Source organism: Dendrobates tinctorius, unplaced genomic scaffold (assembly GCF_039654945.1).
Source record: "Dendrobates tinctorius isolate UK_male_01 unplaced genomic scaffold, ASM3965494v1 ptg000231l, whole genome shotgun sequence".
Taxonomy (NCBI): domain Eukaryota; kingdom Metazoa; phylum Chordata; class Amphibia; order Anura; family Dendrobatidae; genus Dendrobates; species Dendrobates tinctorius.
Genome location: NW_027361898.1, coordinates 19,245,654 through 19,389,832, shown reverse-complemented (window position 1 = coordinate 19,389,832; position 144,179 = coordinate 19,245,654). Strand labels below are relative to the sequence as shown.

Genomic DNA, 144,179 nt, shown 5'->3' with positions numbered 1-144,179 from the left:
CTGGAATGCCTCATCCCCAACCATTACAAAGGGCTGTGGTGGACCTTCGGTGTTGGGAAGAGGACGTGGCATGGGGAAATTGAACTGGTTGCCATACAACCTCCGGCCCATGTCCGAGTTCTTAAAAGTCTGGGAGTCATTCCCACGCCCAAATGCACCAATGTCCACTGCAACAAACTTACAGTCTGCATCAGAAATGGCCATGAATACAGTAGAGAAGTAATTTTTGTAATTATAGTACTCTGATCCAGTTCTTTTTGGTTTTATAATCCGGATGTGTTTCCCATCCACCGCACCCAAACAGTTGGGGAAATTGCAGACTGTCCAGAATCTTTCTGCATTTTCAATCCACTTTTCCACGGTGGGGAGGCGCAGAAATTCGGACAGAGAACATCCCACAAAGCCCGGCAGGTGTCCGCAACTATTCCCGACAAGGTGGAGATACCAAGCCGTTACTGGAAGTGCAGTGAAGAGAGGGTCTCTCCAGTAGCCAGGAATCTGGGAAACAGAGAAACAACAAAAATTAATATTTGTGTATCTGGAATTTTTACAACACCAAAAAATAAAATTACAAACCAAAAAAAAGGCATAAACATAAATATGCAGCCTTTTCTTTACTACATGGCATAAAAATAATGCTGCAGCCTTTGGTTAAGTACATGGAAGAACAATAATTCATAGTACATCTGAGAGAACAAATAAAATTAGGCAGGCTTTGTTTTTTAAATACTACGTACCGTAAGGTGACCAGGAGCCGTTCCTCAGGAGGAATCGCACAACAGAGATGTTTCCTGTCTCCGGATGGCATCTTAGACCAGACCTAGCAAATACATGAAGCTTTGTTGGATCATCCATGTGTAATCAGTAAATTTATCCGGGTTTGCCTGGAGCTCGCTGTAGAGGGTGTGGTACGCTCCATGGCTCTCCCGGAGTTCAACAATCGGATGTATCCACAAACGCCGCCACTGCCGTCTTCGCTGTCTCTCTCTCTCCCTTTGTTGATGGCAAGCAACTGCAAAAGCCTGAGCCATCCTGATGTCCAGATCCAAGTTGAAGTAAAAACTCTTCCAGCGCAGATCCATGTTGTCAACAGAAAATCCAAGGAAATGTGAAGAATTCAGCTGTAAGCTAGGTCTATATAAAGAATTTCCATAACACAAGCCCACTGCTGTCCCATTGGTGGTGCCTGATGCAAGAATTTTTCTAGAATTTTCCTCCTGTGATTATGACACCATGCGCATAAAAAACGCATAAGAATGGAAAACGCTTGAAAACGCATACAAACACCGCGCACGATAATGCGACAAAAAAACGCAGCGTTTACAAGCATTTGTATGCGTTTGTCACATGTTTGATGTGCGCACAAAACGCAGCGCAGAAAAACACTAGTTTGAAACTAGCCTTTGATCTCCACTGGATTTCAGTTACATCCAAAGGGGGCGAGAGTGAAGCAGACATGGATTGCCCACAGTGGATGTGCATGTGTTTTGCATTAATGAGTAGGAGCTCATAATCATTTCCACTGGTGGCCCAAACCAACCTGAGTTTCTTAGTAGCTTTGATAATGTAGATTTGTGGCAGGTGCTGTTTGTATATGACCTTTAAATGCTGACCCATTTCTTTGCAGTGGTTGACTATCATTTGAAAGCTCTAGACATGATCAGAGTAAAGGCATCAGTAGGGTCAACACAAAAAGTCTACTTATCTTAAAAGTAAAGAGAATGTCCTTCAGCAGGTCTATTACTACTACTATAGGAACATGGCTTCCTACTTCTAAATAGAGGTCCACGCCTGGTTACAAGTGGTCAGTGGTTTTGCAAATCTGCACCATTTAGTTCAATGGCGCTTAGCTGCAAGAGCAGGCACAACGTGTAGACAGTAGTGGCACTGTTTTTGGATGAAGGAAGCCATGGCTTGCTAATCTTGGAAACCCCTTTATGACATTGAAAGTGATGGAAATCAGCCCTATACCGACCCAAAAGAAAAAAAAAAACACGTTAATGAGCGGCACCATTGCATTATAATTATTATAATTTAACTAATTTAATACTTTTTTAAATTAATTCTAAGAGCGGTTGTCCAGTGAAAAACACACAACCTATCCATATCTGATCCATGTACAGTGGGTATGGAAAGTATTCAGACCCCTTTAAATTTTACACTCTGTTTCTTGCAGCCATTTGGTACATTCAAAAAAGGTTTTTTCTCATTAATGTACACTCTGCACCTCATCTTGACTGAAAAAACCTAGAAATGTAGAAATTTTTGCAAGTTTATTAAAAAAGAAAAACTGAAATATCACATGGTCACAAGTATTCAGACCCTTTGGTCAGTATTGAGTAGAAGAACTCTTTTGAGCTAGTACAGCCATGAGTCTTCTTGAGAATGATGCAACAAGTTTTTCACACCTGGATATGGGGATCCTTTGCCATTCTTCCTTGCAGATCCTCTCCAGTTCTGTCAGGTTGGATGGTGAATGTTGGTGGACAGGCATTTTCGGGTCTCTCCAGAGTTGTTCAATTAGGTTTAGGTGAGGGCTCTGGCTGGCCCAGTCAAGAATGGTCACAGAGTTATTCTGAAGCCACTCCTTTGTTATTTTAGCTGTGTGCTTAGGGTCATTGCCTTGTTGGAAGGTGAACTTTCGGCCAAGTCTGAGGTCCAGAGCACTCAGGAAGAGGTTTTCATCCAGGATATCTCTGTACTTGGCCGCATCCATGTTTCCTTCAATTGCAACCAGTCGTCCTGTCCCTGCAGCCACACATACCACTTAGAATTATCACCAAAAAGTTCTATATTCATCTCATCAGACCAGAGAATCTTATTTCTCATAGTCTGGGAGTCCTTCATGTGTGTTTTTTTTTTTTTTTTAGCAAACTCTATGTGGGCTGTCATATGTCTGGCACTGAGGAGAGGCTTCCGCCGAGCCACTCTGCTATAAAGGCCTGACTGGTGGAGGGCTGCAATGATCGTTGACTGATGAACTTTCTCCCATCTCCCTACTGCACCAGTGGAGCTCAGCCACAGTGATCTTGGGGTTCTTCTTTACCTCTCTTACCAAGGCTCTACTGCCACGATTGCTCAGTATGGCTGGACGGCCAGGTCTAGGAAGACTTCTGGTGGTCCCAAACTTCTTTCATTTAAGGATTATGGAGGCCACTGTGCTCTTAAGAACCTTGAGTACTGCAGAAATTCTTTTGTAACATTGGCCAGATGTGTGCCTTGCCACAATTCTGTCTCTGAGCTCCTTGGCCAGTTCCTTTGACCTCATGATTGTAGGCATTCACTACCATTGTAGGCATTTTCTACAGACCGCCTGTGCAAGCTGAAGATGTGGATGAACTCTTTATGCATCAAATGGCCAAGTTCTCCAAAAAAAATGACATAGTTGTCATGGGAGATTTCAGCTGTCCAGACATTTGTTGGGAATCTCTCTCAGGCAAAATGAACAAGTCAAGGAAATTCTTATCCTCTCTTGCTGACAACTTTATCTTCCAAAAGGTAGTGGAGAAAACAAGGGGAACTGCTACCTTGGATCTAATCCTTATAAAACAGGGAGGAAATGGTTGAGGAGGTAAAAGTGGCTGGGACCCTAGGAGGTAGCGACCATGCTATTTTAGAATTTTGGATAACTAGAGGAGGAAGACCTGTGAAGACTCAGACGTCAAGGTTAGATTTCAGAAAGGCAGATTTTAAGGGATTCAGAAAGAGAATTGGAGGGAACCAATGGCTGGATATCCTTAAGGACAAAAATGTCCAGGAAGGATGGGAAATCTTGAAAAATCTGGTAAAAGGGTAGGAAAGAAAGAAAGCGCACCGATCTAAATGTAAATGTATAATTAGATCGTAGGTGAATATAGGTGTCACTCACCTTTTATAAATCTTGATATTTTACATATAGGTCACTTAGGACCATTAGGTGTTCAAAGGTGGATTTCTTCTGTGGTCGGTAAGCTGCATATCCCTGGTAGCTAGTGAGTCACTCAGGCAAGTAACCATAGGAATGTTATCCAATAAATTTTATACCAGGCTATTTGCACTCCCGTAGGTGTAGGATCCAAGGCTTCTTATTATCTAAAAAAGGTTTTTAATATTTCTCAAGAAAAAGCACATACAACGTGTTTTGCCTGTATAAAATGTCTTCCTCAGGTATATTGTGATAAGTATAAATAACAAATATACACCGGCGCTACCAAGTGAAAATAATAATGGATATGTGCAATACAGCCGCTGCTGGCGAATACCCAGGGTCTGTGCACACCCAGGAAAAGTAAATAACGAAAAGTGAAAATTGAATTGCACCTGCGCTGGCTGTCTATATCCTGCAATGACCACCTAAGTGGGTCATGAATAGGTATTGTACTTACTTCCTGTGAACTGTGGGGCTGCAGATGAATCCAGCATGTGCCATGTATGAAAAAGGCTGTACCCCGATGGAAACCAGAGACGCAACACCAAGGAGGCGTCCCTCCTGCAGACAGTGGTGTAGGAGCGTCCCTTCAGTTGACAGCCGCTGGACACGCTGAAAAAGATGGCGGCGCACTCCGGCCGAGAGGCGCCGCCGGCGTGCAGCGGCAAGGAGGGAGGAGAACCAGGTGACGTCACCGAGCCCTGATGAAGAAGGTCCGCAGACCTTAGAAACGCGTTGGCTTGTAGTTTGGCCTGTATGCGCCCCCTTCCCTTTTTTCCCCGGTGACGTCACCTGGTTCTCCCTCCTACACCACTGTCTGCAGGAGGGACGCCTCCTTGGTGTTGCGTCTCTGGTTTCCATCGGGGTACAGCCTTTTTCATACATGGCACATGCTGGATTCATCTGCAGCCCCACAGTTCACAGGAAGTAAGTACAATACCTATTCATGACCCACTTAGGTGGTCATTGCAGGATATAGACAGCCAGCGCAGGTGCAATTCAATATTGTGATAAGTGTTCCAAAATTGTGGATAGCTTTTTAAGAAGTAGTATTCTGCTAAAGAGGGTGTGGACCACTAAAATGAGTTCCTAACACACCCACTATAGAGCTGCTATACAAGTTAGAAGTTTACAAGAGGACATAATGGTAGTAAAAGCAAATGCATTATATAAATATATTAAAAAAAACATGATAAAATTAGATTATAACAGATAATATATAAAATATGTTAATGAATATCATAAAATACAATTATATAGCGAATTTAAATGGTTATATGTGACTAAAATACATTTAAAACACAGATTATAAAAGCAGTGCTAATTAGAGTTATAGAAAACCCTTTTTTTTTATACTCCCTCAATGACTTCATTTAATCCGTCCGGATGTAAAGTCCCAATTCTAAAAATCCAATAGGATTCCTTGCGATTTAATTTATCAGTGCGGCTAGAGCAGTTCTCCGGAATTTGCTCAACTGATGTAACTTTTATGTTGAATTGCTTGTTGTGCTTCAAACATAAGTGTCGAGACAAACTGTGTTTCATGAAGCCATTTTTTGCATTGTGCTTGTGGCCATTCATACGTCTTCTTAGGGACTGTGTAGTACGTCCCACGTATTGAACGCCACAGGCACATGTAATAACATATACCACAAAATGGCTGTCGCAGGATAATTTCTGTGTAATTGGGAAAAATTCTCCCGTGCTGTTACAGTGAATCCCAGTCTCATTGTGATCTATAATTTTACAGCAACAGCACTTTTTTGAATTACATCGCAAAACACCAGTTTTTTTGTGGTTATTTTTATTCATTTTATCCATTTTTTTTGTTAGATTAATTTTCTGTCCCCCCTGTGATAATTGTTTTAAGTGGCTGAGGGCAATAATGCCTCTTATAGTTTTGTGCCCTACGGAACGTGATATTAGGTTTTTCTGGTAGAATTTTTTTCAGATATACATCTTTTTTCAATAGATACCAATATTTATTGAGTATCCTACTAACATCATTATTGTTCTGATTGTATGCTGTTATGAAATTGTATTGCCATCTATTTTTCTTAATTCCATTATTGTTTTGATGTATTTCATCCTTTCGTTTAAATAAGCATTCATCCTGCATTTTTTTCAAAGTTGTTTCATAGGCATAGGCAATTTTTTCGGATATTTTTTATCATAAAATTTTTTGTTAAAATTTTGGACTGTTCAATGTAGTCATCTGTATTTGTATTATTTTTTCTAATTCTATGAAATTGACTGAAGGGAATATTTGTTTTCCACTTTTTATAATGCTCACTGTTGTAATGTAGAAAGCCATTATTGTGTTTAAAAAAAGTTTTACTAATAATTTCCTTATTATGAGACAATTCCATAATAAATCTTGAAAAATGAAATTCTCAAAGCACAATTGTTAACAATTCTGAAAAGAGGGAAGAATAGGAAGCGTTTAAGGAAACAAGGATTGATGAACACAGAACTTAAGCACATGCTAAAAAGGAAGAAAGAAATGTTTAGAAAATGGAAAGAGGGAGGCATATCTAAAGAAGAATATAATGCTGTCTGCAGAACCTGCAGGGCACAAATCAGATTAGCTAAGGCTGACAATGAATTGAGGCTTGCAAGACATGTCAAAAGCAATAATAAAGGATTTTGGGGCTATGTCAAGAGTAAAAGAAAAGTCAAAGATGCTATAGGATTTTTACAGGATGAAAATAATGAAATGGTAAGACAGGATGTTGAGAAGGCCGAACTTTTAAATTCCTATTTTGCATCTGTTTTCTCTCAGAAAGGAAATGTAACATAATAATAATAATAATAATAATAATCTTTATTTATATAGCGCCAACATATTCCGCAGCGCTTTACAGTTGAACAGTTTCAAACACAACAGTCATAAGTAACAACGTTAACAATACAATAATTAAAGCGAAATAAGACGACCCTGCTCGTGGGAGCTTACAATCTACAATGAGGTGGGGGAGATACAAAGCACAGGTTTGTATTTACAATGATGTATTTACAATGATGGTCCAGCCATCTTCAGGGGGTGGGGGTTAGATGGAGATAGTGAATGGGCTACACACACACACACACACACACACACACAAACATAACATGCCTTTGATTACTGAATGTGATATACCGCTCTGAACAAATGTGTTTTGAGCGAGCGCCTAAAACTATGCAAATTGTGGATGGTCCTAATATCTTGGGGTAGAGCATTTCAGAGAATTGGCGCAGCACGGGAGAAGTCTTGGAGTCGGGAGTGGGAGGTGCGGATTAGGGCAGAGGTTAGTCGAAAGTCATTTGCAGAGCGCAGCGGTCGGTTAGGCCGATAGACAGAAATGAGGGAGGAGATGTAAGGGGGTGCCGCACTGTGGAGAGCTTTGTGGGTGAGAACAAGTACTTTGAATTGTACCCTGTAATGAATTGGCAGCCAGTGTAACGACTGGCGAAGAGCGGATGCGTCTGAGTAACGATTAGCCAGATGGACAACCCTGGCTGCTGCATTAAGGATAGACTGGAGAGGGGAGAGTCGAGTGACAGGGACGCCAATTAATAGAGCATTACAGAAGTCCAGGCGGGAGTGGATCAGGGCGACAGTGAGAGTTTTTGTTGTTTCCATGGTGAGAAAAGGGCGGATTCTAGAGATGTTCTTTAGGTGTAAGCGGCATGAGCGGGCAAGAGATTGTATATGGGAGGTGAAGGAGAGATCGGAGTCAAACATAACACCCAGACAGCGCGCCTGCTGTCGGGGTGTTATTATGGTGCCACCCACAGAGAGGGAAATGTCAGATTTAGGGAGGTTGGTAGATGGTGGGAGCAGAAGAAGTTCAGTTTTGGAGAGGTTGAGTTTCAGATAGAGAGCAGACATGATGTTGGAGACTGCAGACAGTCAGTGGCGTTCTGTAGTACAGCGGAGGTAAGGTCAGGGGATGATGTGTACAGTTGTGTGTCAGCAGCATAAAGATGGTACTGAAAGCCAAATCTGCTGATGGTCTGTCCAATTGGGGCCGTGTAGAGAGAGAAGAGAAGGGGGCCAAGGACTGAGCCCTGAGGTACCCCAACAGCGAGAAGAAGAGGAGATGAAGTGGAGCCAGAAAACAGAACACTGAAGGAGCGGTCGGAAAGATAGGAGGAGAACCAGGAAAGAGCAGTGTCCTTAATGCCTAGTGACTGGAGCCTAGAGAGTAGGAGAGGATGGTCAACAGTGTCGAAAGCTGCAGAAAGGTCGAGAAGAATGAGCAGAGAGTGGTCACCATTACGTTTTGCTGTCAGAAGGTCATTGGTCACTTTGATGAGTGCAGTTTCTGTCGAATGTAGGGGGCGGAAACCGGACTGTGAAGGGTCTAGGAGGGAGTGAGTGGAGAGGTAACGGGTAAGGCGGGAGTATATCAGGCGCTCCAAGAGTTTAGAGATGAAGGGGAGATTGGAGACTGGTCTGTAGTTGTTTGTGCAGGATGGGTCGAGGGTGGGTTTCTTTAGTAATGGAGTAATGATAGAGTGTTTGAAGGAGGAGGGGAAGATGCCAGAGGAGAGGGAGAGATTAAAGATTGTAGTTAGGTGAGTTGTGACGACTGGAGAGAGAGACTGGAGGAGATGTGAGGGAATGGGGTCGGTAGTGCATGTAGTCGGACGAGAAGAGGAGAGGAGCCTGGAGACGACTTCTTCTGTGATGGGATCGAATGTGGAGAGTGAGCCAGGGGAAATGCAGGGAGGGATGGGAGTCACTGAATTTGGTGATTGGGAGCGGATTTCCTGATGGATATTGTCTATTTTCCTATAAAGTGGGAGGCAAGGTCATCAGCGCAAATGTCTGTGATAGGGGCTTGTGCTTTTGGCCTGTGGAGGGAGTGAAAGGTGTCAAAAAGTTTCTTGGGGTTGTTGGATAGTGAGGAGATCAGGGTGGTGAAGTAGGTCTGTTTGGCGAGGTGAAGGGCAGAGTTATATGTCCTTAACATAAATTTGAAGTGTATGAAGTCTTCTGGTGTGCGTGTTTTCCTCCATAAGCGTTCAGCACACCTACATCAACCTACATCAACATCAACTATTCTTCACTGTCCTATTAAGGTAATAGAAGAATCCAGGATATCTATAAACAGAAAGATAGTGAAGAAACACTTAGCTAACCTAAATGAATTCAAGTCTCCAGGTCCAGATGAATTACACCACAGAGTACTGAAGGAGATAACAGAAGAAATTTTTGAACCCTTCTCCACAATCTTTGAAAATTCGTGGAGAACAGAAGTCCCAGAAGACTGGAGAAGAGCAAATGTTGTTCCTATCTTCAAAAAGGGGAAGAAGGTGGACTCAGGCAACTATAGGCCGGTGAGTCTGACTTCTATACCAGGAAAGATCTTTGAACAAATTGTTAAACAACATGTATGTTAGTACCTGGATAAGAATGAAGTGATTAAACAGAGTCAGCATGGGTTTGTAACTAATAAGTCATGTCAGATTAACTTAATTTCCTTCTATGACAGAATCTCTGATTGGGTGGATCAGGGAAATGCTGTAGATATAGTGTATCTTTATTTCAGCAGGGAAATGCTGTAGATATAATATATCTTGACTTCAGCAAAGCATTTGACAAATTATCTCACACAATCCTTATTGAAAAAATGACTAAGTATGGAATGATCAAGGCAACTGTTAGGTGGATTCATAACTGGCTTACTGATCGACCAAAAGAGTGGTCGTAAATGGCTGCACATCCAGTTGGAAGAATGTCACAAGTGGGGTACCATAGGGCTCTGTCCTGGGCCCCGTATTGTTCAACATCTTAATCACCGATTTAGATGAAGGAATTGAGGGTAAACTGATTAAAGTTGCTGATGACACAAAGCTAGGAGGGATAGCTAATACTAGAGAAGAGAGAGAGAGGATTCAAAAAGATATAAATAAACTGGAGCAGTGGGCAGCAACTAACAGAATGGTTTTTTACAGGGAAAAATGCAAAGTACTACATCTGGGCAATAAAAATGAAAAAGCATATACAGAATGGGAGGAATAGGGCTAAGCAACAGCACATGTGAAAAAGACTTGGGTATACTAATAGATCACAGACTGAATATGAGTCAACAGTGTGATGCAGCAGCAAAAAAGGCAAATGCAATTCTAGGATGTATTAATAGAAGCATACAGTCTAGATCACGTGAAGTCATTATTGCCCTCTACTCCTCTTTGGTCAGACCTCATCTGGAATACTGTGTCCAGTTTTGGGCACCACATTTTAAAAAAGACATCAACAAACTGGAGCAAGTTCAGAAAAGAGCGACCAGAATGGTGACCGGTCTGCAAACCCTGTCTTATGAGGAAAGGTTGCAGGATTTGGGAATGTTTAGCTTGCAAAAGAGAAGACTGAGAGAACACTTAATAACTGTCTACAAATGTCTCAAGGGCTGTCATATTGGAGAAGGATCATCTTTATTCTCATTTGCACAAGGAAAGACTAGAAGCAATGGGATGAAACTGAATGGGAGGAGACACAGACTAGATATTAGAAAAAACTTTTTCACAGAGTGATCAATGAGTGGAACAGGCTGCCACGAGAGGTGGTGAGTTCTCCTTCAATGGAAGTCTTCAAGCAGAGGCTGGACAGACATCTATCTGGGATGATTTAGCGAATCCTGCTTTGAGCAGGGGGTTGGACTAGATGGCCCAGGAGGTCCCTTCCAACTCTACGATTCTCATTTGGTCTGACATGCACTGTGAGCTGTGAGGTCTTCTATAGACAGGTGTGTGTCTTTACAAATCAAGTCCTATCAGTTTATTTAGACACAGCTGGACGCCAATGAAGGAGTAGAACCATCTCAAGGAGGATCACAAGGAAATGGACAGCATGTGAGTTAAATATGAGTGTCTGAGCAAAAGGTCTGACTACTTATGACCATGTGATATTTCAGTTTCTTTTTTTAATAAATTTGCAAAAATTTCTACATTTCTGTTTTTCTCGGTCAAGATGGGGTGCAGAGTGTACATTAAGGCTATGTGCACACGTTGCGGAATTCCCGTGGTAACTTCCTCGGGAATTCCGGAATTCCATTCCACAGAAATTCCGAAATTCCATTCCGCGGGAAAATCGCATTTTAAATTCCCGCGATTTTCCTGCGGAAAAACTAGCGATTTGCAAGCGTAATTAGCTTGCAGAATTGCTAGCGGTTTCCAAGCGATCTGGAGCATCGCTTGGAGAACTGACTGACCATTTGGTCACACTCGTCAAACATAGTGTTTGACGAGTGTGACCAACTTTTTACTATTGAGACTGCCTATGCAGCATCAGTAGTAAAAAGATCTAATGTTAAAAAAAATAAAAAATCAGGTTATATTCACCTTCCGGCTTCCCGCGCAGCCTTCCCGGACCTCAGCGATGCTCCGGTTCCCAGTAATGCCTTGCAAGACCTTTGATGACGTCATGGTCTCGCGAGGAGTAGGGACCGCTACAGTATCGCAAGACCGCGACATCATCAAAGGTCTCGCAAGGCATTACTGGGAACGGGAGCATTGTTGAGGCTCGGGAAGGCTGCGCGGGACGCCGGAAGGTGAATATAACCCGATTTTTTATTCTATTTTTTACAGGGATATGGTACCCACAGCCTGAAGGAGAGTCTCCTCTCCTCCACCCCCTGGGTACCATCCGCAAATGTTCTGCTTACTTTTCGCATGGTGGGCACAGCCACATGCGGAAAGTAAGCAGAACAATGCATTCCTATGTATGCGGAATACCCACGATTCCGCAAAATTAATGAGCATGCTGAGGATTTTTCCGCTATGCGATTCCGCCTCAGGAAAATCTGCAGCATTAGTACAGCATTGCAGAATCCCATAGGAATGCATGGGATGCTTTTTTTTTCGTTTTTGCGGCAAAACCATGCGTTAAAAACTGCCGCAAAACGCAAAAAAAGCGACGTGTGAAAAATGAACTTTTTGAATTTACCAAATGGCTGCAATGAAACAAAGAGTGAAAAATTTAAAGGGGTCTGAATACTTTCCACACCCACTGTGATTTTTTTTTTCTTTTGCAGACTCTCGGTCCTGAAAATAAACAAAAAAAACCTGGATTTGTGAAGAGCACCATAGACTACAATGGCACATGTTCTACACTTGAAAGACAAGGATAGAACACAGATGTATTTCATAGTATTTCACCGACAAGCAAGGCTCCGGTTGGTCCAGACTTTGTGCGAAATACAACCATCTAAACCCGTCCTGAGCAATCGTGACTGGACTATGAGAATAAATTGTCTATATAAAGTTGGCTTGAGCAGCAACTCTAAGGTTACACTGTTAGGCATGGTGGAAGGGGTCCTGACCATTGAACTGTATGGGAAGATCAGGGTGCAACAGTCGAGTATTCTTGTATTCTTTCAGCTGACTGGAACAGGGCTCAGCTGTTTCACAGGACAATCCCTTTAAATACATAAGGATTAGCTTTATTCAGTTTCATCCTTGCCGTATTAAAACCTTTTTGGGATCTTGCTCCCCGCCAAGTTCTAGGCACTATGTCAGACCATACTCCGTTTTTGGAGACACCCGCCAGAACTTCAGATCAAAACGAATGTCCTTAATGAACTCTCTAACGGCTCTTTACACCCAAATCATTGCCTCCAACATGCAGAACTAGAATGTCTGACATCCTACCTAAGTGTGCCGCCTTATGCAGTTTGGGTAAAACCTTGCTCCACACCATACCTTTAAATCCAAGCCATCTACCAATCAGTGCATCTCTATGAAAACCTAGCTGCCTTCCCTCAGTTCTGATATCCGCATGGTGGGCCCCCCAATGCAAGTAAGAATGTCAAAATAGCCAGGCTAAACACAGACCACCATCTGCAGTGGACAAAACCAAAGAAACATATCTAATTATTAACAAAGATCATCCATGCCTGCCTTACAACTACAGCCGCTACATGTTAGACGAATGTAAGATGTTATGAATGAGTCACCGTGGAAGGCAAAAACAGAAATGCTAGCTAAGTCCAGAAAACCAGAGAAGTTGGCAGCTATCGGATTGCAGACCCCTGAACCTATCAACAACAACTAGCAGTAGCCGTGGGGGGTTCCTACGATGCCCTAGCCTCCTCGATCACAGCCGGAGAACTGCCTAGCCTAAAGACAGAAAGGGAAATCTAAACTGCCCCAGAGCAGACCCCAAAGCAATAGGCAGCCCCCAACATATAATGACGGAGAAGCAAGAAGAAAAAACGCTAACACAGATAGAAAGAGCAAATGATGGGGACCAAGCTAACTAGATAGGACAGGATAGGAAGGCTGCTGTCTGCAATCCGCGAAAAACCCTATCAAAATAAGAGCCAACAGGCTGACAGGGAAAAAGGCCCTGAAGACGCTAGGCTTCAAAAAGACTGTCAGTACTCAGGTATTTTCTGAAGACAGAGCAAACCGACAAAAAGGAATTTAGCTCACCCCAGCAGGGAATGGCAGAATCCAGAAAAGCAAGGCAAACTAAAACCAAAACACAAATGCAAAAAGGCAAAGTAGAAAACTTAGCTTTTGAGGAGCAGGAATCAGACTGGTCTCCTAGAATTCCACAGAGAAATCACCAGCGAGGCAGAAGGGCGTCGGCTGCCTTATATCCAGTCAGAGATCCCCGTTGCCCAGCTCAGGTGCTTGGTAATCAGCCTCACTACCTTCCTTCACCAGAAGAGGGAGTTCATCAGACCTCAATGGTGAAGGGGAAAATGAACTCATAACAGTAAGACTTATAACGAACATAGCTCCACCCCCTTTCAGTTATATTTATTCTGGTCTAAGGCCTCTGTTTGCTGCCTCAGTCGCCACACCTATTCGAAAAGAATGAGAAGCAAAACAGGAAGAATCCATGCCCAACTTCCCCAAGCACTTTAGCATAACAGCAGTAAAATTGTATTGTGAAAGAAGAAAAAAAAAAAACATCTTCATGGTGCAGCAAGGGTCAATTCTTATCCAACACTAGCTGCTGGTGTTCCTGAAAACAGTATAAAGGGCACATCACTGAACCAGTAACTGGCCCCAACAAAACCCTTCTGCCCCTGCCAGTCTGATTTGTTATTGTCACGGGGGCTTAGTTCAACTAAGGCTGAAATACCCGGGGCCCCTGTGGTGTCCCTTTTACTAGGGGAAACCCTGTCTGACCCTCAACCCAGGGTTTTTGCTGAAGGTGCAAATGCCTGAGCCTCCGACCTTTCCTTATCTCCTGCTCAGCCCTGCACTTAACCCTCCACCCTCCACCCAGTGAGGAGTCACACCACCAAAGCTCCCACACAAATAATGACAGACAGGGAGAACTTAAACTGCACTGCGCCGCACACACACAGGAATAAACAGTAATGTGAACAGGGCACAACTAAACACAAATATGGGAAGGAGAAAGGATAACGACGGATCATACGACACCAGATATGAATCTCTCTCTCTTGAACACCTCCACTCCAGACCGGAACCACTTGGTATGAAACACAAGCTATAATCGGCGACGCCCATATGCCAGTATGACTATTTAAAGACCGTGGGCGTGACTAACCTTCCAACCTGGTCTCCAGCAGGATTAACCCCCGAGAGCCTGAAGATCAAACTGGCGCCACTGAGGCTATAGTGGCTGGAGGTGGAACTACCTCTGCCTGCCGGATGCTGTGGTGTGAACAGCGTCCGACATGACAGTACCCCGTCTTCTACGAGGGACCCCAGGGCCCTCAAGACTCATAGGACCCGGCTTGTCCGGATGACGACGGTGAAAAGAACTGACCAGCCGATCCGCATGTATGTCTGAGGCTGGAACCCAAGACCTCTCCTCTGGACCATACCCCCGCCAGTGCACCAAATACTGAAGAGTACGGCGTACTACTCGAGAGTCCACCACCTTGGCGACCTCGAACTCTAACTCGCCATCCACCATGACTGGAGGTGGCATCGGCGTCGTGTCCACCAAGCCTACCACCTTTTTCAATAAAGCCCTGTGAAAAACGTTATGTATTCTGTACACCGCAGGAAGTTCCAACCGATAAGCCACTGGGTTAATGATGGCAGAAATCCTAAAAGGCCCAATAAACCTTGGACCCAGTTTTAAAGATGGGATTTTGAGTTTTATGTTCTTCGTAGCTAACCACACCCATTCACCCACACACAGGTCCGGACCTGGCACGCGTCTACTGTCAGCCACCCGTTTGTACCTGGCACTCATGCTCAACAAACGCTGTTTCACCCGCCTCCAGACTGATGACAATTGGGCTCCTAGCTGATCCTCCTCTGGGACACCCCCGGAGTCACCCTGACGTAAGGTACAAAACTGAGGATGTTGACCGTACACACAAAAGAATGGAGACTCTCCTGATGACTCTTGGCGGTGATTATTTAATGCGAATTCGGCCAGAGGAAGGAAAGTAGACCACTCCTCCTGGTTGTCGGACACAAAGCATCGTAAATACTGTTCTAGATTTTGGTTCATGCTCTCAGTTTGTCCATTAGACTGTGGATGAAACGCCGATGAATGTGACAACTTGATCCCCAACCTAGAGCAAAAAGCTTTCCAAAACCTCGGCACAAATTGTGTACCCCTATCAGATACTATGTCAGACGGTACTCCGTGGAGTCTGACCACCTCCTTCACAAATACCTGAGCCAACGTCTTAGCATTGGGCAAAGAGGACAACGCCACAAAATGCGCCATCTTTGAAAAACGGTCAACCACCACCAGGATGACCGTGTTCCCTGCTGAGGCTGGCAAGTCAGTGATAAAATCCATGGAGATTTCTGTCCATGGCCTATTGGGTACCCCCAGAGGCTGTAGCGTGCCAGCAGGACGGGTTCGGGGTGACTTAGCCCTAGCGCACGTGATGCAAGCTGCCACGTACGAGACCACGTCCTGCCGGATTTTGGGCCACCATAAACGACGCGATACCAGCTCTAAGGTGCCCTTCACCCCTGGGTGACCAGCCAGTACCGAATCGTGGTGTTCCTTCAACACCTTAGGCCGAAGATGCAGGGGTACAAATGATTTGTTGGCGGGAAGTCCTGGTGGTACATCCTCTTGGGCCTCGGCAATCTCCGCCTCTACCTCAGTCGTGAGAGCCGAGACCACTACCCCTTTCTGGAGGATGGGTACCGGCTCTTCCCGAGGTTCTCCCCCCGGAAAACACCTAGACAAAGCATCCGCCTTGGTGTTTTTAGCCCCGGGACGGTACGTCACAAGAAAATTGAAACGAGTAAAAAACAATGCCCAGCGAGCCTGCCTAGGAGACAGACGCTTGGCCGACTCCAGGTAGAGCAGATTCTTATGGTCGGTGATAACTGTGACCTGGTGAGCCGCCCCCTCCAAGAAGTGTCGCCATTCCTCAAAAGCCAGTTTGATGGCCAACAACTCCCTGTTGCTGATATCATAATTCCGTTCGGCCGGCGACAGCTTCTTGGAGAAGTAGGCGCATGGATGCATCTCGCTCAAGGACGAGCCTTGAGACAGTACTGCCCCCACTCCCACCTCCGACGCATCAACCTCTACCACAAAAGGTTTAGACACGTCTGGTTGCACCAGAATGGGGGCTGAAGCAAAACTATTCTTCAGACGCTCAAATGCACGTATAGCCACCTCAGGCCAGTTCGCCAGATCGGCACCCTTCTTTGTCATGTCCGTGAGCGGTTTGGCGACAGTCGAAAAGTGTTTTATAAATTTCCTATAATAATTCGCAAACCCAAGGAACCGCTGGAGTGCTTTCAGACTCTCCGGCCTCTCCCATTGCAACACCGCTTGCACCTTAGCGGTGTCCATTTTAAAACCGGCTGCGGACACAATATATCCCAAAAAGGGCAACTCCTGGACAAAAAATAAACATTTTTCCAGCTTAGCATAGAGCTGGTTCTCCCGGAGCAACTGTAACACCTGCCTAACATGCTCCAAATGAGTGTCCCGATCGCTAGAATAAATGAGGATATCATCCAGGTATACAATCACAAATCTCCCCAGGACATGAGCAAATACATCATTAATAAAATGTTGGAAAACGGCAGGCGCGGTGGTCAACCCAAACGGCATAACCAGACTCTCAAAATGACCCTCAGGAGTGTTAAACGCCGTCTTCCACTCATCCCCCTGACGGACCCTTATGAGGTTATATGCCCCCCTGAGGTCCAGCTTGGAAAACCATTTCGCCCCCGCTACCTGGTTGAACAAATCCGGGATCAACGGCATTGGGTAGGGATCACGGATAGTAATCTGGTTTAACTCTCGGAAATCCAGACACGGGCGTAACCCCCCATCTTTCTTCTTAATGAAGAAAAACCCCGCGGCTACAGGCGAGGACGAAGGCCGGATGTGACCTTTGCTCAGACTCTCCGCGATGTAGTCTTTCAGAGCTTGTCTCTCAGGACCAGAAATATTAAACATCCTGGCCTTAGGTAATTTGGCCCCGGGTTTTAACCTAATAGCACAGTCATAGGCTCTATGTGGAGGCAGTTCTGAGCAACCCTTCTCAGAGAAAACATCCGCGAAATCCTGCAAAGCCTCCGGCAGGCTGGGCGTCACGGCGGACACACATGTGGCCAAGCAATTGTCTTGGCAGAAACCACTCCATTGTACTATGTCCTGAGTTTTCCAATCAATTACCGGGTTGTGCCTGGACAGCCATGGAAAACCCAGGACCATTTGAGCTGGGAGATTACGGAGGACCCTACATGTAACCGACTCAGAATGTAGGACCCCAATGTGGAGTTTCACCTCTGCCACAAACTCATTAATCTCCCCTTGAGGGAGGGGAACAGCATTAATGGTCACCACCTGTATGGGGTGAGGAAGTTTTTCGATCTTAAACCCGGCGGTGTGTGCAAACTCCTCATCTATGAGATTGGTGGCGGAACCGCTATCCACAAACACTGATATAGGTAGCTCTCTGCCGGCGATAATAACCTTGGCAGGGAGCATACATTGAGATACCATCATGGAGGATATGCATACGCTCAGTTGGGGCTCCTCCATACCCTCTGAGCTTAACAGTTTTCCGCCGGTGTGACCCTCTTAGGTAGTACCGGGCAAACGTTAACATAATGACCTCCTTTACCACAGTAGAAACATGCTCCGGGCTTCCGGAATCCCGGAGCGCGTGGCTGAACCTGTGCCACGCCAGCAATCTGCATAGGTTCAGGGGACTCATCTACTTCAACCACACCTGCACCTCTGTTTTCCCCCAGAGGTAGCATCTCCTGTGCCCCCTGACGAAAACGCCGATCAATACGTATCACCAAACTCATGGCAGACTCCAATGATGCCGGAGTCTCATACATCAGGAGGGCTTGTTTCACCCTCCCTGATACCCCATGAATAAACTGGCTCCGCAGTGCTGGGTCATTCCACTGTGTGTCTACAGCCCAGCGGCGAAATTCCGAACAATAGTCTTCTGCCAAGCGCTCCCCCTGGCGGAGGGCGCGGATTTTAGATTCCGCTAGAGCCAGTCGGTCAGGGTCATCGTAAATGAGCCCGAGGGCAGAAAAAACATTATCGACCGAATGAAATGTAGCAGAGTCAGCTGGTAAGGAAAATGCCCATGCTTGGGGGTCACCACTCAGTAATGACAACACCAGCCCTACTCGCTGGGCCTCATTACCTGAGGATATTGGCCGCATGCGGAAGTATAATTTGCAGGCCTCCCGAAATACGACAAATTTGCTGCGATCGCCTGAAAATCGTTCTGGCAGCGGAAACTTCGGCTCTGCACCGATACCTGCAGATGCCGTTTGCACCTTTGCTACTACCAGGCCCTGCTGCTGAACTGCCCCTTTCAACTCGGAGACCTGTATGGACAGCGCCGCCAACTGGCGGGTTATGGAATCTAATGGATCCATGGACTCCTGAAAAAATGTGGGCCGATTATAATGTCACGGGGGCTTAGTTCAACTAAGGCTGAAATACCCGGGGCCCCTGTGGTGTCCCTTTTACTAGGGGAAACCCTGTCTGACCCTCAACCCAGGGTTTTTGCTGAAGGTGCAAATGCCTGAGCCTCCGACCTTTCCTTATCTCCTGCTCAGCCCTGCACTTAACCCTCCACCCTCCACCCAGTGAGGAGTCACACCACCAAAGCTCCCACACAAATAATGACAGACAGGGAGAACTTAAACTGCACTGCGCCGCACACACACAGGAATAAACAGTAATGTGAACAGGGCACAACTAAACACAAATATGGGAAGGAGAAAGGATAACGACGGATCATACGACACCAGATATGAATCTCTCTCTCTTGAACACCTCCACTCCAGACCGGAACCACTTGGTATGAAACACAAGCTATAATCGGCGACGCCCATATGCCAGTATGACTATTTAAAGACCGTGGGCGTGACTAACCTTCCAACCTGGTCTCCAGCAGGATTAACCCCCGAGAGCCTGAAGATCAAACCGGCGCCACTGAGGCTATAGTGGCTGGAGGTGGAACTACCTCTGCCTGCCGGATGCTGTGGTGTGAACAGCGTCCGACATGACAGTTTTTGACCTTCTAATCCAAAACTTCATTACGCTATCCGATCAACAAATATTTTCCCATAACAAACCTTCTTTAATTCCCCTACTCTCAGTACCCCGAAAAAGGCCAATGAGAATGCTAACCTAAATAAAACAGTCTCAAACCCTGAATTACAGACAAAACTTAACTGTCCTCCGAGTCTTTCCAAACCGTCAAATGAAACTGGATGTAGATTATCCTTTAATACTGGACCCTTTTTAGAATTCTTTAGAGCTTAACTGACCATGAATTCCTTAGTCACATCCTTCTGGCCTCAAAGTTTAAAACCAAACGCCAGTGACGCTACGAAACTATTAAATTTTTCCTACTGACCAATGCAATTCCGCCACTTGTCCAATAAAAAACAAAACAGCAAACATTCTATCCCTATCCAAAGTGACCTCCCCAATACATTAACCAGCTTATCCATACTCACCAAGTCAATTCATTAACCTGATCCCATCCAACTTCATCCCAAACCTCATCACAGTCTTCATCCCAACCCTAACTCATCTCTTCAACTTATCACTAACAACTGGTGCTTTCCCCTCAAGCTTTAAACATGCCTCAATCACACCTATCCTCAAAAAGCCCTCTCTTGACCCTGATCTATTAGTATACCCAAGTCTTTTTCACATGTGCTGTTGCTTTCACATGAGCCCTGCATCTAGCTATCGCCCCATATCACTTCTCTCCTATGCCTCAAAACTACTGGAACAACACATCCATCTTGAACTCTCCTCCCACCTCTCTTCTTCCCTTTTTGCTCCCTCTTCGACAGCTTACAATCTTGCTCCGGCCGCATCACTCCACTGAAACTGCCCTAACTAAAGTCACCAATGACCTATTTATTAACCGCCAAAACCAAGCGACACTACTGTCCTCCTACTAGACCTGTCCTCTGCCTTTGACACAGTGGACCATTTCCTATTATTACAGACCCTCTCATCTTTTGGCTTCACTCACTTGGCCCTATCTTGGATCTCGTCATACTTAACAGACCGGACATTCAGCACCCCCCACTCATACACCGCCTCGCCCCCTATCTGTTGGAGTCCTGCAAGGTTCAGTCCTAGGGCCTCTGCTCTTCTTCATTTACACCTTCGGCCTCAGACAGCTCATAGAATCTCTCAGCTTTCAGTATCACCTCTATGCTGATGACACACAGATCTACATTTCTGGACCAGATATCACCTCCCTACTAACCAGAATCCCACAATGTCCGCTAGATTTCTAAAACTTAATATGGACAAAACAGAATTCATCATCTTTCCCCAGCTCACTCGACTCCCCCAATAGACCTATCCATTAAAGTAAATGGGTTCTCACTCTGCCCAGTCCCACAATCTCGCTGCCTTGGGGTAACCCTTGAGGCTGATCTCTCTTTCAAACCACATATCCAAGCCATTTCTATTTCCTGCCGACGAACTCAAAAATATTTCCCGTATCCGTACATTCCTAAACCAAGAATCTGCAAAAGCCCTAGTCCATGCCCTCATCATCTCCCACCTTGACTATTGTAACTTCCTGCTCTATGGCAGGTTCACATTGCGTTAGAGGCCATGCGTTGAGCGCATCTGTTACATAGCGGCACTAACGCTATGTAACGGATGCGCTAACGCACCCATTGGCAACAATTATAGTAACGCATCCTAACGTATGCCAATATCGGCATGCATTAGCGATGATGCGATACTTTATGACGCACCCTCGAACGCGGTCTGCAGTGTTTTCGGGTGCATCAGGTCTAGTGCACAGCGAAAGGACGCGTTCACTGTGCATAAACCTGTATGGCTAACACATGATAGCGAAATGCTACCATGCGTTAGTGTATACCGTTAGTGCTAGGGCACAAAAGATGTCAAAATTGACATCAGCGTTAGGGGCATCCGTTTAACGGATCCGTTAAATGGATGCGCTAACGCAATGTGAACCTAGCATAACACTCTCGCACCCCTCCAATCTATTCTAAACTCTGCAGCACAACTAGTCCACCTGTCCCCCTGCTATACCCCGGCCTCTCCCCTCTGTCATTTCCTGCACTGGCTCCCCATTACTCAAAGACTCCAGTTCAAAACCCTAACCATGGCATACAAAGTCATCCACAATCTGTGTCATTCATACATCTGTGATGTAGTCTCCCGGTACTTACCTGCACGCAACCTCCGATCCTCACAAGACCTCCTTCTATACTCCCCTCTTATTTCCTCTTCCCACAAACGCATAAAAAGATTTCTCCCACGCATCACCCCTACTCTGGAACTCTCTGCCCCATCATATCAGACTCTCGTCTACCATGGAAACTTTCAAAAAGAACCTTAAGACCTACCTCTTCCGACAAGCCTACAACTTGCAGTAACCAGCAATCGACCAAGCTGCTGCACGACCAGCTCTACCCTTGGCCTACTGTATCCTCACCCATCCCTTGTAGATCGTGAGCCCTCGCGAGCAGGGTCCTCTCTCCTCCTGTACCAGTCGTGACTTGTTTAAGATTACTGTACTTGTTTTTATTATGTATACCCTTCCTCACATGTAAAGCGCCATGGAATAAATGGCACTATAGTAATAATAATAATAAGCCTCCCATGTACGGTCAGTAACCAAACCATGAATAAGTGGTGCTGCTCCTCGATAACCAACCTTCACAGGTGCATCGGGCAATCGAATCCTGAGACTCTAGGGCCAATTTACAAAAGTGATCCCACTAAATTGGAGATAAAGAATCTGCAATGGAATACTCATTTCTGAAAGATGGACTGCCACAATACAAGCATTCGGTATTGGGCAACGCAAAAATAATTCCGAGTAATTTTATCACCGGTGGGGATGAAGCCGCAAAATTATAAGTAATAATTAATAGTCATGTTATCACAATGAAACCTAATCTTGAGGTTCATAACATTTTCTCCCCAAAAGGACACAGATACCACAATTGGAAATAGCTCCAATAAAGACAAATTCTTCACAAAACCTCATTGGGCCATTCGCCTTTGCACCACTGCCCTCTACAATAGGCCTCAAAATCTGCACCACCTGCAGCATCTGCATAAAACTCACTATCAACATTATCCTGAACCTCGTTCTGAATCATGGACCGCCTGTTATAATGTCTCAAAAAACGTATCCCAAACCACTAAGTCATCTCTGAGCTTCTTTTTTAAGCGCACATAATGGTGTGGAGCTCCCCCCTATCCGCTGTTGCTGCAACTAACCTCCTACAAAAAATTCTGCTGTGGGTATAATTCTAAAGGCAAAATTCTATTTCTCAACAATGACTGCAACTCTCTCAATGTCAACTTATGCAAACGTTACATCCTGTCCACTTCCCGCTTTAATGACACCAGCTTGTATTCAGGTAACTGACACTCCATAGCTACTGAATCTATCAAAATTCCAAAAAAAACTCAACTGTGTAATAGCGCTCTCCATTTTTCCCCAGCTAAAGGCACTCCAAAATGCTTTGCAATCCAAAACATGGTTCCTAATAAATTCTTAGAAGCTACTGACTGAGGCGTACCTATGAACAAAAAGTCATCTAAATAATGAACAACATACTGAGTGCTGGAAACATCCCTCACCACCCATTCCAGAAAGGAACTAAAATGTTTCAAAAAGTGAACAAGAAATTGCACATCCAATCGGAAAACACCTATCCAGATAAAAATTCCCCTCTCAGTAATAACCCAATAAACCTATACTCTCTGGAAGAACTGGTAACAGCCTAAAAGTCAATTCAAGGTCCGTTTTAGCCAAAAGCGTCCCTGGCCCATAACGTCATACCCATCCAACTGCCTCAAATCATGAGTAAGCTACTGAACACAAGTCGGGGGTCAATACTATCGATACCCAACAATCCCTTTGGGTACGAAAGGTGATGAATAAGATTAAATTTATTTGGCTCTCTTTTTAGGCACCACTCCAAACGTTGATACAATTAAAGCCTCCATTAAAAAGGGCCCACCATACGCCCGAACTGTACCTATTTTTTTCCCAAAACGACCAGTGGGTACAACAGCACCAACCTTAAATTTTTAAACAAAAACAGAACTTGATGTTGCAGCAGCGGAATTTTAAAACCCTCCTTAAAATCTTGAAAAATTCAATCCTCCCTTACCCTATCGTAGCAATGGTGACCTGGGGTCATCATGATGTCCCCCGGATCACCAAGCTACAAAAAGATTCTCAGACATGGCTCAGGGGATGGTCTAAGAAGCTTCTATACAGGTATAGTGCATTGCAATGAATTATACCTGTGATCAAAGTAAAAAAGTGAAAGTCCCATAGAAGGACTACGATAAGTAAAAAAAAAAAGGCTAAAAAAATATGTATTTTTTTAAAAAAATTACAAAATAATAAAGAAATAAACTATTACACCAATATATACACATTTTTATGAAACAAAATTCTGAGACAATGTAAAAAACAGTTATTCAATATTGTAAAAATATTACAAAAAAACACAAAATAAAGAACAAAAAAAAAATTAATCCAAGAAATATATTTATGTAAAAACAAAAATAAATAAAAACAAGTACACATTTTATATTCGTCGGAACGACCCGATCTATGAAACTGTCACACTAGTTAACCCTTTCAGCGAACATCATAAAACAAAAAAAAACACCTTGGCAAACTGTTTTTTCATCATACTGCTGGAAAATAGTGGAATAGAACGTGATCTGATCAAAAAGACAAATTAAAATAAAAATGGTGTAGCTGAAACCATCATCCCGTCCTGCAAATAACAAGCCACCATAAAGCTCAGTCAATGGAAAAATAAAAAAGTTATAGCTTTCAGAATAAAGCGATGCAAAAATATATTTTTCTATAAGTCTTTAGTCCCAAAAAAACAATTCCTGAATTATTGTTTTTTTTCAATGTTTCCCAAAAATTGTAATACAAAGCAATCAAAAAATGTCATGTGATAGAAAATGGTACCAATAAAAATGTCAACTCAAACCGCAAAAATAACAAGCCCTCACATGACTGTTGGCAGAAATATAGAAAAATTATAGCTCTCAAAATATGGTGATGCAAAAACTATACATTATTTTTTTTTTAAATTGTGTCTTAGTGTGTGACAGCAGCCAAACATAAAAACCTGATATATCTCTGGTATCGCTGTAATCGCACCGTCCCCCCCCCCCCCCAAAAAAAAAAGTTATCTAATCTCTTACACCACACGAGTAACGGTGTAGAAAACAAAACCAATTCTTGACCTACTATTGTTTTGTTCATTCTGCCTCCAAAAGATCGCAGTAAGGCTCGGCTCACACTTACCCTGCACTCTGCGCTGAAACCAGGGTTTCCATGTAAATCTCTGAAATATGCAGAAGATTCCCTATAATGACGCAGGTGGAGGCACTGTGGATGCTGAACAGAGGTCAGACGGAGTATAGTCTAACTCTGCTGCCTCATAGTGAATGGATCCCTTGGGGGTTTCATCTGAATCACGTCATTCGGAGATTTAGATGGAAACCCCAATATAAGTGCTCAGGGTAGAGCAGAGAATGCAATCCAAAATGTTATGTAAAGTGTAAAAAGCTTCATCTCAGTCCCAAAAAAAAATGCAAGGCCCCACTCAGGTCCATCATCTGTATATGAAAATATAGGGGGTTTCCACATTACTGGTAGCACACAAAGGCTCTGGAAAAGCACCATGGCTCATCACCTCCCAAAAGAAATCCAGTCAATTATGCGCTCTCAAATCCAAATGCCCCCTACTTTCTGAGCCCCAGTCCGCCTAAACCACATTTAGCATCCACACGTATGGCAGGAGTATAATTTCCAAAATGAGGTCACTTGAGGGGTGTAATCTGCTCTTCTAGCACTTAGGGGCTCTGTATATTGCATCCACAAACTATTCTGGGAAAATCTGCAAATATAGCTCCATTTTTACCCCTTTCTCCATGTGAAAATGTAAAATCTAGGACTACATTGGGTAGTGAAGAAAAAATAACATTTTTAACACAAAAAATTCTTAATTTTTTCTTCACTACCCAATGGTGTAAAATTTTGTGACCCACCCGTAGTGTCAATATGATCACTGCATCCCTAGATAAACTAATTGAGAGGTGTAGTTTGTAAAATTGGGTTACTTATGGGAGATTCTGTTGTTCTGGCACCATAGGGGCTCTCCCAGAGGGTCATGGCACCCGCAAACCATAACAGTAAAATCTGTACTATAATATGTCATGCCTTTTCTTCTCAGCTTTGCACTCTGCCTCAAAAGTAGTTTTCAACCACATATCGGGGATTGTCATACTCAGGAGAAATTGCACGACAAACTTTGGAGTCTATTTTCTCCTGGTACCCTTGTGAAAATAAAAAAAATTGGGCTAAAAACATTTTTGTGGGAAAAATGTGATTTTTTTATTTTCACAGCTTTATGCTATAAACTTCTGTGAAGCACCTGCATGTTTACGGTGCTCACCACACATCTAGATATTTTCCTTGAGGGATGTGGTTTCCAAAATGGGGTCACTTGTGTAAGATTTACACTGCTTAGGCATCCACTCTTAATTCAAGCCATTTTTGTATTCAAAAAGTCAAATGGTGGGGGTAAGTATATGCAATATTCACCTGTCCCCGGTCAACCGCTGCGCACCGCTCAGTCCTCCGCGTCATCTGGCTGTGATGTTCAAGTCAGAGGGTGCAGTGACGTAGTGCATGCCACGCCCTCTGCCTGAACAGTCACTGACAGAGGACCCGGGAGACAGAGTGGCAGCGGTGGACCGGGGACAGGTAAATATCTGAGGTGCCCAGGCCCTGAGCCAGCGGCGACACCAGCACCTGGCCCCCATAGCGAACTGGTGTCCCCGCCTGCTCAGGAGACCAGCACCTGGCTCCCAGTGATGAGAGGCGAGTATGTCATTTTTTTTAATTGCAGCAGCAGCGGCAGCATATGGGGCCTAATCTTTGGAGCATATTATGGGGCAGGATATGGGGTATAATCTATGGAGCATCTTATTGGGCATAATCTATGGAGCAGCATATGGGGCATATTCTATGGAGTATCTTATGGGGGCATAATCTATGGAGCATCTTATGGGGTAGCATATGGGACATAATCTATGGAGCATCTTATGGGGCATAATCTATGGAGCATTTTATGGAACCATAACCTTTATGGAGCAGCATATGGGGCATATTATTCTATGGAGCATCTTATGGGGCCATTATTAACCTTTGTGCAGCATTATATGGGGTGTATTTTGTATGGAGCATCTTATGAGGCCATCATGAACTGTATGAAGCATTACATGGGGCTCCTGATTCAATACGGTCAAGACTTACAGATAAACATCTTCGAGCAACATTGCGATTGACCAACGCTCATAGTTTCAATCCTAATCTTGACATTCTCGTATCTGGCAAACGCTGCCAACTGAGCAGCCAGACTGAATTTTGCGACATTTGAACTGGAAAACTGGATTGTTAAAATAAGCATGTGGAGTAAACCTGCAAATTTCCGTTAAGTTTAAACCTAGCAGTATTATAGTACAGTAATATAGAATTGCTATAGTAGTTCAAATAAACAATTGTTTAACAATAATTTTGTACTGTATTAAGTTTGAAAGGAATGCGGCCCGCCAGCTTAATTTTATTTTTATGTGCGGCCCATTTACTCTGCCGAGTTTGAGACCCCTGCCCTAAACCATATAATTTTTAAATTCCACCATAAAAATCTGTGTCATGGTGAGAAACTAAAACCCATCTTTTTGCAGCTAGTCATCTTTAAGGAGGATCTGTGAGGTCTCCATGTCTCTGGGCAATACTAGCATTCCTCATAGAAAAATACTAAAGGTGATCTTATACCTTATGCAGTTCATCCACTATTTTTTCTAGAAACGTGTGAATATGAGGAGCATTGGATATTTCACTTGTCAATATGGTACACTCGTACACAATTTCTCAATGCTGGCACTGGTCAGATATGTCAGGGTGTAGAGATTTGTATAATTGAGATGGTTTCCATTTAATAATGCATTTCTAGGAGAGATAACAGAAATATGGCAATGCTAGGGCTTTTTTATGACTGCATTATTATGAGGAATGTAAGTACGAGTTATGTGCTAAAGCTGAAAAATTCTCTATTACGCGTACCTATCATTTCACAGAGGTAGATGTAGGTTTTCCGGCTCATGGGGCAAGAATTTCGTTCAAGCGGTCTGAGTAGTCGTCATGTGACCACTCATGCGATTTGCACATTAAGGCCTATTTCACACATCAGTTTTTTGCCATCAGTCACAATCCGTCAAAGTTTGCCCATCACGGATCCTGTGAAGATTGTGAAAAACGAATGCGACGGAGCCTTTTTTTGACGGATCAGTCACAGCAGCTGTAGGGGTTAAATTAAGGTTAAACGCCCGGAACAGAAAAGATTCTGGGCATGCTCAGTGTAAAAAAAACAGAATCCTTTGCCGGAAAAGGACAGCGACGGATCCAGCGGCCATAGGTGTCCATTATCGCCTACGACGGATGGCGCTGGATCTGTCGCTGTCCGATTTTTCAACATAGACAAAAAAACGTTCCTATATCAATTTTCTCTAGACGACGGACAACGATTTTCAAACGGATCCTTCGAACGACGGATGAAACGGACAGCCATCCGTCACTAATACAACTCTATGAGAAAAAAAACGACGGATTGTGACTGCTGGCCAAAAACTGATGTGTGAAACAGGCCTTAGGCACTTGTCAATGAGCTGCTTTTCCTGTTGATTCTCACAATGTTCAGTGAAATACTACAGTCCTTGTTTCACTGAGAGAAAGAAAAGCTAGTTGTCACATGGGTTATAGAAAAAATATCCAAATCTCAGATAATCCCCCGGAGCACCATCAAATCTATTATAATCAATTGAATAGAACATGATACCACAACAAACCTGCCAAGAGAGGGCAGCCCACCAAAACTCTCAGCCCATGCGAAAGGCAGGCATTAATCATAGAGGCAGGACAGAGACCAAAAGGTTACCCAAAAGGAGCTGCAGAATTCCCAAGCAGAGATTGGCGTTTATGTTCCTATGACCACAATAAGCCATACACTCCATAGAGATGACCATTACAAAAATTGTAAGGGTCATCTTGAGTTTGCCAAAAGACCCGTGGGAGTCTCCCAAAATGTATGGAGGAAGATGCTGTGGTCAGATGAGACCAAAATTGAACTTTTTTGGCAACCAAGGTAAATGCTATGTCTGGCACCAAACCAACACAGCTTATCACCCCAAAACACGATCCCCACAGTGAAACATGGTGGTGGCCGCATCATGCTGTGGAGATGTTTTTCGGCAGCAGGGACAGGGAAAGTTGTCCGAGTAGAGTGGATGGTGCAAAATACAGGGATATTCATGGACTGTTCATGAGTCTCCTATGCCTATTAGGTTGTCAAGTTTAGATCAGAAGTGCAGTGGTGTCCCTAAAAGAGAGAGAAGAACAGGACAAAGGGGATTGCGTGATCCGGAGTAGAAACAAGAAAAAATGACCGAGAGACAGTGATTCTCCGGAGACGGGTCCTGGGAGAGGATGCGCAGCAGTAAGGTCTAGAATTTATAACTCCTTAATGTAATGGGAGTAGACAGGACTGAGTACATGAGACAAATAGAGTGCGCCAGGTCGGAGTTCCAGATAGTCAATATTAGAGAAGATAACTACAGGCCACACTGGAACCATAGCTTTCTTAAATGGAAAGAAAACGCGGAACCGTGGGATGAGTAAAGGACTCTGGCTAGCTGAACTGTAGTGTCGAGCTGTGTTGTGGTGAAGTATTGAGAAAAAGTGAAGACATTTTGGCCTCCCTCATTGAACTGTCAAACATCTGATTCTGGCCAACCAGCAACATCTTTTACATGTGCCCTGCATAGGCGTACTGCCCTCACAGCACAAGCCCACACACAGCCAGGACCTCCATTTTCATGTAACATGCCAGGGCGTAAGAGATGAGTACCTCACCCACAGCAACCACCCTGCGCCACGTTACACTGTAGACAGTATGTGCATCACGGGATGTTTTAATTTGGGCCTAACATTGGTTAAAAGCTGTCCTTTTACAGTCACAGTTGAGTCAAAACTATATTAGCCAAAGCCGCCCAAGTGGAAGTTCTGTCATTATCAGTAGAGAAGGTCTTACGTTTTTTTCCATGTTCACAAGATACATATCATTTAGGGATGCATTTATTAGAGGTCAAAAGAGCTTTTGTAGACTTATCTATCAAGTACTCCACATTTTTATACGTAACCTTTGCTTAAAAGGTTGATTCATGTTGCCCAAGACCAGAGAGGAAAAATCAGAACGTGGCTGCATGATTGCAGTCAGGTATGTTTATAGATGTACTTTAAAGATCTGGCAGAGGTGTAGGGTCCTAGGAGGTTCTCAGGATGCAGTGATAAGACACGAGACAGGGTATGACTTGTATAATGAACTTTTATAAATTGAAGCCACTAGGGCTATACTGAACAGACAAAACGGGAAACAAGCAATCTGTCCTCGCAGGGACTCAATGAACTAAACGGTACTTTTTGTGTAACTGCGAGTAACCCGGCTAGTCCGGGTGATGGAAGCCAGACTATGGCCAAACTATAACATTTATTTTCTAGAGTCCACTTAAACTTCCATGCATCGCTCAGGATGGCAGATGCAGCCGCTTAGAGGTCGTTGATGCGGCTACCTTGACGCCTCGATCTTCCGGGAAGGTTTGGACTCGTCGGGTCCTGAAGAAACTATACCGGTGGGGCGTAACAGGCCCTGAAGAAACAATGCCGGTGGGGCACAACAGGCCCTGAGGAAACGGTGCCGACGGGGCGCAACAGGCCCTGAAGAAACAATGCCGGTGGGGCGCAACAGGCCCTGAAGAAACGGTGCCGGTGGGGCATAACAGGCCCTGAAGAAACGATGCCGGTGGGGTGCAACAGGCCCTGAAGAAACAGTGTCGGTGGGGCGCAACAGGCCCTGAAGAAGCGATGCCGGTGGGGTGCAACAGGCCCTGAAGAAACGGTGCTGATGGGGCGCGGTAATGACGCAGTCTCTAAATATAACCGTTCACCAACCTCTGCTCAGGGTCCCTTAGGAAACCGGACTGGGGCCTCTACTACCGCCTGTAGCGAGGTGGCGCCCCCTGGGGCTGGTGATGACAGGGCCGCAACTGTGGGAGAAGGCAGGGGGGCAGTGTCCTGACTGCTGTAAAGGAATGGTCTGTCGTCTCAGCGGTCGCCTGAGGTAGCCGCCTTGTCACAACAGGGTGGGAAGCAGCGGGAGCGGCTTTATGGGACCGTATGCAGGGAGCGGCCGCCGATGCAAGTCTCTCACATGTCACTAGTCGGTGAGTCCACAGCTTTCCTTTCACAGGCCCCTGTCGGTCTCTCCACAACACACCGTCTTCTCCCTCGGTCCTCTGTCTCACACAGCTTCCTGTCTGTTGTCCTGCTCTCTGTCAACTGCCACTTCAGCGCGCCCCCTGCTCCTTTTACGCTTGCCCTGCCCCGTTTCCCTGACAACTTCAGTCAAGTCTTTCCTTTTTCTGTCCTCCCATTATCGTTCCCTCAGGAACCCTGATGGCGGTCCCCTGGGTACCTGTCCTTTCACTGTCTGGGAGTCCTCCCCACAGAGGGACCATGGTCAGAGACTTTACTAGTCCAGTGCCACTAAGGGCCTGCTTCTATCAGCAGCTTTCTAGCCGATTGGCAGGTCTCTCCCAATGTACACACATGGGAAGCTCTATCAACAAACTATAGTGATGATGGGAGAAGCCAGGTGCTGGGTGGCACTGGACTAGTCTTGTCTATCCTTATCTTCCCCAACCAGATGTTTAAAGCATACTTTCTCTGTAACCCTGGATTAATGCTGTCAGCAGCATGAATTAACCGACAGGTTTCCTTTTCAAGGAAATTTTTCATCAGGTGTTAGTTACTTATCTGAGCAGCATGATGTAGAGACAGAGACCCTCATTCCAATGATGTATTATTTACTGGGCTACTTGCTGCCGTTTTATCAGTTCTCAGAATGCCGAACTCTGTATAGCCTTAGGGGTACTTCACACATAGCGAGTTCGTTAGCGAGATCGCTGAAACGTCACAGATTTTGGGACGCAACATCGATCTTGCTACGTGTGACACATAGCGGCGACCGGCCCCCCGCTGCGATATCGCTGATCGTGCTCGAATGTCCTGGGCCATTTTTTGATCGTTGGTGTCCCGCTGGCCAGCATGCATCGCTGTGTTTGACACCATAACGACAAGCGACCTCGTTGGCGACTCAGAACACTATCGAGGTCTGAGTCGTCAGAATAGCTGCTGTGTGACAAGGTCCCAACGACCGCTGAGGTCGTTATACGGATCGCTGGATCATTGCTGCTTCGTTGAGTAGATCTGCCTGTTACTAGAGACCATGTAGCGACGTACCAGCGATCCTTACCAGGTCGTATCGTTGTCGGGATCGCTGGTGCTTCGCTATGTGTAACGGGACCCTTACCCACACCACTGATTATCAGCTTTCTGCTTAAGCATAATATACACAGAAAGCTGCCAGTCAGTGGTGGGGACAAGGTTGGGCTACCTGGCAGCAGATCTAGTAGTCCTCTAGTGATAATTTCCTGCCGACAAAGCAACGAGGTTATAAAAATGACAACAAGCAGCAGAAGTCAAGGTCTCTGTCACTAATTTATTATACTCTCAGATTAGGTGGCAAAAACCTGGAGACAGATCTTTTTATTTCAAGGCAATTAGAGAAAGCTTAAGGGGGACCAAAGTCTCTTTATACAGGTAACAATATTTCTTGACAAGAGCAATGCTTATCTAGACCCATGGGTTTTCCACTTCCTGAAGACAAAACATGGTTTCCATCCACCCCAAAAATTCCTTGTAGCATATTAAGCAATTTTAGACTGTGTTTGCATTACCCATGGAGCACTTTTATGGAGCAGGAGAAAACTTTGCAGAGGTTTTTAGTTTTCATAGTAGTCCTAGTTCTGAGCAGCATGGGATTCAAGCTGTGTCGTATTTGGATTTGGAGTGAACATATTTTAAGGCAACTATAAAATTCATACTCCACAAAAAACATTAATTAAACATATGATAAATTGATAATATCGCTTTATTGATACATACAGCAAAATGACACAAAATACCACTAAAAACAAGGAATTTTATTAAAATAAAATTAAAATCAGAATATAAAAGAAACAAAATAATAAGGGTATGTGCACACGCTGTGGATTTTTCCGCGCAGATTTGTCAAAATCCGCAGGTCCAATGACCTGCGGTTTATCTGCAGATTTACTGCGGATAAGCCTGCGGTTTTCCCCTGCGATTTGACACCTGTCATGGAGCAGGTGCCAAACCGCTGCGGAATCTACACGAAGAATTGACATGCTGCAGATTTAAATCCGCAGCAAAGCCGCGTGGAAAAATCCACAACGTCTGCACTGTGTTTTCCATTTTACATAGAATAAAATGGTACTGTACAACGCAGCAGAAACTGCTGCAGATCCAAATCCGCTGCGGATCTGCAGCAGAATCCGCAACGTGTGCACACACCCTAAAATTGTACGCAGGGGGCAGGGTATGTCAGGCCAATTGGTACAATGACAATATTCTACTATATAATTGTCTAATTCTGTCTGTAATGGAAATCCCGCCTTGCTGATCTGATTGGTCGCGGCAATTAGGCCGCGACCAATCAGCGACAGTTGCTTGTAGCCGTTAAAGGCATCACTGCTGCGTCGCTCATTACACAGGCACAGTCCTGTACATATTCTGGAGTACAATACATTAGGTAACAGCAGAACAGTGACTGCAGATCTGGGTGCAACTTGCATACAATACATTAGGTAAGAGCAGAACAGTGACTGCAGCTCTGGGTGTAACTTGAGAACAATACATTTGGTAAGATCTGAGCAGTAACTGCAGCTCTGGCTGTAACAGGAGTATAATACATTAGGTAAGAGCAGAACGGTGACTGCAACTCTGGGTGTAACTGGACTACAATACATTAGGTAAAAGCAGAACAGTAACTGCAGCTCTGGGAGTAACTGGAGTACAATACATTAGATAACAGCAGAACAGTGACTGCAGTTCTGGCTGCAACTGGAGTACAATACATTAGGTAACAGCAGAAGTGACAACAGCTCCGGGTGTAACAGGAGTATAATACACTAGATGGTGGCCCGATTCCATCGCATCGGGTATTCTAGAGTCTGTTAAAATAAAAAATAAATTATATACTCACCTTCCGACGGCCCCCGGACTCACCTCTCACCACGCTCCCGGCATCTTCCCGTCCCAGTAATGCTTAGCGAGAAGGGCCGGAGATGACGACACTCTCACGTGAGCGTGACGTCATCAGCAGTGTTTCGTGCAAAGCATTACTGGGGCCGGAAGATGCCGGGAGCATGGAGAGGACAGAGAGTCCGGCGGCCGTCGGAAGGTGAGTATATAACTATTTTTTTTATTTTAACAGAGACCCTAGAATACCCGATGCGATAGAATCGGGCCACCATCTAGTAAATGTAATATTTTCCTATTAATTAGTGACTGGCTGTATAGATAAATAAATTAAAACGCCAAGTGCTCATATTATTAGAACTTCATGATTAAGACAAGAATTAAAAGGTAAAAAGTGGACAAAATTAATAAATAAATAGATGCCCAAATAACAGCCACAAATACCAACCAGTGTGATGCACCATTCCCCCTGCACACACCACTCCAACGCACGTTTCCAGAGCGAAAGTGGTCATTTGGGCATCTATTTATTTATTATTTTTGTCCACTTTTTTACCTTTTAATTTATATCTTAATCATAAAGTTCTATTAATATGAGCACTTGGCACTTTATAATGAACTAGCTGAAGAGATCTATTCCTATCCTGTGTGATACTGCCTGCTGAGCCATGTATCTAATCCTCTCCTGTGCGATACTGACTGCTGAGCTGTGTATCTATTCCTATTCTGTGTGATACTGACTGCTGAGCCGTGTATCTAATCCTATCATGTGTGATACTGGGCTCCCCCTGAAGACTGTGTCAGAGGGTGGTCTGTGTTGGCACGGTAATAAATTGTGTTATTTCCAGCTTTACAGAAGGACAATAACACCATAGAAATGATAAGAATAATAGGCCTCAGTTACCACCACTGTCTACAAAGAAAACTGTTGCTGATAGCAACCAATCACAGCTCATTTTTCATCTTTTAAACAGCTCTGGTCAGCGTGGCGAATTTTGAGTGGTGACTTTTGTGTTTCGACTTTTATGTGGCGAGGTTTGTGTATGTGTGGCGAAATGTGTGCTGGGGGTGGTATATGTGTTGAAGCACGTGGTAGTGTGTGGCGCATTTTGTGTGTGTGTTCATATCCCCGTGTGTGGTGAGTATCCCATATCAGGGCCCCACCTTAGCAACTGTACGGTATATACTCTTTGGCGCCATCGCTCTCATTCTTTAAGTCCCCCTTGTTCACATCTGGCAGCTGTCAATTTGCCTCCAACACTTTTCCTTTCACTTTTTCCCCATTATGTAGATAGGGGCAAGATTGTTTGGTGAATTGGAATGCGCAGGGTTAAAATTTTGCCTCACAACATAGCCTATGACGCTGTCGGGGTCCAGACGTGTGACTGTGCCAAATTTTGTGGCTGCAGCTGCGACGGTGCGGGTGCCAATCCCGGACATACATACCCACATTGAGCTTTATATATTAGATTTCATTTGATTTGTTTGCACATTATTGATTTTTGTGCATTTATACCCCTTTTTTATTGTTGAAATTCATTATTCTGGGATACTTTTCACTTTTGTTTATTTAAAATTGAATACTGTATGAATTTTATTGCCTCATTGGTTATTCATTTATTTTTCATCTGGGATTTATATTTACACATTTAATTTATCTATACAGCCAACCCCTAATTAACAGAAAAGGAAAATATTACATTTATTATTGTTTCACATTTTTTTATTGTTTTTTTTCGTCATTGTACCAACTGGCCTGACATACCCTGCCCCCTGCATACAATTTTATTATTTAGTTTCTTTTACATTCTGATTTTCATTTATTTTAATAAAATTCCTTGTTTTGAGTGGTATTTTGTGTCATTTTGCTGTATGTATCAATAAAGCGATATTATCGATATATTATGTTTATGGTTTATATTCATTAATTTATTGATCATTTTTTGGTATTTCTTTCCTACATAGGATTTTGTGGGCAGTTTTTTAACTATAAAATTCAGCCTCAGTCCAAAACCCACAAGTATTTATTAAGTAAAGTACAGCCTGAAAAAAATATTTTTTTGTGCCATTCATGGTTATAAAATATTCTGTAAAAGTGGGAACACACAACCAGAACAATATCTTCTATTTACAAATGTAGTACATTTTATACACCAGCCTACCACACACATACACATGGAAAAAAGACTGTAGAGATTTATAAATATGAGGGCACTGCGCCAGCGGTGTGCCAGTATCTCAGCTCATACAGAATGTGCCAGATTCATTAACTCAGTGCATGCCCATTGGCCAAAAAGAATCACGTCAAACCTGCAGTTATTTTCTGACACTTGACAGCTTAGAAAAGTCTTGGAAAATGCTGCTGAATAAGTTATGTCCAGTGCAACTCAGACATTAACAGAACTCTATGTGTTGAAACAAGTGGCACAGTAGCGCCACAATATGGTATTTGGCCCAGTTTTTCTTCTCCAGCATTTTTTTCTCAGTATGCCACCGACACAAAGGGGTTATGTGCCAAGTATGGAAACGGAAAGTGTTATGCAGCATTAAAAAGGTAATCCCACCAACAACATTCACTAACTTTCCACATGTCCGCCATGCAAATAGTGCAGTATTAAGTATGCAGTCACTTCCGTGAAAGCGGTAATGTGGGTGGGCGCAGGGGCATAACTATAAAATGTGAAGATTGCAATCACACCCGGGCCATGGAACCTAGGAGACCCCAAAAGTCCCTATGATCCACATGAAAAGCCCATTACTAATCAAGATCTGTTATAATAGGGGGCCCCATTGAATGCTATGCATTGGGGCTCACAAACTTCAAGTTTCACTACTGGGTAGTGATGAGAGAGTATACTCGTTGTTCGGGTTTTCCCGACCATGCTCAGGTGTCCTCCGAGTATTTTGGCGTGCTCGGAGATTTAGTTTTCATCGTCTCAGCTGCATGATTTGCGGCTGCTGGATAGGCTGAATACATGTGTGGAATGCCTGTTTGTTAGGGAATTCCCACATGTTTTCAGCCTGTCTACAAGTCGCAAATCATGCAGCTGAGACGATAAAAACTAAATCTCCGAGCACGCCAAAATACTCGGAGGTCACCAGAGCAACAATGCTACTCGCTCATCACTACTACTGGGGTGTGCAACCACAACTCCGAGAGACAGCAAATGGAGCCATCATTCTAATCAGTTAAGGGATAGGGGATTAGTTTAAGGGGATTTTCCCAACAACTTTTAAGAAACTATACAATCAGTATTCTGGAATGTTGAAAATGGAAACATTTCTTAAAAATAATGTTACCCTGTTCAATATCGCATAAGTTGAAAAAAAAAATCCTTATAATTTTATCACCAAACTAATGGAAATATACAGAATATAAACATCCGAAAGTGACCCAAGTGGGTCAAAAGTTCACGTAGCACTTTTGTATGCAGCAATCTTAAGGGCTTCCGATGACTCAGTAGCTAAGACTTGTCAGACATTAGGCAGTGCAGACAGCATGAATTAGTCCAGTTCAGCCTCCTCATGCTCCAGTCTCCAGCCTGAGATGATATGGAGGACACAGTGAATTGTATTTTCTATGAATTAGACGTCCAGTGTGGCTACGCGACCAAACTCTCAATCTTCATCAGTAATACGGTTTCAGACTCTGACAAGTAGAAAGGTATATGGTGTTAAGTTCGGCACTAGTTCTGTCCAAACAAAATAATGGCTACACACTGCATGTCATATACAGAATAAGTCCTCCTGCCCTTGATCATGTATCAACCCATTTTAAAAGGGAACCGGAAACAGAAACATGCTGCCCGATCCAAAAAGCTGCAGCATTTCAGAGAAAAATATACTTTCAAAGCCACTGAAAGCAAAGTTCTTGGTGGCTTCTCCCCACCCGCTGCTCTGGATTGGCAGGTCTCTCTTTATGCGTTTGGTTCCCGGGGGCTTCTAAGGCATGTTTTTCTCAAAAACATAGCCAGGTATATTTGACTCTGAAATGCTGCAGAGTTCATACAGTCAGTGTCGGACACATGCTGCCTGTGGTTCGGGCACCATATATCAGCGGGTAGGTTCCTTTTAAATCATTAGAATATTTAAGCTTATAAATTCTAAAATCTATGAGCAATAGAGTGGGTGTTACGAGACCCCAGTACCTCCGTTCTGCTCAAATTTCATGAGGAGTGTGGATAGCATGGTGATCAAGCTAGCACCTTGCCACTCCATGTATTGTCTATGGAGCTAATGGAAACATCAGTCAGTCTTGTAGAGTTAGAATAGAGTAGTCATGTGCATGCTTGACCACTACTCCATTTAAAGCCTCTGACTTTGGGTAGTCAGTGAGGTGAAAATAGCATGATAATTTCCAGCAGATACTATATACGGTAAACTAGTGGGGAGGCACAATAAAGGCTCTAGTATGGGCCTGGTTATTATCATTCTATTAAGCACCATACACTCAACAATTCCAATCTATTGTTTCAAGATCTTGTATGTTTATATTTTTACTGATCACATTTCACACCAAAGAACCCATTTAATGATTTCTCCAGGTTATTACAGTCTATTGTTAATATGGAAAATAAGAGAGATTAAGGGTAGGGGCTAGATACTGGGGGTGTGGGCGAGAGAGATAGTGGGGGTGTGGGCGAGAGAGATAGTGGGGTAGGGGCGAGAAAGATAGGTGTGAGAAAGTTAGGGGTGGGGGAGGACAGACAAAGGACGGAGACACAGAGGGCAGGTAGAGGGTGAGATTGGAGAGAGAGGGGAGAGAGAGTGGATGGAGAGGTTTATTTTACTTGTCCCTTAATGCATAAAAGATCTATGAGGAACATTTATTACTACATTTTTTCACTGTAACTTAGGCCTGTTTCACACTTCCGTTTTTGACCATCAGTCAAAATCCGCCGTTTTTGCAAAAAAACGGATCCGCCATTTTTTTTGGCGGATCCGTTTTTTCCCCCATTGATTTGCATTACCGGCGGATCTTGACGGATGGCCATCCGTTGGATCCGTTTTTTTGCGGATACGTCAATTTTTTTGCGTTCGCCGAGATGCCTGGACGGACCATGTAACGTTTTTTGTGCTGAAGGATCCGCATTTTCATAGTGCGCATGCCCGGAGGGACAGAAGAAATTCATTCTCTCTCGGGTAGCGGTTCCTTTAAAATTCTTCATTCGGCGGATCCATCAAAAAAACGGATCCGGTGCCATCCGTTCACATCAGTTAGGAACGGATTCAATTTCCGCCTTTTTGGCGGATTTTAACTGACACAAAAAACTGAAGTGTGAAACAGGCCTAAGGGAACTTTTTACCTCTGTAACTGTGGCAAAAGTCACTGGCAGAGTTGATTGGGTCTGTAAGGATCCAGCAGCTCTGCTTTACTATGCAGAGACCTGGCAATCAAATAATTGTCAGGTCCTACAGGATCGGCAATGTTCATGCTTCAGAGTGCTCACAGATAAAAGACAGAATCAGTGTTAAACCGTTTATCATTTCTCATGAGGTCTGCAGCCGGGTCTAACAGCTGGAAACTCAGCCTGCTCCTGCGAGACTGCAGGAGCTTTAACTCTGAGCCGTACATTTACATTGACAAGAGGTTAAGGCCTGTTTCACACTTCAGTTGTTTGACGTCAGTTGCAAACCGCCAAAGTGTGAAAAACGGATCCGTTTCCGCTTTGCAACAAAGGGATGCACTGGATTCGTTTCTTGGACGGATCCGCTTCAGCCGCTAAGTGCATGAAATTGAAAGGAACAGAGGTCTGGAAAGAGAGAGAGAGACAGAGAGAGAGAGAGAGAGAGAGAGAGAAAGAAAGAAAGAAAGAAAGAGATGCATGAGACGAAAGATCTACTGGGCATGCGCATTTAAAAATAGCGGTTCCACCACTGAAAAAAAACGTTCCTTTGTCCGTCTACTCAAGACGACGGACGCTAAAATTCAAACAGATCCGTCAAAAAACGGATGCAACAGACGACCATCAGTCATAATCCGCCGCTAATGCAAGTCTATGGGGAAAAAAGGCGGATCCGCCAAAAAAATGTCGGATCCGCTTTTTTATAAAAACGACGGATTTTGACTGATGTCAAACAACTGAAGTGTGAAAGCGGCCTAAGGCCCAGAGCTATTGTGTATACATTAAGTGAGACTGTGGTATGGGTTAGGAGGCTAGCATTGCTAAATCAGTGATTGTTGCCATTTATAGAATGTATCATACCTTCGTCTTCTTTTTTTCGGAAACATGCTCTAGATGAACAAAAGAAAAAAAAAAAAAAAAAAAGTGTTTAGATCAAAATCCACCAGATCTACAACCTGAGCACAGAGGAGTGGTCAGCCTGCCTGACCTGTCCGTGTCAGTAAATGTGTATGTAATTTCATATGCAGGCAGCTTCCTCTAGGGGATAGCATTTAATATAATTTGAGCCATTACAGAGGAATAAAATAAATTCTTAGTACATATCCCTGACCAATACCATAACTTCCATTATCACCTTTACAATACGGACAATTTAATAACCAGAAACCGTAATCATATTATACAGCATTAAAGTGAACCTGACTGACAGACAGACTCATAGTGCCGGGAAAATAGGCAGTATAAACCATCTGAGCTGCGGCTCTTCAGAAAAAAAAACCTGCTCTTTACAGCCAGCTGGGGATCATGTGTTGGAATGGCTAGCCTCGCTCCTCCATTGGAATGGCAGGTCTCTGCCCATGTGTATATATAGAAAGGTCAGTCAGTTTAATGGGGTGGGGAGAAACCGCTGCGGACTGTTCTCTGGGAGTAGCCATCCGAAACGCATGGTACTCCTTTTAGTTTTAATGAACTCTCTAGATATAAGGATATATGAGATAGTAACCCATAACCAACTTAGGCCATCATCAATAACTTCTTCCTAGCGTTAGACCTTTAAAAGTATGACAGGAATACCAATATGTTGTACTTTTCACCCTACTTACCTAAGCACAAGAAATGCCCAAATTATGTGAATAAATGCTACAACATCTGCTACAATCCAGATGATTAAATAGTTGTCAGGATCCTAGAGAGAGAAGACAATGCACCTCTTAGTTGGTTTACGGTTGGTCAGAAATGTGGTCAAAATATTGTCTCATCCCCTTGTGAGACAAATCTCAATGTAGTGCAAGGTACGCAAGACATTGTGGTGAACTAAGCACGCCAAATCTTTCTTTTTTTTTTCTGAACTTCTAAAACCTAACACAGTATTACTGCAAAATTCCACAGTCTAACAATGCAGTTTTGAGCAGCGTGCATGGACAGGGCATGCAGATAGCCCCAAATAGTGTAACTTTCCTTGCTGGCCCCTTTTCATTTAGCTGTTCCATATTTTATTATACTACGGAGGCAGCTTGGATTGCAATTACAGTACAGAGAGTTGTAATATAATGAAACTAACTTGGCAGTACCTGGACTGCCATGACAAGCCATTGGCACAGGATCCCCAGGATTGAATCTCTATATTGACGATGGAACTAAAATTAATAAGCACAGAACTAATTACTGCTGTTAAAAGCAGGTGCCTGCTATGTAAGGAACAGGCTCAGCTCCTGAGCCGACTCTATACAAGCAGCATGTATGTTCTCCCCGTGTTTGCGTGGGTTTCCTCCGGGTTCTCCGGTTTCCTCCCACACTCCAAAGACATACTGATAGGGAATGCAGATTGTGAGCCCGGATGAGGACAGTAATGATAATGTCTGTAAAGCGCTGAGGAATATGATGGTGCAATATAAAACAGTAAAATAAATAGACGAGTCATTGATGGAACAAGTCACCACGATGGTCAAGGTTGAAAAGCCATGAAATGGAAACAGAATGACTGCAATCAGAGAAAAATGTATTTGTGAATTACTGGATACAGTATCTGTAGTGTATAAAACACAGTCTACAAAGCGCCTGTGTACAATTGATATCTACCTTTATATGATCACTGTATGGTGGTAGTATTGCTTGTTGTTAGTGATCAGTAGAAGTAAGGGGTATTTGTTGCTTATATAGCAGTAATGCTAGTAATATTGGTCTTGGTATAGCAGATTTTACCAATGATCAGTATGGTTGTAATATTTGGTCACTATGTGCTGGTAAAATATGGTCATTATCTGGAGGTTTTTTTAGGCCTTCAAAGTCAAGCAGGGCCATACTTTTAATAAAGAACCCCATCTAGGGAAGCAAGTATAGAGGGGCAGCATGAGCTTATTTGTTTTTTGGAGACTATGTAACCGATCATGGAGCTTTGTATTATAAATATGTTGAACCATCCCACCAATTTCTGCATTGACTGTGTAATGTGTATGGGGTCCCACCAACTCTCTCACAAAAGATGAGAGAGAAAGATCAGGCCGTAGAAACTTCAACTGCTGGTCGGGTAGAGGAGATGTTGTCAGATGAGTCCGGCGGTGGCTATCTCACAGAGAACACATGAGCACTTGATCGCGCTGAGCATAGCCTGTGTATGGGGGAGCCGGAGGGGGATAGCCATCAGTCGTGTAATCGTTTGGCTGACCACTATTAAACATGAATGGCCAGCTTAAGTTTTGTGTGAATCAACATCTGGTGCTAATAAAAAGATAGATGAGAAGATGGATATGTTAAAACCTCATAAGGTTGTGCTAACATTAAATTCACTAACCATGAGCCATATCGGTTGTTTCAGATCCTTGAGAAGATGGCATGCGTTAGTGGTGACAGAGGTGGCTCCAGCACACCATGCATAGGAAAATAACCAGGGTTTATTAACCACAAACAGATTCACAGAAATATTATCTTGACGATATGACCTGGATAAGATGAGAAGAAAAGAGAGCTTACATTTATATGTTAGTATCAGCAAATTATTTAAACAGACTGAACAATATACGGGAAAATGTATCTAATTCACTGAACACCGCATTGTGCGAGCATCGCGGCAACAACAATACTACACATTTTACTTCAGCATTAGTGCTTCTTACCTGATGTCACTCACACTTATATTTGTATATGATAGATTCACAGCATCAAAAGCATCAGTGTCGTTTTTTTCCCTCTTTCTACCATAAATCTGTTTGAAACCTGGAGCAGTCCTCAAAACTTCCTCCCGCTCATCATCTGGAAGCCAGAATATCTGAAGAGCGCAAGAGACAATCATTTTATAAGGACTTTAATCATCGCTGGTAAAATGGTGATCACGGACTCAAAAAGATGTAATTAATAGCAATCCATTACAGCTCTACTTTCCAGCACAGTACAGAAGCCTTACCAGATCCTGGGGTATAGAAACGTTCAAAATTGTATCAAGGGTGACATTCACAAAGCTCTCGCAATACGGGTGTCCGGCAGGTGGCCGACGCAGGTCAAATATTATAGAGATGTTATGATCCTTGCATGCCATCAATGCTTCCTCCAGAGAAGGAATTTTCTGCTGCTGAACCTCTTGACAGTCAATATCTGTCAGTGAACCATCTGCTCCAAAAGGGTTTCTCTAAAAAAGCAACAGTAAGACAAAAACAATATAGGACAAACAAAGAAAAACCATCAACAGGACCTTGGCAAAGGTTAATTTTAGAAGTAAAAATGTATTACCTGCAAAAACCATCCACCAGCATTTAATGTCTGGAGTTCAGACCAGGTGAAATTTGAGCAATTCTGATGTGAACGTAATGGAAAAACTTGATTCACATTAGTTGTCCTCAGTAGAGTTTCATCATGCATTAAAAAGGGGACCCCATCCGAGCTGAACGGTTGGAGAGAGCAAAGAGTATTGGAATTTGTAGTATCGGTGGCTGGTAGTGGCAAAAAAAAAAAAATTTGCCTACCTGACCATGACATCAGTCTCAAAGACCTTTACTCCAGAATTCATCATCTTGTCAAATGACATCAATGTGTTTTCTGGAGCCAACTGAAAAAGAAAACCCAGAGATTGCTCTAGGACAGCAGTGACAACTGATGCCAATCTTGTACTAATCACCCCATATAACGTACCATTGGTGCCCCACGATGACCTATGAGGTGTGGTTTTAATGGAAGTTCTGATGCCTTCATGATGCAGGGTGAAGAAATGAAGAGAGGACTCACAAACACAGCACAAATGAGGCAGAAGTATACGAATAGAAGTAGACACTTCAACACTGCAAGGATAAATAGATTATCAATGAACAAATATAAATACCGTATATACTCGAATATAAGCCGAGATTTTCAGCCCAAAAAATTGGGCTGAAAGTCCCCCTCTCGTCTTATATTCGAGTCATATACAAAGGGGGTCGGAGGGGGAGGGGGTGTCAGGTCATACTTACCCGTCCTGACGCTGTGTCTTGAGCCCCCAGCTTCTCCCCGTGCTCTCTCTTCCTGCCTTCAGCGGTCACGTGGTGCCGCTCATTAAAACTCATGAATATGCACATATTCATGAGTTTTAATGAGCGGTACCACATGACCGCTGAAGGCAGGAAGAGAGAGCACGGGGAGAAGCTGGGGGCTCAAGACACAGCGTCAGGACGGGTAAGTATAGCGATACTCACCTGTCCTGCGTCCATGGCTGCTTGCTGCTGTCTGTCATCGGTCAGTGACTTCAGACAGCAGAGGGCGCGGTGACGTGGTTAGTGCGCGTCGCGCCCCCTGCAGTCTGAACGTCACTGATGACGTGGCAGATAGCGGTGAGCAGCCATGGACGCAGGACACGTGAACATCTCAGGTGCCAGCAGTGACACTGGCACCTGACACCCAGCGACGGAGAGGTATGTCATTTTTATTTTTACATGCAGCAGCAGCAGCATGGGGGCAGCATATGGGGGAATAATCTATGGAGCTTCTTCTGGGGTCAGCATATGGGGGGAATAATCTGGAGCTTCTTCTGGGGTCAGCATATGGGGGCAGCATATGGGGGAACAATCTATGGAGCTTCTTCTGGGGACACCATATAGGGGAATAATCTATGGAGCATTTCCCACCCTAGGCTTATACTCGAGTCAATAAGTTTTCCCAGTTTTTTGTGGCAAAATTAGGGGGGGTCGGCTTATACTCGGGTCGACTTAATACTCGAGTATATACGGTACCTATAAAAAAAAATAGTAGATTATGAATTTTTTATCTCTAATTTTCCTGCAGTCCCCAAAACTTCAACATTCAGATACAATATGGAATTGTGAATGAAAGCAAAAATAATTACCTTTATTTTTTGTTTCCCAAAAATATCTAGCAAGCACCCAGGCCAGAGCAGACACGCCAATCACAGCACCAATGTGCAGGAAAGGACTAGTTGCCTAAAATAAAAGGAGAGTAAACGGTAAATGTTTTTACACAAACAAATAGAGTTTCTCATACACAGGTGATATGCAAAAGAAGACAAGCATGATTCTATATTTTATATATATATATATATATATATATATATATATATATATATATATATATATACACACACACACACACACACACATAGTATTTTTCGCTTTATAAGACGCACCTGATTATAAGACGCACCCCCAAATTTGGTGAAGAAAAAGAGAAAAAAAAATGTTTTTTATGTTAAATGGAGGTGTGTCTTATAATGCCAGTGTCCATCTTTCAAATCACATACCGTATATGTCCCTCATCCTGGTATTTATATAACCCCCATCCTGGCACATTGCCCCCTTATGCTGGCACATAGCCCCCCCATCCTATCCTGGATATGGCCCCCCCGGTCACTATATGCCCCCCTGCTGGCACTCACATGGCCCCCCTCGCTATATGCCTCCCTGCTGGTGCACACGCCCCCCATCCCTATATTTCCCCTGCTGGCATTCACATGGCCCTCCGTCCCTATGTTCCCCCCTGCAGGCACACATTGTCCCTCCAGTCCTATAATCCCCCTGCTGGCACACATTGTCCCCCCCTCCAGATATTCCCCCCCTGTTGGCACACATTGTCCCCCCGGTCCTATAATCCCCCCTGCTGGCACACATTGTGCCAGCAGGAAGGAATATATGGAGGGGGGGACAATGTGTGCCAGCAGGGTTGAATATATGGAGGGGGGCTCCATAAATTCCCCCCTGCTGGCACACATTGCCCCCCCTCCATATATTCCCCCCTGCTGGCACACATTGCCCCCCATCCCTATATTCCCCACTGCTGGCACACATGGCCACTCGTTCAAATATTTCCCCCCTGCTGGTACACATTGTCCCCCTCATCCCTATATTTCCCCCTGCTGTCGCACATGGCCCCCGTCCCAATATTTCCCCCCTGCTGTCACACATGGCCCCCGTCCCTATATCTCCCCCCCCTGCTGGCAAGCACATGCTAAAATAATAAACAGTTAACTCACCTACTGATGATCGCTCCTGCTCCCAGCTCTCCCATGGCTTACCTGTGTCTGTGCTGAGTCTGCTGTCATCCTCCTCCTGCAGGGCGCACGCAGCTGCTGCTAATTCAGGCAGCTCATTGTTGCTACAGGACCTTCCATGATGTGACCAATAGGAGCTGCTCAGCTGCGGTCATGTGACTCACAGTGCACACTGGGAGTCAAGTGACCGCAGGTCCTAATGGTCACATCATGCAAAGTCCTGAAGTGATGAGCTGCCTGAATGAGCTGCTGCTGCCGCTCGCCCTGCAGGAGGAGGATGACAGCAGACTCAGCACAGACACAGGTAAGCCACGGGAGAGCTGGGAGCCGGAGTGATCATCAGTAGGTGTCCATAGTGACTGGGGGGGGGGGGGGGGGGGAGTGCAGGCACATGTAATATGCACCGCTCCCCTGTCTACCAACTCCGCGCTGTTTCAGCACTGAGGTGATGGACAGTGGGTGCAGTGAATATTACATGAGGCTAAGGAGCGGGAGCACAGGAACTCCCGCTGTCTCTGCAGCCCCCATCCAGCCCACCCCAGCCCCCTGACTCCACGCCAGAGCCGCCCCCCCCCACTCTATAGAACAGCAGCACACAGATTCGCTTTATAAGACGCACTCCCCACTTTCCCCCAAAATTTGGGGGAACAAAAGTGCGTCTTATAAAGCGAAAAATACAGTATACATATACACACCACAGTACAGACCAAAAGTTTGGACACAGCTTCTCATTCAAAGAGTTTTCTTTATTTTCATGATTATGAAAATTGTAGATTCACTCTGAAGGCATCAAAACTATGAATTAACACATGTGGAAATATAGAATTAACAAAAAGTGTGAAATAACTGAAAATATGTCTTATATTCTAGATTCTTCAAAGTAGCCACCTTTTGCTTGGATTACTGCTTTGCACACTCTTGGCATTCTCTTGATGAGCTTCAAGAAGTAGTCACCGGAAATGGTCTTTCAACAGTTTTGAAGGAGTTCCCAGAGATGCTTAGCACTTGTTGGCCCTTTTGCCTTTACTCTGCGGTCCAGCTCACCCCAAACCATCTCAATTGGGTTCAGGTCTGGTGACTGTGGAGGCTAGGTCATCTGGCGTAGCACCCCATCACTCTCCTTCTTGGTCAAATAGCCCTTACACAGCCTGGAGGTGTGTTTGGGGTCTCTGTCCTGTTGAAAAATAAATGATGGTCCAACTAAACCAAACCGGATGGAATAGCATGCCACTGCAAGATGCTGTGGTAGCCATGCTGGTCAGTATGCATTCAATTTTGAATAAATCCCCAACAGTGTCACCAGCAAAGCACTCCCACACCCCCTCCTCCATGCTTCACGGTGGGAACCAGGCATGTAGAGTCCATCCGTTCACCTTTTCTGCGTCGCACAGACATGGTGGTTGGAACCAAAGATCTCAAATTTGGACTCATCAGACCAAAGCACAGATTTCCACTGGTCTAATGTCCATTACATGTGTTCTTTAGCTCAAACAAGTCTCTTCTGCTTGTTGCCTGTCCTTAGCAGTGGTTTCCTAGCAGCTATTTTACAATGAAGGCCTGCTGCACAAAGTCTCCTCTTAACGGTTGTTGTAGAGATGTGTCTGCTGCTAGAACTCTGTGAGGCATTGACCTGGTCTCTAATCTGAGCTGCTGTTAACCTGCGATTTCTGAGGCTGGTGACTCGGATGAACTTATCCTCCACAGCAGAGGTGACTCTTGGTCTTCCTTTCCTGGGGCGGTCCTCATGTGAGCCAGTTTCTTTGTAGCGGTTGATGGTTTTTGCCACTGCACTTGGGGACACTTTCAAAGTATTCCCAATTTTTCAAAATGACTGACCTTCATTTCTTAAAGTAATGATGGCCACTCGTTTTTCTCTACTTAGCTGCATTTTTCTTGCCATAATACAAATTCTAACAGTCTATTCAGTAGGGCGATCAGCTGTGTATCCATCAGACTTCTGCACAACACAACTGATGATCCCAACCCCATTTATAAGGCAAGAAATCCCACTTATTAATCCTGACAGGGCACACCTGTGAAGTGAAAACCATTTTCGGTGACTACCTCTTGAAGCTCATCAAGAGAATGCCAAGAGTGTGCACAGCAGAAATCAAAGCAAAAGGTGGCTACTTTGAAGAACCTAGAATATAAGACATATTTTCCATTGTTTCACACTTTTTTGTTAATTCTATAATTCCACATGTGTTAATTCATGAAAATAAAGAAAACTCATTGAATGAGAAGGTGTGTCCAAACTTTTGGTCTGTACTAATTATATATATATATATACACACATATATATACACATATATATATATATATACACATACATACACACACACAGTGGGTGAAATAAGTATTAAACACGTCACCAATTGTCTAAGTAGATATATTTATAAAGGTGTTATTGACATGAAATTGAAAAAAATGCTTCAGCTCATCCCTTAGCGTCCTCCGGATAGCAGGAACCACACCGTCGCACGGAGCCGCCCTGACCTGGCGGATACAAGTCCAAACACACAGTAATCTCCAGCAATCTCAGGCAGGAAGGTAGTTATAAAAAAATATTCCTTTATTTCTTTTCGTTAAAAGAACATGTTACAGGTAGTGGATACCACAGTGGATGGGAAAAAAATCCAACGTGTTTCAACTCAAGAGAGTCTTAATCATGGATTACAAATTCTGACAAAATGTGACATTTTAGAAGTCTCCAGACAGGAGTGAGGAGGTGGTAGCATTAGCATGTTTAATTGATGTATCCACATCCAACCTCCAGGTTGAAGACAAGTTAAAAAGAGAGAGAGAGAGTAACACAAAAAAAAAAACCACGCCAAAAATAAAACCCTCTCAAAATTATTTACTTTACTTGCAATACCAGAAAGGGAACACATTAAAAGATATATATATATATATATATATATATATATATATATATATATATATATATATATATATATATATATATATATATATATCTATACACATCTGTTTCTAAACAGTCAAATACATGCTTGAGACAGCAAAAGCAATTATTTTGGCGGTATTATTTTACTTGCACTGCATGATCAAATCTTGTCTGGTGTTCAGGCCTGTTGGGACTCTTGTACATAATTTAAATATCCAGTAAGATTCCCGATTGAGGGTTTTTTGCTGAAAATTTTCATCTCTTACCGATTTTTTTATTTTTTCTATGCCTAGAAATCTGAAATGGGTGAGGTCTCTGTTATGGCAATTAATGAAATGCTTGGACACCGCAGAGACATTCAATGCATCAGGATTAGTAGTGTCGGATAGATGTCTTCTAATGCATTTCTTTAAGGGAGTAATAGTGCAACCTACATACTGCACCTCACATTCCATGCACTGAATTAAATATATGACACCGGGAGTATTACAGTTTATAAAACTATGAATGGGATAAGAGTTTCCAGTTTGTACTGATGTGAAAGACTTACTTTTAAGTGCAGAAGAACAAGAGATGCAGCAACTGTGGCCGCATTTAAAAAATCCCCTATATGAGGGCCATGTAGAATTTTGTGAAAAAGTATTACTGGTTACCATACTAGGGGATAATTTATCCGCCAAAGTAGGAGCCCGCTTGGCTATATATTGAACTCTGTTATTCTGTAGGACATTGCAGAGCTTTTTATCCTTGTATAAGAGTGGCACATATTTCTTAATAATATCTGTGATGGTGTGATACTGTGGCGAGAATTCTGTAGAGAAAACTATATTACCACATTGTCTTCCTGAAAATTGTGCAACTTTATTTTTGTTATGTTTTAAAAGTACTTTCCTGTCCATTTTTTCATCAATTTTTTGCCCTTTGTAAGCTCCAATTAGGATATCCCCTGGATTGCAACCTAGATAGAGTTTTTTTTCACTTCTGTTTCAAACTATTCAGGTCTAGAACAATTTCTCTTAACCCTAATCAGTTCTCCTATGGGTATAGTCTTAAGGCCCTTTTACATTTAGTGATGCACCAGCGATCCCGACCACGATATGATGCGGTCAGGATCGCTGGTGCATCGCTAAATGGTCGCTAGTGAGCTGCCACACAGGCAGATCTCACAGTGATACAGCGGACGATACTTACCTTTCAGACGCGGAGATCCTGACGTCCTCCCGCCCGCCTCCACACGTCGCTCGTCGGCGCCAGCAGGAAGCGCCCAACGAGAAATGGAGCTGCGCGATCAATGACATACAGTGGGGGAGCCGGTCGGAGGTAATTATCACACATAGCGATATCGCTAGCGATATTGCTGCTGCGTCACCAAATCGGTGATGCTTTAGCGATATTGCTAGCAATATCGCTAGGTGTAAAACCCCCTTTAGTTACATGTACTGGTTGACATGGTGAGGCCTCTAAGATGGAATTTGAGCCAATTTCTTTGCTATATGGATACATTTCAATGGTCTCATCGTTGCCCACTAAAGTCACATCAAGAAAGTACATTTTAATTTTTTCTTGGCAGAAAGTGAAAGACAAATTGAAAGGATTATCATTCAAATAATTAACAAAGTTTGTGACTTCCGTGTCCTGTAACCTTTCCAGATAAAAATCTGGTCATCTATATATTTTATCTTTGAAAATATTGTTTTCATTAAAGATACATTTTTCCTCAAAAACTGCCACTACCAAATTGGCTAGCGAGGAGGAAAATTTCCCCCCCATACTAACTTCCCGTTTCTGTAAGTAATATTTGCCATCAAATTTGAAATAGTTGTGCGTCAATAGATAATATACGGCTGACAGTAAAAAATTTCTCAAATTTACAGGGAATGAGCTGTGTTTTGACATGTAGCTTTGTAATGTTTCCATAGCAATGTGGTGGGGAATAGATGAATATAGTGCCACTATGTCACATGTCAGCCATGAATAGTTGGAATTCCTGGAATGTTCAGTTATATCTGTGATAAGGGCTTTAGTGTCTAATATACCCTGGTAGCTGCCTAACAAGTGGTTGCAATGAAAATCCACCCATTCTCCCAGTCTCTCGTTTGATGACCCAATCCCCGAAATTATAGGTCTGAACGGGGGAGGAAAGATATTTTTGTGGATTTTGGGAAGTGCATGATATATTGGAATAATGGGAAAATCTACCAACAAATATTCCATATTTTTATTATTGTATATTCCCTCTTTTAATCCTTCTTCTAGAAGTTTTTTAAGCTTCTCTTTAAAGAATGGTGTTGGATCATCAGGCAAGGAAATGTAGGTGTTTGAATCCTCCAGAAGTATTGTATTTTCTCTAAAATATAATGCTGCATCCAAGACCACTATACCCCCCCCCCCTTTATCAGCCTTTTGAATAATTAAATCCCTGTTATTTTTTAGATGGTTTAATGCTGTAATTTGATTTTTATTAAGATTGTTTTTCCCAGTATTACAATTTTGATCCAATGCAGTCAGGTCCTTCTCAATCAGCTCCTGAAAAGTATCTAGTATTTTCGGGCGTAATTGCAGAGGATAAAAAAAAAATGGGTTTTGGGTTTTAAAAACTCCATCAGGGGGTTTATCGTATGTTCTGGATTCTGATTCTAATTGTGTCAATTCTGCTACTCACAATAGTTCAACAAAAGGAGTGATTTTATTCATGTCAGAATCATAAGGGGACAAAGTAGTCTGATTAATATTAGAATCATCCGATCCTGCATAGTGGCATTTGAGGGTGAAATTACGTGCCATTTTATTGACATCTAACAATGTCTTGAAAATATCAAATTTATTGGTGGGACAAAATACTAGTCCCTTAGAAGGGATTTCTATTTGTTCTGAAGAAAGAATGTGACTCAACAGATTCCAAACTGGACAATTTAACAAGTCTTCTTCCTTTTGTTTAGGCGGAGCGGGTATCTTGGCTCTCTTATGGGGAAGGAAACATAAGAGAGCCAAGATACCAGCTCCACCTAAACAAAAGGAAGAAGACTTGTTAAATTGTCCAGTTTGGAATCTGTTGAGTCACATTCTTTCTTTCAGAGTCCCAACAGGTCTGAACACCAGACAAGATTTGATCATGCAGTACAAGTAAAATAATACCGCCAAAATAATTGTTTTTGCTGTGTCAAGCATGTATTTAACTGTTTAGAAACAGATGTGTATAGTCCTCTTATATATTCTTTTAATGTATTCTCTTTCTGGTATTGCAGGTAAAGTAAAAAATTTTGAGAGGGTTTTTTTTTTTTTGTGTGTTTTTTTTTTTTTCCCTCTATCTCTCTCTCTTTTTAACTTGTCTTCAACCTGGAGGTTGGGTGTGGATAATTGGATACATCAATTAAACATGCTAATGAGGGCATTGCCAACCACCTGCTCACTTCTGTCCGGAGACTTTTAAAATGTCACATTTTGTCAGAATTTGTAATCCATGATTAAGGCTAGTTTCACACTAGCGTATTTTCCATGCAGCGCACAGCGCTGCTAAGCCCTGCCCCCTGCCGGCTCCCTGCCCGCCCTATCCGGTCATCGCCGCCTACTATCGCACACGGCCGCATGCAATCTGCGCACCCTATCTTTAGCATAGGGTGCGTAGACTGTGCGCTAGTAGGATTTTCACTGCGCACTTTTGAAGGTGTGCCCGTGTGCGACGAACGCACCATGTTGCATTTTGGCGCGCTCGGCGCACCTTCAAAAGTGCGCAGCGAACGCTAAAATCCTACTAGCGCACGGCCAGCGCACGGTCTGCGCACCCTATGCTAAAGATAGGGTGCGCAGATCGCATGCGGCTGTGTGCGATAATAGGCGGCGATGACCGGATGGGGCAGGCAGGGAGCCGGGAGGGGGCGGGGCTTAGCGGCGCCGTGCGCTGCATGGAAAATACGCTAGTGTGAAACTAGCCTAAGACTCTTTTGAGTTGAAACGTGTTGGATTTTTCCCCATCCACTGGGGTATCAACTACCTGTAACATGTTCTTTTAACGAAAAGAAATAAAGGAATTCTATTTTTATAACTACCTTCCTGCCGGAGATCGCTGGAAATTACTGTGTGTTTGGAATTGACATGAAATTCTCACCAGATTTCGGTAACAACCCATCCAGTCCACACAGGAAAAGAAATCAAACCATAGATGTCCATATGTTACAGGAAAGATGTATATCTTTGTACCGTGTTAGCCAGTAGATAGAGGAATATTCAGAATTGAGAGTCCTCAGTGGTTGATACCTTTTAATGGCTAACTGAAAAGATGGTAACACATTGCAAGCTTTCGAGACTATGCAGGTCTCTTCATCAGGCGTAGACTAATACAAGTAATTTAATGTCCATCATGCTATGACCAGGGATACAAAAATGTTTAAATGTGTCGCATGGATTTATGTCTTTTTACATCAATTAAGGAATTTGCTCTTCAGACCTTCTGGGGTCATCACAACAGAACCAGACCGCAATCAGAGGGCAATAAAACCTTCACACTGCTTATCTATGAACTGTTTCAATATTTATGCTTATCTCTCTCCCATAATGATTATTCCGCTTCACATCATTTGTCTTTTCTATTACATTATTTCTGTGCTGTCTTGTGTATAAATATGTGATTCTTCAGATTTTGTATTAGTCAATGCCTGATGAAGAAACCTGCGTAGTCTCAAAAGCTTGCAATTTGTTACCATCTTTTCAGTTACTCATAAATTATGTGTAATAATGAGAAAATGTATTGTATACATGAGAAAGAGGTTCAAAAAGCCATGAAAAGTCCTGACACCAAGTGAAATCTATCAGTAATTAGAAAGCATTCCTGGCCCTTAGTGAAAAATAATATCAGCTGCTTCAACTAATGGACTATATATAAAGAGGCATCTCATTACCGAGGTGCCACACAAGAAACATCTCATGATGGGTAACACCAGTGAGCTGCCTCAAAAACGGAGCTCCTTCCCAGATATGTTACGAAATAAATCAACACATTTTCTCTTCATCCCCTCCAATACATTAAGGTTAAATATTATTTTACATTAAAACAGGATGGATATTGAAATGTAAAATTGTTATCCATGATATGCTGTGCTGGACTTCTAGGAAACCTGTACGTTTTTATGGTTACAAGTCTGGATTCAGTTGCACCGAGATTTAAGATGTTGATCATTAAAGGTCATAAATAGTAAAGTTTATTAGCAGAAAAATGCATTCCTGAGACTGTGAAAATAGAGCAGCTTGTACTGTTCTCCTAGGTGTCTAACACTAGAGCAGTCATACAGGCTCCTGGGAGGAGAACGGTCTAAGGGCGAGAAGCAGGTGAAGAGCTCACCTGCACATATAGGACTAGGAGATTTATACGTGAAAACAAAATGCCAGAAAAGCAAATGTAAAAATAAAATCTGCTAAATTATGCAGCCTAGTAATGTATTACTCATCAATGGTGTATAGCTAATAACGTGAATTCCCATTACTGCAATGACTTTTCACATACCACTTTACATTAGGACATTAAAAGTTATGTTCAGGTCCCCATGGGTGAGTGATCCTGGGGCAGTTGCTCCATCACAGTGTTCACTCCCCTCTGCAAGGTGGGACATAAAAGCAAGGAGCGAGTATTGTGGCTCAAGGGACCAATTCAGCCAACTCCTTACACGTTGGAGTCCTATGAGGAGTCTGACGGAGGGAGCCCCCTCTGTCACCTTGGACACTGTGCAGTGAATCACGGGGTACCGAGGAGTAGGTACGTCAGTAGAATTTTTGTCAGGCACATATAATACACCGCACTGCACTTGTACCACAGTGTATTACATACGTGATCAAAACAAAGAAGGTTTAAGCCCCTTTGTTTGACTAAGAAATTATGTTAAAAAAATGAACGATTAAAAAGTATAAAAAAAAGTTAACTCATAAGAAACACACAAAAATCACCTTTAATTTTACATCAAAACATACTATAAAAACAAGCAAAAATATAAACAAAAATGGCAACATCCATAACAACTCAAACTATACAACTATAAAAATATATATCCCACAAAACAAACTGTGTTTTTTTTGTAATAGAAAAATGAATAAAAGATGGTTAAAAAAAAGTTGCAAAAACCAGATTCCGATACTTCCGCTAGAACGGTATGCGGATATTTCCTCTACCAGACCCTGGTGACAGAGCCAGTTACTGCGGTTTCATATTCCCAAGGCCTAGAAGGCTATAGGCTGCAAACTTACCTGCAAAGAGATGGCAACTGCTTTCCACTCTATTTTCCACCTCAAATCAAGGCCAATAATCCCAAGGGAAACCAAGGCGACACAGAAACACAAAAAGATCTAACAAATTTAAAAAACAATGACTGTGTTAGTAAACTTAAAGTAGCGCAATGCAAGAAAAGAACAGGAGAGGGCGCCGAGATCTCACCTTATGTAGCCAGTGTAGATTGAGAGGCTGCGCGCACACTACCATGCACATGGAGAGCAACTGCAGGAGAGGAAATGTGGAGGAAACTAATTAGTCATTACAAGTGTCCAATCTCCTGCATGACCAGCAGAGGGCAGCGGCACAACGCGATTGCTGGAGATGTGCGCAGACTTGTAGCTGCCAAGATCTGGGGCTGTCTCACAATGTTCATATTATACAGCGAGACTTTCCTCTTCTATATTGGAGCTTCGTTTTTCATTAAATCTGTCAGTTTATTTTTTTTTTTCATTTTTATACAATGGACATATACTTTTCCGTTTTAGGCTTGACAAACCAACTTTTCTAGGAAAAGCATTATAAAAAAAAAAAACCTTGTAAAATATAAACTTATAATAACCCTATAAATGTAGGTCATATGCCTTTAGAAGTCTGGGGTCACACGGCCGTCTGCTCTCTCATGGGAGAGAATTGGGGCAGATTATACAAATTACACTCGGATCAAACTCTGTCAGATCCGAGTGTCAGTGCTCGGATTATAGAATGCTGCAGATAAGCCCTGAAAGGCGGTGGCCGTATCTTATATTAGCCAAAACTGCTGACAGGTTCACTTTGAATCAATCACTGGCCATTAGGGTCATTACTGGATCAGTGTGAATACTTATTGGAAAGGACAGAATCATTTGGAGATTAGTTCTATGCCAACAGCCAGAGTTACATGCACATAACACTTCATGTATACAATGACAAACGATACTGCCATAGAAGACGATGAAATACATAGTCTGTAATGGACCAGTTGCATGCTAAAATGGCTTATTTTTGACGCATGACAAAACTTTTTTTTTTTTTTTTTTTTTACTGACAAACCTTTAGAAGTGAATCTGGCAGCAGGTCTTTGCCATGTTATCTGGGAGCAGCATAATGTAAGGCAAGAGATCCTGATTCCAGTGATGTGTCACTTACTGGGCTGCTTGGTGCAGCATTGACAGAATCCATGTTTATGTGATGTAGATGTACCAGAATTAAGTCTTTTGGGCTGTGTATAACCCTGCCCACACCCCTGCCAGCTTCCTGTGCACACTGTGCATGGTCAGCAAGCTGCCAATTAGTGGTGGGGGCAGGGATACAGATTAGCTGGACTGCCTGGCACAGGAGATGTAGTCCTGTAGTGATCATCTCCTGCTGATAAAATGCTGATTGTATAGAAACTACAGCACACTGCCTAACAAGTGACACATCCCTGGAATCAGGCTGTTTCCTTACACTATGTGGTGCTCTGATTGAATAGCAAAAACCTGCTGACAGATTCCATTTTACTTCTAACACAAGAAAGTGGTGTAAACTAAGCAGAGAACTGACAAGAAACATGCCAAGGTGTACGTTCACTTTTTTTTTTTTTTAATTAGTGAAAAAAAAATTTTTTTTGAGTAACTTATTAAATACATACAGTACATACTAGTTTTTGATGCAAAAAAAAAAAAAATGAATGAATAAGGAAAATGTTGGAACCCTGCCATAGTCACAAGGTCACTTAGAATTTCTATTTATCTGTAGAGAATAACTTTAATCGATTTTAATCACTTAAGTAATAACACATTTAAAAAAAGGAGAAAACCTAAAAAACAGAACCAACAATAAGCAAAAAGACAAGTGGAGGTGTAAAATATGTATGGGCCCTCTATGAATCAAGAGCAATCAATTATACCTATTATATACACTAGAAAAAGGATCTCACAGGTATCCTGTATAATATTCCCAAAGTGGGCTAAAACCACAATAAGTGGTCCCAATTGTATGGCCCCCCCTCCCCTCAGAAAGAAAAGCCACAAATATCCATGCTATCCATGCACAAAATGTTTGAGGAATATCTAATAGATAAGAGGGATCTACAGTGACCAAGACATAATACAGCACATGCACACATGTAAAATCCAATAATGCATAAAATGGAGCTACATAAAAAGTAAAATATAACAGTAGATAGTGTAGATCTCTAGCGAGTAACACCACACATGACTTCCAGTCACTCTGCAGACCCAAAAGGTTTGGCTTTGCACAAGGAAACTGGACAAGAGGGAAAGGGGCTTGTAGCCAAACAGACTCAGAGAGCAAATCAAGTAGAAACATTTCTTTATTTCCCTTCAAGCAAAATGATTTTTTTTCTTCTAATAAAGTCATTTACTCACTTGCCGCATATCTAAGATATAGTGGGCCATTATACGGAAGCAGTATGAGGTTTTCTCCTTGTTAGACTCTGCAGCTACTTGTATTGCCATAAGGCTATGTTCACAAGTTGCATTTTTGTTTTGCTGCTTTTTACAGTTTTTCACCCACAGAAAGCCACGAGTAAGTGCAAAAACGCAGAAAAACGCTGATAATTCGCTTTTTTTTTTTTTAACCCCTTGACCCCCAAGGGTGGTTTGCACGTTCATGACCGGGCCAATTTTTACAATTCTGACCACTGTACCTTTATGAGGTCATAACTCTGGAACGCTTCCATGGATCCTGGTGATTCTGACATTGTTTTCTCGTGACATATTGTACTTCATGTTAGTGGTAAAATTTCATTCAAATAACTTGCGTTTATTTGTGGGAAAAACGGAAATTTGGCGAAAATTTTGAAAATTTCGCAATTTTCCAACTTTGAATTTTTATGCCCTTAAATCACAGAGATACAGCACACAAAAAACTTGATAAGTAACATTTCCCACATGTTTACTTTACATCAGCACAATTTTGGAACCAAAATTTTTTTTTGTTAGGAAGTTATAAGGGTTAAAATTTGACCAGCAATTTCTCATTTTTGCAACACCATTTTATTTTTAGGACCACATCACATTTGAGGTCACTTTGAGGGGTCTATGATAGAAAATACCCAAAAGTGACACCATTCTAAAAACTGCACCCCTTAAGGTGCTCAAAACCACATTCAAGAAGTTTTTTAACCCTTTAGGTGCATCACAGGAATTTTTTTGAATATTTAAAAAAAAATGAACATCTAACTTTTTTTCACAAAAAAAATAATCCTGCTTCAATTTTTTTTATTTTACCAAGGGTAACAGGAGAAATTGGACTGCAAAAGTTATTGTGCAATTTGTCCTGAGTACGCTGATACCTGATATGTGGGGGGGAACGACTGTTTCGGCGCATGGCAGAGCTCAGAATGGAAGGAGCGCCGTTTGACTTTTTCAATGCAAAATTGGCTGGAATTCAGATCGGACGCCATGTCACATTTGGAGAGTCCCTGATGTACCTAAACAGTGGAAACCCCCTACAAGTGACCCCATTTTGGAAACTAGACCCCCCAAGGAACTTATCTAGATATGTGGTGAGAACTTTGAACCCACAAGTGCTTTACAGAAGTTTATAACGTACAGCGGTACAATTAAAAAATCATATTATTTCCACAAAAATGATCTTTTCACCCCAATTTTTATTTTCCCAAGGGTAACAGGACCCTAAAAGTTATTGTGCAATTTGTCCTGAGTACGCTGATACCCCAAATGTGGGGGTAAACCACTATTTGGGCGCATGGCAGAGCTCGGAAGGGAAGCAGCGCCATTTGACGTTTTTGGCTGGAATTGAGATCGGACACCATGTCGCGATTGGAAAACCCCTGATGTACCAAAACAGTGGAAACCCCCCACAAATGACACCATTTTGTAAACTAGACCCCCCAAGGAACTTATCTAGATGTGTGGTGAGCACTTTGAACCCCCCAGTTCTTCACAGAAGTTTATAACGCCCGGGCGTGAAAATAAAAAATTCATATTTTTTCCACAAACATGATCAATTAGTCGCCAATTTTTTTTATTTTCCCAAGGGTAACAGGAGAAATTGAACCCCAAAAGTTGTTGTACAATTTGTCCTGAGTATGCTGATACCAATTTGTCATGAGTACGCTGACACCCCATATGTGGGAGAAAACTACTGTATGGACACACGTCAGGGCTCGGAAGGGAAGTAGTGACGTTTTGGTATGCAGACTTTGATGGAATGGTCTGCAGGTGTCATGTTGCCTTTGGAGAGCCACTAATGTACCTAAACAGTGGAAACCCCCACAAATGACCCCATTTTGGAAACGAGACCCCCTAAGGAACTTATCTAGATGGGTGGTGAGCACTTTGAACCCCCAAGGGCTTCACAGAAGTTTATAATGCCCGGGCATGAAAATAAAAAAATCGTATTTTTTCCACAAACATGATCAATTAGTCCCCAATTTTTTTTATTTTCCCAAGGGTAACAGGAGAAATTGGACCCCAAAAGTTGTTGTCCAATTTGTCATGAGTACGCTGACACCCCATATGTGGGAGAAAACTACTGTATGGACACACGTCGGGGCTCGGAAGGGAAGCAGTGACATTTTGGAAAGCAGACTTTGATGGAATGGTCTGCGGGTGTCATGTGCGTTTGGAGAGCCCCTGATGTACCTAAACTATTGAAACTCCCCACAAGTGACCCCATTTTGGACACTAGGCCCCCCACGGAACTTATCTAGATGTGTGGTGAGCACTTTGAACCCCCAAGTGCTTCACAGAAGTTTATAACGCTCGGACGGGAAAATAAAAAAAAAATCACTTTTTTCCACAAAAATGATACTTTTGCCCCCAATTTTTTATTTTCCTAAGGGTAACAGGAGAAATTGGACCCCAAAAATTGTTTTGCAATTTGACCTGAGTAGGCTGATACCCTACATGTGGGGGTAAAACACTGTTTGGGCGCATGGCAGAGCTTGGAAGGGAAGGAGCACCATTTGACTTTTTCAACTCAGAATTGGCTGGAATTGAGATCAGACGCCATGTTGCATTTGGAGAGCCCCTGATGTGCCCAAACAGTGGAAACCCCCAATTCTAACTCCAACCCGAACCCCAACACACCCCTAACCCTAATCTCAGCCCTAACCCTAACGAAAAAATGGAAATAAATACATTTTTTTTATTTTATTATTTTTCCCTAACTAAGGGGGTGATAACGGGGGGTTTGATTTACTATTTATGGCGGTTTTTATGTTTGGCAGCTGTCACACGCTAAAAGACACTTTTTATTGTAAAAATAGTTTTTGCATCACCACATATTGAGAGCTCTAATTTTTCCGTATTTTGACCCACCAAGTCATGTGAGCTCTTATTTTTTTGCGGGACGAGTTGACGTTTTTATTGGTACCATTTTCGGGCACGTGACATTTTTTGATCGCTTTTTATTCCGATTTTTGGGACGCAGAATGAACAAAAACCAGCGTTTCATGAATTTCTTTTGGGGGGGTGCGTTTACACCGTTCCACGTGCGATAAAATTGATAAAGCGGTTTTATTCTTCGGGTCAGTACGCTTACAGAGATACCTTATTTAGGTCGTTTTTTTATGTTTTGTCGGTTTTATGCAATGAAAACTATTTTATATAAAAAATAATTATTTTTGCATCGCTTTATTCTGCAAGCTATAACTTTTTTATTTTTTCACTGATGATGGTGGTTGGCGGCTCGTTTTTTGCGGGACAAGATGACGTTTTCAGCGGTACCATGGAAATTTATATGCGTCTTTTTGATCGTGCGTTATTACACTTTTTGTTTGGCGGTATGATAATCATTTTTTGCTTCGTTTTTTATTTTTATTTTTTAAGGGGTTCGCTAAAGGGGTTAACTAATGGGACAGTTTTATAGGGCGGGTCGTTACGGATGCGGCGATACCTAATATGTGTACTTTTATTGTTTTGTTTTTTTTTTATTTCTAAAAAATGGATTTATTTGGGGGAATATTTTTTTTTTTCTAATTTATTTGGCGATTTTTTTTAATTTAAACACTTTTTTTTTTTTTTTTTTTTACTTTATTAAATAGTCCCAGGTGGGACATCACTGTCCTGTGACAGATGGCTGATCTGTCACATCACAGATCACTGTGACAGATCAGCAATCTGTCACAGGCACTGCAGAAGGCTTCCTCATGCCTGCGCTTTGCAGGCACTGAGGAAGCCAGCTTCCTGCAGGCCCCTAAAGGCCCCCGTCGCCATCTTGGATTCGGGGGCCTGCAGGAATGGAGCCCCCGCAGCAGCGCTGCACATTGCGCTGCCGTGGGGGGCTCAGGGAAGCAAGGAGGGAGCCCCCTCCCTGCCGATGCTTCCCTTTAACCCCCGGTACACCGCGATCGTGTTTGATCGCGGTGTGCAAGGGGTTAACGTGTCGGGGGCGGTTCGTGACCGCCCCTGACACATTGTGCCGGGTGTCAGCTGTGATAATCAGCTGACACCCGGCCACGATCAGCGGCGCTCACCACGTGAGCGCCGCTGATCGCGGTAGACGTACTATCCCGTCCATGGGCATAGGGGCCCGGGTCCCATGGACGGGATAGTACGTCTCATGTCAGGAAGGGGTTAAAGAAATTGAAGGTACAGCAGGAAGTGAAAAATTTGTGATTTTGTTTTTCCTCACTTCAAGTGTAGTTTATTTAAATTAGTGATGTGTTAACCCCTTCACTACCAAGGATAGTTTGCACGTTAACTCCCGGGCCAATTTTTACAATTCTGACCACTGTCCTTTTATGAGGCCATAACTCTGGAACGCTTCCATGAATCCCGGTGATTCTTTTCTCGTGACATATTGTACTTCATGTTAGTGGTAAAATTTCATTCAAATAACTTGCGCTTATTTGTGAAAAAAATAGCGAAAATTTTTAAAATTTCGCAAATTTCCAACTTTGAATTTTTATGCCTGTAAATCACAGAGATACGGCTCACAAAATACTAAATAAGTAACATTTCCCACATGTTTACTTTACATCAGCGCAATTTTGGAACCAAAATTTTTTTTGCTAGGAAGTTATAAGGGTTAAAAGTTGACCAGCGATTTCTCATTTTTGCAACACCATTCTATTTTTACGGACCACATCACATTTGAAGCCACTTTGAGGGGTCTATATGCTAGAAAATACCCAAAAGTGACACCATTCTAAAAACTGCACCCCTCAAGGTGCTCAAAACCACATTCAAGAAGTTTATTAACCCTTCAGGTTCATCACAGGAATTTTTTTGAATTTTTTTTAAAAAAATGAACAGAACTTTTTTTTCACAAAAAAAATACTTCAGGTTCAATTTTTTTTATTTTACCAAGGGTAACAGGAGAAATTGGACTGCAAAGTTATTGTTCAATTTGTCCTGAGTACGCTGATACCTGATATGTGGGGGGGGGAACCACTGTTTCGGCGCATGGCAGAGCTCAGAAGGGAAGGAGCGCCGTTTGACTTTTTCAATGCAAAATTGGCTGGAATTCAGATCGGACGTCATGTCACGTTTGGAGAGCCCCTGATGTACCTAAACAGTGGAAACTCCCCACAAGTGACCCCATTTTGGAAACTAGACCCCACAAGGAACTTATCTAGATATGTGGTGAGAACTTTGAACCCACAAGGGCTTCACAGAAGTTTATAACGTACAGCCGTACAATTAAAAAATCATATTTTTTCCACAAAAATGATCTTTTCACCCCCAATTTTTATTTTCCCAAGGGTAACAGGACCCTAAAAGTTATTGTACAATTTGTCCTGAGTACGCTGATACCCCCCATGTGGGTGTAAATGACTATTTGGGCGCATGGCAGAGCTCAGAAGGGAAGAAGCGACATTTGACTTTTTTGGCTGGAATTGAGATCGGACACCATGTCGCGATTGGAAAACCCCTGATGTACCAAAACAGTGGAAACCCCCCACAAATGACACCATTTTGGAAACTAGACCCCCCACGGAACTTATCTAGATGTGTGGTGAGCACTTTGAATCCCCAAGTGCTTCACAGAAGTTTATAACACCCGGGCGTGAAAATAAAAAAATCATTTTTTTCCACAAACATGATCATTTAGTCCCCAATTTTTTATTTTCCTAAGGGTAACAGGAGAAATTGGACCCCAAAAGTTGTTTTGCAATTTGTCCTGAGTAGGCTGATACCCCATACGTCGGGGTAAAACACTGTTTGGGCGCATGGTAGAGCTTGGAAATGAAGGAGCACCATTTGACTTTTTCAACTCAGAATTGGCTGGAATTGAGATCAGACGCCATGTTGCGTTTGGAGAGCACCTGATGTGCCCAAACAGTGGAAACCCCCCAATTCTAACTCCAACCCTAACCCCAACACACCCCTAACCCTAATCTCAGCTCAAACTCTAGCCCTAACCCTAATGGGAAAATGGAAATACAGTGGGGAAAAAAAGTATTTCGTCAGTCAGCAATAGTGCAAGTTCCACCACTTAAAAAGATGAGAGACGTCTGTAATTTACATCATAGGTAGACCTCAACTATGGGAGACAAACTGAGAAAAAAAAATCCAGAAAATCACATTGTCTGGGTTTTTTTTCATTTTATTTGCATATTATGGTGGAAAATAAGTATTTGGTCAGAAACAAAATTTCATCTCAATAATTTGTGATATATCCTTTGTTGGCAATGACAGAGGTCAAACGTTTTCTGTAAGTCTTCACAAGGTTGCCACACACGGTTGTTGGTATGTTGGCCCATTCCTCCATGCAGATCTCCTCTAGAGCAGTGATGTTTTTGGATTTTCGCTTGGCAACACGGACTTTCAACTCCCTCCAAAGGTTTTCTATAGGGTTGAGATCTGGAGACTGGCTAGGCCACTCCAGGACCTTGAAATGCTTCTTACGAAGCCACTCCTTCGTTGCCCTGGCGGTGTGCTTTGGATCATTGTCATGTTGAAAGACCCAGCCACGTTTCATCTTCAATGCCCTTGCTGATGGAAGGAGGTTTGCACTCAAAATCTCACGATACATGGCCCCATTCATTCTTTCATGTACCCGGATCAGTCGTCCTGGCCCCTTTGCAGAGAAACAGCCCCAAAGCATGATGTTTCCACCACCATGCTTTACAGTAGGTATGGTGTTTGATGGATGCAACTCAGTATTCTTTTTCCTCCAAACACGACAAGTTGTGTTTCTACCAAACAGTTCCAGTTTGGTTTCATCAGACCATAGGACATTCTCCCAAAACTCCTCTGGAACATCCAAATGCTCTCTAGCAAACTTCAGACGGGCCCGGACATGTACAGGCTTAAGCAGTGGGACACGTCTGGCACTGCAGGATCTGAGTCCATGGTGGCGTAGTGTGTTACTTATGGTAGGCCTTGTTACATTGGTCCCAGCTCTCTGCAGTTCATTCACTAGGTCCCCCCGCGTGGTTCTGGGATTTTTGCTCACCGTTCTTGTGATCATTCTGACCCCACGGGGTGGGATTTTGCGTGGAGCACCAGATCGAGGGAGATTATCAGTGGTCTTGTATGTCTTCCATTTTCTAATTATTGCTCCCACAGTTGATTTCTTCACTCCAAGCTGGTTGGCTATTGCAGATTCAGTCTTCCCAGCCTGGTGCAGGGCTACAATTTTGTTTCTGGTGTCCTTTGACAGCTCTTTGGTCTTCACCATAGTGGAGTTTGGAGTCAGACTGTTTGAGGGTGTTCACAGGTGTCTTTTTATACTGATAACAAGTTTAAACAGGTGCCATTACTACAGGTAATGAGTGGAGGAAAGAGGAGACTCTTAAAGAAGAAGTTACAGGTCTGTGAGAGCCAGAAATCTTGATTGCTTGTTTCTGACCAAATACTTATTTTCCACCATAATATGCAAATAAAATGAAAAAAAAAACAGACAAATGTGATTTTCTGGATTTTTTTTTCTCAGTTTGTCTCCCATAGTTGAGGTCTACCTATGATGTAAATTACAGACGCCTCTCATCTTTTTAAGTGGTGGAACTTGCACTATTGCTGACTGACTAAATACTTTTTTTCCCCCACTGTAAATACATTTTCTTTTAATTTTATTATTTTTCCCTAACTAAGGGGGTGATAACGGGGGGTTTGATTTACTATTTATGGCAGTTTTTATGTTTTGCAGCTGTCACACGCTAAAAGACGCTTTTTATTGTAAAAATAGTTTTTGCTTCACCACATATTGAGAGCTATAATTTTTTCATATTTTGACCCACTGAGTCATGTGAGGTCTTATTTTTTGCGGGACGAGTTGACGTTTTTATTGGTATCATTTTTGGGCACGTGACATCTTTTGATTGCTTTTTATTCCGATTTTTGGGACGCAGAATGAACAAAAACCAGCGTTTCATGAATTTCTTTTGGGGGGGTGCGTTTACACCGTTCCGCCTGCGGTAAAATTGATAAAGCGCTTTTATTTTTCGGGTCAGTACGGTTACAGCGATACCTTAATTAGGTTTTTTTTATGTTTTGACGCTTTTATGCAATGAAAACAATTTTATATAAAAAATAATTATTTTTGCATCGCTTTATTCTGCGAGCTATAACTGTTTTACTGATGATGCTGTATGGCGGCTTGTTTTTTGCGGGACAAGATGACGTTTTCAGCGGTACCATGGATATTTATATGCGTCTTTTTGATCGCGCGTTATTGCACTTTTTGTTCGGCGGTATGATAAAAAAATCATTTTTTGCATCGTTTTTTATTTTTTAAGGGGTTCGCTAAAGGGGTTAACTAATGGGATAGTTTTATAGGGCAGGTCTTTACGGACGCGGCGATACCAAATATGTGTACTTTTATTGTTTTGTTTTTTTATTTCCAAATAATGAATTTATTTGTGAATTTTTTTAAATTTATTTAGCGATTTTTTTAAAATTATTTGTACACTTTTTTTTTTTTTTTTTTTTTTTAACTTTATTACATTGTCCCAGGGGGGAAATAACTGTCATGTGACAGATCGCTGATCTGTCACATAACAGATCACTGTGACAGATCAGCGATCTGTCACAGGCACTGCACAAGGCTTCCTCGTGCCTGCGTTTTGCAGGCACTGAGGAAGCCAGCTCCCTGCAGGCCCCCGAAGAAGGTCCCCGTCGCCATCTTGGATTCGGGGACCTGCAGGGATGGAGCCCCCCGCAGCAGCGTTGCACATTGCGCTGCTGTGGGGGGCTCAGGGAATCACGGAGGGAGCCCGCTCCCTGCCGATGCTTCCCTTTAACCCCCGGTACACCGCGATCGTGTTTGATCGCGGTGTGCAAGGGGTTGACACATTGTGCCGGGTGTCAGCTATGATAATCAGCTGACACCCGGCCGCGATCAGCGGTGCTCACCACGTGGGCGCCGCTGATCGCTATGACGTAATATTCCGTCCATGGGAATTAGGTCCAGGGTCCCATGGACGGAATATTACGTCCATTGTAGGAAACGGGTTAAAGTAAACAATGCCCTACCAACTCAATGCCCTACTAATGTGTAAAGTAAACAATGCCCTACCAATTCAACCTCACCCTGCTGTTTTTACATCTGCAGTTGTGTATTTTATCATCAACTCTTGTAACCTTCGTTCATGGCTGTGCGCCATACAGTACATGAATCTAGCTTTTTTTGTTCAGAATAGTGATTTTTTTCAGACACTTTTTCCTTTAAATAATTTGATTAAATTGTGCCTTCCCCCCCCCCCCTGAAAATTTTTTTATGGTTTCACATACGTCTTGCATTGGTGGCGTAACACCTTGTATTATTCATGCTTGTATGGTGGAAGCAAAGCTGAAATTTGGGACCCTGGAAAACGCAGCAAACACGCACTAAGAAAAGCAGCATGATGGGTAAGAAAACCTGCATTTTTGCAAGAGTTCGGGTTTTGGCAGCAGAAAAAAAAACACAGCTAAAAAGCAACATGTGAATATAGCCTAATGGTGGTAAAACTTTCCCCATACGAAGACCCAGGAGCTGCTCTGTAAGGAGGCATGGGTGTTTGCTTAGTCTTGCATGCACTCTCTATATGAATGAGAATGTAGAGGACACACTAACACTTTCCATGGTGAAGAATACAGGTTCTAACTTAAAAGGAAACATTTTCCGAATCAACTATTTATTGAAATGTTCAGCGATTCTAATAGGATTCCCCGCTTTCTAGCCCTGTATACTTTTTCAACATAAATTAATATGCAGTTCTAAGTAATTCAACAGTTGTGGGTAAAAATAAATAAAAACTACTCTCCTACGATCACAAAACTGTTCTTTCTTTTCACTCGAAGGTGTTTTGCCCCAAGAAGCAGTCGCAGCCTGTTCTGTGCCTGCAGGACACTGCAATTATCTTTGCTTCTGCGCTTATTCTGCATTCCAGCAGCTGTCTAGGTGTAGTGTGAGAATGGAACATGAATGGGGATCTACCTGCAGGGTCTGTATTCATACATACCATGGGGATATTTGTCCATACAGGTTCTCTGCCTGGACAAGGTAGAATATATACACACAAAGCAGAGCTAAAGCACTAGATTTAGTCCTGGCTTAGCTCTAGTTGTTTGAGCCCATTTAAAAACATATGGAACATACATCTGCAGATTCTTCTGATTTTTTTGTTTTTTAGACAGGCTCACAAAATAATTGCTCTCTTCTACAGTTCATGGCGCTACACTTTTTATTCTGAAGATCATCCCAGACTGCTCTGCTGCCCAAGTAAATAAGTGGTGAATTATAATTTCACAATCTATTCGAGTATTCTCCAAGTTTATAGTGTGCAGCGATGGCAGACACACACAGAAGAGGGCCCTGTGCAAGAACAATATTCGTGTCTTCCCTTTGCAGTTCGATAGTTCATCATCGTGCACAATTCCATCTGCTTTGGAGGTGGTAGCAGGGTCTCTAAGGGTCCCATTACACATAGCAACGCACCAGCGATCCCGACAACGATATGACCTGGTCAGGATCGCTGATGTGTCGCTATATGATCGCTGATGACCTGTCAAACAGGCAGATCTCACCAGAGATCAGGACCAGCGAGGACACGGGTAACTAAGGACATTCGAGCACCATCAGCGATACCCGGCTGGGGGGGGCCTGTCGCTGATAGGTGTCACACAGCGAGATCGCTGCTGAGGTCGCTGTTGCGTCACAAAACTTGTGACTCAGCAGCAATCTCGCTAGAGATCTCACTTAGTGTGACACGGGCTTAACTCTTGGGCCCCTGTACGGCTGCACAAGTTGCACCAATGGAATGTCCGCCCCTGTTGTATGGCTCACGATAGAAACAAGGCATGAGAAGAAAAACATGGGAAGTGCCGATAACATTTTTTATTGCAGAAAAACAAAACTTTTCTGATCAACACTTTGGCAGTTATACGGTATTTTTCGGATTATAAGACGCACTTTTTTCCCCAAAATTTGGGAAGAAAATGAGGGTGCGTCTTATAATGTGGACATATCTTACTGGCCGCGGTGGAGCATGGTCCCAGACAAGCGTGACGGGTTCCTGCAGGCTGGGATGAGGGGGTGTTCCGATGTGCACCACTGCGGGTGAAAATGGCTGCGGTGCTCTGTGGTGCGGGGGGGGGGGGGCTCTGCCGGCATTTTGTGAAAGCCCGCAGCCCCGCGCATTTCCATTACTGTGATACGGTGGCCTCTGGGAAAATGGCCGCTTTCACAAAATGCCGGCAGAGCCCCCCGGCACCACAGCTATATTCACCCACAGTGGCACACATTAAAATACCCCCTTCATCCCAGCCTGTGGCCTGCAGCAACGCGCCACTCTTGCCTCCTCCAGCAGCGACCCTTTTTCTCCTCAGAATTTCGGGTGTGTCTTATTATCCGCAAAATACGGTAAGTTATGGTTGGCAATGTACCTTGATTTTGCTTCCCATACCACATGTTGGAAGTGCTTGGAGACAAAAGAATTATACTTAACTCGGTCATTCCTTCCTCCTTTTACAAAATATGAAGGGACATTTCTAACTTTTTAATTGTGGACAAGTTACAGTGGCATGGAAAAGTTTGGGCACCCCTGGTTAAAATTACTATTAATATGAACAATTAAGCAAGTTGAAGATAAAATGATCTCTTAAAGGACCAAAGTTAAAGATGACACATTTCCTTTGTATTTCAGGCAAAAATATATATTATATATTTTAATCTTTCACATTTTAAATATTACAAAAAGGAAAATGGGTAGATGCAAAATGTGAGGACCCTTTGATATTGTGTGCGCATATAACTTTGACCAAGGTTTCAGAACTTCATAGAATCATAGAATCGTAGAGTTGGAAGGGACCTCCTGGGCCATCTGGTCCAACCCCCTGCTCAAAGCAGGATTCGCTAAATCATCCCAGTCAGATGTCTGTCCAGCCTCTGTTTGAAGACTTCCATTGAAGGAGAACTCACCACTTCTCGTGGCAGCCTGTTCCACTCATTGATCACTCTGTCAAAAAGTTTTTTCTAATATCTAATCTGTGTCTCCTCCCATTCAGTTTCATCCCATTGCTTCTAGTCTTTCCTTGTGCAAATGAGAATAAAGTTGATCCTTCTACAATGTGACAGCCCTTTAGATATTTGTAGACAGCTATTAAGTCTCCTCTCAGTCTTCTCTTTTGCAAACTAAACATTCCCAAATCCTGCAACCTTTCCTCATAAGACAGGGTTTGCAGACCGGTCACCATTCTGGTCGCTCTTTTCTGAACTTGCTCCAGTTTGTTGATGTCTTTTTTAAAATGTGGTGCCCAAAACTGGACACAATATTCCAGATGAGGTATGACCAAAGAGGAGTAGAGGGAAATAATGACTTCACGTGATCTAGACTGTATGCTTCTGTTAATACATCCTAGAATTGCATTTGCCTTTTTTGCTGCTGCATCACACTGTTGACTCATATTCAGTCTGTGATCTATTAGTATACCAAAGTCTTTCACATGTGCTGTCACTTAGCCCTATTCCTCCCATTCTATATATGCTTTTTTCATTTTTATTGCCCATATGTAGTACTTTGCATTTCTCCCTGTTAAAAACCATTCTGTTAGTTGCTGCCCACTTCTCCAGACTTAATTAGTCTGTTAGGGCAATGGCTTGTTCACCATCATCGCATTGCTAGAGAGGCAAGTCAGAATCCCCGCTTGACTGCAAAAGACCTTCAGAGAGATTTAGCAGACTCTGGAGTTGTGGTACATTGTTCTACTGTTCAAAGACACCTACACAAATATAACCTTCATGGAAGAGTCAGAAAAAAGGGCACAGAATTTCAAGAAAAGAACATCTCGCCAACCATTAAGCATGGGGGTGGACCAATCATGCTTTGGGGATGTGTTGTAGCCAATGGCACAGGGAACATTTCATGGATAGAGGCAAGAATGGATTCAATGAAATTTCAACAAATGGTTGATGTAAAAATAACACAGTCTGTAAAAAGATGAAGTGAAAAAGAGAATGGTGTTGTGAATTCGCTTTCTGGCCTCCCTCTGGTTATTACTGAAGGTAGTGGAGCTGGACAGATCGACAGAGGGGTTGCGAGATCTCTTTCTGGGCTCCCTCTGGTGGTTACTGGAGGTAATGGAGCTGATCTGATTGACAGAGACTTGCCACCGGATAAAGATGGGGTTTCAGATTGGGATTTAAGACAGCCGACTCCCTCTATCCCTGCTAGTGATTTGCTTCCTGTTCCTCCTGAGGTCTGATTTCTCCAGCTCTGTCCCTGCATGTTCAGCTAAGTGGTTTATTTGCTATTCTGTTTGCATTTGATATGGTTTTGTCTATCTCTTCTCCCAGCTCCACCTGGGGCTGTGCTGAATCACCGCCCATATGTTACTGCTTGTGCCAGTTTGTTTTATCCCCTGTTAGATTGGTTTCTTTTTGCTCTGCTTTCAGAATATACCAGAGTGCTGATATAGTGGGGGGCGAAGTCGTGTGACTTCAGTGTTTTTTGCATCAGATGTGTTGGACTTTTTGCAGGGTTTTTTGCGTGATTGCAGACAATGTCTTTCCTTTCCTGTCCTGTAGGTCAGTGTAGGCCCCATCATTTGCTCAGTCTATTTTCCTGCCTGTGTTTGTGTTTTCATCTTGTCTCACCGACAATATATGTTTGGGGACTATCTATTCCTTTGGGGTCTGCTCTGGGGCAGTTTAGATTTCCCCTTTCTTGCTTTAGGCTTAGTTAGCTCTCTGGCTGTGCCGAGGCATCTAGGATCATCGCAGGTACGCTCCACGGTTACTGCTAGTTGTGTGGAAAGGATCAGGGGTCTGCAATCTGCTTAGGTACCAACCTCTCTGGTTTTCTGTGGCTTAGTCTGGACCTGCTCTCCTCCTCGGTGACCCATTCATAACAGTATGGCTTCTACAAATGAATAATGATCCTAAACACATGTCAAAATCCATAATGGGCTACATCAAAAGGCGCAAGCTGGAGGTTGTACAATGGCCCTCAAAGTACTCTAATCTGAACATCATTGAAAATCTGTGGCTAGACCTCAAAATAGCAGTGCATGCAAGACGACCCAGGAATCTCACAGAACTCAAGAAAGACTCTTGTCTTGCTACAAAAAGTATTTACAAGTTACTAACCATGCAGGGTGCCCAAACTTTTGCATCAGCCCATTTTCCTTTTTGTAATTTTTAAAATGTAAAGATAAAAATAAAAATATTTTCTGCCTAAAATACAAAGGAAAATGTTTAATCTAGGTCTTTCAGAGATCATTTCATCGTCAACTTGCTTAGGCCTCTTTCACACTTCCGTTTTTTCTTGTCAGTTAAAATGCGCCAAAATGGCGGAAAGCGGATCCGTTTGTAACTAATGCAAACGGATGCCACCGGACCGTTTTTTTGACGGATCCGTTGAATGCAGAATTTTAAAGGAACCGCAGGAGAGAGAGAGAGAGAGAGAGAAAGACTTCCTTTTGCCGGGCAAGCGCACTGTAAAATGCGGATCCTACAGCCAAAACAACGTTGCAGGGTCCCGTCCAGGCATGCCGGCGGACGCAAACATTTTGGCGGATCCGCAAAAAAACGGATCCAACGGATGGCCATCCCTCAATATCCGCCGGTAATGCAACTCAATGTGGGAAAAAACGGATCCGCAAAAAAAAATGGCGGATCCGTTTTTTTCAAAAACTGGCGGATTTTGACTGATGGTCAAAAACGGATGTGTGAAAGAGGCCTTAACTGTTCACAATAACAGTAATTTTGACCAGGGGTGCCCAAACTTTTACATGCCACTGTATCTAAAGAAATTTGATTCCTCTTCAAATAAAGAGACATGCACTCTTTCCCCAACTGAAATCAATGTAAGTTAAAGAAATTGCCAAATTCATTCATGCATTCTGTCAACTCGTCTACTCCAATTACCAAATAATACGTACGAGAAGGACAAAGCAGTATGACGCCAGCACAGCAGCCACCGTAATAAAGATAACTGACCAGTCTTCCCAAAAACCTGCAAGCCGGAAGATTTCCCTGTTTAAAAAGAAAAAAAATAGTAATATTCAGAAATATTATGGAGACATCAGAAAGCACGATCCCGCTAGCACACATAATAAAGTCTAGAAAAGGAGGAGACTGGAATCCTACTTACTCATTGAAGTTGTGTATGTCATTTTTCAGGATCAATGTGACATATAACCATATCAAGGTAAACAGGAACACACAAAGAACCAGGAGAACCCAGATACAACCACACTGCAAAACAAATGATCAAGACTTCAGTAATAGGCAGCTATTTATACAGGACAACTTTATCTACAGCCACTATATCAAAACTTGAATTAAAAAGGATCTGTCACTTTAAAATAGATTCTGCTGCGTCACTCCACTGCAGAGATATTCACATTTATTGGTCTTGGAGCACTTTATGTGAAATCTTCGCTTGCAGATGAACTGGGTGTTTTTTTAATCTTTTCTGAGAGTGTGCGCAACTTCACCTTTGCCTCCTACATGCTGCTGAGCTGTGATAGGCAGTGTCTGGAATGGAGAGGTGAAAGTGCGCGCCCCCAGAGAAGACTCTGAAGAAACTCCCAGTTGATCTGCAAGCAGAGATTTCACATGCTGTGCTCCAAGAACAATAAATGTTAATAGCTCTGCAAAGGACTGATGCAGCACAAAAAACGGAAAAGAGCAGAAGAATTAGCAAGCTCAGGGAATTTTACAACACATTTTTTTTTCTAAAAAGGACCTTTTTAATTAAACCCAAAGCTGTGTAACGTAACATTGGTCTTCGAGAAAAGTCTGCACTTTTTGAAATGTGAAGATACCCAGAAAATAACAAATCTACACATCAATGAAAACTTCTTTCTGGTGATCCCAAAAGCATTCTAGACACAATCATAGGCATGGAGGCATTAGAAGAAACCGGTTTCATTTGTCAGTTGAGTAGCTTTTCCTTTTGCTTGTGAATCTCACAGCACACAGTAGTCATCAGAAAATAAAGATACTGTGGCAATTTTATACAAAAACATCCTTTAACCCCAATATATAGCAAAACTAATTCTGATCTCACTATCCAATTTCCCATGATTATTAAACATGGTGTCTCTTTCCTCTCTCGAAAGCAACAGAGGCTATGTTCCCACAATGATAAGATTTTGATGTTGCAGATTTTCTGAAGCATTTCCACACCTGTTAAGTGAATTAGTGTTTTTTTAATTGTATTTTTGAGTGCGTTTTTTGTACAAAACAAAAAAAAAAATACTTTGATGCTTGTAAACATAATTAAAGTTCCACATTCCTGCAAAAATTACTTGTATAGAGCAAAATTAATTGGCTAGTATGGCCGCTTTCCAGAAGTGTGTCTGGATAGCATTGCTTAAGACTCTGTACATGCATGGGACGTGCATTGCATACTGCTGTCCTAAGTGATGCTTCACTGTAGCAGAAAATAAGTCATTTCATGAGAAAGAAAAAAAAAAAAAAAACAAGTCTAAGTTTGCATTCACCTTCATCAATCTACAGAAAAAGGTGAACAGTAAAGAAAAAGGTATACAGTCCCTAAAAAAGGAAGCAATGTTTCTAGACTCACTCACAGTATGGTCCTTTACTACAGTTGATAAAAAAAATAGTTCTCACAGGACAGAAGTTCTCTTAGGGGTTTTCTGCTGCGCTCCACACACACACACAAACAATAACCCATACAATCACCAAGAGTCTATACAGACGATGCAGTGTGTAAAGCGCTGTGGATTTAATGGCGCTATATAATTGAGTAAAATAAATAAATACAGTCTAGGCTGAACTACACACACATTCACATCATTGGGCTGTCTGTGTTACACAGGACAGGTCCTCCAGAGAGACGCTCTTTGTAGCCACTAAGGGTATGTTTCCACGGTCAGTATTTGCTGCGGATTGGACGCTGCGTACAGCCGCAGCGGCCAGATGTTACAGAATAGTGGAGGGGATTTTATGAAATCCCATGTCCACTATGCGTGGAGGGACGCCTCCGACTTCCCAGCGTAACTGGACACGCGCCTCGTCTTTCTAGACTGCAGCCTATCTATTTATCTTGCAAAGACGCTCAGTTCAGTGAATACATGCGGAATCACCGAGTGTACAAAGCCGGCAGCACTTAGCACGGAGCTGCGTCCAAAGCGCTGCCAATAGTGACCGTGGAAACATACCCTTATACTCTGACCAAGAGATGAGGATTCTGAGCACAGGACTGCTTATATTAAGAGTGACCTAAAATGTTTAATCGGTTTTACAAACTGGAGAGAAAAAAGTTACATTATAATTATTAAGCACCATCCTGGTATTCCAAAATCCCTATGACGGCACTTCCTGTTTTGTGTTATGTGGTCACTAGTGAAAATGTTGCGCTTACTGCCTTGCATATTCTACCTGATAACTGTCTACACATTCAGGAGGTACACTAACCCCAATTACGTTTTACAGATAGGATTATTTATTAGTTTATCAATAAACCCATCATGAAGATACGAAAAATGAAGTGGGGGGGGCCCTCTTGTGCCGCTATTACATAGCTAGTACAAGGATTTTAACTCCTTCATCGCCAGGCGATTTTCCACTTTTTTTGTTTATGATCTTGCCTCCCCTTCTTCCAAGAGCCATAACTTTTTTTTATTCTCCTGTCCACATAGTCGTATAAAGGGCTTGTTTTTTACAGGATGAGTTGTACTTTTGAATGACACCATTCATACTACCACAGTGTACTAGAAAACGGGGGAAAAAAATTCAAATGGGGTGAAATTGCAAGAAAAAAAAAAAGTGCAGTTCCACTATGATTTTTTTAATTTTTTTTTTTACTTACCATGTTCACTAAATGCTAAAACTGACCTGGCAGTATGATTCCCAAGGTCAGTTCGAGTACACAAATACCAAACATGTATAGTTTTATTTAAGTGGTGAAAAAAATTCAGAAATTTTTTAAAAAAAATAAAATTAAAAAAAAAAAAATTCTGAGACCCGTAGCGTCTCCATTTTTCGGGATCTGGGACTGGGTGCGGGCTTATTTTTTGCACTCTGAGCTGATGATTTTATGGATACCATTTTGAGGCAGGTGCAATATTTTAATCGCCTCTCATTGCTTTTATTGCAATGTTGCGGTAGCGAAAAAACTTAATTCGGGTGTTATTTTCTTCTCGTAACGCCTTTTACCGGACTGATTAATTTACTTTTCATTTTCATAGATAAGACTTTTACAAACGCATCAATACCAAATATGTGTGGTTTTAATTTATTTTAATTGTTTTAATGCTATTATCAGTGCAGCTTCTGCTGTAGAAACAGTGTGCACCCAAGGGAGGACAATGGGAATGAAACAGAAAGTACAAAAAAGAAGGGTGACCAATACATACACAATTTGGTATTAATTTTATTCTGTACGGAAGAAAGGGGGAAAAAAAAATACAGCGTAGTAAATTAATCCCAAAAATTGTCAAAAATGAGGGGGGGTTTTTTGTATAAAAACATTTTTTTCCATTTTATAAAATCTCCATAGAGGTCCCACAACAAAGAAGGTGGACACGAAGAGATCACAGATAGAAAAAGACAGACTAAAGGAAAAAAAAGGACTAAAAATCCGAATAAATTGGAATCATATTATACAAGATAAAAACACAAGTTCCAGAGATATTCTGAGGACTATGCCAATAATAAAATTTATCATTTAGAATGGAGCGGGGTTTCACATTCCAAAAGACATGCACGGAAAGATTTTTATAGAAATGATAGAGTCAGTTTTAACAACACTAGTAAGTCCATGGATATTTTGCAAACCTCTACATCAGAAGACCTTTCAGATTCTTCACTGGGCTCTATAAATTGTAAAAGGACTATCTAAAAACGTTAAAACAAAAAACTTTGTGAATCAGAAACAGCGCCTGAACAGGAGGGGAGTATAAGGCTACTTTCACACATCACTTTTTTGCCGTCAGGCAGGATCCGGCTAGTTTTAGAAAAAAACGATCCGGCATAAATTTTGGAGAACTGTAGAAACGGATCCGTTTTTCTGCCGGATCCGTCTAGCAGGTTATATCTTTTTCCTGGGGGCTGGCCAATTGGATCTGAGCATGCGCAGACTTAAAAAAATGGATCCGGTGGCTGGATCCGTCTTTTTCTGGATCCGGCGCATTCCGGCGCCCATAGACTTTCATTGTGGCAAAAAGCCGGAATCGTCGGATCCGGCGCTTCCGGCTTTTTCGCCGGAGACAAAAAGCGTTACAGTAGCCGTTTTTTCCAGACGCCGGAATGAGACAAGTAGCCGGATCCGGCAAAAAACGGATGAAACGCAATGCCATCCGGCGCGATCCGGCGCTAATACAAGTCAATGGGGAAAAACTGGATCCGGCATTGCATTTCGCCGGATCCGGTTTTACAAAAAAAAGCCGGATCGCACCTGATGGCGAAAAACTGATGTGTGAAAGAGGCCTAACCTGTATTATTTTATGGAGGCCAAGCAAGGGGTATGAGAAGAAGTCCAAGTAATAGCCAACTTCTTTAAGTGAATGCACAGTCAGTCATCTCCAATATACAGGCTGTATGATGGGTCCTCTTAAATAGAGATGAGCAAATTTGTTCAGTTTTTGGCCTAGAATCTGATTTTGATATATTCTGACTATTTTCTAACAATACTCGTGCCGAATGTATGTCTTATGTTCGGTTCCGAACATATTCGGTAATTTCTACTGCCATTCACTCTAATGACGTTCGGCTGCCTTCGACAAATACTGCAAAAACAATATTCGAATCCAATCGTATTCAAAACCAAATCCGAACAAATTCGCTCATCTCAACTCTTAAAATGTGAATTTGATGCCATTTATCAGATGTGGTTAACCCATCAGCAACCTCTCCCTCCACCGTATCCAGGCATTTTGCGATTGTCTATAAAGATGATCTTACAGGTTCAAAATTAGCAGGCAAAAGTTACCGAACAGAGTGAAAATTGATTTTTACCTAGGAGAGTCGAATGGACGTAATACTACGAGGCTCTTATTCTTCAATATTGATCTGCTTCCATATGCTATAATTGTATTAATTGATGTGCATTGTGCTTGCTAATATTTGTACATATATCTTTTAGATTTCTTATTTTAAGTTCACTATCTGCTGTTAAAGGTCTTTTTACACTTTTTTTTTTTTCCATTCCACACTGTTTATTCCTTCTCCACCCCATTTCATTCAAAAGGTTCCACCTTTTCAGGTATATAAAAGGTCAGTTAGGATCAGTGTTCAGACTATGAGTAAGGCATTTTGCCCAAATATGTCGGTCTTTTTCTCTGTGATCCCCTCAGTGTCTACCTTTTTTGTTTTTGGACCTCTATGCAGATTTTATACAATGGAATAAATGTTTTTATATATAAAAAAAAAAAAATAATAATATGACAGTTTTTGGGATTGATTTACAACGCTGGATTTTTTTTCTCCTTTCTTCCTTGTAAGCTTCCTAGTGACTCTTGCCCAGCCCATATCCAGACTCCTCTTAGAGGACCTCCAGTGTGGTAATCTGACTATCCATTTAAAATTTAATTTTGTCCTGTGGGTCATAAACACTTTATTGGTGCAGCAAAGAAAAAGCATAATGTTTAAAATGGCAAAAAAAACCAGCAGAATTTTTTATTCTTCAGTTTGTACCCACAGAGTTGTTAAAATTTAGGTATTAGATTGTTTGTATGTACCCCAAAAATGGTGCCACAGACCAATAGAAGTCATCTCGTAAAAATAACAAGCCCTTAAACAGCCATGTCGGTGGAAAAATAAAATGTTATCACTCCTAGAATGGGAGAATGAAAAGAAGGCTAAAAACATGGATGTTTGTGAGTACTCACCGTAAAATCCTTTTCTCCGAGACGCTCATTGGGGGGACACAGATACTGTGGGTGTATGCTTCTGCCGCTATGAGGCTGACACTAAGTAAAAAAAAAGAGGTTAGCTCCTCCTCCGCAGTATACACCCTCGCCCCCTATTGCGGGCGGAAATCAGTTTGGTGCCAAAGCAGTAGGAGGACAACAAATCAGCCTTAATACAGGTACAACATGTCCAAAGGAAAACCCCACCCTTATATAAAATAAGTAAACACATTCATTTAAACAAGAGCCAACTGGCTAATAGGGTGGGTGCTGTGTCCCCCAATGAGCGTCTCGGAGAAAAGGATTTTACGGTGAGTACTCACAAAAATGCATGTTTCTCCTTCGTCTCATTGGGGGACACATATACTGTGGGACGTCCTAAAGCAGTCCCTGGGTGGGAGATTGACTCACCGATCCAAGCTGCATGCACCTCCTGTTTAAAGGTGCGCCACCGTTGCTTGGAGAATCCTTCTACCCAGGCTCGCATCCGCCGAGGCCTGAGCATGGATATCATGTTTGGCAAATGTGTGCAGGCTGGACCAGGTTGCTGCCTTGCAAACCTGTTCCATCGAAGCCTGATGCCGAAGCGCCCATGAGGCGCCCACCGCCCGGGTAGAGTGCGCTCTGATCCCTGCTGGAATCGGCGTGCCTCGAATGCGGTAGGACCCCTGAATAGTCAAACGAATCCATCTGGCTATGGTCGACTTTGAGGCAGCGAGTCCCTTCCTGCGCTCTTCAGGGAGCATGAACAGCGTGTCCATCTGACGAAAGAGTGCCGTCCATGACACGTACCTCTGGAGGGCTCTTACCAGGTCTAACGTGTAGAGCCTTTTTCCACACGGTGCACCGGTGGTGGGCAAAACAACATCTTCATTAATGTGAAAAAGAGGACACGACCTTCGGCAGAAAAGGAGGGGCTGGTCTGAGGAGCACCTTCTACTTATGGAAAGTGAGGAACGGAGCTCGGCAGGATAGAGCCGCCAGCTCTGAAACCCGCCTGATGGAATTGATGGCCACTAGGGGAACAACTTTCCAGGAAAGGTACCTCAAAGAGAGATCCTGAAGCGGTTCCAATGGAGCTTCCTGCAGAACACTTAGGACCATGTTAAGAACCCAGGCGTCCATCGGCGCCTTATAGGGAAGTATCAAGTGGGACACTCCCCGGATGAAAAGTTTTCACCTGCAAATTGGTTGCAACCCTGCACTGGAACAGGACGGATAAGGCCGACATTTGTCTCCTGCGGAAACCTGGGGCAAAGCCCGAGTCTAATGCTCTACCGACAGCTATCCGGGCTCTCTGAGCCCGACTGGAGAAAAAAACAAGATGTTGGGGATCGAGAATCTTAGCGGAGAAATACCGCGGCCTCGACATCAAGCAAATAACACCTTCCAGGTGTGATGGTAAATTCATGCTGAAGCAGGCCTCCGGGCGCTAATCGTTGTAGCGACCACCTTGCTCCCGAACCCTGCCTGGGTTAGAATCCAAGATTCAATGGCCCTGCCGTCAAACACAGGGCCCCTGAGTTCGGGTGGCACATCGGCCCTTGAGACGGTAGATCTGAGCACTTTAGCAGGCACCCAGGAACGTCGGCGAGCAGCTGCCTTAGATCTGCGTACCACGCTCGACGGGGCCAGTAGAATCGCCGGCCCCCCTTCGGTCTTGATCCCTTTGCTGACTCTCGGGAGTAGTGGCAGTGGGGAAAATAGATATGGGAGGCGAAACTGGTTCCATGGCAGAACCCACGCGTCCACCGCGAATGCCTGCGGGTCCCTGGCCCAAGAGACATATGTGGGCACCTTGGCATTCACTCTGGAAGCCATCAGGTCCACATCCGGGGCTCCCCACAGTTGACAAATCTGCTGAAGAACTTCGGGATGTAGAGACCACTCTCCAGATGCAAGACCCTGCCGGCTGAGGAAGTCTGCCGCCCAATTCTCCACGCCCGGGATGTGGACAGCCGAAATCACCGAGTGGTTTGCTTCGGCCCACTGAAGAACGTGCCCCACCTCGCGCATGGTTGTTCTGCTGAGGGTGCCCCCCTGACGAATTATTTAAACCACCGCCATGGCGTTGTCCGATGGAATCCGGACGGGGCGGCCTGCTAGAAAGTGATGAAACTTCTGCAGAGCCAGCCGAATTGCTCGTATCTCCAATAAGTTGATCGGGAGGCGTGCCTCCTGTGGCGACCACCGTTTCTGGGTTGTGTAGTGGCGAAACACCGCTCCCCAACTGAGGAGACTGGCGTCGATTGTCATTATCAGCCCATGACCTGGGGGGAAAGGTTTCCCCTAGGCCAGAGAGGAACTGGTTATCCACCATCCGAGTGACTGCCTGACTTGAGAGGACAGTTGGCACCGCCGATCGAGCGTGAAAGGATTCTTGTCCCAGACTGACACGAGGCGTGCTGCAGGGGGTGAAGGATGGAACTGGATGAAAGGTATCACTTCCATTGCTGCCACCATTGCGGATTGGATGGTATGAGGGACTGGTTGGCGTAGTGTCTGGACTCCCTGCCGGAGACTAGCGCCTTTTCCTGAGGGAGAATTACCAACCCTCGGCAAGTGTCGAAGATCATTCCTAGGGAGGAGATCCTCTGAGCTGGCACAAGGGATGATTACTTTGCATTGACCAACCATCTAAGCAGCATGAGTATCTAGCGTGATGTTGACACCTTCCTCACATGCCCGTATTGACGGGCCCTTGACCAAGAGGTCGTCCAGATAAGGTAAGACGACTATGCAGTGTGGCCCTGACAATTGCCATAACCTTTATGAACCTCTCTGGGAGCCGTGGCTAGCCCGAAGGGTAGCGCTACGAACTGAAAATGTTGAACGCTGATGGAGAAGCGTAGAAGCCTCTGATGAGGAGGAAGAAAAAAAAAAAATGGGAATATGCAGAAATGCGTCCTGGCTGTCAATTGAGGCCAAGTATTCTCACTGCTCCATGACTGCCATGACTGAACAGAGAGACTCCATCTGGAAATGTCTGATCCTGATGAATTTGTTCAGAAGCTTTAGGTCCAAAACAGGCCTGAGAGACCCGCCCTTTTTGGGAACCGCAAAAATGTTGGAATAGAACCCCTGAGCTCTTCCGTGTTCTGGCACTGGAACTATGACGTTGTGCAGGAGCGACTTGATGGCTCCCAATAGAGCCCCTACCTGGGTATCCACCCTGGGAAGCCGGGAAAAAAAAAAAAACATCTTGGAGGGTATCTGACAAATTCTATTTTTGTAACCTGAGGACACAAATTCTTTTACCCATGCATTGTGAGCGATGTTGGCTCAGACGTGATGAAAACAAAGTAGGCGGCCGCCCACTTTGCTGGTGTCGTCTGGTAAAGACCTCAAGTCATTTGGCCGATGATCTTTAGGATCTGGGTCCCCTAGTTCTGGCCTGTTGAGCACGCATTCTCCCCAATGGGTTGGCTCTATACGAGAACTGCCGCTCCCTATCCTGGTTGGGGCGGTCTGAGGTGGCGGAATTGCCCCGTAGTCCACCCGGAGTCTTTTAACGCATGACCCCGGACCGGTCTCCTATTCGGGTCCCGGACCAGGCTCAGGCTGCTTAGCGGCCGCCACCTGACCAATGCAGTCACGCCCGGCCTAGAATGGCCGGTGGCACTGCGAAAGGCCCGAAAACGTGCCTGAACCGGGTGACGAAAAAACAGTTTAACCTTCTGTTGAGGGAGAAACCCGCTCTTTCCTCCTGTGGAGTCGGAGATAAGTTGATCCAACTTTTCTCCAAATAGGCGGCTGCACTGATAAGGCAGGGAAGTCAAAGACTTTTTGGAAGTAGAATCGGCCCGCCATGTCCTCAACCATAGGGCTCTTCAGATAGAGATTGCATTAGCGGCAGCAAGTGCTGAACAATTGGCCGCATCCAAAGACGCATTCATTACATAGTCTCCAGCTATCGCCATCTGACCTGCGACCTCCAAGATCTCTGCAGGCAGATCCTGCTCCTGCGCGACCTTGTTTAATGTTTCTGACTATGATATCATAGCCTTGGCTACCCAAGTTGCTGCGAACGAGGGAGCGAGTGCAGACCCTGACGCCTCATATACTGAACGAGCTAGGCTCTCAATAAGGCAGTCCGTGGGACCTTTAATGGAGGAAACCCTAGGGACAGATAACAGGGTCTTAGTGGCCAGGCGTGAAACTGGAGGATACACTATCGGGGATTCCATCCATTGTTTACGGAGGTCCGGAGCAAACGGATACCTCGTTTCGAGTGCCTTTTAAACTGAGAAAACGCTGTTCTGGATGTTCTCTGTGCCGCTGCACTATGTCCTCAAACTCCGGGTGAGAGGAAAAAATTCTGTGCGGCCGCTTCACTCGTTCGGTATCATCCTCAATCCCCAGGGTCTGACTGGCGGCTTCTATGAGGCTGTCCACTGTTTCACGTGACTCTGGCGTGTCCAGGTCAAGGGCTCATCTGCGTCGCAATCTGAGGTCTGCTCGCTATCAACCACTGGTGACGGGGAGCGGGAAGCAGATCTTACGGATGCCAAAGGCACCGGATGGACTGGGCGACACCGTGTGGATTCGTTTCCCCCCGGGTCTGCCTGGAGTGAGAGCGGCCCCTGCAGGCCGGAGGCTCCTGTGAGGTGGAGGTTTCCTCTAAAGGCGGCGAGCCACTGTCCCTGCCCCTATCTGGGGCTTGAGGGGATTCTATTGCTCTCGTAAGCGACTCCATGTACTGTGACAGTGATCGGGCCCACTCTGGGGGATTTGACACATTGGTCGCGGTCGCAGGGGAGGGCTCCTGGGCGCGTTTGGATTCGCAGGCTTCGCATAAACACTTGCTTTGCGCCCGCGGAAAAGCATCCCGACAAGAGAAGCATGCCGCGTTAAAAAACGTGTGTGTCTTTGCTTTTTCGGACATGCTGTATCTGTCCATTGCTGGGGATATGGGGAAGAGGTAGCCCCTCGTTTTTCCCTATAGCGTGGCTTCTCGGGCAGCACTTACCCCAGTCCTGTGCCCCCCTACCCGACCAAGGGGGGGGGGGGGGGACGCAGTACCAAAAAAATAGCGCTACTGACCGACGCGGCGTTCCCCGGGCTGCCGCCTGACGGATCCAGCCCTTCTCTTGCATGGCTCCAGCCCGAAATCTTCGCAGGAGCCCTCCCCGACCCTCTCCTCACCGATGATCCTCTTCAGCCTGAGCGCAGGTATGTGAGGGGGTCTTTGATAAAAAAAATAGGACGGTGCAGGCACCCTAGCTCCAACTAACCCCTTCAGGGGGGTGAGGAGAGTGACCGTCTGCCAGCTTGCAGCACCTCCATCTCGCGTTGGTGGAGCAGTGGGGGCCGCAGAGACTAGTCTTGTGCCTCTGTGCAAGCCCATGGTTTCAATACCTAGGGGTGGACAGGGCTAAGTCTGGCATAATGTCCCACGTTGCAGGAAAGGATACGTGGAGGGATACTCGCACGTGCTCGCCCGTTGATGGTTTGGGGAAATCGGATCCTTTCAATAGGATGCGTTGCCCCTGTCTCATCTTCATAAAATAACAAACAAAAATAGAAGTCTGGGGAAAAGTCCCAGATATGTCCCTCGGTGCGGGAAAGTATACGCGGAGACGATACTCAACGCGTGCTCGCCCGTTGATGGTTTGGGGAGATCGGACCCTTTCAATAGGATCCGTCGCCCTGGTCTCATCTTCATAGTAAACTAGAAAAAAATAGTCTGGAGAGATCCAGACTGTGTGTGCCTCCATAGGACACTAAGCAAAAAACTGATTTCCGCCCGCAATAGGGGCGAGGGTGTATACTGCGGAGGAGGAGCTAACCTCTTTTTTTTACTTAGTGTCAGCCTCCTAGCGGCAGAAGCATACACCCACAGTATCTGTGTCCCCCAATGAGACGAAGGAGAAAAACGTAGATATTAAGGTAAGATTAGGTCTGGTTCTTAAAGAGAACCTGTCAGCAGGAATATCCATGTAAAACTGAAAGGTATGGGCAGAATGGCGCTGTCATACTGATTTAATACATACATAAAAATCTGCAGCCTGGCTTTCGTTAAATCATCATGATAAATTTCGGTTTCCTCAGGGCTTTGAGCTTTAGGGCAGGACTTGTGGGCAGCACTGTGAGTAGGGTCTTCGGCTCAGAGAGCTCATGACCCCTCCGCTGGATCTGTTGCTTTCATCATCTTGGTTATTTACATTTTGGGCTGGCGCCATCCTAGCTGTGGGCGGCGCTCTTGTAGATTCAGCTGGTGGCGCATGCACAGATCAACCTCCGGCAGTCTTCAGCAAAATGGCACTAAAGTTAGCACATGCGCAGACTGAGATCTCGGCTCCCAGAGCCATTTTCTTGACGACTGCCAGATGGTGATCTGTGCATGCGCCACCAGCTGAATTAGCGAGAGCGTCGCCCTCAGCAGTCACTACTTTTATTAAGACCACTGTTGTGAACACTTTTGACCTGGCTTCTGAGTTTGGGCTCCCTCTGCTGGTTGCTGCTGGTAATTGAGCTGGTTTGGCTGACAGAAGTCAGTCACCTGAGGAGGATAACTGGAGGTCAGGTGTTACAGACTGGAGAGATTTAAGTAAGCAACCTTCCCTCAGTTGTTGCCAGTGATTTGGTTTTCTTCCTGAGCATTTTGGAAGTCTGCTTTCCTCCTGCTTTGTCATGCATCTTTCAGATAAGTTATTTGTCTGCTTGAATCTTTTCGCATTTGATCCATTTTTCATTTGATCCATTTTTTGCTTTTCTCTGATTTCTGCTTTGCTGGTGTGAGTTCAGCCTTGTTCCCTGCTGGGACCTGCGCTGGACTCTGTACCAAATGCCACTGCTCATGTCATTCATTTCAGTATTTTTAATCCCCTGTTATATCAGTATCTTTTGTTTTGCGTCCAGTTCACACCAGAGTTCTGATTTAGTGGGGGAGAGGTCATGTGGCCTCAGTATTTTTGCATATCAGACATGTTGGATTTTTTCTTAGGGTTTTTGCATGATTGCAGACAGTATTCTTTCCTGTTCTATCTAGACAGTTTGGGCCCCATCATTTGCTTACTTTATTTTCTGCCTGTGTTTTGTGCCTCATATTGTCTCACTGGCAATATATGTTCGGGGGCTATCTATTCCTTTGGGGTTCTACTCCGGGAAAGTTTAGCTTTCCCCTTTCTCTCTTTAGGCTTAGTTAATTCATTGGCTGTGCCGAGGCGTCTAGGGCAGGGGACCCCAACAACCAGTCCGTGGCCCAGGACCGGGCCGTTGGGGTTCCGCAGCCCAGCAGTAAACACTGACAGTGTGCTCAGCGGCGGCTCAGAGCACACTGCAGATGCCTGCCCTGGCTGTTCGTTATCACCGGGTGAGTCGCGCGTAGAGGCACGCAGCGCTCATCACATGTGAACACTGCAACACATGTGTGGCTGCAGGCGGGAACACGCTGACATTGTTATGCGTCAGCGCTGTCTGTGGGCAGGGAGCAAGCCCTCTGCTTTCCCGCCCGTGGCCATAGTAACACTGCAGCCATGGCCTGACTGAAGCAGCAGGGAATGAAGAGAGGAAGAGAGGTATTTTTTCGTGTATATATGTATTCAGTTGTTGTCAGTGTAGGGGTCTGCAATCCGCTAAGTTACCAACCTCTCTGGTTATCTGGTTGCCTAGCCTATTCCCCTGCTATCCTCCTCCGTTACCTAATCACAACAGACCACAGTATGATTCTCCAGGTCAGTACCGTATGTTTTTTTATTTTTAATTGGAGGGGAAAAACATTTTTTTTGTTTATTTGGATATTTTCTGAAACCCATAACAATATTTATTCTTTAATTGACCTGTGCGGGGGCTTGTTTTTTGTGTGGTTTTATTGATACCAATTTGGGGCGCATAGGAGGCTTTGATTCTGGCATTTTTTTCCTTTGTTCTTATAACGTGGGTTAATAAAACTTATATTTTCAGACTTTTACAAATACGGCAATACCAGAAAGGTTTGTTTATTAGGTTTGTTTATTATTTTTTAATTCTTTTATTTTTAATAAGGGGAAAAAAAAAAAAGAGAAAACACTTGAAAAAGCTTTTTTTTTTTTATTTTATAAGTCTATGGGCCCATGTGAAACATCACACTGCACTCTGATGTCATCTGAGTGCTGTGCTATTCCTGGCCAAAATATGCAAGCTCGCAACCCACGTCACGGGTCCTCACACTTGCGAGTTCTATCACTAATTCCATCACTAAGCAGCAAAAACAGGACTTAATGATCCTCCAAAACATTGAAAAAGCAGCAGATAAAAGGCAGAGATGTTTACCTGCCCAGGCCTCCAAACAAATGCACTAACAGGATGCAGTGGACCCATTTAGCACAAGTGCAAAAACGTCCTTAAGTCCTCTTTTTGCTGCTTAATGCAGTGCAATTCTGGCCAATGCCGGCAGCAGAGGAGACTGAGAAATTAATATATCTGTCTCCTCCCCAGCTGTGCTGCTATGCTCTCATGCGAGAGGATCGCTGCATAGAGCACTGACCCTCAGCTCCCGTAGCAGAGCTGGAGCTGAGTGTCACTACCATATCGTTTGTGATACGCTAGTGTGTCTCCGGCCTTTCATGGAGCTTCACAGGAGTACCAAGATGATAGTGAAGGGGGCTTTCAGCAGGCTGGCATGGGAACCACCAGTGCCCTGTATAACGTTGCATGGGGTGTGGGTGATGGGAGCTGGTGCATGTGAGGACCAGCAACCACTCTGTTTAAATGCCGCTGTCAGAGATTCACTGTGGCTTTTACATGTACCGATCGATGGTCAGCTCCAACCACAGCAGTTAAAGACACATGACAGCTTCTGAGCCCTCTTCATATGCCATCACTCCCACAAAGAGGTATTGATACTTCATTTTGTCTTCAGGGGTATAAAAAACATACTATTTGTTGCCTGAGATTTTCTATGGACAGTGGTTGTTATCTGTCAATTAACAGTTTTCATTTGTAGGTCTAGGGACACTAATACTTCTGCACTAATTTTACTATCACGATTCCTCAGAATGGCTTGTGTAAGCAGGAAGTCATGTGACCAAATGTATACGATTTGCATACTTATGGTCGCCTTCAAGTTCAACTTCTTTCCCGTCTCTTCTATGGAGAGAAGTCAAACAAATCTAGTTGGCATGTGACCGCAAGTAAACAAATCAAATACATGCTGTCATGTGACTGCCCAGCAATACCGGTGTTATGACAGCGAGTGCACTGCATGCTGTCATGACTCAGCTGTCTGCAGACTTTTATCCCAAGCCTGGGCAACCCCTTTATTGGCCACCAATAAAAGTTGTATCTGCTGTCATCATTAAAAGGATGAAAGGACAGATGTGCAACTCTAAACCTTTAGAAGATTGGACCTGAAATGATCAAACATAAAAGGAGTTTATAGCAGGATTGGGGATCATTTTCCTGACTGTTCAATGGGATTTCAAATATGTTCAACTCCAAATCCTTGTACAAAGCCTTTCATTGTCTATCATAATTTTAGTACGAAAAATTATTTCATGCAATTATTCTAAAAACTGGTCATGTCCTTAAGAAAAAAAACTATCAGATGTATGTTGGGAAAATGCATGATCAAAAAGCAATTTTATTCAGTGGTATGTTACTTATATGTTAGGCTGCATATTCTGACCAGATGAATAGAAGATTTACTGACAATTTGATACACTCGCTGAAGTTATGGTCCTATTACATGCTCGAGTTATACAATGTCACGCTTTAAGATTGATGACATTTGTAACAAGTAGGAAATTACTATTAACATTGAACTTTCCACTCGTCATTTACTAGTGGAGGCTTCACTTCAGTATGGTTTCAATTATAAGAGTTGGGTCTGCAGTTCATAAAGGTAGTCGGTCTACTAAGGGACAAAGACCATCTCATAAAGGTTTATAGGACAGACAGGCGCAGGAAAGCATTATGCACCTTGGGCTCATTATGTGGAATACCTTTCCTTCCATTACGGCAACAAAAAAAAAAAAAAAAACACATTTACCGTACATTTTATTTGAGAATAAGGCTGTGCTCACACGTTCAGGATTTTTCGCGTTTTTTCCGCATTTTTGGTGCGCTTTTCAGCGGCAAAAAAACGCACCAAAAACGCATACATTAAGCATCCTATTAGAATGAAATCCGCAATTTGTGCCCATGATGCGTTTTTTATCCCGCAAAAAAACGCATTGCGGGATAAAACGCAGCATGTTCATTAATTTTGCAGTAGGATACTCCACAAAAAAACGCAAATAAAAAATTGCGGATTTCCTGGGAAGGAGTCCAGTTTTTCTCAGGAAATGTCTGCATACGTGGGCACATAGCCTAAATAAACAAATCATCAGCTAAACACATGTATAAAGGATAGAAAACTAGTAATGCTTTCATGTTATAGGGTTCTATGTTGCTGTACTGAAGGCATAACTCCCAACTTTTGAAGAAGGGAAAGAGGGACAAAGGTTGTGGCAAGCCCTGACCACACCCATTTCACAACTAGTCACACCCATGTCCACGCCCCAACCGCACCCATTTAGCACTGCTGATCACACTGACTGGTACTGAGGGCACAGTGGCTGGTACTGTTGGCACACTGACTAGTACCTGAGGAAAAGGATGAACAGAGAAAGCGAAAGAAAAAGATTAGAGAAAGAAAGAAAAGAGGGGAAAGAAAAAAAAAAACAGAGAAAGAAAGAGGGGACAGAAAAAAACAGAGAGAGAAAAAGAAAGAGGGGAAAGAAAGAACAGAGAGGGAGAGAGAAAGAAAGAAAGATGGGAAAGAAAGAACAGAGAGAAAGAAAGAGGGAAAAGAAAGAAGAGAGAGAGAGAAAGAAAGAACAGAGAAAGAAAGAAAGACCAGAGAGAGAGAGAAAAAGAACAGAGAAAGAGGGGAAAGAAAGAGCGAGAAAGAAAGAAAGAAAGAAAGAGGGGGAAGAAAGAAACAGAGAGAGAAATAAAGAAAGAACAGATAGAAAGATGGGACAGAAGAGAAAAAAAGAGAGGGAGAAAGAAAGAACAGAGAAAGAAAGAAAAAGGAAAGAGTGGACAGGAAAAAAAAAAGAAAAAAAAGAAAGGGGAAAGAAAGAAAGAAAGAAAGAAAGAAAAGTAAGAAAGCGAGGAAAGAAAGAAAGAACAGAGAGAAAAAAGAAAGAAAGAGGGGAAAGAACAGAGAAAGAAAAAGAAAGAACAGAGCGAGAGAGAAAGAACAGTGAGAGAAAGAGGGAAAGGAAGAAGGGAGAGAGAGAAAGAGGGGAAAGAAAGAACAGAGAGAAAGAAATAACAGAGAGAAAGGAAGAACACAGAGAAAAAGAAAGAAAAACAGAGAGAGAAAGAAAGATTAGAGAAAGAGGGGAAAGAAAGAACAGAAAGAGAAAGAAAGAGGGGAAAGAAAGAATAGAGAGAAAGAAATAACAGAGAGAAAGGAAGAACACAGAGAAAAAGAAAGAAAAACAGAGAGAGAAAGAAAGAAAGATTAGAGAAAGAGGGGAAAGAAAGAAAGAACAGAAAGAGAAAGAAAGAGGGGAAAGAAAGAAACATAGAAAGAATGAGGGGACAGAAAAAAAAGAAAAAAAGAAAGCGGGGAAAGAAAGAACATGGAGGGAGAGAGAAAGAAAGAACAGAGAAAAAAAGAAAACAGAGAGAGAGAGTCCAGGTAAACAAAGTGGGTGCAGGGAATGACGTGAAATTCAGGCAGGCTGAAAGAAATGCAAAAAAAATGTATAGGGGTGTTGTATATCACAAGACACCACATATTAGCTTAAAAAAAATTGGATTTCAGAGTAGGACAACCTCTTTAAGGTTACATAGTAACATAGTTAGCAAGGCCGAAAAAAGACATTTGTCCATCCTGTTCAGCCTATATTCCATCAGAATAAATCCCCAGATCTACGTCCCTCTAAAGCAGGGTTCCCCAACTCCAGTCCTCAAGGCCCACCAACAGGTCATGTTTTCAGGATTTCCCTTGTATTCTACAGGTGAGATGCAATTATCACCTGGGCAATACTAAGGAAAACATGACCTGTTGGTGGGCCTTGAGGAATGGAGTTGGGGAACCCTGCTCTAAACAACCTAATAACTGTAAGATACAGTATTGTTACGCTCCAGGAAGACATCCAGGCCTCTCTTGAACCCCTCGACTGAGTTCGTCATCACTACATCCTCAGGCAAGGAATACCAGATTCTCACTGCCCTAACAGTAAAGAATCCTCTTCTATGTTGGTGGAAAAACCTTCTCTCCTCCAGGTGCAGAGAATGCCCCCTTGTGACCGTCACCTTCCTTGGTATAAACAGATCCTCGCAGAGATATTTGTATTGTCTCCTTATATACTTATACATGGTTATTAGATCGCCCCTTAGTCGTCGTTTTTCTAGACTAAATAATCCTAATTTTGCTAATCTCTCTGGGTATTGTAGTTCCTCCATCCCCTTTATTAATTTCGCTGCCCTCTTTTGTACTCGCTCAAGTTCCATTATATCCTGCCTGAGCATCGGTGCCCAAAACTGTACACAGTACTCCATGTGCAGTCTAACCAAGGATTTGTACAGAGGCAGTATAATGCTCTCATCACTGGTTATTGCTGACCAGTGTATATCCTAGACAAGCACTGGATCTCCCGCTTGTTGCCCTTATCCTCCTCCTAACCAATTTTAGTGTAAATTTCACATAGGAAGTCACCTAACAGGTGGTGTAATCCTAGATTAGATGTTCTAAAACGGCACCAAATTAACCAGATTTATTCATTGTTTAAAATACGTATATTAAATCCGCTCATATGTGTTAAAATTAGACAGTATATGGAGAATAACTGAAGCTTGTAGACAGAAAAATATTTGGAAATTGTCACAACCTTCGGACTTCTAACACTTTTTTTCCCTGGACACTAAATTATAAATATATTCTATTGCATAAAATATGGTTTTAGTAGTCTAAACTTTCTTAAATGAACACGACAAGCCAGCCTGAGGGGCACATTGCTGAAGGAAAAGGTGCAGATGTCTTGGACCGTGAAGAATATACCTTTCGCTTATCTTGTTTTAGAAATGGCTTCCACACTTCATGGTGCTTTTACGCTCTTCTATCACATTTTCTGAATGTCTCAGTAATACAAAAATAAGTCGTGACTAATCATTTTACAAATTTTTCCATTCAAAGTAATTGTAGTTGTCTTTATGATTATACTGTAGCAAAGTGAAATATGAAAGAAGCTTGAAAATCCACGTGTAAAGAAGGGTGGCACCTTAGAATTAGACTTTCTAACAACAGACAAAGTTGTAACTTCAATTAGCAACATTTACTAATGGGAAAGAAGCTTTATAGATAATAGACAGTGACAAGAGACTCTTGAATAAATTTAACATTTCGTATAGATTCATCTTTATGGTGGTCAGAGGTTAGATTTTCTGATACAGATCTTAAAATATCCCCAGTTGCTATGAGGTTCAATGATAAAATTCGATCAGCCTCCAGAGACCAGTAGGGGGAGTTTAAACTCTGCTTAATGGTGACTGTATACCGCCATACAGGGGTTGTCCACTTTAGGCATTCTTAAAAGGGTTTCTTGATCTCCAAGACCCCCATCCAAAAAGCTACAATCAGCAGTGAAACCTAGATGTATAATTTTCACTGTGTTTTGGTGGCAGGGAGTTTTAAAATTGGGTTGTCCAACCCAACAAAGATAATTAGAAACGGATTAAAATGGTGTAAAATAAGAATAGTAACACATTACAGAGCCCTTGCCACTCCTAGAAATTCACTTCTCTTGGTCCCCACTGGCCTATGTCCACCCTTCTCCCATAATGAAATGGGGTGCCACATGTGATTGCGGCAATTGAGAGTGAATATTCAACAGTAGAATTTACAGTCTGAGTAATAGAGATTTCTTACTTATCTTTCATTTTTCAGTACACAGTGTGCCCATAATAATTTTTTACTTTTTTTTTTTTGCATAAGAGAAGGTTTGTGACCTTGGCATCTGCGGAATTTCAGATGACTGCAGATTATCAGCTCTGATACATGTGGAACTCTTGTTGTTCAATTCACTTTCAAGGTTTTGTTACATTTTAAAATGGTATAATAGCAAAAACAAGTTGAAGTATTTAAGAACTTGTTTGAATATCATCAGAAAGAAATAATTTAAAAAAAATAAAATAGAAGCATCAAACATAAAAGTAAAAGGCATAACACATAACATGCACATGTCCCCATAATAAAGGCTCATGATTGTCATTTGGAGACACAATTAAATGGTTCCCAGAAATAAAATTACATTTTTATCTTCAGAACAGACATTATTTTATTAACTTACTGTGCTTGGAGATTCCCTCTTGACGCTTTTACATGAACAACTATAAAAGAACCTTAAGCAAAGAGGGCAGCAACTGCACACAGGCATCTTTTATCTAATAGAAAAAAAAATGGAAAAAATGGTTCCTGTTAAAACTAATGAGATAAAAGAACAGAACAATACTTCCAGGTAGTATCTCGCCGACATTCAGCACAATACTATCGCTAGCACGTCTACAGAAGGCAGTGTGAGAACATTTTTGCTAGTGCAGATCAAAAAAAAAAAATTGGACAGAACAAGTTAAACCAGAATGGGAGGGTAACAAAATAAAAATGTGACAATAGTCTGGAGGAAGCCCCTCTCCTGTGTGCGACACAATGAAAACGTAAGGAAGACCCACCGCAGACTACGTTTGCTTCTTGGAGTCCATCAGCAGTGTTATTTGGAGGAGGTCACTTCACAAGAGATTTATAAAATAGCCTAAAGCTGACAGGAATAGCACTGGACTGGTTAGGAATGCATGTTTGAATCTGAGAGTGGAAGGTGGCCCAATACTTCTGCACGTCATTACGACGTGAAGACATTTCTGCACAAAATATGACGATCACAATACATTTTCTCTAAAACAATAGAATGTTTGAAATACTGAAAATGTGTAATAAAAAAATCACAACCCCTCGCCAACAATAGCAAATAATGCAATAAGCAAGGTCTTTCATTTTTTATGAACCTATATAAATTATATGCCCAAAAAGACAAACGTATTCTAAGAGTGATCAAGTGAAAGGTAGTCTTCGGCACCAAAGCATTACTCATAGTGAAATCATCCTTATTAGAACAAACACTATATAAAATATAAATTCAGGCTGTGCAAAGTCAAATAAAGTGAAATTGTCCAAGCAAATAGAAGTGAAAAAATAGCAGCACTCACCAATTTCCTAAAAACAGTTCTTTATTGCACATTGCGGGACATACGAGCGGCCTGCGGGGGAATCAATGGACCCCCGCACATCTATTTTCTATTCTATGAGTGATACTACTATAATTCTTTTATCTTTTTGGAAAAAATATTTACAAAAGAGGTTTCTGGCCAACACGGTAAAGCAAGATACATTTTGATTGTACAGCATCGTTTATGAACAGTAAATTTACATATCAAGGGGACATGTAGCTACTTAACTTCCAAAACACTCCTTGGAGACAAATCTTCAGTTAACAAGTTCTGTGCATTCTGACCTTACAGGTACTTTTTTTTTTATATTAGTTATTTCTTAAAATTGAGCAAAGTCTTCTAGAACCAGCATGCTTTATGAGCTGGATGCTAACAAACCAATAAACCATTTACCGTAGATCTTAGAAACAATTGTAACATGCATGGGCCTGAGAAGAAATCACAATATGTTCCTCAAGATGGAAACCAGCTAAAGATGGCAGAAGCAAAAGATGACAAAACCCGGGCAAAGTGCACTTACAGTGACGTGAAAGCATTCAAATAGAAGTATTCTCCTCCCTTGGATTTTTACCTATTTTGTTACATTACAACCTGTGTTTAAATATTTTTGTAATCCGATTTGTCTGTGATGCATCAGCAATAAATAGTCTAAGTTGGTGAAGTGAAGTGAGAAAATATATACAAATTAATTTTATGGGATCAAATAAATAAAAGTTGGCATGTGCATATGTATTCACCCCTTTTTCTATGAAGCCCCTAAAAATTTCTGGTGCAAGCAATTACCTTCATAAATCACATGTTTAGTGAAAGAAAGTCCTCCTGTGTGCAATCTACAGTAAGTGTCACATCTCTTCCCTTATATACAAATCTTTTTTGAAAGGCCACAGTGGCTGCAGCAACACCATTAAGGAAGAGGTACCACTAAGGCCTCTTTCACACTTCAGTTTTGTGTGTCAGTTAAAATCCGCCAAAAAGGCGGAAAAGCGGATTCGTTCCTAACTGATGTGAACGGATGCCACAGGATCCGTTTTTTGACGGATCCGCAGAATGAAGAATTTTAAAGGAACCGCTGGCCGGGAAGGAGAGAGGAGAGAGAGAGAGGAGAGAGAGAAGAGAGAAGAGAGAAGAGAGGAGAGAGGAGAGAGGAGAGAGGAGAGAGGAGAGAGGAGAGAGGAGAGAGGAGAGAGGAGAGAGGAGAGAGGAGAGAGGAGAGAGGAGAGAGGAGAGAGGAGAGAGGAGAGAGGAGAGAGGAGAGAGGAGAGAGGAGAGAGGAGAGAGAATTTTTCTCGTCCGCCAGAAAGGATTTCAGGGTTAATTTTCTCCCTGACTTCCTTTCTCCGGGCATGCGCACTTGAAAATGCGGATCCAACAACAAAAAAACGTTGCAAGGTCCGTCCAGGCATGCCGGTGGATGCAAAAAATTTGGCGGATCCTCACAAAAACGCCAGTAATGCAACTCAGTGGGGAAAAAAACGGATCCGCAAAAAAAATGGCGGATCCGTTTTTTCAAAACCTGGCAGATTTTGACTGATGGTCAAAAACGGAAGTGTGAAAGAAGCCTAACCAAACACCATGAAGACCAAGAAGATCTCCAAACACATCTGGGACATAGTTGTTGAGAAGTACAAGTCAGGGTTGGGTTATAAAAAAATAAAAAAAATCAATCTCTGATGATCCCCTGGAGCACAATCAAATCCATTATCAAAAGGAAAGAACATGGTACCACAACAAACCTGCAAGAGTGGGCCGAACACCAAAACTTTAAGGCCCGGCAAAGAGGACATTAATCAGAAATGCAGCACAGAGAACAAAGGTAACCCTGAAGGAGCTGCCTAGTTCCCAAGCAGACACTGGAGTAGCTGTTCCTACGACCACAATAAGCCATAAACTCCATAGAAAAAAGCCTTTACTTACACACAAAAATTGTAAGGCTCGTTCTGAGCTTGCCAAAAGACATGTGGGAGACTCCCCAATTGTATAGAGAATGGTGCGGTGGTCAGATTAGACTAAAATTTAACTTTTTGGCCACCAAGGTAAACTCTATGTCTGGCTCCAAACCAACACAGCCCATCATCCAAAGAACATCATCCCCACAGTGAAACATGGTGGTGGTAGCATGATGCTGTGGGGGTGCTCTTCAGCAGCAAAGACATGTAAAATAGTCTGAGTCGAGGGGAAGATGGATGGTGCAAAATACAGGGATATGCTTGAGCAATACCTGTTTCAGTCTGTCAGTGATTTGAGACTGGGATGGAGGTTCACCTTCCAAGAAGACAATGACCAAAAGCATAGTGCAAAAGCAACACTCGAGTGGTTTAAGGGAAAACATGTAAACGTTTCGGAGTGGCCTAGTCAAAGCCCAGATCTTAATCCAATTGAGAATCTGTGGTCAGTCTTGAAAATTGAAGTTTACCAGAGAAAACCATCTATGTTGAAGAAGCTGGGGCAGTTTTGCCTTGAGGAATGGGCAAAAATCCCAGTGGCAGGATGTGGAAAGCTCAGACAGACTTATCCAAAGCAACTTGCAGCTATAATTGCCACTAAAGGAGACTATACAAAGTACTGACTTAAGAAGGGTCAATAGTTATGCACACTGACAGTTTGTTATTTTGTCCTATTTGTTTTTTGCTTCACAATAAAACGAAAACCAAATGTTCACAGTTGCAGGCATGCTCTTTACGTGACCGAATGCAAACCCTCAAAAAAAAAAAAATTCCAGTTTGTGAGGTAGCAAAATATGAAAAATGCCAAGTGGGGTTGGTGGGAGGGAAGGGGTGAATACTTTTGCAAGCCACTATATAATCTACAGAAATGCATCAAACAAGAAAACATACAGGGTGGAATTCATCAAGACTGGCGATGTTCACACCAGTCTTGAGACGCGCTGGCGTCAGATGCTCCCGATTCATAAATAGTCGCATGCCTCTTCATGAATCAGGAGTGCCAGACGAGTGACCTCTCTTCTGGAGTAAGATTTGTGACTTAGCAAATGTGACTGTGCGTTATGAATTTGCCGAGCAGTGGTCTCTGTGTACTGTCCCTTCCCAGCTCCACCCACTTGTAGGAGCTGGGCAAAAATGGTGTGAAAACATGTGTCTGGAAAAAATATATAACTGAACATATGCTATATGTCATGTCAAAAAAGTGTTTCCAGGTTTCTTTCTACACATTAACATTGCATTTTAACACTGGTTAAGAAAATACATAGCTACACAAAATTCATCTTGGAGGAAGCTTTTTTTTCTGTATCAATATGGCAGCGCCTGCGAAGTAGAAGCTAACGGATGGATGAACTGATTTTATTTTATTTATTTTTTAGGAATCTATGGATATCATCAAAAAGAATACTTATATGAACATTACACATGCCATCATGGTGCAGCGCAAGTGCAGCCTGCAGAAGGGGATTTTTTTTTTAAATATATATTCAATATGTAAACTAGGGGGCAGGTCACTGAGGGATCAGTGACCTGTCAGAAGCCATAGTGATGAATACCTAAGCAGAGCACCACATGAAGGCCCCCCCACCCACAGGCCTGCCCTGAAAATATTGATTAAACAACAACCACATAACATATTTCATCAACCGAGGTATCATTTTAATCAGTATAACGGTGCTGACCTGACAGTGTCTGTAGGTTACTGCTAACAATCCTGCTCACAGGTTCCTTTTAATGCTGACATTGTATCTGCCATAACCACCTCATGGAGTGGAAATGTAATGGTGTGGAAGAGGACTGGCATGTCCCTGAAGATATGCTGTTATTGATAAAATACCATGTTTTATATGGCTATGATATACAAGTGTGTCTCACAAAATTAGAATATCATCAAAAAGTTAATTTCAATTCTTCAATACAAAAAGTGAAACTCATATATACACTACCGTTCAAAAGTTTAAGGTCACTTAGAAATTTCCTTATTTTTGAAAGAAAAGCAGTTTTTCCCAATGACGCCAACATTAAATTATTCAGAAATACACTCTATACATTGTTAATGTGGTAAATTAACTATTCTAGCTGCAAACGTCTGGTTTGTAATGCAATATTTTCATAGGTGCATAGAAGCCTGTTTCCAACAACCATCACTACCGTGTGTGATGCGACAAACTCGCATGAGTCTCTCGTGTCAAGACCTGGTGCTGCCGCCAGCACTCAGGACCAGAGCTGCGGCTGCATAGAAATACATGCAGCCGCAGCTCCCGTCCTGAGTGTCGGCAGTAGCGCCTGGTACTGATGCGAGAGACTCATGCGAGTTTGTCGCATCACACACGGTAGTGTGATTCCAGCCTAAAGGTCAGAAGATTTTTTATCAATAATGTCTCTGTACATTTGTCCATTCATCCTTCCTTCAATTATAAGACGTTTGCTTGTGCATAAGCTGAAAACAGCCCCACACCATGATGTTCCAATCTCCAAACTTTACTTCTGGTATGGTGTTTTTTGGTACGGTGATATGTAGTGCCTTTTGGCCTCCAAAGAATTCAATTTTGGTCTCATCTGACAAGACTATATTCTCCCAGTATTTTGCACACTTGTCTAATGGTTGTGTACATACAGTCCATGGAGGTTGTGTTCACTAGTTCTCTTTGAAATAACTGTGCCTGCTGATCCCAGGTCATTCTGTAGTTCTCCACAGTTTGTCCTTGGCTCTTGGACAACTCTTCTGATAATTCTTTTCACTCCTCTATCTGAAATCTTGCAGGGAGCACCTGGTCATAGCTGGTTTATGGTGAAATTATGTTATTTCCAATTCTGGATTATGGCACCAATAGTGCTCAGTGGAACCTTCAGTACTTTAGAATTTTTTCTGGAACCAATGTCATCAGTATGCTTTGAAACAATAAGGTCTTGAGACAGTTCCTGGTTTTACCCATCATGAGATGTTTGTATGGCACATTGGCAATGAGACACCTTTTTATAGGCCATCAGTTGAATAAGCTGCTATTTTTCACTAAGTAGCAGGATTGCCTTCTAATTACTGAGAGATTTCTGCTGGATTCATGATGTTCCATGTTTTTTTGCACCTCTCTCTCTTCATGTATGCAATACTTTTTCCCTGTGTCATTTCTCATTGTTAGACATAACTTAAATTTGTGGACATCTATGGTTTGATTTCTTTGCCTGTGTAGATTGGATAGGCGGTAACTGACATTTGGTGAGCATTTCATGTCGATAACACATCGCCTGCCTTTCAACGCCTTCTGCATCCTTTTTAAAACGGAATTCTAAATTCTAGAATGGGACCTTAAAAGCATTTACAGTTATACATTTTCTTACAATAGACTCTCCTGACATTATTTACACAAATGACACTTATTAGGCGTCATGGGTATGTCACGTCCTGATGTGACTCCTGGAGGATCTGGGATCAGAAGGTCACATTTAATAGATTGCAGGTTCACTTTAGGACCCATCTATTGTTTACCTTGAGTTGGAATGGATTTACCTCAGTTCATTTCTGAAAGGCTTAAAGACCCCTTCTCTTCTGGGTGTGACCTTAGAGCTTGAGTTCTCAGCTGCAGCACCTTATGACCACTCCCACTATATAAACCTACTGCTAGCTTCATTCCTTGCTGGTTATAGGTCATCTGTACTGACCTCTTTGAAGGAGCCTGTATCTGTTAGTTTGTATTTGTTGTGTGCTTTCCCATTGCTTGCTGTACCTTCCTTGTGTTGTCTTTTATGTAGTAGAGGAACTAGTGTCTCGCTGGCCTATGCACTAGACAAGGTAAGTTTAGGGCCAGAGGGGGCCTAGGCACGTGATCGCGCATGGGGGGGGGGGGATACCTGTCTGGGGACGATAGGGCGTGCAGGGATCAGACTCAGGTTTATGTTAGGTAGTGACCCCTCTCCCTGCTCCCTATCACTAGGGTCTTCCTTGTAAATCTTCTCTGGTGTTCCCCTTGTGTTTTGCCGCATGCTGGGTGTCCTCTCGGCATCCAGTGTGACATTAGGGTAGTACATTTCATACTGCTTTAAACCACCCACACCAATATAGAGTCTAAACTCACCTGTGGGCTGTCACCCATGTACTGCCCTCCAGATGCTTCGATAAGGCCATACAATTGGCAAAACCTTTTTTCCACAAAAAGGTGCCCTTTATTGAAAGTGTATTTAATTGTGTGATTCATACTCTGTCCCCCTCCAGCAATAGGCCACTAAATTATTTTGGATGAAATTGAGAGGCTATAAATCATTATTTCTCTCATTTCGAAATCAGTGAGTAACCATTTGAGAAATAACAGCCTTCCACAGGTACTGAACAAATGTATGTAAGAGAATACTAGATAAATTATAATAGGGAGATTAGGGACCCTGACCATTTGCCCTGAAGGGCTCAGAAATGTGATTTTATGGCAACATCACCAAAACGTAATCCACGCCAGACTCTAAAAGTAATCCAAATTCTGAACTAGAACCCAAATTTAAAGTGAAATGTCCAAAAATGAGATTTATCTGCGGATATAGAGTTAATCTGCACATAAATGGCATTAAAATCATATTGGGCTTTCTTACTGGCGTAGCAGCTACATGGAGAAAAATTAACTTACGGATCCCCTTGTAGCAGCTCGGAAGTGGTAACAGTCACGACTCAATATACAGCGAACATGGTTATAATAACTACCCCGCACTTTCATTGAAAGTTTGTTATGCAGATTTTGTGTGTGAAGCAGTCTGCCAGTCAATGTGTCAGGGCATGATTTCAGCCGCAGTAACTATGTAGCGATCAGGCCAGTGGAGTCTGTGTCAAATTTGGTGGAGTCGGAGTTGTTTTAAAATGGACGGACTCAGACTCCTAAAATATACAGTGGGGAAAATAACTATTTGAAGCACTGACGATTTTGCAAGTTTTACAAGACACATTTTTGTGTAGATTCTGTCTCTCACAGTACCTATGATAAAAACTTCTCCACTCTTTGTAGGTGGGAAAATTTGCAAAAATCAGCAGTGTATCAAATCCTTATTTTCCCCACTGTATAATAAATTGAGTACAGTAGTTCAATGCTGGATGTGCTGAATACTTTTTCATAATAACTTGGGAAAGTTATGAAATGTCCTATAAATGCCTGTTCTGTTTCTGATCTAAGGATCTGAGATTTTAGTTGAGATGAATCTGTGCTGCACTTTATGCACATGCTCAGTAGTGATGAATGTATTCGGGAGTTGGGAGACGGAGTCAGGGAAATTGAGAAGCCAGGGTTTTGGCTTACCGACTCCACAGCCCTAGTAATGATCGGTGACAGTTACCACTTCCTGTACTGCACCGATGGCTGGAAATGAGCGGCTGAAAGGCGAATATAACTGACTTTTCTCCCTGTAACTGCTACTCCAGTAAACCAGTCTAATAATTTAATGCCATTTTCCTTCAGATATCACTATATATGCAGATAAGTGTACATTCTGGACATGACCCTTTAAGGCAGGTTCTAGGTCAGGTTTACATCGTAAAGTTAACAAATATATTGTGGCACTACTGCGTTGGTGCACAAAAGAAGGTTCCCACACCAGTATAGATAATGAAAAAAATGTTGGCACTCAACTTGTTGCAAAGTGAAGATTTTATTTGCAGTCTCAAATTTAGACGTTTCGGCTTATACAAACAAGCCTTCATCAGTATTTCTGAGCATACTGAGTGAAATTTCCTCATCTTCTTCATGACTTACAGACTTCTCATATAGAATTTCTTACGGAATTATAACCTGTCAGTCCAGCTACAAATCATTACCGGTTAGTATTTACAATACTTCATCTGCACTCATTACATTATCAGGGTGCATTTATATTGAAGTTTTCTATTGTGGCCATACCCTTCTTTTATTTTTATTTTTATCTTTTTTATTTTTTAAGATAAATGCAAGATTAATCATTTACACGGATCATACTATCCACACCATTATTTCAGTGGTGGCTTGATATTGAGTGAGTAGTGACAGACCAATGATTAATTTAAGTTATCTCATCCACACAATTGGGCACAATCATCATATGTATATATTTTTGTCACTTCAGATATATTGCAAATCTTTCCAACAGAGCAGTCTGGGTAGGTTACAACCCCTTTTTTCCTTTTCTTTTTTCATTTTTTCCTTTTTCATTCCCTTATACCTCAACCCATCCCTCCTATCACTATTGCACTTGTGTAAATTTGTTTTGGTATCCACTGGATGTTTTATCTAGATTGACTGTACAATATGTAGCATCTGACTTGTACTTTACACTTGTATCTGATTTGCAGCATACTGATGAAGGCTTGTTTGTATAAGCCGAAACGTCTAAATTTGAGACTGCAAATAAAATCTTCACTTTGCAACAAGTTGAGTGCCAAAATTTTTTTCATTATACATCGTAAAGTTGACATTTTATGTACAGTATAATATATGCAGAAAAAGCTGAATCCTGGCAGAAAGTAATTGTATACTACCCAAGTGGCTTTTCAGGGTACGATGAATATTTTAGTTCTACACTTGCATACATAAGTCTGTTTTGATGAACTTTCCATCAATTACAGTCGATCAGTACAGGCGTCAGATTCTTTTTACTTTTAACTATTCAAATATCAGGAATGAGGAAGTTAACAAGCGCCTCCAGGATTACACAGGAATAGACTTGTGTTAAATTATTCCTAACTGATTTTTACACAAATTATGTCTTGTTCAGTCCTGGCTGATGTATATTATACACTGGTAAAAAAAATGAACTAAAAGGAGGTTTTTCATTTTTAGAACAATTCCAGTAATGTAAAAATAACAAAGCTGGATAGTACCCATATTCATTGGCTAGTTGACTGTTGCTGCAGCCAATAACAGGGGTCGGTGGCATGGGTCATATACTGTACATCAGTAGAGCACAGTGATTGACTGCAGCGGTGATGTGAGCCTTCGATGTGATTCACTGCCGCAGCCAAAACGCGGGGACCAGAGTAGTGACGAGGAGCCAGTAAGGATGGGAACCATCTGCCTTTGTTATTTTACATTAAAGTACTAGTTTGGAGTCCACTTTTCCAAAAGTGGATAATTCCTTTATATTAGGAGCACATGATGACTTTCAGGCTGATTCTGCCTGAAAAACAACTTAAAAGCCGCTGGAAAGAATGAACTTGATGCATATCAATGTAAAAACAACTTGCTGTGCATATGTTCCATCTTTTATCACTTTTAGCTGCTTGGTTCAAAAGGGAGAAAGCAGTTATAAGAAGTCGTATGTTCATTCTTTGGGCAGTGCACTATTTAAAGTTTAAAGTGCAAAAAAAAAAAAAATTGAAATCTCAGCATCTGAAAGATATTGTCTTTTAGACATTAGTGTACCAACTGAGCATTTAAAGCAGAAGAAAAACACCAGTGTTATTCCAAAAGTGTGTTCTTTGGAGTCTCTTTAGAGGTTTTCTTAGCAGCGTTGCTACCAACATCTTTTTCCAAGAATATGCCTCCCCAGATGCACCACCAAAAGGATCATGTTGAATGATGTTGCAGCCAGCATAACGTTCAAAAGAATCTCCAGACTCTTATGCCTGTCATATCTGCTCAGTGTGAACCTACTCTCATCTGTCAATGGTAGACCTCCTAAGTCTGGTAAATCCCAATCGAGCTGCAAGCTTCTGAGCTGTGAGCACAAGTCTTAATGTGGGACATTGGCAAGGGCCGGCGCCAGCACCTGGCCAAGTGCCGGGGCCCACTCGCCGTCCAGGGCACAGCTGTGCTATCGGGGCCCAATGCCTGAGCCGGCACCCGCGGGTGCCCCCCCCCATCCGCCACTTGCGCATGGTCCAGGCACTTGCCTCTCCCCACTAAACTGCTGCAGCGTCTTCCGTGTCTTCTGACTGATATTCAGGTCAGAGGGCGCGATGGTGTCATGTTTGCGCACCCTCCGCTTGAGCAGTCACAGTGCAGAAAGCCGCAAGTAGCCTGCTGGAAGTAATTTGGTATGAGCAGACATCGATCTTGCTACCAAGTTGATGCCCATCTGTAACCCTCTCCAGCTCTCCTCATGTAAAAGGCAGTGTTCTATGCAAAGAGACTGGTAACTTCCCCTTTCATTTATTGTGATCTATGGAGGCAGATTCTCAGGGAGATTTAAGTCCAGCCCATAGATCTTACCAGCTCATTTACTTATTAAGAAAAAAAAAACGTAGCCTTCTCTGGAATAAGACATCTGATTGCAGAAATCAAGATATCATTTTTTTCAGCTTCCTATTATCTACATGTCCATATCTAGATGTTTTTAGAAGGGTTGATCCTACTGACAGATTCCCTTTAAAGATAAGCCATCATCAGAAAATTACCTATTTAAACTGGGTTTTTATGCTAATGGTTTTTTTGAAATAATTTTTTACATCACAAACATTTAAAAAGAGTAAACTCACAAATTTTACTTGAGCCTATGGGCTTTTTCACACTCATAGATGAAAAAAATAGACACCCAATTACCGGTAAGTGTAATTCTAAAGGCCCTTTTACATTTAGCGATGCACCAGCGATCCAACCAGCGATCCGACCCGGTCAGGATCGCTGGTGCATCGCTAAATGATCGCTAGTGAGCTTTCATACAGAAAGATCTCACAGCGATGCAGCAGCGACGCAGCGCACGATACTTACCATTCACACATAGCGATCCTGCGTCCTCCCGCCCGCGTCCACGCGTCGCTGGACGTCACAGCAGGAAGTCTCAGCAGGAAGCGCCCGACGAGAAATGGAGCCGGACATTCTCGCGCGATCAGCGATGGACAGCGGGGGAGCCGGTCGGAGGTAAGTATCACACATAGCGATATCGCTAGCAATATCGCTATAACGTCACAAAACCGGTGACGTTTTAGCGATATTGCTAGCGATATTGCTTAGTGTAAAACCCCCTTAAGACCCACCACGACAGCACACAGGAGGTTCCCTCCCCATCCTAATCTTAGATTTCCTACAGGACGGCTTATCTGAAGGGCTAAGACCAAGCACCTTAAAAGTCCAGGTGTCAGCACTGAGCTCTTACTTCGACCAAAATCTATCAGACCATTGATGGATAAAGAGATTCATGTCAGCAACTTCCAGTATCCATCCAAAGAAATCCAACATGGTTCCATCTTGGGATTTGAACATAGTGCTGAAAGGTCTAACTATTCCACCATTTGAGCCTATAGACCAGATCCACATAGACAGATTATACTGGAAAGTGGCACTTCTCGTAGCTATTACAATGGCAAGAAGGGTGGGCAAGATTCAAGCTCTATCCATCAGAGAGCCTTATCTAAGAATCCTGGACGACAGAATAATAATCCACCTAGACCCGTATTTTTTGCCAAAAGTATCACCACAGGTTCGAAGAAATAATTCTACCCTCCTTCTGTGACAATCCAAAAGACGAGAGAGAAACAGGATTCCACTCTCTGGGCAGAAAGGGCCAATGCGTCCATTGAGCAGATTTGCAAAGCTGCTATCTGGTCCTCATCCATACCTTCACTAAACACTATAGAATAGATCTAATGTCAATAAGAGATCTATCCTTTGGCAGGAAAGTCCTGCAAGCTGTTGTCCCTCCTTAACCATTACTTTTTGGTATATCTCCTGTGTGCTGTCGTGGAGGGGATTAGAAAAAATAGAATTACACTTACCGGTAACTGGGTTTCTAAGACCCTCCATTACAGCACAGGTAATTACCGCCCCCCCCCCCCCAATAAATTATGTTCATTTGAGTCCTTGTAAATTAATAAATCAAGCATTCACTCTTTGTAGTCCTTGAAAAACACTGGAGATTAGGGAAAGGGGAGGGTTATTTAAACCTCTTGTTTCCTGTCCCTAATAAGGATGGGGAGGCAACTTCCAGTGTGCTGTCGTGGAGGGGATTAGAGAAAATAGATTTCAGCACTCAAAGTGAGAGTACATAGTTTATTATATTTCTATAATTCTTAGCATATATTAGGTTTACAACTGATACAATAAAATATAAAAGTGAAATTAAATCTGTTCCAAGGGAAACTAAAAAATAATATTGTGTAAAAACAATTAAAGATACATTATGCAAAAAAAATCCGATTCTGGGGCCCTCGCAAATATATTTGAATGCTTCAGCCAACTTGACCAAATCAGTTTGAATTCTTGTTTATGTCGTTATTGTGGAAAATTATTGCAGAGTAAATGTCATTGCTATTGAAAACAGCTTGATAATGAGTTTTAGCATTTGTGTGAATGATATACAGTACAGACCAAAAGTTTGGACACACCTTCTCATTCAAAGAGTTTTCTTTATTTTCATGACTATGAAAATTGTAGATTCACTCTGAAGGCATCAAAACTATGAAATAACACATGTGGAATTATAGAATTAACAAAAAAAAGTGTGAAACAATTGAAAATATGTCTTATATTCTAGGTTCTTCAAAGTAGCCACCTTTTGCTTTGATTACTGCTTTTTATTAGTATTATTTATTTATATAGCGCCATTAATTCCATGGTGCTGTACATGAGAAGGGTGGCTTACATACAAAGTTATAGATATCGTTAACAGTAAACAAATTTACAATGACAGACTGGTACAGAGGGGAGGGGACCCTGTCCTTGCGGTCTTACATTCTACGGGATAGTGGGGAGGAGACAGAAGGTCTGGGGTGCAGCAGCTCTGGTGGTGATGAGGCGGCAGCTCAGGCGGTGGTGAGGCGGCAGAATGGTCATTGCAGGCTGTAAGCTTTCCTGAAAAGATGGGTTTTCAGGTTCCGTTTGAAGGATACGAGGGTGGTGGAATCGGCCGTGTTGAGGCATGGAATTCCAGAGGATAGGGGATAGTCGGGAGAAATCTTGGAGGCAGTTGTGTGAGGAACAAATAAGTGTGGAGGAGAGTAGGAGGTCTTGGGAGGATCGAAGATTACGTGAGGGCAGATATTGGGAGATTAGTTCAGAGATATAGGGAGGGGAAAGGTTGTGGATGGCTTTGTAGGTCAGTGTTAGTAGTTAGAACTGGATTCGGTGGGGAATTGGGAGCCAATGGAGGGATTTGCAGAGGGGGGGAGACAGGGGAGTAGCGAGGAGAGAGGTGGATTAGTCGGGCAGCAGAATTAAGGACAGACTGGAGAGGTGCAAGAGAGTTAGCAGAGAGGCCACAGCGGAGAGTGTTGCAGTAGTCAAGGCGGGAAATGATGATGGCATGTACAAGAGTTTTAGTAGATTGAGGACTGAGGAAGACACGGATTCTGGAAATATTTTTGAGTTGGAGGCGACAGGAGGTGACAAGAGATTGGACGTGTGGTTTGAAAGACAGGGCAGATTCGAGGGTTTCTCCAAGGCAGCGGATTTCACGTGCTGGAAAGATCGTGATGCCGTTTACCATAATAGATAGATCAGGTAGGGAAGATATGCGAGATGAAGGAAAAATAATGAGTTCAGTTTTGTCTACGTTGAGTTTTAGGAAGAGAGAGGTGAAAAAGGAGGATATGGCTGATAGACACTCCAGGATTCTGGACTGCAGAGAGGTAGATCTGAGTGTCATCTGCATACAGGTGGTACTGGAAGCCATGGGACTTTATGAGTTGTCCTAGGCCAAGAGTATAGATGGAAAAAAGTAGGGGCCCCAGGACAGAGCCTTGGGGGACTCCAACAGAGAGGGTGTGGGATGAGTAGGTAGTGTGGGAGTGGGAAACGCTGAATGTGCAGTCAGAAAGGAATGAGGAAATCCAGGACAGGGCAAGGTCTTTGATGCCAAGGGAAGAAAGAATCTGTAGCAGTAGGCAGTGGTCAACTGTGTCAAAGGCAGAGGACAGGTCAAGAAGGAGGAGGATGGAGAACTGTCTGTTAGCTTTGGAAGTGGATAAGTCATTAGTAATTTTGGTCAGGGCAGTTTCAGTGGAGTGGTGGGGGCGGAACCAGATTGCAGGATGTCAAGGAGGGAGTTAGATGAGAGGTGGGAGGAAAGTTGAGCATGGACATGCTATTCAAGGAGTTTGGAAGCAAACGGGAGCAGTGATATGGGGCTATAGCTGGGCATAGCAGTTGGGTCAAGGTTTGATTTTTTGAGGATGGGTGTTATGGTGGCATGTTTGAAGGCAGAGGGGAAGGTACCAGAAATTAGGGATAGGTTTAAGAGATGGGTTAGGGCTGGAATGATCATGTTAGTGAGGTTGGGGAGCAGGTGGGAAGGGATGGGTAAGCTCTCCTTCAGTGATGTTGGAGAGGGAGGTTATTAGGGAAAGGCAGAGGTCTGGTATGTTGAGTGGTTGGGGTGGTGGAACTGTAAAGGTTTGCCTTGTTTGGTCAATCTTGTTTTTGAAGTAGGTGGCAAAGTCCTCAGCAGAGATGAAGGGAGTTGGAGGTGGCAGTGGTGGGTGGAGGAGAGAGTTAAATGTGCTGAACAGTTGTTTTGGGTTGTGGGATAATGAAGATACAAGGTTTGTGAAATAGGTCTGTTTAGCAGAGGTGATGGATGATTTAAATGCAAGTGTAGCTTGTTTGAAAGCAGTGAAGTCGTCTGGCAGGCGTATTTTCTTCCAACGCCGCTCCGCGACCATGGATGCTTGTGGAAGTTTTTTGGTGAGGCTGTTGTGGCAGGGTTGCCTATTGGTTTGTCGCAGTTTGCCATGAATGAGAGGAGCGACTGAGTCTATGGCTGATGTGAGGGTGGCGTTGTAGAAAGCGGTGGCACTGTCCGTGTTGTGAAGTGAAGATATGGAGGACAGAGGTAGAAGAGTCTGAGAGTGTGAGTGTTTAGGTGTGCGAGGTTTCTTCAAGGATATGCTAGTGGCTGGACATGGGGGGCAGGTGTTACACCACTCCGTCATACTCACCCGGCCTCCGCTCCCACGCCACAGCCTCTCTCCACCCGACTGCTACGGCGGTCACCTCTGACGGGTTCACGGCCGACGCCATCTCTGCATGCAATGCGCATGCGCCATAGGCCGCGGCCGCACCTCCATGCTGCTTCTTGTGCTCCGGCTGTGTCCTGACCCGGAAGCACCTTCGGACCAATGGCAGACCAGACGGGGCTATATCAGGCCGCTTCCCCCTGAGAGAGGCGCCTGATCATTGTGTTACCTTGCACTCTGGGCCCTGCTTCCTCCTGTGCTCTCTGCAGCCTCTCAGTTCCGTCCGCGGTGTTTCTTGCAGCAGCCTCGCAGCCCTGTCTCCTGTGCTCCCTGCAGTATTCTCCATCCTCCTCCAGTCCTGCGCCAGCGTTCCTGTTCCATCCTACTCCAGTCCTGTTCCAGCGTTCCTGTTCCAGCGTTCCTGTTTCATCCTACTCCAGTCCTGTTCCTGTGTTCCAGTTCCATCCTACTCCAGTCCTGCTCCAGCATTCCTGTTCAATCCTACTCCAGTCCTGCCTTCAGTGTTCCTGCTCCATCCAGCTATCCACACTCCTACAGTCCTACTCCAGTCCTGTCTCCTGTGTTCCGCTCCAGCCATCTCTCCATATTCCAACCTTACAGTCTACACTTCAGTCCCGCACTCCTACTCCAGTCCATTCTGAGCTGCCCCTCTCGGTACCGGCTACCGTGGTACTTGAACCCCTGGGCCTGCTCCTAACGGTCCCTGTATAGGGGTCGGTTCCACCTGGCAGCTCGTCCGGGGCCCCTCGGTGCCACGGTCCAGAGGGTCCACTCCTGGAGATTCCGGCTCCTGACGACCCACGCTAACAGCAGGTGAGGACAAGGATGAGAAGGTGAGTAGGTGGTGGTCGGATAGGGGGAAGTGAGAGGTTGTGAGATTAGATAGGGAACAGGGGCGTGAAGATGAGGTCTAGTGTATGTCCATCTGTGTGGGTGGCTGTGGAGGACCACTGAGTAAGTCCAAAGGAGGAGGTAAGTGACAGGAGTTTGGAGGCTGCAGGCTGGTGAGTGTCAATGGGGATGTCAGAAGAGAAAAAGTGGAGGAGCCAAGTGGAGAATTGGTCGATGAAGGCAGTGGCTGAGCCCGGTGGTCGGTATATGACAGCCATTTGGAGATTAGAGGGAGAGTAGATACGGACAGAGTGAACCTTGAAAGAAGGGAGGTAAGGGAGGGTGGGGGTTGGATAGGGTTGAAGGAGCAGTTTTTTAGAAAGGAGGAAACCCACTCCTCCACCTTGTCTGTTTCCAGGACGAGGAGTGTGGGTAAAGTGGAGGCCGCCATAACTCAGTGCGGCCGGGGAGGCCGTGTCAGGGGGTGTCAGCCAGGTCTCTGTGAGGGCCAGGAAGTAAACGTTACGGGAGGTAAAGAGGTCGTGGATCACGTGGAGCTTGTTGCAGATGGAGCGAGCATTCCAAAGTGCTCCAGAAAGAGGGTGCGGGCAGGAGGGGGTCAGTGGCACAGGTTTTAAGTGTGAGGGATTGCGATAGTTTCTCTTAGTCTGAGAAAGATAGGGGTGAGGATTAGTGGGATGTATGAGGCAGGGGGGGCCAGGATTGGGGGATATGTCACCAGCAGTGAGAAGAAGCAGAGAAAGGGAAAGCAGGTGGGTGAAGGAGAGCGATCGTCTTGTATTGCATGTTAAGCCCCCGTCACACATAGCCTAGCGAGATCGCTGCCAAGTCACAAGTTTTGTGACGCAACAGCGATCTCACCAGCGAGATCGCTGTGTGTGACACTGACCAGCGACCGGCACCCCTGCTGGTTATCGCTGATCGTCCTGGAATAGTCAGGACATTTTTTTGATCGCTGGTCTCCCGCTGGCCAGCATGCATCGCTGCGTGTGACAGGCGGGAGACCAGCGATCAGCGCGCTGGTAACCAAGGTTAATGCAGGGTTTCTAAGCACCGGGCGGTGCTTAGAAACCTGATGTGTACCTTAGTTACCAGCGCGCTGATGCGGGGAGCTGGTAACCAAGGTACACATCGGGTTTCTAAGTGACGCACGCCCCTTAGAAACCCGATGTGTACCTTAGTTACCAGCTCCCAGCATCAGCACGCTGGTAACTAAAGTACACAGTGACGCCACGCGCTCGACGTCGCTGGTGCTGATCGCTGGTGAAGCTGTCTGTTTGACAGCTCACCAGTGATCATGTAGCGACTCACTAGCGATCTTGACAAGTTGATATCGTTGTCGGGATCGCTGGTGAGTCGCTATGTGTGACGGGGCCCTAAGTAGGAGAGGTCTGAGGTTAAGGAGTATGTCTGCAGATAAAGCGAGGTGGGGGGTAAGAGAGAGGGGGAGATGGTTATTTCGTTCGAGGGTGCAGGGGTTTGGGGATAGCGAAGGAGAGTGAAGATTAGTGGAGCAAAAACGGTGATAGCAAATGTGAGCATGGTTAAAGAGCAGAGAAAAAAAAAAGGGAAAAAAAAAAAGCAGAAAGCAGTGGTTATTCTTACCGTCTGATCGATTTCTGTACTATATCTGATATATTTCTCATGTATCACTTTAAATATGTCACTTCAAATGATGTCATATCTGATCTTCTCTGTTCAACTTAAGGGCCCGTTACACATAGCGATATCACTAGCAATATTGCTGTAACGTCACTGGTTTTGTGACGTCACGTAGCAGCGATATTGCTAGCGATATCGCTACATGTGATACTTACCTCCGACCGGCTCCCCCGCTGATCGCGCAAGAACGTCCTGGACCATTTCTCGTCGTCAGCTTCCTGCTGGGCTTCCTGTGGCGCCAACGAGCAACGCATGGACGCGGGCGGGAGGACGTCAGGATTGCCTCGTCTGACAGGTAAGTAGCGACCGCCGACCCCTGCTATGTCGCTGGTGAGATCTGCCTGTGTGGCAGCTCACTAGCGACCACTTAGCGATGCACCAGCGATCCATATAGTTGTCGGGATCGCTGGTGCATCGCTAAGTGTAACGGTACCCTTATACCATTCAAAAGGTCCATGAAATGAAGCCAGGTGAGTGAGGGAGGGAGGGAGGGAGGAGTGGGTTGGAGGACAGTTCACAGCAGGGGGCAATTAACAGATTGCAGTTAATGGGACATTTGACTAGCATCAAAGTTGAAGAAAGAGTGGGATAAGATGGAAGGATGGAAGGTGTGAGGAGCATGAGTATATAAATATGCATACCGTCAATTTGAAGTATGATACATGGAATTAAAGTCAGGGGAAAAAACAGAGTACAGACGTACCAATTAAAAAACAGAGATTGAACAATGCATGAGGGTTCAGGGGTTCAGTGAGTATTCTGGATTAAGAAGCTTTGCACACTCTTGATGAGCTTCAAGAGGTAGTCACCGGAAATGGTCTTCCAGTAGTCTTGATTGGGTTCAGGTCTGATGACTGTGGAGACCAGGTCATCTGGTGTAGCACCCCATCACTCTCCTTCTTGGTCAAATAGCCCTTACACAGCCTGGAGGTGTGTTTGGGGTCGTTGACCTGTTGAAAAATAAATGATGGTCCAACTAAACGCAAACCGGATGGAATAGCATGCCGCTGCAAGATGCTGTGGTAGCCATGCTAGTTCAGGATGGCTTCAATTTCGAAGAAATCCCCAACAGTGTCACAAGCAAAGCACCCCCATACCATCACACCTCCTCCTCCATGCTTCACGGTGAGAAGCAGGCATGTAGAGTCCATCCGTTCACCTTTTCTGCGTCGCACAAAGACATGGTGGTTGGAACCAAAGATCTCAGATTTGGACTCATCAGACCAAAGCACAGATTTTCACTGGTCTAATGTCCATTCCTTGTGTTCTTTAGCCCAAACAAGTCACTTCTGCTTGTTTCCTGTCCTTAGCAGTGGTTTCCTAGCAGCTATTTTACCATGAAGGCCTGCTGCACAAAGTCTCCTCTTAACAGTTGTTGTAGAGATATATCTGCTGCTAGAACTCTGTGTGGCATTGACCTGGTCTCTAATCGGAGCTGCTGTTAACCTGCGATTTCTGAGGCTGGCGACTCGAATGAACTTATCCTCCACAGCAGAGTTGACTCTTGGTCTTCCTTTCCTGGGGAGGTCCTCATGTGAGCCAGTTTCTTTGCAGCGCTTGATGGTTTTTGCCACTGCACTTGGGGACACTTTCAAAGTATTCCCAATTTTTCAGACTGACTGACCTTCATTTCTTAAAGTAATGATGGCCACTCGTTTTTCTTTACTTAGCTGCTTTTTTCTTGCCATAATACAAATTCTAACAGTCTATTCAGTAGGACTATCAGCTGTGTATCCACCAGACTTCATGCACAACACAACTGATGGTCCCAACCCCATCTATAAGGCAAGAAATCCCACTTATTAATCCTGACATGGCACACCTGTAAGTGAAAACCATTTCCGGTGACTACCTCTTGAAGCTCATCAAGAGAATGCCAAGAGTGTGCAAAGCAGTAATCAAAGCAAAAGGTGGCTACTTTGAAGAACCTAGAATATAAGACATATTTTCAGTTGCTTCACACTTTGTTAATTATATAATTCCACATTTGTAAATTCATAGTTTTCGATTTGAGAAAACAGATATCTGGCACCGTTGTGTGGAAAAATTACCCTAAATGTCCGCACATGTATTTTTCTCCACATTAAATAAAAAACACCTTAATCCCACTTGGAACGGGTGCTCAATCCCATAATGAACAGACAGGACATTTCATTGTAGAGAAGAGTAGAAAGCAGGATGGCACTCACCGTTCATAAGAATCAAATCCCTTTATTTCACATACACAGGGCATCGGCATAGGCACGGCAGCAATGTGCTGGAAGATCGTCCGTCTTCCAGCACATTGCTCCCATGCCTATGCCGATGCCCTGTGTATGTGAAATAAAGGGATTTGATTCTTATGAACGGTGAGTGCCATCCTGCTTTCTCTCTTCTCTACAATGAAATTCATAGTTTTGATGCCTTCAGAGTGAATCTACAATTTTCATAGTCATGAAAATAAATTAAACTCTTTAAATGAGAAGGTGTGTCCAAACTTTTGGTCTGTACTGTATGCAGCGCAATTCCCATCATATTTAACCACGAATTGCACGTAACCTGAGGATAGTTGTGTTTCCGTGGCCATACACACAACTTGACATGGCCATAACAGAAAGAAACATGTAATGATCTCAACATATCATAACTAAAAAATTAAAAGAAATACGACAATCTCGTTATTATAGTGTTGAAATAAATGATCTACCATTCACCCTTTCTTCATTATAGTGTCAAACATTTTGGTTAATAAACCATGCTGTGCTAAAGTCGTAGAAAACTGATATATTTTATTCATGTTTATCCAATTCGTTGATAAATGCACGTATTAAATATGCATCAAAACCACTTCTAATACGCATCTAGAATAACCATGTCCTATATATTAAAGACAAAAGAAGTGAAAAACCTGAAACCGATCACCCAAAATTGTGATATTTATGCCAAAAAACAAGGAGAGCAGCAAAAGTAGCACATCAGGACTATAACCAGCCATGAGCCACGTCACCCACATACCCTTATTTTTCATTTTCTTATATGAAGCCAAATATCTAATTTCTGAGTTCAATCCCTTTGGAGTTAGATATTTAAATTCATATATGTTTCTGGCTTCATCCCTTGACATTCTAGGTATAAAATTACCATATTCCCACCAATCTTTAACTGATGATTGTAAAGCCAAAAACGTAATTCTCATAGGGTTGCATCCTGTATCTGTTTAAAATGCAATGACAATGATTTTTCACAGGCAATCTTGATATTACGTACATGGTCAGCTACTTTCTTTTATAGAGTCCTAATCTTACATCCAATGTATTGTCCAGCACATGGGCATTCAACTGAATAGGACCGTCTCTATTACACGTGAGGAGTCGGTGTACTTGAGCACAAAATAAACTGACGAGCTAACCATGTCAATGTTTTAGGAGAACAAGTTAATTTACAAATGCTACAATGTCTCCATCTATAAAATCTTTTTAAGCATAACCAAATATAATTCCCTCATTGCTTGCTTAAACCCTTAAGGACCGAGCCTCTATTTTTTTTTTTTTAAATCTGACCAGTGTCAGGGCAGTTTCACACGTCAGTGTCTCCGGTACGTGTAGTGACAGTTTTCTCACGTACCGGAGACACGGACACACGTAGACACATTCTAATGAATGTGTCTATGCAGATGTGCGCGTGTTTTCACGGACCGTGTGTCCGTGTGCAAAACACGCTGACATGTCCGTTTTTGTGCAACAGCACGGATCACACGGACCCATACAAGTCAATGGGTCCGTGTAAACACATACCGCACACAGATGGCATCCGTGTGCGTTTTTAGGAGTCATAGGGTTAACACTGAAACCAGTTTTTTAAATACACGGACAGCACACGGATGGTACACACGGACATACGGTTCACACACGGCTGGCCAATGTATCCACATGGACAGCTCCGGTACCGGAATTATCTGGACGTGTGAAACCGCCCTCACTTTGAGGCAATAACTCTGGAATGCTTCCATTGATCCCGGTGATTCTGATTGTTTTTCATGACATTGTACTTCATGATAGTGGTAAAAGGTTAGATATGACTTGTTTTTATTTGTGAAAATATCAGAAATTTGGTGAAAATTTTGAAAATGTCACAATTTTTAAACTTTAAATTCTTGGCCCTTGAACCAGAGTTATGTCACACGAAATAGTTAATAAATTACATTTCACGCGTTTTCTTTACATCAGCACAATTTTTGAATCAATTTTTTTGTTAGGAAGTTAGGGTTAAAAGTTGATCAGCGATTTGTTATTTTTCCTAACAAACTTGTCAAAACTTTTTTTTTTTTTTTTTTTATGGGACCACATTTGAAGTGACTTTGGGGCTTATATGACAGAAAATACCCAAAAGTGACACCTTTCTAAATCTACACCCCTCAAGGTCCTCAAAACCACATTCAAGAAGTATATTAATCCTTCAAGTACTTCACAGGAATTAATGGATTGTGGAAGGAAAAAAAATTAACATTTTACTTTTTTCACAGAAATTATAATTTAGCCCCAATTTTTTACTTTCACAAGGATAACAGGAAAAGGTAATGTATCTTCACAGAAGTTTGTAACGCAGAGCAGGGAAAATTTAAAAAAATTCACCAAAAAATATTCTTCTTTTAACCCCAATTTTTTTATTTTCACAAGGATAGCAGGAGAAATTGGACCTCAAAATTTGTTGTGCAATTTCTCATGAGCACACCGCTACTCCATATGTGGTGAAAAACTGTGGGTGCACAGCAGGGCTCGGAAGGAAAGGAGTAGCATTTGACTTTTGGAGCGCAAAATTGGTTGTAATTATTAGCGGACCATGTTAGTGGTAAAATTTCATTCATATAACTTGCGTTTATTTGTGAAAAAAACGGAAATTTGGCGAAAATTTCGCAATTTTTCAAATTTGAATTTTTATGCCCTTAAATCACAGAGATACAGCACACAAAAAACTTGATAAGTAACATTTCCCACATGTTTACTTTACATCAGCACAATTTTGGAACCAAAATTTTTTTTTTTGTTAGGAAGTTATAAGGGTTAAAAATTGACCATCATTTTTGCAACACCATTTTATTTTTACGGACCACATCACAGTTGAAGCCACTTTGCGGGGTCTATATGATAGAAAATACCCAAAAGTGACACCATTCTAAAAACTGCACCTCTTAAGTTACTCAAAACCACATTCAAGAAGTTTATTAACCCTTTAGGTGCGCCACAGGAATTTTTTTTTTTTTTCACAAAAAAAATACTTCAGGTTCAATATTTTTATTTTACCAAGGGTAACAGGAGAAATTGGACTGCAAAAGTTATTGTGCAATTTGTCCTGAGTACGCTGATACCTGATATGTGGGGGGGAACCACTGTTTCGGCGCATGGCAGAGCTCAGAAGGGAAGGAGCGCCGTTTGACTTTTTCAATGCAAAATTGGCTGGAATTCAGATCGGACGTCATGTCACGTTTGGAGAGCCCCTGATGTACCTAAACAGTGGAAACTCCCCACAAGTGACCCCATTTTGGAAACTAGACCCCCCCCCCCAGGAACTTAAATAGATATGTGGTGAGAACTTTGAACCCACAAGGGCTTCACAGAAGTTTATAACATACAGCGGTACAATTAAAAAATCATATTTTTTCCACAAAAATGATCTTTTCACCCCCAATTTTTATTTTCCCAAGGGTAACAGGAATCCTAAAAGTTATTGTGCAATTTGTCCTGAGTACGCTGATACCCCACATGTGGGGGTAAACCACTATTTGGGCGCATGGCAGAGCACGGAAGGGAAGCAGCGCCATTTGACATTTTTGGCTGGAATTGAGATCGGACACCATGTCGCGTTTGGAAAACCCTGATGTACCAAAACAGTGGAAGCCCCCCACAAATGACACCATTTTGGAAACTAGACCCCCCAAGGAACTTATCTAGATGTGTGGTGAGAACTTTGAACGCCCTAGGGCTTCATAGAAGTTTATAATGCCTGGGCGTGAAAATAAAAAAAAAAAAAAAAAAAAAAAAAAAAATCGTATTTTTTCCACAAACATGATCTTTTAGTCACCAATTTTTTTATTTTTCCAAGGGTACCAGGAGAAATTGGAACCCAAAAGTTGTTGTCCAATTTGTCCTGAGTACGCTGATACCTCATATGTGGGAGAAAACTACTGTATGGCCACACGTCGGGGCTCGGAAGGGAAGTAGTGACGTTTTGGAATGCAGACTTTGATGGAATGGTCTGCGGGTGTCATGTTGCTTTTGGAGAGCCCCTGATGTACCTAAACAGTGGAAACCCCCCACAAGTGACCCCATTTTTGAAACTAGACCCCCCCACGGAACTTATCTAGATGTGTGGTGAGCACTTTGAACCCCCAAGTGATTCACAGAAGCTTACAACGCCGGGGCCTGAAAATAAAAAAAATCTTTTTTTTTCCACAAAAATAATATTTTTGCCCCCAATTTTTTATTTTCTTAAGGGTAACAGGAGAAATTGGACCCCAAAAATTGTTTTGCAATTTGTCCTGAGTAGGCTGATACCCTATATATGGGGGTAAAACACTGTTTGGGCGCATGGCAGAGCTTGGAAGGGAAGGAGCACCATTTGACTTTTTCAACGCAAAATTGGCTGGAATTAAGATCTGACGCCAGGTTGCATTTGGAGAGCACCTGATGTGCACAAACAGTGGAAACCCCCAATTCTAACTCCAACCCTAACCCCAACACACCCCTAACCCTAATCTCAGCCCTAACCCTAGCCCTAATGGGAAAATGGAAATAAATACATTTTCTTTTAATTTTATTATTTTTCCCTAACAAAGGGGAAGATAACGGGGGGTTTGATTTACTATTTATAGCGGGTTTTTATGTTTGGCAACTGTCATAGGCTAAAAGATGCTTTTTATTGTAAAAATAGTTTTTGCATCACCACATATTGAGAGCTATCATTTTTCCATATTTTGACCCACCGAGTCATGTGGGTCTAATTTTTTGCGGGACGAGTTGACGTTTTTATTGGTACCATTTTCGGGCACGTGACATTTTTTGATCACTTTTTATTCCGATTTTTGGGATGCAGAATGAACAAAAACCAGCGTTTTATGAAATTCTTTTGAGGGGTGCGTTTACACCGTTCCACGTGCTTTTATTCTTTGGGTCAGTACGGTTACAGCGATACCTCATTTATGTAGTTTTTTTATGTTTTGGCGGCTTTATGCAATGAAAACTATTTTATATAAAAAATAATTATTTTTGCATCGCTTTATTCTGCGAGCTATAACTTTATTTTTTCGCTGATGATGCTGTATGGCAGCTCGTTTTTTGCAGGACAAGATGATGTTTTCAGTACCATGGATATTCATATGCGTCTTTTTGATTGCACGTTATTGCACTTTTTTGTTCGGCGGTATGATAATAAATCATTATTTTTTGCTTCGGTTTTTATTTTTATTTTTTAAGGGGTTCGCTAAAGGGGTTAACTAATGGGACAGTTTTATAGGGCAGGTCGTTACGGACGCGGCGATACCAAATGTGTACTTCTATTGTTTTTTTTCTTTTTTTATTTCCAAAAAAATGAATTTATTGGGGAATATTTTTTTTTTCTAATTTATTTAGTGATTTTTTTTAAATTATTTTTACACTTTTTTTTGTTTATCTTTATTAGGTTGTCCCAGGGGGGACATCACTGTCCTGTGACAGATCGCTGATCTGTCACATCACAGATCACTGTGACAGATCATCGCTCTGACACAGGCATAGACGCAGACTTCCTCATGTCTGCGCTTTGCAGGCACTGAGGAAGTCAGCTCCCTACAGGCCCCCGAAGGTCCCCGTCGCCATCTTGGATCCGGGGACCTATAAGGAAAGAGACCCCCGCAGCAGCGCTGCACATTGCGCTGCGGTGGGGGGCTCAGGGAAGCACGGAGGGAGCCCCCTCCCTGCCGATGCTTCCCTTTAACCCCCGGTACACCACGATCGTGTTTGATCGCAGTGTGCAAGGGGTTAACGTGTCGAGGGCGGTCCGTGACCGCCCCTGACACATTGTGCCGGGTGTCAGCTGTGATAATTAGCTGACACCCAGCCGCGATCAGCGGCGTTCACCACGTGGGCGCCGCTGATCGCTGTGACGTACTATCCTGTCCCTGGGAATTACGTCCCAGGGCACATGGGCGGGATAGTACGTCACATGGGATTAAGGGGCTAAAGAACCACAGACATTTTATAGAGCCTTAGTGCTATGAATACTCCCATCAGCCACAGCCTGCTCTCACTGTTCTTAGCGGCAGCAGGCGTCGGCTGATGGGAGCAGTAGTCCCATCTTTTGACACTAGTGACTGGAGGTAAACGTTATACTTCCGATCACAGCTGCGGGCTCACACTGTCTTTTCACAGCGTGGGGACCGCGGCTGTCTGACCGGCAGTGATTATTTTACTGCCGATCAGAAGCAGTGTTTGCCGTGCTGTCATGCACTTGAAAGCGTGGCAAACACTGGATGTTCGGGCTCCCATTTAAATGAATAGGGTTCAGGTACTGCTCTGGTACCCAAATTTTTTGCAACTATTCGGCAGAACCCGACAATCCAGGTGACTTTAGTTTTCGTGGGGACTGACAAGCGCTCACCCAGGCCCCTCCCTATTTAGGGTCTATTGCTAGGGTCAGGCAGGGATAAGGTTCCTGCTCGGCGACAGGTGCAGAACCTACGTGGGGACATTTAGGGCAGACAGGGTGATTTTAAATCTGCCTAGAGGTCTCCACTCCCCTTTCCCTAGTGTTTGGGCTCCCCCTTCCCTAGTCCCGTTGTTGTGCACTTATCTTTCACCCAGCGTGACACCCCTTTGCAGAAAAGCACCCCCAAAGTATGATGTTTCCGCCACCAAGCTTCAGGGTTGGGACAGTGTTCTTGGGGTCGTACTCATCCTTCTTCTTTCTCCTAAAACGGCGAGTGGAGTAGATCCCCAAAAGTTCCCTATGCCTCCTCTGGATCATCCAGATGGTCACTGGCGAACTTCAAACGGGTTTGGACATGTGCTGACATGGAGGGTCTTGTGTGCCCTGCAGGATTTTAATCCAGGATGGCGAAGTGTGTTACTAACGGCAATGTTTGAGACAGTGGTTCCAGCTCTCTTCAGGTCATTGATCAGGTCCTCCCATGTAGTTCTGGGCTGATTGGTGACGTTTATCAAAATCATCTTTACCCCACAAGGCAAAATATTATATGGAGCGGAAGATAGGAAGATTGACAGTCAACTTTTGTTTCTTCCATTTTCTAATAATTGTGCCAATAGTTGTTGTCTTCTCACCAAGCTGCTTGCCTATTATCTTGTAACCCATCCAAGACATTTACAGATCTACAATTTTGTCCCTGGTGTCCTTAGACAGCTCTTTGGTCTTGGCCATGGTGAAGAGTTTGGAGGAGTACGATTGAGTGTGTGTGGACAGGTGCCTTTTATACAGGTAACTAGTTCAAAGAGGTGCAATTAATACAAGTAATGAGTGCAGAGTAGGAGGGCTTCTTAAAGAAAAACAGGTCAGTGACAATCAAAATTTTTGCTAGTTAGTAGGTGATCAAATACTTATTTCATGCAATAAAATGCAATTTAATTAAGTAAAAATCATACAAATGTGATTTTCTGTTTTCAGATCCTGTCTTTCACAGGTGAAGTGTACTTACGATAAAAATTACAGACCTCTCCATTCTTTGTAGGTGGGAAGACTTGCAAAATCAGAAGTGTATCAAAGACTTATTTTCCCTAGTGTGAGTGGGGGCCGTTTCAAATCTTGCACCGGGGCCCATCAGACTCTATTTAGACCACTGGGCAAGCTCATTTGACTGAGCATTCCTATATTCCCAAAGAGAGTTGCCACCAGAATAGAGGTGGCATATCTCTTGGAGAGTAAATGTATTGGTAGTACAAAAATCGGACATGCTGTATGCTTAATTTCCCCAACAATCAATTGTCTGGGGCATCCACACACAGACAGTCTGGTGAAGCAGACAATATTTGCAAGTTTGGCCAAAATTTGTTTAATGTGTATGGGGTGCTTTATAGAAAAAGCATAAGAAACTCATCACAGTGCAGAATTTTTCTTTGCGGCCCTTAGCAACCAATCACGGTGCAGCTTTCATTTTTCAAGCATAAAGTACAAAACAAAAACTGCTCTGCGATTGGTTGCTATGGGCAGGAAAGACAGTTTTTCTTGTAGACAGTTTTCTAAATCTGTACATCCATCTTTAGCGGAATGGGAGGACAGACCCGGGGACGTGGAAGGTGGAGATGAGACGCATACACCTGTCTATATAAGACCACACAGCTCACAGTGCATGTCAGACCAAATGAGAATCATGAGGTCAAAGGAACTGGCCAAGGAGCTTAGAGACAGAATTTTGGCACACAACTGGCCAAGGTTACAAAAGAATTTCTGCAGTACTCAAGGTTCCTAAGAGCACAGTGGCCTCCATAATCCTTAAATGGAAGAAGTTTGGGACCACCAGAAGTCTTCCTAGACCTGGCCGTCCAGCCAAACTGAGCAATCGTGGGAGAAGAGCCTTAGTGAGAGAGGTAAAGAAGAACCCCAAGATCACTGTGGCTGAGCTCCACAGATGCAGCAGGGAGATGGGAGAAAGTTCCAAAAAGTCAACTATCACTGCAGCTCTCCACCAGTCGGGCCATTATGACAGAGTGGCCCGACAGAAGCCTCTCCTCAGTGCCAGACATATGAAAGCCCGCATAGCGTTTGCTAAAAAACACATGAAGGACTCCCAGACTATGAGAAATACGATTCTCTGGTCTGATGAGATGAAGATAGAACATTTGAGATAATTCTAAGCGGTATGTGTGGAAAAAAAAAAAAAAAAAACAGGCACTGCTCATCACCTGCACAATACAATCCCAACAGTGAAACATGGTGGTGGCAGCATCATGCTATGGGGTGTTTTTCAGCTGCAGGGACAGGACGACTGGTTGCAATTGAGGGAAACATGAATGCGGCCAAGTACACAGATATTCTCGATGAAAACCTCTTCCAGAGTGCTCTGGACCTCACACCTGGCCGAAGGTTCACCTTCCAACAAGGCAGTGACCCTAAGCACATAGCTAATACAACAAAGGAGTGGCTTAAAAACAACTCTGTGACCATTCTTGACTGGCCCAGCCAGAGCACTGACCTAAACGCAATTGAGCATCTCTGGAGAGATGAAAATGGCAATCCACCAACGTTCACCTTCATCCATTACGGAACTGAAGAGGATCTGCAAGGAAGAATGGCAGAGGATCCCCAAATCTAGGTGTGAAAAATTTGTTGCATCATTCCCAAGAAGACTCATGGCTGTACTAGCTCAATAGGGTGCTTCTATTCAACACTGAGAAAAGGGTCTGAATGACCATGTGATATTTCAGTTTTTCTTTAATAAATTTGCAAAAATTTCTACATTTGTTTTTTTTTTTTTTCAGTCAAGATGGGGTGCAGAGTGTACATTAATGAGAAAAATGAACTTTTTTGAATTTACCAAATGGTTGCAATCCAACAAAGAGTGAAAAATTTAAAGGGGTCTGAATACTTTCTGTACCCACTGCAGGTGTTGTCATCTTTTAGCTCACAGGAAGTCATCAGACTACCATATCTACACATGTGCGCCAATGAGGGACTGTCAGACTGCCGATCACATTATCCAACTTCCTATAATGTAATTTATAGATGTATTTGAGGTTATATGAAAAATTAGACAGCGAGAATATTTATGGGGGCGTATGCATTTTATAGAAAGAAAAAAAAAAGCCTGAGTGTATCTTTTTTTGAGCAGCATATATGAAACCTATTTAGAACAGACTTGCTACTTTATAACAAGCTGACTCAGGCAAAAAGGCTTGTTGGTCCCGCTAACATCCAGCAGTTGTGTTCCCTTCTCCCAACCACATTCCTAGAAACACTGCAGAGTCTGGGTACCAGCGCAGCCGTGTCAGAGATTGGCAGGATTTTCAAAATGCAGTTGAAATCACTTTGATTGGTAACGGTAAGAGTTGAGCGACTTTTGGTTTTTTAGGGTCACGTTTCGTTTCGTGAAACCCGACTTTCCAAAAGTCGGGTCGAGCAAGATCGTCCGATTATAGGGAAAAGTCGGGGTCGTCCCGAAACACGAAACCCAATGTAAGTCAATGGGGAATAAAAGTCGGCAGTGAGAGGAGGACAGGAAACACACCTACAGTGCCCATTTGAATGCCAAAAGCATCAATTCTTCTTACTTAAGCTTGTCAACCTTAATTAACTTCATAATACAAGTTACGCACTGAAAAATGGGGGTTATTTGGCTAAAGTTGTGGGGGGGAGGGCTGGCTGCAGGTTTTCATGTGCCCTGGGCGAAAGAGCGCCCCTTTAACACATACCACAACTCATCATGCTCCGATACGGCAGAGAAATAGCGGTATAGTACAATGAAAAATACCTCACTTTTTACATCTCATGACGAGGCCCATCTATTTCTCCATACAGAATCATTGGTCCCATATAATGTTTGAAACAGTATATGATGAGCTCCACATAATGCTACAGTATATGTTGGTCCCCATGGATGAAGCTCCACTGTCTTATGGGCCCAAATAATGCTCCAAACATAATGGGCCCCATTTCTAATGCTCTAGTGTATAATGGGCCCTGTAAATGCTGCTCCAGTGTCTGATGTCCACCTTTGGAATGTTCCAGTGTATGGTGGGCCCCATCTATCATTCTCCAGAGTATAGTGCTCCCCAAAAATTGCTGTCCCAACATTGAAAACAATCAAATAAGTCTCCTCGCTAGGGAATCCCTGTACTTGTCTGGATTCCTCGTCGTCCCCATCTTCCATCTCACTGCACAGTATTTCAACTTTGCAAGTGCTGTGATCCTGAGCAAGCAGGGGGGGCCCACTCGTTGGCGACGGCACTGGCACAGGGCCCCTGATAGTACGGTGGTGTGTCTGATGGCGGGTGGGCCGAACCTGCACTTTCATCTGCAGCTTCCTCTTTGTCACCGTGTAAGATGGAACTGTATATGGGAAGGGTAACCTGAGTTTCATCAGGGTCAGATTCAGGTCGTGTAGCGTGCGAGGGGAATGTAGTGGTCTGGGTCAATGTACCAGCAGATTCATCGAGCAGTGGCTGGGCATCAGTGCACTTGTGTCGCCCCCAGGAGTACGGTCGCCACAGTGGCATTACCTTCTTCCTAGGGAGTGTGATGTCATGCTTGGGAGCAACGAACGATCTCTCTAGCAGGTTAACTGATTGGGCGGCGTTATTCCCACGAGTCATGACCCTCCAAACAGCGTTCATGAAGGCAAAGTGTTTGTTTTACGTGGGCAGTATGGTTGCAAAGCTGAACCTTAAAGGAATGTCCAGAAGGGCACCACCAGGAGTGGAGCCTACGGTTAAATTCGACTCCACCTGGGAAACCTCAACCATGCCAGCTACAGAACAGATGCACACATTGCAAGCTTAATTCCGTTAACGAACGAGACTCCGTCATGCCCCGCGGTCCGAGTCCGGCTTACTAGAGGAACACGTGAGGCTCTAGCACATGAGATTGGCCAATAACTGGTGTGTCATGCCCTTACATGTCCGTGGCTGCATGTGCGTTACACTGAAAAGGCCAGCGTTTGTCGCTTACAGGTGCAGATAACCCGCTGAACAACGTTAGTGATGGGGATCACTGATTACAATTATTACCCGCGAACAATGATTTCCCAGTAAGTGCAGGTCAACCGCAGTTCCGGAATTAGGCCTAACCGTCATTCCTGAAAAAATGAAAAACTTACGTGTGCAAACCACAGGTGCGGTAGCTTGCTTAACAGCTCGACAGCCGTTCTCACGCCCAGTATGGATTACACGTGATTGCACAAAGGTTAGAAAGGGTACCGTATCCCCAGATAACATGTATGGATAGCGTACACATTCAAAATATATGTCTATACATCAGGAGGCAGGCTCAGACGGTGTTAGGCCCAGTATGTGATTGCACAAAGGTTAGAAAGGGTACTGTTTCCCCGGATAACATGTATGGATAGCGTACACATTCAAAATATATGTCTATACATCAGGAGGCAGGCTCAGATGGTGTTAGGCCCAGTATGGATTGCACAAAGGTTAGAAAGGGTACCGTTTCCCCGGATAACATGTATGGATAGCGTACACATTCAAAATATATGTCTATACATCAGGAGGCAGGCTCAGATGGTGTTAGGCCCAGTATGGATTGCACGTGATTGCACAAAGGTTAGAAAGGGTACCGTATCCCCAGATAACATGTATGGATAGCGTACACATTCAAAATATATGTCTATACATCAGGAGGCAGGCTCAGACGGTGTTAGGCCCAGTATGGATTGCACAAAGGTTAGAAAGGGTACCGTTTCCCCGGATAACATGTATGGATAGCGTACACATTCAAAATATATGTCTATACATCAGGAGGCAGGCTCAGATGGTGTTAGGCCCAGTATGGATTGCACGTGATTGCACAAAGGTTAGAAAGGGTACCGTATCCCCAGATAACATGTATGGATAGCGTACACATTCAAAATATATGTCTATACATCAGGAGGCAGGCTCAGACGGTGTTAGGCCCAGTATGGATTGCACGTGATTGCACAAAGGTTAGAAAGGGTACCGCTTCCCCGGATAACATGTATGGATAGCGTACACATTCAAAATATATGTCTATACATCAGGAGGCAGGCTCAGACGGTGTTAGGCCCAGTATGGATTGCACAAAGGTTAGAAAGGGTACCGTTTCCCCGGATAACATGTATGGATAGCGTACACATTCAAAATATATGTCTATACATCAGGAGGCAGGCTCAGACGGTGTTAGGCCCAGTATGGATTGCACGTGATTGCACAAAGGTTAGAAAGGGTACCGTTTCCCCGGATAACATGTATGGATAGCGTACACATTCAAAATATATGTCTATACATCAGGAGGCAGGCTCAGACGGTGTTAGGCCCAGTATGGATTGCACAAAGGTTAGAAAGGGTACCGTTTCCCCGGATAACATGTATGGATAGCGTACACATTCAAAATATATGTCTATACATCAGGAGGCAGGCTCAGACGGTGTCAGGCACAGTATGGATTTGCCGGCCCAGACTACACAGCGGAGGAGCAGGGAGAGGTAAAGCAAGCAAGGGGGGCCCACTCGTGGACGTCGGTATTGGCACTGGGCCCCTCATATTACGGCGGTGTGTCTGACGGCGGGTGTGCACCACCACCGTCAGAGACACTTGATTGCACTATGAAGGACCCTGTACCAGTGCCCGCGCCCAAGAGTCGGCCTACCCACCTGTCCAGGGCAACGGCACTCGCACGGTGTCGTGCGCTAGGTGGTGACCCCGGCCATGGGGGGGGGCAGCACAGTTAGGGAGTTTTAGAAAGTGGCATATGTTGATGTTGGACATTCTGCTGATGCAAAAGGTGAAATAGGTCAAGTCCCAGGAAGAGGTGGACCAAAGCAAGCCATTTTTCTGTCACCCTATGTGTCATCAGAGGAAGGTGGGACAAAATCCTTGGAAACCCATGCGTGGTTCATTTTAATGAAGGTTAGATCATCCACATTTTGGGTTGACAGACGGGTCCTTTTTTCTGTCAGGATTGATCCAGCTGCACTGAAGACTCTTTCCGATAGCACACTTGCAGCTGGGCAAGCGAGCTCCTGTAAGGCATATTGTGCCAATTCAGGCCAGGAGTCCAGTTTAGCGGCCCAATAGTCAAAGGGGAATGACCTGTGTGGGAGAACATCGATATGGGAGGAAAAGTAGTTTGTAACCATAGTTGACAACTGCTGTCTCCTGTCACTTTCCATCGATGCAGTATTACCAGTTGTGTGAGCGGTACTTGAAAAATCAGTCCACAACATTGTCATGAAACCCCTGTCTCCAACGCCACTTCTGCTGTGTGCACCACGAACACCTCTGCCAAGCTGCCCCCGGCCCGTACGGCTCGTGTGAGAACCATCACCGCTGCTGTGTGCTGGGAATGCCTCAAGCAACCGATTTACCAGAGTTGCTTGTTTATTAGCCAATATTAGGTCAAGGTTCTCCTGTGGCATGATGTTTTGCAATTTGCCTTTATAGCGTGGATCCAGGATGCTGGCCAACTAGTAGTCGTCATCGTTCATCATTTTGGCAATGCGTGGGTCCCTTTTTAGGATCTGCAAGGCATAATCTGACATGTGGGCCAATGTTCCCGGTGTCAATGATGCACTGCGAGTGCTGGTTGGAGGAGCACTTTCTGGCAAATCCACATCCCTCCAGTCACGCACAAACCCTGTACCAGACCTTGCCACGCCAACATTTTCACTTGCCCCACGAGATGCACCCTCCTCCCCTAAGTAATCATCCCCATCATCCTCCTCCTCCTCCTCTTCTTCCTCCACCTCGTCCAGGAGAGGTCCCTGAGCAGACAATGGCTGAATGTCATCAAGGATTCCCTCCTCCTCTTCCTCCTCATCAACATTGGCTGCAGACGCCTGCTCCTTAAGGTGCGTCAAAGTTTGCATGAGCAGACGCATAAGTGGGATGCTCATGCTTAGGACGGCGTCGTCTGCGCTTACCAGCCGTGTGCATTCCTCAAAACACTGAAGGACTTTATAGAGGTCTTTCAGCTTCGACCACTGCACACCTGTCAACTCCATGTATGCTCTCAAAGTGCCTGGCCGTGTATCCTCCCACAAATGCATTATGGCCTGCCTCTGCTCGCACAGCCGCTCCACCATGTGCAGGGTGGAGTTCCACCTTGTTGCAATGTCGATAATGAGGCGGTGGTTGGGAAGGTGGAGCAATCGCTGCAGCTTCTGCATACGAACGGAGTGTACAGGCGACCGGCGGATGTGCGCACACAGTCTTCGCACCTTCTGGAGCAGGGCTGTTAACTCCGGATAATTTTTGAGGAAGCACTGCACCACCAGGTTCAAGGTGTGAGCCAAGCAAGGTATATGGCTGAGTTTTGAAAGGGCTATGGCTGCCACAAAATTACGGCCGTTATCACTAACTACCTTGCCTGCCTCAAGATGTACACTGCCCAGCCATGACTCAGTTTGTCGCTTCAAGTACTCGGCCAGCACCTCGGCGGTGTGTCTGTTGCCCAAACACATCATCTGCAACACAGCCTGCTGACGCTTTCCACTAGCTGCTCAATAGGGGGACACATCGTGTGCAACAGTGGCAGCTGCAGATGGAGTGCTCGTACGACTGCGCTCTGTGGACGAGCTTTCGCTTCTAGAGGAGGAGGAGGAGGGTCGAACGCCTACAGCCAACTGTTTCCTATACCGTGGGCTAGGCAGCACTGTCCCACCACCGCTGTCCCCTGTGGACCCTGCATCCACCACATTAACCCAGTGCGCAGTGATGGACACGTAACGGCCCTGGCCATGCCGACTGGACCATGCATCAGTTGTGAGGTGCACCTTTCCACTCACTGACTGCTTGAGTGCATGGACAATGCGGTCTTTCACATGATGGTGGAGGGCTGGGATGGCTTTGCGAGAGAAGAAGTGGCGACTGGGTAGGTCATAGCGTGGTACTGCATAGGCCATGAGTTCGCGGAAAGCTGTGCTTTCCACCAACCGAAAGGGCATCATCTCAAACGAGATTAGCTTGGCAATGTGGGCGTTCAAACCCAGTGTACGCGGATGAGAGACTGAGTACTTTCTTGACCTACTCATAGTGTCTGGGAGGGTGAGCTGGACTTGAGAGCTGCATATGGTGGAAGTAGCGGTGGACAGGGCGGACTGAGAGAGGGTTGATGATGGTGATGGAGTTGGTGTTCTTTCTGATGGCCTAGAATCAGTCTTTAGTTGATAGAACAGTGGGATTCCCTGACTGTTGTGGCCTTGCAACGACACCTCAACATTTGCTGCTGTGATAACCGGTGGGCTTACAGTGGGGGAAACAATGTAGCGTTGCTGACTACCTTCGTTGTGATCAGTTGCACATGTGGCACTTGAGGTTTGGTGTTGTGTCCACACTTGCAAGTGCATGCTGGTTAAATGTCTAAGCATGCAACTGGTATTCAAATTTTTCAGATTTTTCCCTCGGCTAAAGGTCTTTGCGCACTTCTTACAGATAACCTTGGCCTGATCATGAGGATTTTGTTCAAAAAAGTGCCACACTGCACTCTTCCTACTTTGGCAGACATTTTGCGGCCTAGCACGCTGTGATCTTTTGACCCTCTGGACAAGCTGTCCAGCAACTCTTTTGATGTTTGGAACCTGTCTTTGGAGTGCTCCGGGCCTGCCAGATAACAGCTGTTGCGATGTCGATGTCTGCTGTGGATGCTCCTCATCTGAGCTATTGGAAGCAGCACCCTCTTCCCCCAATGGATGCCAATCTGGGTCAACAACTGGGTCATCCATCACCTCCTCTTCTATGTCATGTGCACCTTCCTCTGTGTCACCGTGTATGGTGGTATAGTGTGCGGGAAGGGGCACCTGAGTCTCATCAGGGTCAGAATCTGGCTCTGTACACTGCGAGGACAATGTAGTGCTCTGAGTGAATGTACCAGCAGAATCATTCATCAGCGGCTGTGCATCAGTGCACTCCATGTCAGATTCATCTTGGCCTGGGTAATTCACCATTTGACTTGATAATCCAGGCATGGTATGTGAAAACAGCTCCATGGAGTAATCAGTAGTATGGCCTGCGTCATCCTTCAATCTTGGTTGGGGTGAAGGACACAAGGAAAGGTGTGGTTCATGAACATGAGCCTCCAATGACGACTCAGTGCTTTTACTTTTTACAACTGAAGAAGAGGAGGTGATAGAGCTGGAGGCTGAGTCAGCAATGTAAGACAAAACTTTTTCCTGATGCTCTGGCTTTAAAAGCGGTTTGCCAACTCCCAGAAAACTAAGCGTTCGAGGCCTTATGTAGCCAGACGATGACGCAGGCTCAACACCTCCTGCATTCGGTCCTATTTTGCTCTTGCCACTACCATCAGATCCACCACCAACACCATCATTACCAGCTGCCAACCCCCGCCCAATTCCACGGCCTCTTCCACCAGCCTTCCTCATTTTTGGTAGAAATGTAGACAAAATCCAACAAACTATATAGTAATGTAAAACAAGGTATCTATAGGACAGGGGAGATTTTGAATTTCTGCAGACACTGGACACTTTTGGATTGTGTGAGGCCCACTGATATCTGAGCGCTATGTCACAGGCTCGATGGCACAGCTGTGACAAAAGTGAAGAGAGGATAAGGGAGATTTTGAATTTCTGCACACACTTGTGGACACTGGACACTTTTGGATTGTGTGAGGCCCAATGAATATCTGAGCGCTATGTGACAGGCTCGATGGCACAGCTGTGACCAAAGTGACTAGAGGATAAGGGACATTTTGAATTTCTGCACACACTTGTGGACACTGGACACTTTTGGATTGTGTGAGGCCCAATGAATATCTGAGCGCTATGTGACAGGCTCGATGGCACAGCTGTGACCAAAATGACTAGAGGATAAGGGAGATTTTGAATTTCTGCACACACTTGTGGACACTGGACACTTTTGGATTGTGTGAGGCCCAATGAATATCTGAGCGCTATGTGACAGGCTCGATGGCACAGCTGTGACCAAAATGACTAGAGGATAAGGGAGATTTTGAATTTCTGCACACACTTGTGGACACTGGACACTTTTGGATTGTGTGAGGCCCAATGAATATCTGAGCGCTATGTGACAGGCTCGATGGCACAGCTGTGACCAAAGTGACTAGAGGATAAGGGAGATTTTGAATTTCTGCAGACACTTGTGGACACTGGACACTTTTGGATTGTGTGAGGGCCACTGATATCTGAGCGCTATGTCACAGGCTCGATGGCACAGCTGTGACAAAAGTGATGAGAGCATAAGGGAGATTTTGAATTTCTGCAGACACTTGTGGACACTGGACACTTTTGGATTGTGTGAGGGCCACTGATATCTGAGCGCTATGTCACAGGCTCGATGGCACAGCTGTGACAAAAGTGATGAGAGGTTAAGGGAGATTTTGAATTTCTGCAGACACTTGTGGACACTGGACACTTTTGGATTGTGTGAGGGCCACTGATATCTGAGCGCTATGTCACAGGCTCGATGGCACAGCTGTGACAAAAGTGAATAGAGGATAAGGGAGATTGGATTGATTTTAAAAAAGCAGTTTGCAGAGCAGTGGGTAAACAGCAATGCCAGCCTGTCAGGAAGCCTTAAAAGGCAGCCCAACAACCAACACCACTGATACACCACAATATAGCCTCCCCTTGCACTGCACACACAGTGACTGGTGTGTTGTGCAGGCCAAATTGCTAGCAGCAGAAGCAGTTTTTTTTTCTTCTCAGCAGGACAAAAAAAAAAATTGGGATTGCTTTTAAAAAAGCAGTTTGTGGAGCAGTGGGTAAACAGCAATGCAGGAATGTCAGGAAGCCTTAGAAGGCAGCCCAACAACCAACACCACTGATACACCACTATATAGCCTCCCCTTGCACTGCACACACAGTGACTGGTGTGTTGTGCAGTCCAAATCGCTAGCAGCAGAAGCAGTTTTTTTGTCTTCTTCCCTGCCTAACGCTCTCCCTACAGAATCAGCAGCAACCTCTCCCTATACTGAGATCGGCAGAAGTAAGATGGCGGTCGGCGTGCACGCCCTTTTATACCCCCTGTGACGCCCACCAAAGCAAGCCAATCACTTGCATGCCCTTCTGAAAGATGGTGGTGACCCCTGCCTATGTCATCACGTTGCCCACAGTGTACGTGGATCCTGATTGGCTGAAAAAGAGCGCAAAACAAACTTTTGAAACGCGACTTTGGCGCGTAAGTCGCCGACCTCGTGGCCGACCTCATCCTAGGGTCGGGTTTCGTTTCATGAAACCCGACTTTGCCAAAAGTCGGCGACTTTTGAAATTTTTCGACCCGTTTCGCTCAACTCTAGTAACGGTCTAACGGCTGACACCATCTGAAACATCAACCTAATCTCAGCCTCACCAGGAAAATCTAGCCTCTGGACAAATCATTTTTTTTTTTTAAAGACAAAACTTAGTGAGCATATACCCTATAGTAATAGTCAGGCCCGGATTGGTAATATACCCAACCGGGCATTTTCCCGCTGGGCCGGTCATGTGGGCCGCAGGCGGCAGCGCCCGATCATCTGTCCGCTTGCCAGCTGATGCGGCCACTGGCCTGGCTGTTGTTCCTGCCGCCGGCCCTCTCTGCGGGCACGGCGGTTATAGTTTCCAACCCTCCTGGTATTTTTCTATCCCGCACTGCAGGGAGAAGAGCCGCCCCCCCACGCACTCCATCCACGCCCTAGCATGAGACCTCCCCCCCCAGCCACTCACAGCGTCGCCTCTCTTCTCTGTACACAGGTCCTTTGATGAGGTCACAGGAGGGGAGGAGTCAGGCGTCACATGATCAGGAGCCTTTGTCCAGACCCCTGATTATGTGACCCCAGACTCCGCCCCTCCAGTGACCTCATCACAGGTCCTGTGCGCACAGCCCTGCCTCTTGGTGTCTGCAGGACTCGGCTGTGCTGGTTGTCATGGTGCTGGATGAGGGAAGTATGTGTGGGGTCAGGAGGTGTTTACAGGACAGATGTAGCAGAGCCGCATGTGTGTACGAGGTGTACGGAGCGGAGCCGCATGTGTGTACGAGGTGTACGGAGCGGAGCCGCATGTGTGTACGAGGTGTACGGAGCGGAGCCGCATGTGTGTACGAGGTGTACGGAGCGGAGCCGCATGTGTGTACGAGGTGTACGGAGCGGAGCCGCATGTGTGTACGAGGTGTACGGAGCGGAGCCGCATGTGTGTACGAGGTGTACGGAGCGGAGCCGCATGTGTGTACGAGGTGTACGGAGCGGAGCCGCATGTGTGTACGAGGTGTACGGAGCGGAGCCGCATGTGTGTACGAGGTGTACGGAGCGGAGCCGCATGTGTGTACGAGGTGTACGGAGCGGAGCCGCATGTGTGTACGAGGTGTACGGAGCGGAGCCGCATGTGTGTACGAGGTGTACGGAGCAGAGCCGCATGTGTGTACGAGGTGTACGGAGCAGAGCCGCATGTGTGTACGAGGTGTACGGAGCAGAGCCGCATGTGTGTACGAGGTGTACGGAGCAGAGCCGCATGTGTGTACGAGGTGTACGGAGCAGAGCCGCATGTGTGTACGAGGTGTACGGAGCAGAGCCGCATGTGTGTACGAGGTGTACGGAGCAGAGCCGCATGTGTGTACGAGGTGTACGGAGCAGAGCCGCATGTGTGTACGAGGTGTACGGAGCAGAGCCGCATGTGTGTACGAGGTGTACGGAGAAGAGCCGCATGTGTGTACGAGGTGTACGGAGAAGAGCCGCATGTGTGTACGAGGTGTACGGAGAAGAGCCGCATGTGTGTATGAGGTGTACGAAGAGGAGCCGCGGGTGTACGAGGTGTGCGGAGCCGTGTGTGTACGGAGCGGAGCCGTGCATGTACGAGGTGTACGGAGCGGAGCCGCGCATGTACGAGGTGTACGGAACGGAGCCGCGCATGTACGAGGTGTACGGAGCGGAGCCGCACGTGTATGAGGTGTACGGACCGGAGCCGCGCGTGTATGGAGTATACAGAGCGGAGCCGTGTGTGTACGGAGTGGAGCCATATGTATATGGGATGTACGGAGCGGAGCCAAGTGTGTACGAAGCATACAAAGTGGGCTTTTCCCACGGACACAGGAGTACACGGCAGAGCCCCGAGGAGCATTTTAAAACTCACACATGACGTTCCACCTGAAGTGATGCGCTGGAAGCTGACCGGAAATGAGATAATTTCATGAGGAGATTGTGACGGAACTAGGAATGCTTCAGATTCATCACCATGTCCTCCTCCGACAGCGGGATCGCCTTGGAATCGGGGATGCCGGCCATGTGAGCGGATCATGATATGTCCTGCATCGGGAGGCTCAGGTGGGCACTACAATGGGAACCGGGCTGCTATAGTATCTTTATAGAATATTTCTTTATTTCTTTCTATGTTCTTTCTCATTCTCTGTTCTGTCTTTCCCATATTTTCTCTCTGTTCTTTTTTCTCTCTCTGTTCTTTCTTTCCCCTCTTTCTTTCCTTCTCTCTGTTCTCTCTTTTCTTTACTTCTTTCTTTCTCTGTTCTTTCTTTCTCTTTCGCCCGCCTTTCTTTCTCTCTCTGTTTTCTTTTTTCTCTCTCCCTTAGTGCCAGTCAGTGTGCCCATAATGCCAGCCACTGTGCCCTCAGTGCCAGTCAGTGTGCCCATAATGCCAGCCACTGTGTCCTCAGTACCAGTCAGTGTGATCAGCAGTGCTAAATGGGTGCGGTTGGGCGTGGACATGGGTGTGACTAGTTGTGAACTGGGTGTGGCCAGGGCGTGGCCTAAAATTTGCAGCGGCGCGCCGCAGTCTTTGTCCCTCTTTCCCATCTTCAAAAGTTGGGAGGTATGATAGGGGCGGCTATGACCAGGGGGTCTGGTTGCCCAATGGATAGCAGTTCTGCCAGGAATTCTGTCATTGTGCGTACAAAAGGGGACAGAGCTTTGGGAGGAGTACTGTACCTAAAAGCAATAAATAAGACTGAGCTGAAATACTGGGCACAGCTCTGACTACATGTTATATAGTCGTGTTAATCTCCTCTCACTTCTTGTAACCTACAAGTGTACAAAAATATTATATAGTCACCATGTGACCAGTGGGCCTGTGTAACTTCAAATGCCAGGGCTGAATTTTAGTCCCAGTCCGGCCCTGGTAATAGTACATGTAATAACATAGGGTACGTCATTAACACTATTTTGGTCAAAAAAGTGTAAATGCTCCAAATTGTGCTAACCAAGTACGCTATGCAATTAAATGTACTAATACTATTTACCTACTATAGGGTACATCCTCATTTTGCTTTTTTCTTGAGTTTTGCCAGTGAAATGGCCACAGTGTGAATGTGCTCTTCCACATTGCACGTATACCAATTTATACGCCGGCTCATTTCCTTGGTTTTGCTGTAGTTTCTTGTGCTTTGTACAGGCATTTCATCTATACAGCTTCCCATGGACAGGTAGATGAACAGTCGGGACCCTGTCCTGCTCTGTCCTCATCTACATTAAGGTCGGCTGACACAAGGTGAGGTTTTAATACTAAAGATAGGATAGTACTGTCCCAAATGGGAGTCCCCCTTGTCGCAGCAGGATGGCTTTTACGTTTTTTTAATCAAAATAGAGTTAACCAAGTATGTTATTTACATGTGCTATTTCTATTTACCTACTATAGGGTATATGCTCATTTTGTTTAGTTCTTGGGTTTTGTCTGTGAAATGGCCATAGTGTGAAAGAGATCTTACACATTACATGTAAACCAACCTATGCTCTGGCTCATTTGTTTCATTTTGCTACATTTTTTTTTACTTTGTTTCTTTTATACAGTTTTTGGTGCCAGAGTCTTGATTTTGTTGCATTTCTGAAATGTTTTTCCTTTTGCAACCAATAAATCCTAAAAGGAAGTTTAAAGGGAACCTCACATCTGATAAATGCTGCCTGATCCATGGAGAAGCATCTATAAGACACTGGCTGTATGATCTCAGCCATGTATGTTTGAGAAATAGATTTTAAAAACTTCCGTGAATTGAGATGCAAGTGAAACCAGTTGAAAAGACGCTGGCAGCTTCTCCCCACCCGCTGCCAGTGACTGACAGGTTCCTCTCTGTACATGCCTGATACATGCTGCCCGTGGATCAAGCACCCAAGAACCAGCTATCGAATTCCCTATAAGGAAAAAAAACACCACAAACCAAAAATAATCCTACAAATCCCCTTTAAATGCTTTCAAGGGGGTCATCTGGTCTAATAAGCAGAGCGATATGCACTATTCACACAGAATCCCAGTGTAAGTTAGTGATCACGTGACTACATCTAGGCGATTTGCACACTTGCTTTGATTGATGTCGTTCATTTTCATCAACTTAAGTCTCATTTCTATGGAACCCTTAAAGCTCGCTTCATGGTTTGATTCAGCTTGTAGAAGCCAAAGCTAGGATGGCATGCAAAAGTTGAGAAATGGCTATCGAAAGATCCAGTGCAAAAAAAAAAATGACTACAGACAATAATATTCCGAAATACCTGTTAGAGTTAGAAGTTAATTTTGTTTCTTACTTGCAATACACTATTTTCACCCATTATCACCAATATCTGGATTATGGTAAACTGCAAAAGCAAAACACAGAATCTGAAACAAACAAAAGAAAAAAAGTCTCATACTACAAAGCTACAACACCCAAGGTCTGGCACACTGAAAATAACTATAAAATACAATAAAAATAACAACAAGAGGAATGGGGGTGACAGATGACTGCTGACTGTCGCTTCTGGCTTTAAAAGGAAATGGATCAGATTTCATATGCAAAAGGCTGCAATTGGTTGACTATATGACTAGAATAGGGTCTGTGGTATTTCTGGTTGATATTTTAACAAAAAAATAGCGTAACAGGCTGCAACTTTTCTAAAATGACGGAATATAATACAAGATGTAGCTGAGAGCGAAGCACAATGCTATTCATACAAAAGCAATACATGTGCCACACATGATCCCTTCCCCCAGTCAGTCCATTCACCCTACCAGCGATTACTACCCACCCTTGGTTTGTCTGTCTATCCACCTTACCCTTGATCCCTTACCACCTCCGGTCTGCCTGTCCACTCTACCCATGATCACTTCCCCCTTAGTCCCAGATCCATCCATTCTACATACAACCAACCATTCACCCTATCCACCTGCCATGCCTACCAAAATTTGTCCTTCCCCTCACACCCCCCGGTACAATCGTCCACCTCACCAACGATCCATCTTCCCCAGTTCATCCGTCCACTCTACCCATGGTCTCTTCCCCCTCCCAGGTCTGTCTACTCACAATCCCTCCTCCCACCCAGGTTTCTGTCCACCCTTCCCACGATCCATCCCACACTCTGTCCATCCCTCTATCTTATCAACCCAAGATCGTTCCTCCCTCCGGTCTATCTGCCCACCCTACCCTCAAACATTCACCCACTTAACCAAATCATCCATCCGTCCTATATATGAACCTTCCCCTGTCCATCCATCCTACCCACATTCCTTCTGCCTCTCCCCAAGTCCGTCCATCCTACCCATGATCCCTAACCCCTCACCCCCAGGTCCGTCTGTCCACCCCACCATCCATCCACCAATCTCCATCTTTCCACACTAACCAAGATTTCTTCACCCCAAGGTCATCTGTCCACTCTACACACAATCCATTCCAACCTCAAGGTCACTCCGTCCCCCCCCCCTTCCCCGAGTCGGTCCATTCACCCTTTCCACGATCTCTACCCTTCTTGGTCCGGCTGTCTATTCTTGCTATCATGCATGGACGGACAGATGGACCTGGGGGGGGGGGTTATAAGCTCCCCTCTGGTCTCTGTTCACTCTACAAACGATCATTCACCCCTGCCCCCAGGTCTGTCCATCCACCTTACCCACGATCTCTTCCCCCTCCCCCCCAGGTCCATCCATCCATCCGTCCACCCTACCCGGGATCTCTTCCCCATCCCCCCCAGGTCCGTCCGTTTATCCACTCTTTCCCCTCCATTTCCGTCAACCACACCCATGATCCCTCCTCCTACCCTGGTTCATCTCTTCCACCTCCCCCCAGGTCTGTCTGTCCACTGTCTCCGTCCATTTCCATCCACCACACCCATGATCCCTCCTCATGATCTCTACTCTCTCGGTCTGTCCATCTATCCACCCTACCCATGATTCCTACCACCCTCTAGTCTGTCTGCCCTACCCATGATCCCTCCCTCCGTCTGCTCTGTCTGTCCACCCTACCAACATCACTCTCCTCCTCCACCAGAAATGTCTGCTTATCCTACATACAAACCTTCCCCCATCCATCCACCCTACCCATGATCCTTCCTCCTCCCCTCGGGACAGTCTTCCCTACCCAAAGTCCATCCGCCATACCCACGATCCCTTACCCCTCACCCCCAGGTATGTCTGTCCACCCTACCCATGATTGTTAGGAGTCAGATTTCTGCCCTTACTATGCAGGAATCTAGACCCTCACATTCGGCAGTCTCCTGCTCATTGTCTGCTGCAGAGCAGATTGCCTTGCAGCAACTCTCTCCGGAGGCTAAGTCCTTCATTCCATCTTCTGAGCATGGAGTTCGAGAGTCAGGTGCTCAGGTCCTGCTCCTGATCCCATTGCCTCAGCTCAGAGTTCTGGAGACTTCCGGAAGGTCCCGTTTGCTATAAAAAGCGTGCATGGCTGTTCCGCCATGCGCTAGTATAGTCATACTTGCTGCTGTGTGTATGTTGATGGATGCATGATCTGGTGAATGACTCATTTGAAACCCCATTCCTTGGATATTACGACTGTGTGTGGGATTGAGTTATCTAGCCAGTACCAGCGCGCCATTGCTCCAGGCACACTTGCTAGCGTCAGACATCGCGCCTGCTTTTCAGCGGTGTCACTCTGCGGCACTATCCACGCCGCGCTGCAGTAGCAGCCTACTTGGGCGTCCGCGGTTGCGACGCTCGACACACGAATAGCTACGGTAGGTCTAGACGAACGTAGTACCGCCATCTAGGGCTACTCCAGTGACCGCATTACCGCGTGTGTTACTCTGAGTACCTGTGACATTAACAGGCTCAGACTTAGTGTTCATTTCTGTGTTGCAGCTCTGTGATTCAACAGAGATTGCTCTGTGCACTTGGGTGACGTCAAACCCTGTGCACACTACCGCCATATTGCTCTGTCATCACCTAGCTGCGGTTTTTCCATCCACCGCACGGTGGACCCCGAGCGGTGAACACACTTTATTTATATTTTTATTTAGTGTGTTCCGCTGTTCCTAATAATGATCTTCCCCCAGTTGTTTGACTACACCAGGGTTCCCCAACTCCAGTCCTCAAGGTCATGTTTTCTGGATTTCCCTTGTATTGTACAGGTATTGCAATTATCACCTGGGCAATACTAAGGAAATCCTGAAAACATGACCTGTTGGTGGCTCTTGAGGACTGGAGTTGGGGAACACTAAACTACACCAACTAATTCCGCCCCCCCCATCCATCATACCTAGATCCATTTTTCTACCTTACCCACGATCCCTCCATTCTACCCATAACCATCATCCCAACTCCCTCAGTCCACCCAATCACCATACCCATGACCCCTCCCCCGGCTCTATCCTGCACCCATCCCACAAGGGCTTGGCAGTAGGTCATACTAGCGACAGCAGCTTGGTGGATCACACTGGCGACAGCGGCGCGGCGGATCACACTGGCGACAGCGGCGCGGCGGATCACACTGGCGACAGCGGCGCGGCGGATCACACTGGCGACAGCGGCGCGGCGGATCACACTAGCGACAGCGGCGCGGCGGATCACACTGGCGACAGCGGCGCGGCGGATCACACTGGCGACAGCGGATCACACTGGCGACAGCGGCGCGGCGGATCACACTGGCGACAGCGGCGCGGTGGATCACACTGGCGACAGCGGCGCGGCGGATCTTACCCACCCATTACCCCAGTGAGCAGATTCTGGAAGGAGTTGCATCTTCTGTTTTAGGCTCTGAGATATCGCTTCTTGTGTACCTTCCTCACAGAATCCTCTCCTGTCCCCTCATGTCCACGCTCTGCTGTGCTCAGACTACAGTAAGACCTGGTCGGCTACATTCGCCACATGTGAGCCCAGAGCTCCAGGACAGTAGTGCATCCACCCCCGGGCGGTCTCTATAGGAGCACATGTTCTCCCACACACACCGACAGTCATTCACGTACCTGCAGCCAGCCAGCCTGCCTCACGTAAGCCCGGTACCTGGCAGACCGGTGGCGGTGTCCGGTGCCTGGGTCCTCACCTCCGGTCACCTGCGGATCCTCATCTTCTCTCACTTTGTTTGCAGACTTTTCTTTCTCTGCCGCGCCGACATTCCACTGCTGAAATATCGGCCCCTAGCGGTGACACCGAGCGTTACACCAGCTCCTGGCGCCTTGCGGCACTTTGGTCATCAATTAAGCAATATTGGAGACGGAAAGGAATACATAGTAAGCGATGAATATGCTCGGTTTCCTGGCTGTGAGGTCAGAGGTATTACGTAAGAAAACGTTAGAGCAAGCAGCAGTTATGTTTATAAAGGAGAGTCAGAATTTCCTGGTCTCTTGGTAAGAACCATTCCAATGGCAATCAACCCAGATTCAGGGACCTCTAGCTCCCCAGGGAGACTGTATCCCCTAAATAAGCTCAGACTATACAGGTAGCACCAGGGTTTTTTTGTGACATACTGTGGTAAAATTTGTTCGATATGACTTGCATTTATTAGTGAAAATGTTGGAAATTTGTCAAAAATTTGAAAATTTCGCAATTTTCAAAACTTTTTCATTTTTATTCCCTTAAACCAAAGAGTTATGTCACAAAAAATAGGAAATAAATAACATTTCCCACATGTCTACTTCACATCTGCGTCATTTTTTTAAACATAATTTTGTTTGTTAGGAAGTTATAAGGGTTAAACGTTGACCAGCGATCTCTCATTTTTACAGCAAAATTTACAATTTTAGGGACCACCTCACATGTGAAGGCCTATATGACAGAAAATACACAAAAGTGACATTCTGAAACTGCACTCCTCAAGGTACTGACAACCACATTTAAGACTGGCTTCACACTTGCATTGTTTTGACGCTGCGCTGAACTACGTCGATCGCAACATGTTGCATTTTGTTGCGGTCGGCGCAGCATCAAAACAACGCACGCGGACGCATCCGCATACATTCGCATGGCCTGCGTACCCAATGTTAAAGATAGGTTCGCAGGATGCATGCTGCTGTAGGCGGAGCTGAATGGAAGAGGTGCGGCAGTGGAAGGGGCTTAACGGAGGAACTACGCAGCCCTCCGCAGCTCTGCCCTACGCAAGTGTAAAGCCAGCCTTAGAAGTCTATAAACCCTTCAGGTGCTTCACAGGAATTAATGCAGTGTGGAAGGAAAAAAAATGTACATTTTTACTCAAAAATGCTACTTTAGCCCCAGTTTTATTATTTTCACAAGGTACGCCGATACCCAGGGCCGGTTTTAGACAAATTGGGGCCCTGGGCAAAAGTTTAAAGTGGGGCCCCAAATGCTCACATATTGCACCATCACACAGAAGCATTTCTGTTGTATTTACATGCGCTGAGTTCAGGCCGTTAAACAAGTGATTGACAATATTGCAGTTGTTCTACGCTTGTTTCCCTGCCTCTTTATTCCGGCTGAGGAAGAATGATGAGGAGAGATAGTCCTCAATACAGTATAATGCAGGTCCCATATTGTACATATGGTATAATGCACTAACCATGGTCCTTAATGGAGTATAATGCAGCCCCTCTCAGTGTATACTGCTACTGCAGCCCCCCTCAGAGTATAATACAGCCCCCTCATAGAGTATACTGCAGCCCCCCACACACAGTATAATTCAGCCCCCCACACACAGTATAATTCAGCCCCCCACAAACACACAGTATAATTCAGCCCCCCACAAACACACAGTATAGTGCAGCACCTCCACACACACTATAATGCAGGCCCCACACAGTATAGTGCAGCTCCCCCACATACACATTATAGTGCAGTCCCCCCACTTACAAAGTATAATGTAGCCCCCCCATACACAGTATAGTGCCTCCCCCACAGACACAGTATAGTGCAGCCCACCACATCCAGTGTAAAGCAGTCCCCCCTCACACACACACAAACAGTATAGTGCAGCCACACACATACTCAAACACACACAGTATAGTGCAGCCACACACACACAGTGTAGAGCCATTAGCAGCACGCCACTGGCTGGGGACCCCGGGAGGAGTAGGGGCTCTAGGCAGTGTCATGATCCAAAACGGGTTTTGAGCCCTGTTTTCCCTTTTTCCCGGTCTGGTCATGTAGGGGTTAACCTTTTCCAGCCTCTGTCTAGGTTCAGGCTGGCTATTTATCGCCACTGCTTCCTGCTGGAGATGTCAGTTAGGCCAGGATCACACATGTGAGAAACACGGCGGAGTCACGCATGTTAATACCCGGCAGTGTCGCCAGCACTCGGGAGTGGAGCGTGCAGCTGCGTATATTGCTATGCGGCCTCACGCTCCGATCCGAGTACCGTCGGCACTGCCGGGTATTAACATGCGAGACTCCGCCGTGTTTCTCGCATGTGTGATCCCGACCTTATAGTCTTTTCCTAGTGCTGCTGTAGCGGACTCTGCTGCATTGCTGTCTGAACCCGTGTCTCTGTTTTCCCCTATTTCCGACTTGACTCAGTGTTTCCCTTTAGTGTGCTGAATCCTTGGTTTTGACTTGGCTTGTATCCCGACCTGTTTCTGTCCTTTGTCTTTTGGCTTATTAGCTCCTGACCGTTACTGATTCCCTGGATTGTCTCTGACCATGAGTTTGCTTGTTCCTTTGGTACTGCGCTACAGTCTAGGATTTGACCCAGCTTGTTTGACTATTCTGCTGCCACCTGTGGTAGCCTCACTGCTGCACTGCAGCCCAGCTCTGTTTAGGTGCAGTCCTGCTTCCACTCTGCCATCTAGTGGAGCCTGCACCTACCTGCATAGCAGCAGCAGCAGCATGATAGGCAGTTGCCTGGCCTATCTGCCCCTAACGCCGGCCCTTCCGATACCTCATATTTGAAGGGGAAACTGCTGTTTTGACGCGCGGCAGGGTTAGAATCGAGAGCGGACGCCATGTCCCATTGGGAGACCTTTATGTATCTCAACAGTGGAAACTCCACCCAATTGACCCCATTTTGGAAACTAGACCCCTCAACGAATTTATCTAGATGTGTGGTGAGCACCTTTAACCCCCCCAGGTGTTTCACAGAAGTTTATCACGTCAAGCCATGAAAATAAAAAATAATTTTTCCCACAAATGTTTTTAGTCTCCAATTTTTTTTTTATTTTCATAAAGAAAACAGAAGAAAATGCACATTACAATTTGTTGTGCAATTTCTCCTCATATATAAGGAGTGACATTTGGAGAACAATATTGGCTGGAATCATTAGCAGATGCCATGTCGCCCCTGATGTGCATTAACAGTGTAAACCACCAACAAGTTACCACATTTTGGAATTTATCTAAATGTGTGGTGAGCACCTTAAACCCACTGGTGCTTCACAGATGAAAATGAAAAATAAATATTTTTCCCTCAGAATGTTTTAGCCCCAAATTTTTTCATTTTCACAAGGCTAGCAGGAGAAAATGGACCCCAAAATTTGTTGCAATTTCTCCTGAGCACACAGATACCCCATATATGGTCAAAAACTACTTTTGAGGCACAGTGCAATGCTCAGAAAGGAAGAAGTGCCACAATGGAGTTTAGATTTTACTAGAGTGGTTTGAGGGTGACATGTCACATTGGCAGAGCCCCTGAGATGCCAGAACAGTAGAAACCCCCAATAAGTGACCCTATTTTACAAACTACACCCCCAATGAATTGATCTAGGTGTGCAGAGATCATATTGACACCACATGTGCCCCACAAAATGTTATACCATTGGGTGGTGAAGAAAGAATAATTACATTTGCACCACTAAAACATTCTTTTAGCCCCAAGTTTTTAATTTTTCTAAGTACCAATATGAAAAAAATGAACCTCTCAGTGTGTTGTAAACATTTCTCCTGAGTTTGCCAATACCCTAGCTGTAATCGGGAAATGCTTTTCAGGCACATTGCAAAGCTCAAAAGAAAAGTGCAAATTTTACTGTTATGGTTTACGGGTGTCATGACCCACTGGAAGAGCCCCTGAGGTAGGTACCAGAACAGCAGCACCACACATAAGTGACTTTATTTTACAAAATACACCTCTCAATGATTTAATCTAAATGTGCAGTGATCTTATTGACACCACAGGTGGGTATCATCATTTTATAGCATTGGGCAGTGAAAAAAAAATTACATTTTTACCACCAAAATTTTGTTTTAGCCCCAGATTTTACACTTTCACAGAGAAAAATGGGAAAAAATGGCACCAAAATAGGTGTTAGGTTCCTGTTGCTGCACAGCAGGAATTCCGAGCCTTGCATTCGGCAGTCTCCCATTCCTCTCCAGCCACAGAGGAGGCTGCTCAGCAGACTCGTCAATCCAGGTGCTCTGCTCAGACCAGCTCTGTAGGTTTGGTTGCTGCTGCCACCTCTGGTCCAGCTATAGCAACGCATGCTGGTCAGCAGCAAGCTACTCCAGGGACTAAGTCCTCCTTTTGGTCCACTGAGCATGCCCGTGGGACGATCTTTCATTGGAGATTGGAGGTCACCTGCTCAGGTCCTTCTCCAGCTTGGATTGGACCATCAGGAGGGTCAGGAAGGTCCCGGAAGGACGCGGCTATAAAAGGTTTGCATGGCCGCCCGGCCATGCGCTAGTATAGACTGCATTACCAGACTATGAGGAGTGAGTGTTGTATGCATGTATGAA

General features: G+C 44.0%; 1 protein-coding gene across 5 annotated transcripts; it reads right to left on the bottom strand.

Annotated features, from left to right (window-relative positions):
- Positions 1 to 36,929: 36,929 nt before the first annotated feature.
- GDPD2 (glycerophosphodiester phosphodiesterase domain containing 2) lies at positions 36,930 to 139,753 on the bottom strand. 5 transcript variants are annotated; one of them, XM_073556130.1, is made up of 17 exons: positions 139,532 to 139,753; positions 135,854 to 135,959; positions 92,536 to 92,629; positions 72,541 to 72,644; positions 72,329 to 72,422; positions 55,233 to 55,292; positions 55,046 to 55,144; positions 44,752 to 44,845; positions 43,569 to 43,714; positions 43,403 to 43,485; positions 43,170 to 43,320; positions 42,847 to 43,068; positions 42,560 to 42,711; positions 42,238 to 42,385; positions 40,550 to 40,632; positions 39,807 to 39,835; positions 36,930 to 37,249 (listed from the first exon to the last, which is right to left on the bottom strand). In XM_073556130.1, the coding sequence occupies exons 3-17, from the start codon at positions 92,620 to 92,622 to the stop codon at positions 37,203 to 37,205; spliced, it is 1,599 nt and encodes a 532-aa protein (XP_073412231.1). In that variant the 5' UTR covers positions 92,623 to 92,629; positions 135,854 to 135,959; positions 139,532 to 139,753; the 3' UTR covers positions 36,930 to 37,202. The 5 variants fall into 5 exon arrangements, with proteins under 5 accessions (XP_073412231.1, XP_073412232.1, XP_073412230.1 ...); XM_073556131.1 differs by having other exon boundaries at positions 135,887 to 135,959; XM_073556129.1 differs by lacking the exon at positions 135,854 to 135,959.
- Between the last annotated feature and the right edge of the window lie 4,426 nt (positions 139,754 to 144,179).

Bases quoted from the DNA above. Each gene is read 5' to 3' on its own strand.
- GDPD2 (XM_073556130.1), bottom strand. From the start codon at position 92,622: ATGCCTGTGTGCAGTTGCTGCCCTCTTTGCTTAAGGTTCTTTTATAGT. The intron at 43,069-43,169 runs GTAATACATTTT...TTGCTTTTTTAG, and splicing joins CTGGTGGATGGTTTTTGCAG to AGAAACCCTTTTGGAGCAGA. The intron at 40,633-42,237 runs GTTAGTGAATTT...TTCTCTCTCTAG, and splicing joins AACAACCGATATGGCTCATG to GATCCTGACAACTATTTAAT.